Genomic DNA, 144,179 nt, shown 5'->3' on the forward strand with positions numbered 1-144,179 from the left:
AATGACTGAACGGAAGACGTACAGCATGTCCAATAAATTTATTAGAAATTTCTTAAACTTTATTTAAAATAAAAGGAAAAGATAATTAGAGGATGTTCGGGTATTATGGAATACCATTTTTCTTTCGCTTGCAATTCAGTTAATAATTGCATATTGAAACGAAAAGGAAAACAAGTGTGCACCTTACATATTTGGCTTTATTTATGCGTATCTTGATAAAGAAGTTTAGTTACAGGGGTGGGCAAAATTTGTAATTTGTAAAGAAACCACTTTGGAGGGTAATAAGAAATAGTCAGGTAAGATGAAATACAAATGGTATATAGAAAAGAACTGAGTTTTCTGTTGAACATACAATGAATACAGTGACAATATATGAAAATTCTGAATGCCAAGCCATAACTGAATATTATTACTTGCAAAAGTCTAAATTTAATATAATGCTTCAGGACGTCACAGTCATTGTGAGCTCACATTAAACATGATGAACGCTGGACCCAAGCTCACCTCTTGTATCATCAGAAAATTTGCTGTAATATAAAATACGCTTAGCATTGTTATCTTCATAAATGTATGTTTAATTCTCTAATACCGATAGATATTTTTGTAATCGGAATAAAATACGGAATATGGAATACCATGCTTTTCTTGCGGGTATTCCATATTGCCCTTCACGTCACCTTGGAAACAAAAGATCTGTTAAACGCATTTGAAGGCGTATAAGATAATGGCGCTTATCAAACTACCACTCTCTATATCCAACGTCATAGTAAACAAAGAATTGTTGTTCTATTACATTTCGATATGAAACTACAGGTTGTAAAACACATATCTGTAAAAGTTTTCACAAATAAGAAATCAGATTTTCATGTCTACCAACACAACGAATGTCACAATCACAGGGAGACTGACTGTAGAGCATCATTGGAAAGTGAGGTAGTAGTTTCTTTCCTTTCTGCTGGGATTCAACACCACAGTCGAGATAATGAGGTATTCCATATTATCCGACTATTCCATAATACCTGAACTTCCTCTCCTTTTCTTTACATATCTTACATATGCGTGGGTCGTTCAATATGTAATTTTCCCTAAGATTTAAAAAAAATACTTTTTAAGATTCATTTGTAAATTATACATACATATGTAGGTGGCTCCTTTCTCACCTCTCCACATAATCCCTATTGAGATTCAGGCATTTACCTCACCGTTGCATCAATTTGTCCAACCCTTTACAAGAAATTAGGGCTCTGGATATTTTAGGACTCTCTTCATATTGTGCATCATTTCCTTATAACCAGTTAACAGAAGACTAGGTCGCTTATGTCAAACCTGAACCTTTTTTTTTCTTCTTTTTGCAAAGGGTTTCAATAAGTTGGTGCAACTGTGAGACAAATGCCTGAATCTCAATGGGGATTATGTGGAGAGGTGAGAAAGAACCCACATACAAATCTAGGTACAGTTTAGAAATGTATCTTAAAACACACACACACACACACACACACACATATATATATATATATATATATATATATATACACAGTTTAGTGAAACATAATGAACGATCCATCCACGTACCAAATTTCACAATAGTAAATCCCCACATTAAGTGGATTTTTCTGTTTCTACTGTGCATCATCGGCATCATTATATCAGAAGAATTCCGCCATTACCAGCTGGCCACTTACCGCGGCTGAGAAACTGCCATGCTCCACGATCTTCTGTTAATCTTTCCATCTTCACATACGATTTTTCTGTTTTGATATCGCCAATAGCCTAATTCTGTTTCTATATAGTCCAATTAATCCCCTCTCTCTCTTTCCTTCCACCATACCCTCTAGCACATTCCTCATGATAGTTCCTTCTTAGCCAATATCGCAACCAGTTTTTCTTCCTTTTCTTAATAATATTTTTCTCCTTCTATTTCTAACACCCTCTTATTCGTTTTCCTCTCGACCCAGCTATTTCTCTCCATTCTTCTTCACACTCACATTTCGAAAGCTTTCAATTGTTTCTCACCATTTTTGCATAATGTCCATGATTCTGCCTTATAAATCCAGTAAAATACAGTACAGTCTTTTTCCAACTCTATTCAAGGTCCCACAAAATAGTATTTTCTTCATCCTAAAGACTTCTTTCGCCATTTCTATCCTTGCTTTTATTTCACGTTCGCATATCATATAATCACTAATAATACTACTCAGATATCGAAAACTAGTCATTTGCTCTTTTTTCCCGCTCCTACTTCTATATTTGACACCGATCGCTTCTTTTCAATCACCATGGATTTTGTCTTTCTAACATTTATTTTCATCCCATATTCTTCAGAAGCCTTTCTCAAGTTTTCTACATCTTATTAATTTTCTTTTTAGATTCTGCAACAACAACTATGTCAACCCCAAACCGTATACACCTCATCATTTCATCTCCTACCGAAATTCCATCTTCATTATGTATACTCGTTTTCGCTATCTATTCTATATAGCTATTAAATAATGTCGGCGAAATACATAATCTCTGTTGAACTCACCTTCCAATTACACTGTCCGTCTACTGTGCATGCACCAGCAAATTTCCATGAAAGATCATGAATAATTCTGATAATTTATATAGTGTTTATGGACGAATACGTAATAGAACCTATATGAATAACATATATCGTTCCTGAAAGTAACGAATACGGTAAACATAAAAACGTCAAAACGTCAATAGACATATTACATCAGGGCGAAATAGGCATAAATTTCAGACACATCAAAACAAACTTCATTCGTTCTTCCTGCTGGTCTAGTGGCTAGCACGTGTGCCTTTGGTGTACGGGTCCCCGGTTCGATTCCCGGTGGGGGATTTTAATTGACCTAAATGCTTTTATATTCGTGTCTCTGTCGTTCAAGCTTAAAGGAAATGATTGTAAAAAGTGTATAACCGAGGAGAAAATGAAGACAACTTGCTCAGATACGTTCAGTGAATCAGTTAACTTAAAGACAAGAAACAAAGTGTCTAAGGCATCAGTCCCACCAAAGTAACATTTTTCTTTTCCCTGTTCTCGAAGTTTCTCTTTGTATTTCTATCGGATTCGAATAAATAGAACTTCGAATAGAGACCACGTTGAATTCATTTATTGAGTAAGCCTGAAATTCTTATAAGATATGGCTATGATTTTATTATTATTATTATTATTATTATTATTATTATTATTATTATTATTATTATTATTATTATTATTATTATTATTATTATTATTATTATTATTAGTTAAAGTACGAAGTTTTAAATCAGGCGATGCAGTATTTACGTAAACTAAATGATAATTTATTTGATAATATTCATTAGTCCACTATACATTTGCGAGGTTTTGCTTTGGTAAATGAAGGGTATACGACATTGAATATTAAAAATATTACAATAAAAATATATTATTAAATATATTGATTAAGTAATTGGAGTTAAACATGCTTTCCAGTAAGAATTATATAGAGAGAGGATTTACTTTAAAGTGCGATACAAACGAATATTCTAGTTTTAATCCGATTAGAAACCGATAACTTACACAATACTATTTAATTCATTAGTTCTATAAACCTTTATGCTTATTGTATTATAATTATCTTTAAAATTATGATTTTGCCATTTCAAAACGTAGAACGAGAAATAAATGTAATATTCTACCTAGGTATTTGTTAAGGAAACCTTTGAAACAGTGATGATTTCAGTGCATGACCTGTGGGAGAATTTGAGACCCTGTCGACATAAATTCGTGGTCATATCTTCGATCATGCCCAAAATGGACTAATAATGTTGTATCAATTTCCTCTCATTCATATATTGACCATTACCCGGGGAGAATCTCCTGAAATCATCAATGCTTATAATTAGTTTTTCATTACAAATCAAAGGATAATAATGAAATATTGAACATACTTAATATTTTGTTTTCAGCTTTGAATATTAGATTTGCAATTCATATAATGTTCCGTTCTAATCGAATTTGAGAGAAAAGTAGTTGCCAAAGATTTATTCAAAGAAATGTTTTCAGTCCTCTGATGAAAATAGAAAAACACTTTTTAAGGAAAAAAAAACAAAACAAAACCAATACTTCCTACAGGGTCTGAAAACCTAAACTTGTGATTGATAGACTATTGACGCAAACCGCTTCAGTGAGCTTCTTTAGACTTTTGGGTAAAGTAGTTTCCTGCTCCACACTTTTTTTTGTTTATGTCGATACGACTATAAGTTTGTGGTGAATATTTGGCAGTTACAGGTCTTGCAATGCATAAAAATCTTTTTTGTATAAATTATATTCAATTTTACGTCCTAATAACTTATATGCAACAGGTTGAATCTGTGAAATGATTGGGGTTGGAATGGTCGTAAATGTTTTCATAGTTAGGAGCCTGGATATGCAAACCCGCTTAACGTGGGGATTTACTATTGTGAAATTTGGTACATATATACAAGGTGTTAAAACCAACACGACAAAATTTTGCAAAATGAGTATTCAAACGGAAAAATGAAAAAATATATATAGACCAACATGGATGCACAAATGCGCTATTTCAGAGCGTCACAACTCATCGAAAATTCATCGGTGTGATAAAATAAACGATCATAGCTCAAGAACGGAATGGATTAAGGTCGGTAAACGAAGATAGTGATTATTTTCAACCTAAGTTGAATGAATGTACAAGTAGATACGAAACAAGCCCACAACAGGATCAGTTGTCGAAGCATAGAAGGAAAATCATAAGGTCTTCTTGAAACGAAAAATGTTATACAGTGTATTTCAAAACAATACCGACAACGTTTCGGACATGATTCCTGAGTACAAGATAAGACAAAATGTATAGAGCAATCTGGGTGCACAAATGCATCCTTTCGGAGTTATAGGCTGCCGAAAACATGAAAAATTGAACTTTAAGGGTCCATAGCTCCAAAATTATGGGACCTACCGTAATCGGGTCTAGACTTCACTTAGGAACACTATATGTGCGCTATCCAAAATTACATGTTTCAGAATCCTGCGATACACAAGCAACAATTTTTGTAAAGGGAGTTTGCTTATGGGCATATAATTTAAAGTACCACCAACCACCTCTATAAAAATTGTTGCCGAAGTACCAGAAGATTACATGGATATTTGGATAGTGTACATATTAGTTCTTGAATAAAGTCTAGACCCGACTACGGTAGGTCCCATAGTATTGGAGATATGGACCTTTAAAGTTCATTTTTTTTCATGTTTTCGGCAGCCTATAAATCCGAAAGGAACCATTTGTGCATCCAGGTTGGTCTATACTTTTTGTCTTATCTTGGTGTCAAGAATCACCTCCCAAACGCTGTCGGTGTTGTATTGAAACACCCTGTATATGCGACGTCCTCGGAGTCCGTTAGTTATGGTTATTCACCGTAGCTTTTCATCCAAATGTGTTTGCTTTTTTTTTTTTTAAAAAAAAAAAAAGAACTACTATTAACTTTTATTTGTTGGAAATTTTAAATACTTCTTTGTATTTGAATCACTGTATACATTCGGGATCAAAACTCGTAGGAGTTTTTCCTTTAAAACAGCCGTCTTTAGCGCGTGCTGCATAGGAAAACATGGTTATCATTATCACCGTAGCTCGGAAATTAAATGAAATCCTTGAGTTTCACGTCCCACGATGACATGTCCTGGCCTCCTTGCATCTCATCCAATATAAGCAAATTTGTAAGTCTTGCGAACACGAAAGTACGATTTTTTATTAGCCATATACAATAAATGCCTATTTGAACGATCCTGTAGCATTAGATCATATTTTGCACCTGAAGTGATATAAAAACATATTTTTGGCGACTTTCACTTACTGCTCACAAATATATTTATCAGTATTGGCTATGAGGTTATTTGGAAATTCTTACGTAGAATGTTTGGCTATAACAGGATTTCGAGGAATATTGTACAGTGTTAGGGAGTGAAAATGGTTCAGCTCGCGTAGCATTAACTTTGAAAAGAGAAATTGCTAGAAGCAACGCTGAAAATCCTATACAAGTCTTCCTACTCGCTTGATTTAGCACCAATGGGTTTCTGGCTCTTTCCTACATCAAAAAGTTCCTCAAAGGTAACCGTTTTGCCACCGTAGAAGACATCCAAACCAACACGACGGCCGAACTTCGGAACATATCAAAACAGGAATTTTCAGCGTTGTTTCCAGCGATGGCAGGAGCGGTAGAACAAATGTGTGCTCTCACGGAGTGAATGTGTTCCCAAAGACCCAATTTTGAAGGTTATTAAGTGAATGTGTTCCCAAAGACCCAATTTTGAAGGTTATTAAGTGAATGTGTTCCTAAGGACCCAATTTTGAAGGCGATTAACTGAATGTGTTCCTAAGGACCCACTTTTGAAGGCGATTAAGTGAATGTGTTCCCAAAGACCCAATTTTGAAGGCGATTAATTGAATGTGTTCCCAAAGACCCAATTTTGAAGGCGATTAATTGAATGTGTTCCTAAGGACCCAATTTTGAAGACGATTAAGTGAATGTGTTCCCAAACACCCAATTTTGAAGGCGATTAAGTGAATGTGTTCCTCAGGACCCAATTTTGAAGGCGATTAAGTGAATGTGTTCCCAAAGACCCAATTTTGAAGACGATTAAGTGAATGTGTTCCCAAGCAGCATATTTTGAAGGCGATTAACTGAATGTGTACCTATATTGTGGCAATAAATCGTTAGAGAAAGCTCGCCCAGATGATAGTCAGTCGGGAGAGTTTGAATTTTGTACTAAGAAGCCGTCATAAAGTTTGTGGTTCCTTTGGAAGAAGAAAAATTTAACGTTGCCATACGTAATGCCCTCCTTCCCCTCTCCGCCTCTCTTTCTCTTCCATCTATGTGTCTTGGCGTGAGGTTGTGTCTACGGATGCGCACGAGACAAGATTTGTGGCTGTCTCGTCTCGAAAAAGTGCTGTAAAAGTGATGTCTCGACTCGAAAAACGTATTTTTTTCTATTGGAAGTGCCGTGTCTCGACTCGAATTTTGTCGGGAAAATCATGTCTCGACTCGTCTCGTGCGCATCCCTAGTTGTGTCAAAGAAAAAATATCATTGACAAAGATTTGGCAACAGTTTGGGTTGAGTTTATTGCCTGTCAGTTAGGTTTCGAGGGAGAGGAAAACCAAACAGAACAGTATGAAAAGAAACCTCACACTGGGGCGGCATCTCCTTCTGAGCAAGTGTCTGTCTATAGACTGAGGTAGGGATGGCCAATTCCGGAATTTTTACTTTCCGGAATCCGGAAAGTAAAATCGGAAAATTCCGGAATTCGGAAACATTCCGGATTTCGGAAAAAATCCGGAATTCGGAAAAATTCCGGAATTCGGAAAAATTCCGGAATTTAGAAATAAATCCGGATTTCGGAAAAATTCCGGAATTTGGAAAAATTCCGGAATTTGGAAAAATTCCGGAATTTAGAAAAATTCCGGATTTCGGAAAATTTCCGGATACGGAAAAAATCCGGAATTCGGAAAAAATCCGGAATTCGGAAAAAATCCGGAATTTAGAAAAATTCCGGAATTCGGAAAAAAATCCGGAATTCGGAAAAAATCCGGAATTCGGAAAAAAATCCGGATTTCGAAAAAAATCCGGAATTCGGAAAAAAATCCGGAATTCGGAAAAAATCCGGATTTCGGAAAAAATCCGGAATTCGGAAAAAATCCGGAATTCGGAAAAAATCCGGATTTCGGAAAAATTCCGGAATTCGGAAAAATTATTTTTTCTTTTTGTAATCCTAAGAATTTTGTTCAAACGCAAACGAACAAATTTCCTTTTTGTAATCCTAAGAATGTATGATGCAAATTAAGCTGAAACTTACATCCTAAAGTATACACTACTCAATCTTCCCATGGTTAATGAGATGTAGTCCAAAAGTACGATGTACTTCTAATATTTAATTTTTGTTTTACTGTGATATTGTCCAGAGGTAAGACATATATCACACTGAGATAAACAACTTGACATAATGAAGATGTTATCATACGTAGTTTTCCAGAAAATCGTGAGAAACTAATTTTTGTGAAGTTAAAATATGCGTCTCTTGTTGCCAGTGGGATGCAATTGATAACTTTTATGCTGGAATAGTCTTCTTCTTCTTCTTCTTCTTCTTCTTCTTATTATTATTATTATTATTATTATTATTATTATTATTATTATTATTATTATTATTATTATTATTAATCGTTTATGTACTGTAAAAGAAAAATGTGAACCGTTAAGTAGTAGATTTTATCTGTTGTTTTTTGATATCTTCTAACAGTAATAACAAACTGCTTGTTAATACGCAATGATTATCAAGGACAATGGCATATTAATGTAAGGACTACTCTGCAGACTAGCAATAAACAATAACAGATAAACAATAGTTGCAAAAAAAAAAAAGTAACTAACTTGGGCACGTCAGAATGTTCGCGAGAATATAGGGACGCATTGAGACTAGCAAAGAGCGTGCTATTATCATTACTCATAGGGCCGTACGATGGAGGCATTAATGTTAATGGCTCTAATGAGCACTTACTTGCTCTAACGGTTAACCTCATTTTTGAGATGATTCTTAGAAGGGGCGTGTTGGCATGCAGTTAGAAGACCTATATCCATTATTTAAAAAGCACACGTTATCTGTGGAGTACTAACGATTTGCGTCACTATCGAACACTAACGTAGCACTAGCGACGTTTAAAGTCGAAATTGGAGTCTGACATAAGTGGCTTGTCAACTTCACGGACATAATATTTTCCTTGAATGCGAGAATTTTGCGCCCGGGAAATTTGCGCCCTACCACAAAAATAGGAAAAAATGCGCCCGCAATATATTTGCACTGCGATGTTTGCGCCCTACCCCCAAAAGAGGGGAAAATGCGCCGGCTATATATTTGCACTGGGATGTTAGCGCCCTACAATTCAACTTATTTTTGTATTGTGTAAAGTAACTTCCACTCACACTTGAACTAGGCTTGCCTATCATCGTCTCAGTGAGTTACTCCATCCGTTATAATATTCCGAACAAATGAAAAAAATACAATTTTAGTTCACTAAAGGGCAATCCATACAAATACAATTTTTCATTATACTACAAAATTTACAAAAAAGTATAAATGACTGATATATAATTCTTAATATAATCAAAGAGTATAATTTAATCTACAAAAGGTTGTTTGGCTCTACCCAGATATCTCTGTTCACAATCCTTGCGAGTTGTTTGGCTTTTCAGGACACAAAATATAGAAAAGAAAATGTAAAGTGAATGTAAAATCAGTTCAGTAATATTATCAAGAAAACTATGTACAGTGTGTTTACTTGCTGGAATTCAAACACACAATTGCGTTCAGTTGTTCTTTCAGAAAAAAATGTTCCGGGGGGCATACTTAGTATTCCGGAGGGGGGTCACTGCTGGTACTATTCTATTTATTATTATATTATAGACGTATTATTTTGATCTCCTCCGAGGGGGCACTCTGAGAGCTCTGGGGAGGCCAGTGTTCCCCCAAAATCATATCTGGAAGAAGCAGTGATTGCTTTGATCCGTTGTGTTCTTTTGGCTTATATTGAAGTTTATTCTCCCCTTATATAGCCACAATGAAAATAAATCACAAATGGCATGGTTGTGGGGGAGGATTGTTTATGCTGTAATGTCAGCCCCTCCGAGCAAATGCGTCCAATAGGTTCTTTTATTTCGCAGGGCTCAACTTCCCGGTGGAGGTACATCGCAGGCGCAATTTTCCCTGTTCTTGAGGTAGGGCGCAAATTTCCCAGACGCAAAATTCTCGACACCGTTCGAATGACCTCGGAAAACTATATCTTTTTCAATACTTTTTTATATTCTTTTACTCGAGATTTCTTCATAGCTTCTAATTAAAATACTTACTAATATATCCTCATTTTATTGTCCTAACCAATCAATATGGGTATGTTGTCAGTAAAATATTTAGATTGATCGAGCCTCTGGTGTGTAACCACAGTATTTCATATCATCCCCCATTTAGAAATCTTGGCTAAACGAACCAATATATGTTGCCAATAAAATAGTTTAGAATGATTGAGCCCCTGGTAAATAACCACAGTATTTCGTGACAGACACCCCCCCCTTATTATTACCATATTCTAGCTACATGCCTGACTCAGCTAATTCTCTACATTCTTTACCAAGCACACATTTTCTAAAGCGAAAAATGCTCTCTAAATACCTAAGCTCATTATTTTCAGCAGATGCACAAATTGGGTAACATTCTATCTACATGAATGTTATATATATGTCGATTACTGGAAACCGCTTCTCGCTATCTATTACCATATTTACTATATAATGATTAACGTTAAAACCGGAAATGGTTGATTTGTACCGCTTCCGGTTTGAATATTACATTCATCAGGGAACTCGATTCTTAACTATTGACTCTGTACATCATGGCCAAAATTGATTGGTAATCCATCAGATATTCTTGAGACTGTTTGCTTCACTGACGGACAGAATGAATATATGGCTATAGAGTTTTGATAAACTAAATTCGTTAATGAGTGATGATGGAACAAATATAAGAAAGGTAGGCCTTCCACCGGGAACATTTTCGAACACAAAATTAGCCATCGAAAACCCACATGTCTTGGGTTAGAATACCATAGATGAAAACTCTACCACTGAGTCATCAATCACCCGCTTATTAGTTTTATTAATTATTATATTAATATAAATTAATGAATGCCTGCTTATGTTAATTATTGAACAATTACATTGTACACTTCGTAAAGTCAAAAATTATAAATTTGTATTTACTGTACATACAGTGAGCGCAGAAAGTGTTCGTACACCTATGCTATTGAAACGAGAATGTCTGCGAAAAAGAAACAGAAAATTTAAGAAGTGTAATAACACACACAATGTGAATAATGAAAACTAAGCTTTATGAATGTATCAATAAAGAACCACAAAGACAAGTTTAATGGTCAGAAAGTAAATAAATTCCGTAGAAAGTGTATAGAGTAAACGCAAAAAGTGATCGTACACCTTTTACGGGTGCTTAATTTGATACGGCTTTCTCTCTATAGATGTAAACCATGATTCAGCTGGACCCGTAAGCAAATTCCCAAGTACAAGCTTCCGTCTCATCCCATCGCAACCATTGATGTCAGCAATAGATTCATATTTACGCAGAAAACGTTCCACGTCTTCCCCTAATCTAGCGTAGAAAGGCTCTGGTCTTACTATGGTATTAAAAATAGGGAACGGTTGGTTATCGCCTCCTGACGCCATGTCTAAACTGGGCTTCTGAACGGTGACTTCTAAAGAATCGGGAGTAATATCGGATAAGACCTCAGAAAATTCTAACTTTTTCCGAAGCTGGTGTAAATAATTTCTGGTAAACTTAGCCGATACAGGGGACGAACAAGCCGCGGGATCGAAATAAATCGTGTCACTAAGATTTAAGAAGTCATCACCCGGTACTAAAAATTTGTCAACAAGACGTCGCAACATATACACAAAAAATGAACTAAAATGGGCACTAGTTTAACGAAATACAGTGTGTACATATATAACTACTTAAGTCTAAATTACACATGCAAAAACTTAGAGGGAGGAAGAGAGATAACAGAATGTCTTAAAGCACAAGAGGTATTTGGGGTTTCTCCACCACTCTTCAAAGGATTGAAGAGAAAAGAAAAAAAAACTTGCGAATAAGAAAAAAATAAACTAATAGCGTTTGAGAAGCGTAATACAGAGAGGGTGGGGGAGGGGTAGCGGTGGTGAAAATGATTAGAAAAAAACTTAATTGAAAAGTTGTAAAGAAGAAACCAGTATATCCACCCTATTACGGGGGGAATAAAGAAACAATTACTGATAAAAGATCAGCATCTGCGCCATTTTACGGGGGGGGGGGAAATAAAAATAGAGATTACTAAGAAAGAACCAGCATCTCCACCATTTTACGGGTGCTTAATTTGAAAAGTATTTTCAAAGAAAGCTGTGTCGTTAAAGTGAGATTTTTGGGATGTTTTTTAAGGGTAGAACGAGTTTTGGGACCGGACGACACCCGTCTGATTTTAAAAGAAATAAAAATAAGAATTTTAGCTTTTTTTGGAGAGAGTGAGGGTAGGAGAGAGGTGAGGAAGAGAAAGGAAGAAAACTGACGTCACAGTACCTGTAGCTTTATTTTCTTTGCTGGGCTTTTTTCTGTTGTTCGCCTGGTGTTTAATATGTTGGGTACCGAATTATAAACTGTTTGGTTTGTTTTCCAAATTACTCCCGAAGTGCTCGATTGACTGCCGTGCACTCCCCGGACCGACTCCGTTGACTGTTTTTTGATAACTTCGCGACTAAAGTCCTCGATGACCGACTCCAAAGTCTCCAAGCGACTCCAAAGGTTCCGTGAGACTTCGAAGGCTCCGTGTGTCTTTGAAGGCTCCGTGTGACTCCCTCTTTCCGGGATGGATGGAGTATTTAAAGACCAACATCTTCTGGTAATTCTGCTGACTCCAGACACGTGTAGATGAGATGTTTTCGTCCCAACAGGTACTCATGACGTCAGAGATGGACAGATAGTTAGGAAAGGAGCTCTCTTAGCTTTATTATATAAAATACACATTGACATAATACATTATATAACATAAACAAACACTTCCACGATTTAGCCGCGAAAACACAAAATTACGGAAGAGAAACGTAGACTAAATTCTCAGACATATATGAATTTCATAAACTAAGACATTCGAATAACTAGCGTTTTTCGACACATAAGAGATGGCTTTATGAAATTAGAAAAAAAAAAAAGAATAATCTCACAACACCGAAGATAAGTCTGAAGATGTCTTAAAGAATAAATGATTTTGTGGGAGATTAACGGAAGTCAATAAATATTAGTCTCTTCACACACCTGACGTACGAATACGAAACAAAGATACCACAACTGGGGTTCACTAGTATTCACCTGAGTATACATCTCTGTATAGCATGACGAGTAACAGAATGAGTTTAGTTGTGAATAGAAGTGAAAAAACTGCACGTTGGGCTGTCAAAGTGGGAAGCAACCGAACAGAAACAAATGAGGAGACAAGAAAAGTAATTATTAAATTGCATAAGAAGGGTAAGTCTTTGAGAAAGATAGCAAACCTTGCAGACAGGCCTCGTACAACAGTACAAACAATAATTGCGATGTATAATGTTTCTATCACTGTGCGAAAAAAAAAAAACTGGAAGACCAAGACTGTTGAGCGAACAAGATAAACGTTACATTATTAGGGAAAGAAAAAAGGTTCCAAAAAATAGTGCTGTGCAATTGGCAACGGATCTGGAAACACGCGGTGTTAAAGTATCAGCCAGTACAGTGCGGAATATTTGCAAGGTATCATGGTTGGATAGCCAGGAAAATGTTCTGGGTGAACAAGACAAATCGTATAAAGAGACTAAAGTTTGAAAAAGAGTATAAAGATAAGGGATTAGGCTTCTTTCTGGAATAGGGTCATATTTTCGGACGAAAGTAAATTTAACTTTATCGAGTCCAATGGGAGGCGTATTGTATGGCGCAAGGTGAATACAGAGATGAATCCTCAAAATCTCGTCCCTAAAGTAAGACACGGAGGAGGGTCCGTGCTCGTCTGGGGTTGTATGAGTGCCTCAGGGGTGGGTCGTCTCCACCTTATCGATGGAGTGATGATCCACAAAGTGTATATTAACATATTAAAGGAAAATCTCCATACTAGTGCGCAGAAGATGGTTCTTGAAAATAATTTATTGTTCAGCAAGACAACGACTCCAAACATACAGCGGAAAATACTCGATTGTGGCTACTCTATAATACCTTGAAACAGCTTCGCACACCTCCCCAATCCCCAGACATGAACCCCATAGAACATCTATGGTCTGTTCTGGAGACAACAATCAGAAGGCACAGCTTCTCTACTCAGGGCCGGCGCTAGCAATTTTGCCGCCTTGGGCGGTGCTTTCACATGCCGCCCCTTTAATCCGCAAACCTTATTTTGACAGATAACGTTCAAGTGTCATTTAAAAACATGTATAAAATGGAAAAGTAAAAAAAAAAAAAAAAAAAAAAACTACCTTTCTGGAATGTTCACGTAATATTTAAACGACTCTATACTGACACAATATTCAGTATGCTCGATTTCGCTGTATATCTGTAATATAGAGCAGCGCATACAGAAAATAAAATTTTAAAAATATACTTTAATCATGACTAAGAATTTTAATTTTTAGGCTTATTTTATATCAAAAGGCGTTTTCAACAGAGTATGGAGCAAGAAGATAATACAGTAAATCAGATATTATGGTAAATGTAAGTGATTAGCTTAAGCCTTATAATGTACTAAAACACAATAGACATACATAAATTTAACATATCTTAATTGAAAGAAACTTTTCTTGCTTTGATATGAGCAAATTCCTTTATCACATCACGTAGTCCAATGTTTTAGCCAATTTGTGTTCTATTGATATCGTCGCTAGACCACTCAAGCGTGTTTCAGACATAGAAGAGTGTAGATAGTTTGTAATAAACTTAAGTTTCCAAAAACTTCTTTCTCCACTTGCCATTGTTACAGGCAAGATTAACAAAATTCTACGTGCAATACTAACATTGGGAGCAAAGTCATGTTCCTTAATTATTATTATTATTATTATTATTATTATTATTATTATTATTATTATTATTATTATTATTATTATTATTTTGTGAACTTTCACAGGCTTAATTATAGTGGATAACACTTTCAGTTTGTCTTTCAAATCACTGGGGTTAATATCTTTCAATTCTTCGTGTGTTAAAATGGTGGTAAGTTTAGTACACTTTTCAGACAAAAAGTTCAGGTGGTAGGCTATATCTTTACGATTACTTATATCGCAAAGAAAATTGAAATATTCGCTGTGATATTTAAGTTGCTCAAATCTTTCTCTTAAAAGCTAACACAATCACTTCTAGAACTTTGTAATAAAAATCGATCTTGTATCTTGTTTGTGGATGTTTTCAGTAGCTTCATCCTCTGCCTCGTACTGAAACTGTCTCTTCTTTCGACTTCGAGCTTGCACTGTATTACGTATCAGTGGATCACCCGTATCTAATGCTGATGCCAAGTCCATCGTATCAACTAAGTAAGATTTAAACTTTGCATAATTTCTGCTCCTCTCAAAGTACCCAGATATATTTTCAAGAAATCCTACTGCATCCAACACATGAGAATCAATGCTTTAAAGTCATATAAGACAACGAGTGAGTAAAGGAAAGAAAAGTAACTCAGCTGGTTTGCTATACACAGAGCATCGTGGACGACCATTCTATCGGTTCTATTGTCATTACTTATTTGAAGTAAGGCATCATAAACTTCCTATATTTGATAACTGAGTCAGAGCATCAATTCGGCTCTCCCACCTTGTGGTGGATTATGATTTTAAAGTGAGACTACTAATATGTTCCTTTAGTATGGCCTAACGTTGAACTGACGCAGAAAAAAAAGTCATAAACTTTTTTTTAGCTATACAAAAAATGAAACATTTCTCAAGAAATAATACGCTGTACGATTTACTATATTCGGAATGAACAATTTGTAAATTGGTCAAAAACTCGCTATTAGAACCTAAATGTCTCTAGATGCTACCAGGGGCGAATCCAGGGGGGGGGCGATCGGGCGATCTCCCCCCCCCAGAAGAGGAAACTTTTTTATTTTATATATAAATAAAATATATAGTTTATTTTTTGACGCTCTTAAAAGTAGCTCTAAGTAGCAGTATTACAACCCACCGCCCCCCAGAAGTCCGTCCTGGATCCGCCCCTGAATGCTACAGGCTAGAACGGCCTGTCTCAAGTGGGAGTGTACCTTTTGCATACTTGGAGCGGAGCGTTAGAACATTCTTGAATAGAAAAAAATATAAAAAGACACCGTGATAATCTTATGCACTCTAGCTCAAAATCCTATCTACACTGCTGCAAGGGAAATATTGAACGAGATACCTGTGGCTAGTAGTTTGATAATTGAAAACGAGGAGGAATGCTCTGAATTTCCTGAGAGAGTATTTCTTGAATGTGAGTGAAGTAAGTTCAATTACATTCTCAGGTTAACACAATCTTATTTTTCCATGTGAGCCTATTACGAAGCATTATATTTTGATAGTATTCTTTTCTTTTTCAAATTTTGCCGCCCATTAGACTTGCCGCTCTGGGCGGTGGCACGGCTCGACCCTCTCTCGCGCCGGCCCTGTCTCTACTAAAGAAGGCCTAAGAAAAGCTATTCAAGAAGAATGGGACATAATCAGTCCCGAAGCTACAGAACTACGAACTACTACAGGTGAAATCAATGCCACGAAGACTACAGACAATCATTAACGCACAGGGTAATCCCACAAAATATTAAATAACGTAATATACTTTATAAGCACTAATTCAAGCATAAGTGTACGGTGACATTTTGCATTTACAAAAAAGGAATTCTCTCTTTTCTTCTGAACAAAACAGTGATTGTGTTTGTTTGGCCTTTCTCTTATATATAGAAATAAAATGTATGAATGTGTAGTCTTAATTCTGGTTATATATATATTTTCCACCTCCCGTTCTCATGCTAGCTGTTTTCAATATAAAGTATGCACGGTGTACGAACACTTTCTGCGCTCACTGTAGGTATGTTGACAATAAGCGAATGTTATTAGAATATTTGTTGAGATTTCTTTTCCTCCACTGCCTTTCGCCTGGTTACAAAGTAGTTTGCAGTGCTTTGGAGTAGCTGTAGGTGGGAACGCGATAATGTTTGAGACATACCGGCGACTTTTTTGTGTGTGAAAATAAGACCCTTATAAAACAGTAAATAACTGCAGTAGCAATTGTCTACGTAAGTGATAAAGACATATCCAACTACAAGAAACTAATACAGTATATATATTCATTATTGTGTTTCTCTTTTAACAGCTACTAGCTAGGGATGGCCAATTCCAGAATTTTTACTTTCCGGAATCCGGAAAGTAAAATCGGAAAATTTCCTGATTTCGGAAAAATTCCGGATTTTTTTCCGAATGTCGGAATTTTTCCGAAATCCGGATTTTTCCGAATTCCGGATTTTTTCTGAATTCCGGAATTTTTCCGAAATCCGGAATTTTTCCGAATGTCGGAATTTTTCCGAATTCCGGAATTTTTCCGAATTCCGGAATTTTTCCGAATTCTGGAATTTTTCTGGATTCCGGAATTTTTCCGAATTTCGGATTTTTTCCGAAATCCGGAATTTTTCTGAATTCCGGAATTTTTCCGAAATCCGGAATTTTTCCGAATTCCGGAATTTTTCCGAAATCCGGAATTTTTCCGAATTCCGGAATTTTTCCGAATTCCGGAAAGTAAATTTTCCGATTCCGGAAAACAAAATTTCCGGAATCCGGATTCCGGAAAATTTTGGCCATCCCTAGACTGAGGCTTCTATAGAACGAAATTTCAGGAACTTTTGACTACGCCTCGTATATATATCAAAATCAGGGTTTCTTTTCCCAAAGACCTCATTGCTTTTGGTTTACATTTTGCTATTTTTCAGAGCATATTTTTAAATTTTTTGGGTCGTACGAATTCAAGCCCCTAATTATAACCATACCCAATGACCAGCATGTGAGGTCACAGTATTCCAGTCTATTGCAGTTGCAATGAGCAGAGCTAAATTCTTTCTTACATCTCCCACTATATTTAGTTAGTTTTAGCTAACAAAAGAGACAGTGTCAAATTTACTAATAAAAATCATTAACATCTATTTAGCATATTTATTTACAAATCAGAAACAATATAACAAAATGCTTAACATTAAAAAAAGTAGTACACAAATTTTAGACGTTACTTTTTGATAATGCTCTCATGCACAATAAAGCACTACTTGCAGTGCCATATACACAGTGACAGCTAATCCAGCGAAGAAAGCAAGTGCTCTGGATGGTTGAGGTAGAACCACGACTGCGTATACAATCGTATGAAGAATTCGAGCACCCGCGAAGGTTCGAAACAAGTTAATAGCAGTAGAATAATTTGGCCTCGTCAGCACATATAGAAATCCAATAACCATGAACACTGGGATGTTCTCAAGGTCATTTAAATGGGCCCTGTAAAAGAAAACAAAATTGTAGGAGAAAATCCATTACACAGTAAAAACCAAGGATGTTACAAAATAGAGGATCTACCTAAACAACAAAATCTTGAAGCCATACGTCACAGTTTCGCCACCTCCACTCTACCCACTTCGCCCAATAAGATCGCAATGTTTTGAGCCAACATTCATGGTGGAAATGAAAGTAGCCAATCAGCCGAAGGAGGAAAACGACAGTAGCGAATCAGACGTGTCGATGCTTCGTTGTTTTTTAGGCTTCATTGAGTTAATAGGATGAAGATACATATGGGCAGATCCTCTATTTTATAACATTTTTCGTAAAGGCATACTGTTACCACAAAGAACTTTAATACAAGTGCTATTGCTATGAAGTATAATAATATTGCATTTTAAAAAGCTTGACGGTCTTATGCATCAATTGACCAAGCGCCATTTTGCGATTTTCAAAATTTTTACATCAGTGAGTAGGAAACAATATAAATAATGTAAAAATAATGGTTTGAAACCCTACATATTTGTTTAAATGTTCAGGAAAAGCTATTCGACCAAGCGCCAAGTACTGGATCGTAATGGTAACATACTTGTATTTCGTTCAATATCTCAGAACCGTGTTTTGGCGCTTGGTCAATTGATGTATGACACCGTTAAACTTCAAGTTCTGAACAGAAGGATATATGGGAAAAACAAATGATGAAGTTGAAGAGGGGTAGTTTAGGTTTCATAAACAAAAGACGCATCTGGCTTGTTAAGAGTAAGCGTGAAAGGTTTATACAAGGGAAGAAGTAGGTTTTGGATCTACAGAAAGCTTATTAACCTAGAAAAGGCTTTTATTACGAGAACTAGGCTTAGAAAGATAAGTTAGAAAAGTGTTTCCCACAAGATGAAAATTTCACGAATCTCGTGGGCAATACTAGTTTATCCAAGTCTTAGGGTCTCATTTCGTATCAGTCTTTGCAGAATTTGCAGAGGTCACTTATAACTGGTATGATTAGTCAAATACTCTTGAATATTTCAGATCAATATTAACAGATCAAAGCCATATTCACGAAAAGATTAAATGTCGATTGACAAGCAGGAAAGTTGTTATTATTATTCACTTCAAAACATTTTTGTCGTCACAAATTCTGTTGAGGAACTTGAAACTTAAAAATAAAACAGTAATGATACCAGTTGTGCTGTATGGTTGCGAAACGTGGTCGCTTACTCTGAGGGAAGAACTACACTGAAAGTAGGCCTATTCGAGAATAAAATTCTGAAACGAATATTCGAACCCAAGAGGAACGGGAATGGGGAATGGTAGAAACTTCAAAACGATGAACTGCATAATTTATACCATGTACCAAACACTGTTAGGGTCAACAAGTCTAGAAGGCTCAGTCGGACAGGTCATGTAGCCAGGACGGAAGAAAGTATGAACGCTTTCAAACTTTTAACTGGAAATCCAATAGGAAAACGACCATTAGGAAGGCCGGAAGACCTAGACGCAGATTGGAGGACAATATTACGATGGATCTCATTGAAACAGGAATACAAAGTACAAACTGGATCCAGTTGGCTAAGGATAGAAGTCAATGGAGAGGTTTTGTGAACGCGGCATTGAACCTCCGGGTTCTATAGCTTATAGAGTTAGTCAGATAGTTAGTTAGAAACCTGCTGATAAATTCTTCAAGGAATGTATACTGTCTATTTTGCCTTCCGTTCTGTTGATTTGTTTGCTGAAGTGCCCTTTTCAGCAGCAAGGCTATATGAGACGTCGTTCAGTAGTATGAGGTAGAATGCGAACCAGCATAATTCATTCAATGCTGTCACATCGGCAAGGGCGCCGATTCTGTGAGGTCCGGGCCCTCCTAATGCTCATGTGGGCCCCGGTATTGTATTTATGAATATACAATATTTGGTATAATTTTAATTCGTCTTAAAATCCTCATATATGCCTTCTGCACTTGAATGTTCCCCCGAAGTTACAGAGAAATCGACGCCCTTCCACACGGTTACCTATTTAACTGCACGTTAGTCAGTAGACGGGACGGTAGATGTTTTGAAGTGTTCAAAGATATGGCCACCAGTAAGTTCAAGCATTCCCTGTCTCCAGAGTACGCATGACGAACTATCTGCTAAGAGATATAGGATATATGTTACAACTACTGCAGTTAGTTAAAGAATCGTATAGACTAGAGAGGTGGTAGGAATGACGAATCATTGCAGAAGAATGAATGGTATCATTGAAAAAATTAAATAAAGGCATTGTTCGACAGAAGAAACGATGATTAGTGAACGAAATCAATTTTTGACCAAATACCAAGAGACAAGAAACAGAAGAGACTAGAAAAGATATCATACGAAGTGACGAAATAAAGAAGCACTGCTAGCTCACATGGAAAAGCGTTACCCAAGATAAATTGAGGACTAGAGTTGGAAAGTGTTTCTTCAATACATTCATAATTAGTTATATAGGAAATTACAATGCGATCCATGATTCCGGACTAAGGCCATTGGAAGAAAAATAAGAATGCTGGTATATATGTTTATTCAAAATGGGTTCCATTTGAAGTAATATACTATTAAGCACGTAATTCCAACTTTTTCATGGTTTTGGAAAACCCTTCTGCGCGAATTCTGTTCAGCTGGTCATTCACAGCTTTTTGAATCTCTCTGATAGTACACAATATTTCTCCTGTAGTTGCAACTTCACATTGGAAAACAGGAAATAATCGGACAGACACAAGTCTGAAGAGTAAGGAGGATTGTGCAAGGTTACAATTTGTTTCTGAGCCAGAAACTGTTTTCGACTGAGTTGGGTCTCCGGTTAAAATTCGGTATATTCACTGTATCTTCAATTAACCAAGACGTCACTCTTCGGTCTTCTTTCACAATTTTGGCGACAGTGGCGATGTGTCATCGGTTCGGACATATTGTGGATCGACCAGTGCACTCGTCATCCTTCACTGACTCCCTACCCCCTCGAAACTGTGTTTCTCAACAAAAGGTTGTTAGGCTTAACGCCGCATCACCGACACACAATCATAGTCATACGTCTTGCAAAGAAAATCAGAAAAATAAACACACTGCTGAACAAGACTGCAGTTATTTAATATAAAAACACATTTACACGTGACGTTTCGATCTTCTAGCCAAGATCCTCATCAGACGTACACTCTGATGTACACGCGGAGTGTGGTCTGATGAGGATCTTGGCTAGAAGATCGAAACGTCACGTGTAAATGTGTTTTTATATTAAATTAGTGCAGTCTTGTTCAGCAGTGTGTTTATTTTTGTTGCATCACCATACGCCTTCTGAGTTATTTTTTTAGCGTGCCTGTTGCAGACTTACCGTCTTTACAGCATAATTTATTCGCCACACGTTGTTTGTCTTTCTTATCCAATCCACACTTTAATACAGACTAACAGTGGTGTGAATCACATGTCTTGTCTTCTAAACTACTGCAACTAATACTAACTATATTACAACTATACAAACGCTAATTATCACTTTTCTTAAGTAGGTCTTGTACTACGTAATCAGTTGCTGTCCCGCAAGTAAAGTTGTAGGAAAGCGGGGAAAAGAAATCAGTCTGGGAACTTATGGACCACAATGTATTTACAGGGTGATCCTGGAATAAATCGACAAACTTCGCATACTTGCCAAGAGCGCCCATGTTGTGGTCTCCAAGAAGGGGGGGGGGGAAGTATAAGCGACGTTTCAAATATAGTTTCAAATTTTGCTATAACTAATGTAAAAATTCTATTGGGGTTTCAATATTGCCAAGTACAATTTCCTCTTAGGGGGACGAGCGCCCCACATTTACCCCCATGATGGGCGCCCTTGTTACTTGCTCAGGATTAGGATTTACATTTCTGGGCTTTCGGCATCTATGGCCATGTTAGCCCATCCCGTTTGAGGGATTACATCCCACGGCGAGCACACTATTCGGGGAAAGGGAAGGAAGGAATCGGCCTGGGACATTTATGTGAGGTACCACCCCTGTATTTGCCTGGTGTGAATGAGGAAAATCCAGGAAAACCTCACTCAGGATAGCTGGTCTGAAAAAGCTTTTTACATTTTTTCGATCTTGTGCCCCCACCGGGAATAGAACCCGGGACCGCTCGCACCGAACGCGAGAGCGTCATCGGGGGCCGTGCATACGTTCTCAGGATCTCAATACAAGGAAAAGGGTTTCCTCAAACTGATCGCTAACGCCTAATTACGAAGACGCGGCCGATTTAAAGTACACCACTCTACGATCAATTCTATTAATTACGTACTTTCAAGCGGCCATCTTCGTAATTAGGCGTTTCTGACTTCAGTTGCAGTTGGATTTTTCTTCTTCTATTTACGTACGATAAGTTTGCTACGTAAGATCTTGAACGCGTATGCTAAGTTTGTTGGTTGTGTATTCAGTGTAGCCATCTACGACCAATTCTACTAATTATCCCAAATTGTTCTCATTTCCATAATTAGGTGTTTCACCAAAGTTGCAGATAATTACTTTCTTCTTCTTCTTCGATAGATGTCATGAACAAATATGCGAAGTTTGTTGGTGTATTCTCGGAACACGTTGTGTCTGTGTCTATGTATAATATAGGGTATATTTACCTTCTAACCCTTTCCACATCTGGATCATCGTATTTGATACTTGCTTTCTTGTTCATAAGATCCTCTTGATTTGCGAATACCTGCAAAGAAATATAATATTATAGTGTTTGCATTATAATTTAAAGAAACAACTTAGATCATTATAACACACACTTCTAAGGGTACATTTCACGAAATGTTAATATGCAACTCTCACAACATTCAAGAGTTACGGGCTGCATAAGCATGCAGGCGAAAATATTGAGATGTTCTCAATCTTGATTGTAAACGCAACCCCTTTCATCCATAAATTACCTCCTGTCTAATTCTATTTACTGACCGAAGTAGTATGTGCTTTACAGTTAGGAGTACCGGTACCATGCGAGAACACAAACAAGAAAAGATAAAATCTGCTGCGTAAAATGTGTACTACGAGGGCTGTTCAGGAGGTACCAAACGTTTTGGCCTATCACGGCAGTAGGCGGCGCTAGAATCGTCATCATAGTATCAGAACATTAGCACACTCAGCGATGCCAACTTGTGGGAAAAATCCCATATCGTGGGAAGTTTTGACCTTATTTTCTTGGAAAAGAAATAAAAAGCAGCATATATGAGATTTTTCGTTAAGATCGAAATTTACAGCTTATTCATTTAGATATTATAAAAAGTGACTAACACAGAGAAATTTAATTTTTAATATTATAACATATTTTTAACTAGTATAACTTGGGAAATTCATACGTAAAATGGGATTTTTTGCCTCTCGACATGGGATTTCATAATGTCTCAGATTGGCATCACTGACCACACTCAGTATGCATCCAGCTGTGTTAGCAAGAGGACTGTGACGCTCTTACTGTGCTTTGTGACGTGTTACAATGTGTACTGAAATACAAAATCCCGCCTCTTGTGAGGTGCGTTCTGTGATTAGGTTTCTGTTGGCAAAAAAAAAAGAAAAAAGCTACAAACCAATTGAAATCCAGCGCTGAGGAAAACTTAGCGCAAAGGTGTTTGTTTTTTCACGACAACGCACGTCCACACACGGCCAAGCGTGCCCGAGAGCTCTTGAATGGTTTTGGATGGGAGGTGTTCGATCACCTACCATACAACCCGGATTTGGCGTCAAGGGACTACCACCTCTTCTCAGCAATGAAGACATGGCTCGCTACACACACTTTGATACTGAGTGCCAGTGTAAGTCAGTAGTTGAAAATGCAGGCGGCAGACTTCTACTGCGATGGTATTGAAAAACATATGCCACGATATCATAAGTGCCTTAATTTGCATGGCGATTATGTGGGAAAATAGCGTAAAAGTACCTTTCAAATGTATATAATAGAATTTCGTTTGTTCGTTCTATTACTTTGTCATTTCAAAACCTCTTACTTTCTGCAGAGCCCTCGTATATTTTCACATATAATGAAAGGAACATTAATTGATACTGGAGTTTTCAAGATTGGAGCGTAAATCATTAACAAGATGAGGTATGCAGATGGTACGATTATTATAACTAGAACCCAAGAAGGACTACAGGAGATGATTGACAAAAATAGTTGACACTGGGAAACTATATGGAATGGAAAATCGAACATCAAAAAATCGAAGTTCATGAGAATATTCCGTGGAAACGCACCCTTGCGGGTCAAAGTAGAACAAAGAGAACTTGCAGAGGCCGTTAATTTCAAGTATCTGGGAAGTACTTTGACTAGAGACGCTTACTGCACCAAAAAGATAAGGTCAAGAATTGCTATAGCCAAAGAAGTATTCAACAAGAAAAGATCACTCTTACAGAGTGGCTATTTGAGAAAGCGTTTTTGATGCGTTACCCCCTGTAGCGAACGCGACCAAGGTGGTTATTCAGTAATTTTACTTTCACCAGAATTGTAAATAAAATACTGTGAGCCAGTCAGGGTTTCCAGGTCTTTTTGCCAGGTCCAGGTGTGTAATAGCAGAGTTCCAATACTCTGCACAAACCATCTTCCAAGCAGCTGTTTCTTGCTACAAACCCCTTGCGTGGCAACACGTCTTTCCTTTTTGTCCTTCCTTTTAAAATCTTTTAAACAGCAGGAGGTCTATTGTTCCGAAACGCACCAAATACGCTCGAGCTAACGTTTTCTCTGCGTTTGAGATTAGCCACCTACATTTAAATACATGGTCAGCGTATTCCAAGCGTACACATGAGCAATAAGTACGCTTTGCGATAGCCTCAAGTAGCCGGGTACTTAACTAGCAGGCTTAATATTGGTGTTAGGAAGAAGTTGGTCAACTGCTATATATGGAACATTGGAGTATACGGTTCAGAGACTTGGACACTACGGAAGTTAGAGAAGAAATATTTAGGGAGCTTCGAAATGTGGTTTTGAAGAAAGATGGAGAGGATAAAATGGACAGAGAGAGAGAGAGAGTAACTAAACGAAGATGTTTTAAAACGGATAGGAAAGAAGAAGACGCTTCTAGCCAGCATTCTTCGGAGGAAGACCAATTGGATTGGACAGATCTTGCGAGGAAATTGTCTTCTTCATACTACACATAGAATAAAAGATGGAAGGAAAGCAAGGAATCGGAAGAAAAAGAACAACAGATCAACAAAGCATTGGAAGTTAAAACGTTAAAAGAGGAAGTTGAAGATCGAGAAACGTGAAAGAAATACTTTCAGACCCAAACGTAAAATTTATTAAAAAAGAAAAAGAAAAAAGAAAAAGACAAAACTATTAGTCCCAGAACCTGTGGAAAGGCATTCGAATTGCATATCCTATGGGGGGAACGGGGGCAGAGGCTTATTTCAGAAAAGCAGGGGCAACTGCCACTGAATTTGAGAAACACATGCTTTTTATACTAAAATACTAATACATAGGGGCCACGGTGGCTCAGTGGTAGAGCGTTCACCTCTGGTGCATGGGGTCCCGGGTTCAAACTCTACTGCCGCCAAGTGAACTTTGTGGTGGACAGACACAGTATGCGTGGGTTTTCTCGGGCTTCTCCCGTTTCGTCCCACTTTCTTCATTCCACCATTTCATATATTTCTCATCATCACCGTCTCCTTTAGCCTAGCCGGCATAACCATGGGACGTAAAACTCAAAAATTTCATTCCAAGCCTAATACAAAAATGTTAACCTCTTATGCCAGTCCTGTATTTTTCCTGACAGAATCTGAAATGACTCTTCCGATTATTAGTTTAAATAGTTTTTTTTTCCTTTTCTTTGACTGATCTCGAAACTACAAGGCGACTTAAAATTTTGCTTCTTTGCACTTGTAAAAATTCTCCTTGCACTTTAGATTCTAAATAAGACTACGTTCCTCGAATTGTGTATTCTAATAGGGAATGAGAAACTCTTGAACAACTCTTTTTTTTTCGTTCGCCAGATATTCGAAACTATTAAGACATACTTGTAATTTTGTATAAAAGTTCTCTTTACAATCTAGACTGTAAGTCAGACGAAGTTTTGAGAATTGCATACCCTCACGAGGATTGAGAAGTCTTGGCGTGTTTCTATGATTCACTTGCATTCAATATGGAAGACGAAAGAGGAATGCAATGCATGGAGAGGAAGAGATTTAAAATATTGTCGGTGGTAACACGCGAGATGTATGGTAGTTACATACCGGGTATCTCAAAAGTTCCCTGACATAGGGTAACTCTGTTATTATCAGAGTTAACAACAAAATGTAAGAGGGGAAACCGTCTCCAAATATAATGTTTACAATGCTAAAATGAAGGAATTTTATAAATCGGACCATCCGTTTGGGCTGTACACTCTTTATGCGCCCAACGTTAAATCAAAATCCAACGTTGCTATTTACCTGGATTCACAACATAAGTGAATGAAGTTACTGTCTTTTACGCTAACGTGTAAATGGCTAGCCCCCATTTCAAACATGCCCCCATTCACCATACTCTTACAAAATTTATCCACATCCCGGTAAATGGCAACGTTGAATTTTCATTTCACATCGGGCGTATAAAGAGTGTACAGCCAAAACGGTTCGCCCGATTTTAAAAAAATCCCTCACTTCTAATTTAGTTTATTTATTAACGACAGAATAACATATAAATAATAATTATTATATTTATTTGGAATATGATATTCAGGCTGCGAAACGAGTTCTTGATATACCTTAGAGGGTCCGTGAAGGTAAGTAGAGTGGTAACAAATGGAATCGAAGATAAGCAAGCAGATTAGGCTAGTTAGTATCATTTAAATCACTTTCTTTGATGCCCCCCCCCAAAAAAATTTTACATGCCAGAGACGCCAGTGGAGAATACAACCTGTAATATTGCCCTCGATGTGCTGACCGCAGAACATTCATATGGTTTAGCACACTAAGTATTAATACATTGAAAATTTGTAACCTTTTTTGACTATTATTTATTATATTTTAACTTCCACTAGCAGGTGTTTTTTTTTATCTCTACCAGAGATTTTATTTTTTTACTAACTACATATAGTATGATATCTGCTGTAATACTGGCAACACTGTCGCCGTAGAATCATAACCTTGAAGAAAGAAGGCGTGCGTAAGTACCATACAAGTCATTGGCAAGGTCATTCGTCTGTATTATTTGTCGAAGGAAGATTCTAATGGAAAAATAAAGATGTGTATTTCACAGTGGCGGGTTGCGTGACTGGGGTGTACACCCAATTTGTTTGTCGTGAATTTCCATGTAGTTTTGAACATTGTAAAAAATTCTCTCTCTTTTCCCTGTTAGAAGCGGGAAAAAATTTAATGAAATCTTTACTTTTACGTCCCACGCTTATGCCGGTTAGGCTAAAGGAGACTGTGATGATGAGAGATGAGTGAAATGGTGGAATGAAGAAAGTGGGAGGAAACGGGAGAACCCCGAGAAAATCCACGAGGACGGTGTTTGTCCAGCACAAAGTCCACACGGCGCGAGCTGGGATCGAACCAGGGACCCCAAGCACCAGAGGTGAACGCTCTACCAGTGAGCCACCGCGCCCCCCTATTAGAAGCGGAATTGTCAAAAATACTGCAACATATGTTCTCATTTTTTATTAATAGTTTATACGGGGTGTTTCGAAACAATACCGACAACGTGTGGGAGGTGATTCCTGACACCAAGAAAAGACGAAAAGTATAGACCAACCTAAGTGCACAAATGCTTCCTTTCGGTGTTATAGGATGCCGAAAACATGAAAAAATAAATTTTAAAAGTCCATAGCTCCAAAATTATGGAACCTACCGTAGTCGGGTCAAGACTTCATTTAGGAACTAATATGTGTGCTATCCAAAAATACATGTCTCAGAATCTTGCAATACTCATGGAACAATTTTTATAGAGGGAGTTATATAATTTGAAATACTCACCAACTAGCTCTAAAAAATTGTTGCGCAAGTACCACAGGATTCTGAAACTTCAATAGGGCACATAGTAGTCCCTAAGTGAGGTCTTGAGGACCCGACTACGGTAGGTCCCATAGTTTTTGAGGTATGGACCTTTAAAGTTCACTTTGTCATGTATTTGGCAGCCTATAACTCCGAAAGAAAGCATTTGTGCACCCAAGTTGGTCTATAGGCCTACTTCTATATGTCTTATCTTGGTGTCAGGCAGGAATCACCTTCCAAACGTTGTTGGTGTTGTTTTGAAACATCCTGTATATCGAATTTGACGCCTTCAATTTACGCGAATACTCACTTTAAACATTTTCTGAATAAAGAATCAAAATTTTTAATGTTGGAAATTGTTTGTTTTAGAAGTCGAAGTCTTGGAAAGATTGAAACACGTTCTTGTTTAATTTTAATTCTAGAGGTTTATGTACCAGAATTCTTACCCTCAACTTAAACGAATATTCACATGAATTTTTTCTGCATAAAGTATCGAAAATTTGAATATTATACAAGTCGTTTTCTTTCCCCTATTAAAATTGAAATTCTCGAAACTTGCTTTATTTTATTTTTAATTAGGACCTTAAATCCCGAATACCACACCACTAACTTGAATGAATTTTCCCTAGAGTCAAAATTTGTAAGATACAAATTGCCCCATTTTACCCATTTAAGAATGAAATTTTCGAAAAGTACTAAAACCTGTGTTCAGTTATTTTTAATGGACAGCTTATGTACTGAACAAAGTTGTTTGTTCCTAATGTGAAATACTTTATTCTTTGGTGGGGGGTATGTACCCTCTTTAACCTCCCTGTTTTCACGGCAAAGGGAGTTTCCTGCTCAAATTTTATGTTTCTAGCTGTAGTAGAATGGGTTTTATGTTGATGAACAAATCACTTTTACTCCTTTATATAATAGTATAGGTATGAAAGGCAAAAATTCAAAACCGTGTCAATACATTATAATAATTATGAACTTCCCAAATGAATTAATTAGTGCAATGCTGATAAGTGACATAGCTAGGAACTTATCATGGAGGGCACTAATATAATTGTCATAACAGAGAAGTGCGATTACAGGTTTATCAAGCACTATATGACGTCACTGGCTGAAATTTGGGTCATATGGTCGGCCAGAATACTTTTAAGGACTGCCTCTACCATATGTGCAACACGTACATTTGCACGGAACGGCAAAATCTGTTATATTATTTAAAATAAATATTTCTTGTTGGAAACAGACTTCATGATAACGGTAGTTAAATTTACTAAGCTAACCTTCTACATGAATTCATAAATCATAATAAGGTCGCATTAGCACACGGACATTACTAAAGTATTTAAATTGTCAAACAAATCCCAGCATGAAATGATTGATTATTGTGAAATACAAGAACTAAATTCTCGAACGGTAGCAAACACCTGTTCCCAGTGTTCGAAGTGAAAAAAAAAAAAAAAAAGCAGAGGCGGTATGTTTTATTACGATTTTGACTCAACATAAGCCTACCGGCTATGTAAATATTGTCTTGATCACTGAAAAACCAGAGACGGTATGTCCTCATTACTAAAAACCAGAGTCGGTATGGCATACCACCGCATACCGTCTCACTTCGACCACTGCCTGTTCCATTTAGTTAGTTATCACAGTTTTGATACGAAAACTAGTCTTGCCTTTGTTACAAACAAGTTCCTTATCATTGAAGGTGGAAACGTATTTTTTAAAAACTTTTTAACAGATATAGAAGAAAAATCAAGAAATAAAGATAAAAAAGCTAGTTACATTGGAATTGCAAACTGATATATTGAGATTGAAGCTCGATATTGAATTCTATATTAAAAAAAAAAGTATTACCATCTTTCATCTGCAAGTATGTTTCCTTTATCTTTCACTAACATAATAGATTATTATTTAAAAAAAAACAAAAAAAACACGAGGCTGTATAATGTTCAAGCCTTTCTGAGTGCGAGAAAGCTTTCCGTTCCCTTCGTTGTTCATGGTGGGGTTGCATACTTAAAATCGTGGCTTTTAAAATGTATTCTTTCTGGAGAAAAGGGGGAGGATTGCCTGGGGACGGCTCTGAATACTTTATGGGTTGTTGCGACACGGAATTTAGTATTTTATTTTAGTACAACGAGGTAAGGTGAATTGCAGAAGAGATAAGATCTGAAAGAAGTCATATTGTTTTTAGTTTTCCTCAGTTATACAGTATTGAATTATTGATGGAATTTACTAAGAAGTAGTAAATTAAACTTAATGGCGCTACAGTCATTACAGGCTATGGCTAACCAGATGGCTCACGTTCAACTGGGTGATGAGTGGCCAGCACATCGGTTTTAGGCGCCATTATTTCTGGTTTTCTGGATCGGAATACCTCTTAATTCAGATAAGTCCGCAACTGCTGCCAGAAAATGTTAGTGCTCCCAGTAAGAAAAGAACCAAGGACCATGCACACCGAGGTTGCACACGCTAACAATATGGCTAAATCGTAGCTAAATAACAATAATTATAAAATTTAAAGATCTACTCTCCTTTTTATGCTATCTATTCGGAGATCTGCATGAACCTGTAAAATGCATATTTTGCTTATATATATATATATATATATATATATATATATATATATATATATATAATTCCCTACGGGTGTTCTATGAATTTTCTTCCTATCCCTAAAAATAAGGATAGTTTTCACAAGTGTCATCTACCTTCAGTAGTTACATCTACCGGACGAAATCGAAACTTACAGAGCGAAATTTAAACTTCTTGAACATCCGATATTCACCTGATTTAGCTCCAGTGGACTTGATGACCTTCCCTAAATCCAAATTTGCCCTCAAAGTGGAGTAATTTGAGGATACTGTACTGATTCCAGTGAGTATGGGAGAGTGCTAAACACTATTCCAGTGGAATATTTTCCTAGGGTGCTTCAGAGCCTTAAAATGTGTGGCGCGAGCTAGAATGTATGCGGGAAACTAACTTGATATTGTTTCAAGCATTGTTAAGTATATTATTTCGAGATAGTGCCGGAACTTAGTTAACGTACTATGTAAATTAATTTACGTTACGTCCTATAAGTGAGTATAAATAATGTAAAAATCATCAGCATCAGCATCATAGGTATTCTGCCATTATTGGCAGGTCACTTGCCGCAACTGAGGATCTTTCATGCACCACAGTTTTCCCCTAACCTCTTCGTCTTCACGTATGACTTTTCTGTTTTGATATCGTCCATTAACTGTAGTCTTCTTCGCCCTTTCCCTCTCATTCCTGCCACCATACCCTCTAGCACGTCCTTCATGGTACAGATCCTTCTTATACAATGTCCCAACCAGTTTCCCTTCCCCTTCTTAATAATATCTAAAATTCCTCTTTTCTGTCCCGCCATTTCTGTTCCACCCTGTCATTGGTTTTTCGCTCAGGTGGCACGGTGGCTTACTACTGGAACGCTTATCTCTAGTATGTGGGGTCCCTAGTTCGCTCCCCGGTCAGGTAGAACTTTTGAGGAAGCATGTGTTTTGAGAATTCCACATATCGATTAAATATGGCGGAACTTTTGAGAGGCACGCATTTTAAGAATCCCACATACCGATTAACCATGGCGAAACTTTTCAGGAGGCATATGTTTTAAGAGTGGTAATGCACAAATGGAGCATACTTTAATTAACTTTCTATTATTGATCACTTTTAACCAGTGGTCGAAGTGAGACATTACGCTCTGGTATGCCATACCACCAGTAATAAGGGCATACCATCTCTGGCTTTTCAGTGATCAAGACAATATTTAAATAGCCGGTATGTTGAGTCAAAATGATGATAAAACATACCTTCACTACTGTTTTTTCCACTTCAAACACTGCTTTTAACCATTTTTTTGGTAAAGTACTGTGTTGTGCCTTGCGTGTAAGAAAACAGTATCTTCTAGAGATATTTTTCCTCATCTTTCTTTGTATACACACAATGTACGAATAGGCTGCACGTGAAATTACGTAATGAGAAAATCATGCGTTTACGTAATATGAAAAATAAAATTATTTTTAGTGACTCTGCAGAAAGAAATGCATACTTATGTACTATATTTACTGTTGCTCGATTCTCGTATGAAACGCGACCGGTCGAAGCGAGAACTACTTTTTTTTAACCTCGTCTCGTTTGCGTTCTTGTTGAACTCTACTTTACCCAAGGGGCCGTGGTGGTTCAGTAGTAGAGTGTTCAGCTGTGGTGCATGGGATCCTTAGTTTGATTCCAGCTCGCGCCAAGTGAGCTTTGTGATGGATAAACACTGTGTATGTGAGTTTTCTCAGAGTTCTCCCACTTTCTTCATTCCACCATTTCATTCATTTATCATCATCGTCGTCTTCTTTAGCCTAGCCAACATAACCATAAGACGTAAAACTTAATTTCATTTCTAGTTTACCCAAGTCTTATGTTTCGTACATTGCCTTCTGGCGCAGCGTAGCGTAGTTGCTAACGCTTTCACCTTTGCTGCGATTCCCAGTGGGATACTCGGTTGAAAACGTGTAACAGCTTTGCCAGGCTAACCATCCCGAATGAAGTTTTTTCATGGGTTTTCCCCATCAACACTAAGCAAATGGCGGGATGGTAATTAACATACAAGTCTCAGGTCGCTTCTCTGAAGAGTGTGTTCATAAAGAAACCTCATCCGTCCTACAAGATGGGTTTGAAGCCATCGATGTCGATAAAACACAGAAATATGTATAAATAAATATAATTAAACATTATTTTGATGTTGCATGATTCATAGTATAAAAATAAGACAGGAATTGTACGAAAAATTGAAGGGCATTTATTAACGTTTTAAAGATGGGTAAGTCGTTACACAATAGTCCATGCTATACTTCAATAGTTGTTATATTACTCAATTCATAATCCCCTCGTGATACGGAAGGTTCTGTTAAATTCTAAATGAAATTAACAAAAGAATCAATGATAAATTTTGTGCATAAATTTATGAAATTAAAGAAGAAGAAAACTGTTTGTTATTTTCTACAAAGTTCCCGCAGGTAGATTTTAGAACACAGTTTTAGGGCATGTGAATGCTTACGGAATTTTCATTAAAATTGATAAAAGCAAATTAAAGAATAGTAAATTCGGTTGGTGAGAGGTAAATTTGGGGGAAGAATAGTGAATTTTGGGAGAAGAACGATACATTTGGGTAGGAGAGAGGTAAATTTGGGAAGATAATAGTGCGTTTTGGGCTAGAAACTGTAAGTGTGGGTAGAAGAGAGGTAAATTTTGGAAGATAATAGTGAATTTTGGGGGAAGAATGGTAGATTTGGATAGGAGAGAGGTAAATTTGGGAGAAGAATAGTAAATTTTGGGGGAAGCATGATAAATTTGGGTAGGAGAGAGGTAAATTTGGGAGAAGAACGGTACATTTGAGTAGGAGAAAGGTAAATTTGAGAGTAGAACAGTAAATTTCGTGAGAAGAATGGTAAATTTGGTGAATGGTAAATGGTAAATGGTTTGGTGAATGGTAAATTTTCTCACTTGGCGCGAGCTGGGACCGAACTAAGAAACCCCCATCCACCAGAGGTGAACGCTCTACCACTGAGCCGTTGCGCCCCCCAGGAGGAGAATAGTGAATTTTTGGAGAAGAACGGTAAATTTGGGTAGGAGAGAGGTAAATTTGGGAAGATAATAGTGAGTTTTGGGTTAGAAACTGTAAATTTGGATAGGAGAGAGGTAAAGTTTGGAAGATAATAGTGAATTTGGGGGAAAGCATGATCAATTTGGGTAGGAGAGGGGTACATTTTGGAGCAGAATAGTGAATTTTGGGGAAAGAATTGTAAATCTGGAAGCTGTGCGGTGCCCAAGTCTTTGGAAGGGACGGGCATCCATGAATATAGTATTTAAAGCGACAATATCGGAAACTTTTTTTTATTTGTATTGTTTGAAAGGAAAGAATGATAATTGGAAGGTGGAGTAAAACAATACGGGAGCAAGATACTCAAAATTTACGGGTAAAATCTACTAGTACACAGAAAAAGTCAACTGTCTAAGGGGTTTTATTTAAGTGCAAGTAGCATACCTCTAACTAAAATAATAAAGTAGATAACATACATAATGTAACCCTCACTATCATATTGTGTTTCAGAAGAGGAACATGCATACTGCAACACATTATATGAATTTTTCCAAGACATTTTAAATGAGAATGACAGCAGATATTGCTATCCTTTGGGCTCTGTAACCCCTGTATCATTAACTTGCTTCCAGTCTCTTTATCTTTTCCTTAGACTTTCGCACTTTCTGGTAAAACTTACGAAGCAAATGCATACCTAATAAAAATAGGAAAGTCGCTAACGAAAAGAATTAGTATATAATATAATATTAGAATTAGGAGATTAGCATAATATTCTTTCCCTTGCACCAGCAGGGAATAGGAAGCTGAAAAGTAATATAAAGAAAAAAATAATTTATACTTGCTGGCACACAGACAGTGGCGGATCTAGAGGGGCCTAGACCCCTCCAGTTTTGAAATGACAAAAATAATTGAAATATTATTTATATAATTTTGAAAGTTTGTAGTAAGCGTTGGCTTTCATTCTTTATTAAGAATTGATCGAAACATTAGATATTCCTAATTCCTGTTAACGAAGTGCGTAAATGGATTTCAAATCAAAATGATTTACGTAAATTCATGATATACCTATCACAGTCTGGGTTGTGGTTGGCGCCTCTAATTTTTATGAAATCAAATCTTTGTTTTACATCCTACAGTTAGCTGGTTAGGCTAAAGGAGACAGTAATGATGAGAAATAAATATAATGGTGGAATGAATAAAGTGGAAAGAAACAAGAGAATCCCAAGAAAACCCACGCAGACGGTGTTTGTCCACCAGAAAGCTCACTTGGTGCGAGCTGGGACCGAACCAAGAAACCCATGCACCAGAGGTGAACGCTCTACCACTGAGGCGTTGCGTCCCCCAGGTGTTATATTTTAGGTCCGCCACTGCCACAGATTATACAACTACATGAATCGAAATAGTAGGATTTGACTTACCCTTTTGGCGAACCTCTGTCTTGCTGTTAACAACGACATTAGCAGCATTTTGAGCACAAGTATTCCTGTATAAAATGCATATCCAACAAACACTGGGTTGTCGAAGGAGAGCAAATTCTCTGACGCGGAAGAAGGCATTTTTAGTCACAAAAATGTTCTTTACGCTGTATCACTTGTTAAAGCTTCACTAACTGAGATGAAAGTTAACTATTCCAGATAGCAAACAGTCACGTAACAGTTATCTAACGATACTTACAGCAAGCTATTGGGCAGTGGCCTCAGACGCTAAAGACCAACCAAATGTTAGAAGAGCAAGTTCATAATTTTTTCCGGATGTTTTTCTTTTTGTTTGCTTTTTTAAAGAACCTGTTATCATGCAAGTCACTCCAACGATAGCTCTTCCTTTCAAGGTTGCCAACGACAAATTTTTGCCGTAGAACAGTTAATAATCATACTAAGCATTTAAATTTCCTTGTTTCACGAATAAATCATCGTTTTCAACCAAAAAACTCTGTAAAAATGTACTCCATGATGTTATATAAAATACATTTAGTACTGTTTATTCATATTTAGTACTGTTAAAGAAAATTGTTTTAAGTAACATTTAATACTCCATATGAGTTGGATGGAATGAGTTGTAAATTTTGAGCATTTTTGCATTCTCGCGGTGATAAGCAGAAAATTATCTCTGCTATTATCAGTCATGTACTTACAAACCTTTGGCATGTTGGGCAAAACAGTGATAACACAAGAAGTTGGTGAATCACATTATCTGCAATAAGCTCAATTCAAGTGTGATCCACCATTTCAATAAAAATATATAGCCTAATTTCTGAATCTAATATAAGGATACTAATATTAGGATATAAGGATACTAAGGATACCATGAATATTCTGCAACACATTTGCTAAACATTTTCAAATTTGGAGTTAGAACATTGTACACTGTTCATTGTCCAAAACTTTCACTACGTACCGACAGGCCCGTAGCCAGCTCAAAAATTTGGGGGGGGGGGGCTGAAGTTAGGGAAGCCCGATTCAACCATATTACCATATTATAGATTATTTGCAAGCCTACCGTGAAAATTTTACGGGGGCAGCCAAAATTTAGGGGGGTCCGGCCCGCCCTAGATCCCCCCTGGATACGGGCCTCCGTACCAGTAACAATAATTACAATAATAAGCAGGACCGGCCTTAGGCAATTTGCCGCCTGGTACAATGGCATAATTTGCCATTCCTCTTTCTCCTGAAAAAACAAATCTTAAAAGCCACAATTTTAACTATGCAACGAAGGGGAGGGAAAGTGCACTCGCACTTAGAAAGACCTAAATACTACAAATAGAATATCATTGTGTTCCTCTTTTCTCTTTACGCCGATCTCCGCATAAGAATCAAGTTCGATTTCCAGTAGTAACTTATGTAGTTTGGATCCGACCGTTGCTATAGTTCTACGTCTCACATAGTCTCGCTCCTCAAAGGGACGCTAAACTCAAAATACAATACGATACGATTATATGAGAAAAAACTTTTTTTCGCTATTTTTCTACTGTGTGATTTTTAATACCTGTAGACAGCCAGACGGACTGATATAGTCATTTTTATTGGATAGGTTGGATTAGAGTACAGCGTTCCCTTTAACAACAAAACTATATAAGACGTGAAACTACGACTTAATACCAGATACCTACAGCTTAATAAAGGATACGAATTATATGAGCTCACACCGGGAATCGACCCGAGTCTCACGCATCAGAAGTTCTTTAAGACTTCCCATATCTATGCATAACATATCCTGGAAATTTAATAAATAAATAAATAAATAAAGTGGAATACCCAGCGTTCATTTACAAAGCTCCAACTTACGTTCTAAAGTAGAATGTTTCGTTGCATACTACATTGGCTTATAAGAATAACTAGCAGTGTCACGTGTACCCTACACCAAGCAAAGGATATTGGTTTGTGTGACGTTATATTTTCTCAATTAATATAGAAACCAAAAGAGAGAGAATGTTCCTATTACTTCCGGTTTTAGTAGAGAGTTAACGGTGACGGTGAAATGTGTGGCATCCACTTAATCGACTGCAAGAAACTGCTTCTCGCTATCTATTACCGTTTTGGTCTACAGTGATCAACGTTAAAACTGAAGATTTGTACAACTTCTGGTTTGAGCATCACCTCCATCCACGAAGTTGCTTCCTAACTTCTAAGCCTGTACATCCTGGCCAAAATTGATGCTGATCCATCAAGTTGATCTTGAGACCTCACGACGCGTGGACAAACTTTTTATCCTCTGGACTTACAGGCAGGGTAAGTTCTTGAGACCTAAAGACGTGCGAACAAAATTTTTATCTTCCGAACGAACAGGCAGGGTAGTTCTTGTGACGTCCTGACGCACGGACAAACTTTTATCTTCTGGACTTACAGACAGGGTAAGTTCTTGAGACCAAAAGACGCACGAACAAATTTTTGTCTTCCGGACGAACAGGCAGGGTAGTTCTTGTGACGTTCTGACGCGCGGACAAACTTTTATCTTCTGGACTTACAGATCGAGTAAGTTCTTGAGACCTAAAGACGCGCGAACAAAATTTTTATCTTCCGAACGAACAGGCAGGGTAGTTCTTGTGACGTCCTGACGCGCGGACAAACTTTTATCTTCTGGACTTACAGACAGGGTAAGTTCTTGAGACCAAAAGACGCACGAACAAATTTTTGTCTTCCGGACGAACAGGCAGAGTAGTTCTTGTGACGTCCTGACGCGCGGACAAACTTTTATCTTCTGGACTTACAGATCGAGTAAGTTCTTGAGACCTAAAGACGTGCGAACAAAATTTTTATCTTCCGAACGAACAGGCAGAGTAGTTCTTGTGACGTCCTGACGCGCGGACAAACTTTTATCTTCTGGACTTACAGACAGGGTAAGTTCTTGAGACCAAAAGACGCACGAACAAATTTTTGTCTTCCGGACGAACAGGCAGGGTAGTTCTTGTGACGTCCTGACGCGCGGACAAACTTTTATCTTCTGGACTTACAGATCGAGTAAGTTCTTGAGACCTAAAGACGCGCGAACAAAATTTTTATCTTCCGAACGAACAGGCAGGGTAGTTCTTGTGACGTCCTGACGCGCGGACAAACTTTTATCTTCTGGACTTACAGACAGGGTAAGTTCTTGAGACCAAAAGACGCACGAACAAATTTTTGTCTTCCGGACGAACAGGCAGGGTAGTTCTTGTGACGTCCTGACGCGCGGACAAACTTTTATCTTCTGGACTTACAGATCGAGTAAGTTCTTGAGACCTAAAGACGTGCGAACAAAATTTTTATCTTCCGAACGAACAGGCAGAGTAGTTCTTGTGACGTCCTGACGCGCGGACAAACTTTTATCTTCTGGACTTACAGACAGGGTAAGTTCTTGAGACCAAAAGACGCACGAACAAATTTTTGTCTTCAGGACGAACAGGCAGAGTAGTTCTTGTGACGTTCTGACGCGCGGACAAACTTTTATCTTCTGGACTTACAGATCGAGTAAGTTCTTGAGACCTAAAGACGCGCGAACAAAATTTTTATCTTCCGAACGAACAGGCAGGGTAGTTCTTGTGACGTCCTGACGCACGGACAAACTTTTATCTTCTGGACTTACAGATCGAGTAAGTTCTTGAGACCTAAAGACGCGCGAACAAAATTTTTATCTTCCGAACGAACAGGCAGGGTAGTTCTTGTGACGTCCTGACGCGCGGACAAACTTTTAGCTTCTGGACTTACAGGCAGGGTAAGTTCTTGAGACCTAAAGACGGGCAAACTTAATGTTTATCTTCCGGACGAACAGGCAGGGTAGTTCTTGTGACGTCCTGACGCGTGGACAAACTTTTATCTTCTGGACTTACAGACAGGGTAAGTTCTTGAGACCAAAAGACGCACGAACAAATTTTTGTCTTCCGGACGAACAGGCAGGGTAGTTCTTGTGACGTTCTGACGCGCGGACAAACTTTTATCTTCTGGACTTACAGATCGAGTAAGTTCTTGAGACCTAAAGACGCGCGAACAAAATTTTTATCTTCCGAACGAACAGGCAGAGTAGTTCTTGTGACGTCCTGACGCGCGGACAAACTTTTTATCTTCTGGGCTTACAGGCAGGGTAAGTTCTTGAGATCTAAAGACGTGCGAACAAATTTTTGTCTTCCGGACGAACAGGCAAGGTAGTTCTTGTGACGTCCTGACGCGCGGACAAACTTTTATCTTCTGGACTTACAGATCGAGTAAGTTCTTGAGACCTAAAGACGCGCGAACAAAATTTTTATCTTCCGAACGAACAGGCAGGGTAGTTCTTGTGACGTCCTGACGCGCGGACAAACTTTTATCTTCTGAACTTACAGACAGGGTAAGTTCTTGAGATCTAAAGACGCGCGAACAAAATTTTTATCTTCCGAACGAATAGGCAGAGTAGTTCTTGTGACGTCCTGACGCGCGAACAAACTTTTTATCTTCTGGGTTTACAAACAGGGTAAGTTCTTGAGACCTAAAGACGTGCAAACTAATTTTTATCTTCCGAAGGAACTGGCAGGGTAGTTCTTGTGACGTCCTGACGCGCGGACAAACTTTTATCTTCTGGACTTATAGACAGGGTAAGTTCTTGAGACCTAAAAACGCGCGAACAAAATTTTTATATTCCGAACGAACTGGCAGGATAGTTCTTGTGACGTCCTGACGCGCGAACAAACTTTTTATCTTCTGGGTTTACAGGCAGGGTAAGTTCTTGAGACCTAAAGACGTGCAAACAAATTTTTATCTTCCGAACGAACTGGCAGGGTAGTTCTTGTGACGTCCTAACGTGCGAACAAAGTTTTTATCTTCTGGGTTTACAAGCAGGGTAAGTTCTTGAGACCTAAAGACGTGCGAACAAATTTTTGTCTTTCGAACGAAGAGGCAGGATAGTTCTTGTGACGTCTTGACGCGCGGACAAACTTTTTATCTTCTGGACTTACAGGCAGGGTAAGTTCTTGAGACCTAAAGACGTGCGAACAAATTTTTGTCTTCCGAACGAACAGGCAGGATAGTTCTTGTGACGTCCTGACGCGCGGACAAACTTTTATCTTCTGGACTTACAGATAGGGTAAGTTCTTGAGACCTCGAGACGCTCGGACAATTTTTTATCTTCCGATTGAACAGATATATGGACGGACAGGGTAATTCTTGAGATCTCTAGACGCACGAATAAACTTACGAACCGGACGAACAAAGACACGGACATACAGGGTATGTAAAGAAGTTTCGGTAAATCAAACTTGTTTGAAGAAATACAAAGAAACATTTACCTATTCTGGTTCCAAAATCTGTCATAATCCTATCCAAAAGAAAAGAAAATAATTCAATTGATTTATTTATTAATTAATCTGTATTTGCATACGTTGCCAGCAATGAGAGCAAATATAATTATAGCTATAGGTTAAACTAAGGTACAGAAACCACTGTAGTGTGTTCGGCAGGAACCGAACCTAGGACATTTTCCGCGCGCTAGGCATCACACCAGCGAACAAGGCTGACAGAACTTCGATTAGAGATGTGACCTTATATATAGAGAAAGATATTTTCATATACATATATATTCATGATGACTATATATTTACTATCTTGCGTCAAGAAAATTCTAGAAACTGAATTCTTTTCACTCTATTATTATTACAGCAGTTTATATACCAAGGTTCAAGGAAACTTTCGTGGGAATATACTGTATAAGTTGTAAACTGAATAGAAATGTAAGGTATAATTATACTCGTAATAAAATGTTTTCCAACTTGTCCTTGAGAGTAAACTAAGTTTTCCTACAGCGCTATAGCCTCCTAATACGTACGCGCCTAAGTTCTGAGGTGCTGAGATTTCAGGAGCTGATACACTTACAAAAACACTGAATTGACATCTACTACAGCAGGCAGGCAGGCAGGGCTTTATTTCGGACGGGGGTGACCAAAGGTATCTGGGATTATGTACGCGTCTTTGGTGTAGGAGACCCGGATTCGTTTCCAGGTGGGAGCTTATGTGGTTCGGAATCCACATTAAGCTGTAGGTCGCTGTTGAAAGGGTTACTAAAGTAAAAATCAAATCAATCAAACGAAAGCCTTTGGGGAGGGGGAGCAAATTCAATATGAAGAAAAATTGTATTAAAATTTATAAAATCGTTCCTAAAATTAGTCAAAATTTATAGAAAAGTTGGGGTTTCGGAGGTGGTGGACACCTAGAACGTACCCTGTGCGTATGTTCCAGACAATGTGTGATCGGGAATGAATCATTTCCAGCTATTGTCCACATTTAGTTGCGTGATGGTTCATTTACGATATGTAGTATGTATTTAACTATAGATCCCAATTCTAACTGCGCCAGCGACTAAGACATTCTTGTCAGAGTATACGATTAGGGTTCTAAATCTTGTATACTGCCTGTACGTTCAAGTTTCTTATTTGTTATTTCACCTATCTAGAGTCTTTCTATTTCAACTGTGCCCTCGGAAAATATGTGAAACATAGTTCTGCTCCACCCTTGTCGCCCTCTTACGGAGGAAACCTTTCCTTTGCTTTGGGGAAAGAAGTGAATGGCCTCGGCTTTGCCGGCAATTTGTCATTTACTCATTTGGCTTTAGAGAGTGAAGATCGTAGGCTACTTAGAACGGCTAACAAGACAGTGCACAGCGAAGCACATAAGGTGTTTCAATGTGGCAACCCTGTCGATATCCACTAGCACCAGCAGCGCTAACAGGAACACACTTCAAATAAAAAGCCTCTAGTGTTGTCCACAAGATGAGAAGGAAGATTTTCTCGTCTCGTTTCGTAAATTTTGTAGAACTATCTCGTCTCAATTTTTCTAGGCCCGTTTATAAGAACATTAAAATCATGTTTCTTGTTGGAGTGTTTTGCGCAATAATATGCGTATCTGTAAACGTTGATACTTTCTCTTCATTGTGTTCATGTAATCTCTTTATCAATTTATAGTTTTTATATACTATTAATCATGAACATTATTTGAAGTCTAAGATTTGAGTACACTGAGAAAAAAATGTAGGTGGCGTACTTAAAAAGATATGTTACATACGTACAGTGGCGTATTTACGATTTTGTTTCGGGACGGGCTTTGCTAACTTTCGGGGGGGAATTGCCTGAAAATGTGAAAATTCTGCAAGATATTTCATATACTTTACTATAGTACGTAATATTTCGGGGGGCTTAAGCGCGGAAGTCCCCCCCTTAAATACGCCACTGCATATGTAATTTCTGTAATTTTTGGACTTAACGTACAGCAGACGTATAACTGAAAACGCATGTTTTATAATACTTTCTGTATAAGTGTTCCATCTATAAGTACTTTCCGTATAAAACAATATAGGCGGTCAGGATCTCACATACAAATGGACGTATATAACATATAGCTGACGAAGGTAACATAAGTATATGTATGTGATATACGGAAAAGTGTTAGATGTCAGACATCCTGCAACGATATGATGTAACGTCAAAGGGCAGTGCCTATGTAGCATATGAATAACGTATGCTCCGTACTGATTTCTATAGTAAGCAAGAGGATACCGTATATTTGTACAATATACCGCTGTCCCGAGAACACATTTTTCTCTGTGTAACGTAGTGTTGCCCGCAAGATCCATAAAATTTCCCGTCTCGAAAACGAAACGAGAATTGTCATATTTCCCGTCTCGGTTGGAATGTTAACAAAGGAAGTCCCGTCTCTTTTTTAATACGAAAATTGAGACGATGAGAGATTTTTTTTAGTTTCGTTGCGGAACCTAATAAATGTCTTGTCATGGCTTCGTCTGTCTTTCTTAGTGTTTCTTAAATGGAAACAACTCTTGCCAGGACCTCCTCTGTTGCTGTACGTTTGCTTCCGAGAAAGTAAATTGCAATTAAAGTTAGTATCAGAAACCATTTAAAAGCATCTTTATAACCCCCTCATTTTAGGTGTAAGGATAACAGAATATAAATGAGCTGTCCATTCCACTATAGAAATTGTTAAGGGAAAGGAAATGGTAGTTGTATTACGTCACCTGAAATAGCCTTAAAGAAAGTTGTTACGCGTAATACATCCTTTGTAGCACTCCACAGAACATTAAATTAGTTACATTGTTTTTATTCAAATAAAATAATTTACACAATATTCAACTGTAATAACTGTAATAGCTAACCTTTTCGTAGTACCTTTTTTTTTCACTTGCTTTTAGCATAATGCTATAAAAAGCTTAAATCGCCATATTTGTAGTTTTCTCTAGAAAACTAGTTTTTTTTTCTATTTCTTATTCTGTCATTATTCATTAAGTTAATCCGTGATAGTTTAAAGATGTACTGACTTTATTAAATACTCTTCAATAGCTTTCACTTCTTGAATTTAAAAAATATATATACGAGAGATCGTTGCAAAAAAATAAATAAATAAATAAATTTAATATAAAATAATGTTTTCTAACTGAAATAAATAATTAAAAATCCAGAAAATCGTCTTCCAGATATCTTTTTCAGTTACTTTTAACTTTCTTTTAAACTTAAGAAGACAATGTAACACAAATTGTTATGTAACTTTCTAACTAAAAGGGACAACTCTTGCTGATGTGTTTAAACTAATTACATAATTACATTAAGTAAGTTCTTACATTTATATAAGTGAAGAAAACAATATCAACAACTAAACAACTAAAATAAACTCTACTGAAGGCAGTAAAGAGAATCATACGAAGCTATTTTTTAAATGAATAAATGGAGTCGTGTTTGTATTTATAATAAGTATAGCCCGGATTTCATATGCAAAAATGCATGTTTACAGTAACATCCAGAAAAGTATGGAAAATAATTCTTTCTTTCCGACGCACTTGTAAAGATTCGTTTGAGATTCATATGAGAGATCATGTAAGTGCATATTTTGAGTGAATTTCGATGCGCATGCACATTTCGTAAACTTTGCAGGATACTACATATTTCCAAATGTTATTGCTGCATACTAGCATATTTCAGAGTATATCAGAACAAAGTAGGTTATATTTAAAGTGAACTGAACAACTTTGTAAACGCAGACGTAGAGTAAAACATTGTAAAGAATAATAGAATAAAGTGTTGAATTCAAAATTAGTCCACTTGACTTGTCTCGCCTTCATTGTATACCAGAAACAATCAGATTCCAATATCTGGAAGCAGACGTGCTTGTATCAAATATTAAGAAACTATTTGTGAAGCTCCATCACGCGTACATATCTTTCGCGAAGTTGCAAAAAATGTCCCACTATCTGCGAAACCAGTTTAAACCCGATGGGGCTCGTTGGTAGAAGCTGTGTTGAATTATGCAGAAGACTTAAATCTAGTCAAGAGAGTTGTAAACTCATATCGCAGACTTTGTCCAGTGAAACTCACGTTATTGTGAAAATATCGTCAGATAAACTTAGCCAAGTATAAGCCAAAAATCCCTTGTACAGCGGGGGACACTTCTAAATGGTATAGCCATATGGAGATTTACGGCTAAGGTGTACCATTTAGAAGTGTCCCCCGCTGTACAAAACAATCTGTGACATTGCAAATAAACTTAATGGTGAAAATATGGAATCGGAAGAGCACCTAATACAGGAGGATATTTGGTGTTTTGCACATGCGTCAGTGACTTCTGATGATGTAGAAAGGAACTTTTTGATTTTCAAAACGTTTCTCACTGATAAACACAGAAAGTTTATAGAAGAAAACTAAAGGAAGAAAATGGTTCAAACAACAGAGGCCATTAAGAAGAGATATTTTTTTAAATAAAAAATTGAAATTTATTTTCTTAGCGTATGTATCAGTGCATATGTTAAATTTTTAATGCATATTTTAGAACATATTTTTGATATTTTTTGTGCATATTTGCATGCATATCTCGGGGTTTGTTTCTGCATGGAAATCCGGACTCTAATAATAACGAATAACAAGATCTAAATATTTCCGCTTGCACTTTTATGCAACTCGTAACTCTTACATGTTTTAATGAGGTTGAATATTGGTGTTAGCGGTGCCGAGTTTCCAAAATTTACGTGGGTGGGACGTGTTAGCCTATATGTTATCAAGAAAGTCTCGATATTTGATTGATTTACTTTTAGTTAAAATCTTTTATGAACACTGTCATAAAGGGCTGTGCTGTGATCAAGTAAAATATACCGGTACTATAAGGATAAACGGTGCTGCCTTAGGTCAGTTGGTAACACGGCTGACTTAAAAGCAAGAGAAACGGGTTCAAACCCGCGTCCAAATTAAAACTCTTGTGAGTGCGCCGCACCATCAAGATTATTTGTGTGGGTGGCGGAGCCCCAGAGCACCCACGTAGTCGGTGTGCATGATTGGTGTTACTCGAAACGGACATTCATGAATGAGTAGGACATCGATAGCCACAGCTAAAGTCATCATTAGCTCTGATCAGGGGCGGATCCAGGACGGACTTGGGGCGGTGGGTTGTAATACTGCTACCTAGAGCTACTTTTAAGAGCTCCAAACTCTTGGATGGGTTTTATTTATATATAAAATAAGAAAGTTTCCTCTTCTGGGGTAGGCGATGCCCTCCCTCGATCTGCCACTGCCTCTGATGATGTTAACTATTTAACTCCAATAACGCTCCGGCTGTCTATTATACAAAGAAACAAACACAATTTAGAAATTCGCTTTCATTCAAGAATTAACGAACGCATGAACGCATTAGCATTACAATCTCATAAGGTCCATTACCGATGACTCTAGTAAAGACGAGATGTACGCGTATATCAACAAATAATACACCCTCTCTCTCTTTATTTTCTTTTCAGCTTTCTCCATGAAATAACAATCCAAACTTGTCATTCATGAGAACGGTTAACCAGTCACGCCTTACTTCATGATTTCCTAGAGATCTACATCAAATGAAAGTCGTATAAGCCTTAACAATTATATTTAAGTTAAATAGGAGATTGTAATTTATCTAATTATATTCTGTACAGTTTAGAATTCAATCTTAGCAATAATAAACTGCGAAGACTCTCCTTGACATACTAATGAAAAAACATGGAACCTGTTCTTGCTTTAATCAATCCGTATTATTTTCCTAAATAATAATAATAATAATAATAAACTGCTTTCTGCTATACATTATAGTTTCTTCACTATTGCGATTAGTGTTGGAGCCAGAAATAATATATTTTCACCACCTTCGGTTTCAATAGAAACATAAGAATACAGATCAAAGTCTTGACTGGAAGACCAACCAGAAATGTCCATTAGGAAGACCAAGGAACAGATGTGAGGACAATATTAAGATGGATCTCGCAGAGATTGTAATACAAAGTAGAAACTGCATGCAGTTGGTTGAGGATAGAAGTCAGTAGAGAGCTTTTGTGAACGCAGAATTGAACCTCTGGGTTACATAGGCCATAGAGTTAGTTAGTTAGTTACATACGGACAAAACATTTTACTAAGACGGTGAATCCATCGGTTTGAATAGAGAGATAAAGCTTTCTATTAAGAGTCTTCATCCCGGCGAAATTAAAATACCGCTAATTTTGCAGTAATTATGTGATATCTTCAAATAGATAACAGATAATCGAAATATGGAACAACACCGTCCTAGACAATATTATTTCATGGAGAAAGTTATCACAAGTCAACTAGTGGCTTTCCGTTTTCAGATGTTTAGAAACGCGAAAATAAATGCCGATTTTCAAAATAGCTTGAAATCGAAAACAGACAAGTGAGTCGTGATAACGGTTTCTCATGTAAAATGATATTGTCTAGGGCGCTCTTCTTCCACATTTCGATTATATTTTATCTATTTGAAGATATTTCATAATTACTGTAAAATTAGCGGTATTTTAATTTCGCCGGGATGAAGACTCTTAAGGCGGTGAATCCATACCAAAAAGAAATTTCTCGTTATTACGGGTTTTGCTATATGGAGAGCAGTATTGAGATGATAAGTAGTAACATTAGTAAATTGTACCACTTCTGGTTTTAGTACAGATAACAATGAATATTCTTGGAAAAATGAGTTGATTTCAGAAAGACGCCGTAGGTGGACACAGTGCTACCCGATGGCACGAGCCGAGTAGTCTTGGGCGTTCGGCTTCGGATCAAGAGGCGTAATCCAATGGGGTTTCGAGTCCTTCCGAAGAGCATAGTTGGTGTCATGGATATGCTTGTGTTTGTGTCCCCCGTTTGGTTAGGGTTTAAACCCTGTACGAAGAAACTCGGATGTTGAGAAAACTGAGGGGAACAATCGGTTGATGTTTTAAAAACAATGGCATAGTGGTAAACCGCTTACCCGGGGTATGTGAGGTCCCTGGTTCTATCCCCGGCCAAGTAAGTTTGTGGTAGGTCCGAGAATTTTCTCAAGGTGTTCCCGTTTTCTCCCACACTATCATTCCACTAATTCTTCCATTAACATTCACTTGCCTTAATCAACTATATCCCCAAGCCTAAAGGATGTAATTGTGGAACAATAAACTGAATTATTTTTATTTATTTTTAAATAAATAAAATATTCATTTACTTTTTAAAAAAAGAAGCCTTTCCCTATCTATTATCACTTTTGTTTCATGGTAATCGACGTGTAACTAGAAGTAGTTGATTTTCTAGCAATATTGGGTTAGTATACAAGATGAAACGTATTCGTAGGACGCTAAATCTGATATATATATATTGTAATATCCTATGTGATGTCGTAAACAAGCAGTTCCACGCTTCAATGTTTACAAACAACACCACATGGTTCGGCAAGAGGATTTTACACCAGAGGGACCTGCTATCACCTGCAGACGACGTTTAGCCCCTCCTACGGAGCAGAAGACGAAATCGGAGCAGCATCGCCACCGCCACCCAAAAGGACCCTATAAATTGGATGGACGAAGGCAACTCGATACCAGTTTTCTGGTGACCCTCCTACTGTCTGCTTCGGGACTTTAGGAGTAACCTATCCCAGGGCTTCTAGTCTGCTACAGGACTACGCCTATCCTTTCTCCTGGCTTTGCCTGCTTCGGGGCTCTGTTGGCCATCTAACCTACCCACTGCTTGCTTCGGAGCTTTGGGAACCTAATTCCACTCCACTTTGCCTGCTTCGGGGCTCTGTTGGAGATCCTGTCTGCGACCTTACGGTCAAAGACTACCTTTCACTTACCCTTTTAAAGTAGAGAACAAATTGTATAGTATTTTTGTACAAATACTCTTATAGTGGATTTTTATAATAAAAACTGGTAGTGGGAGTCGATTCCGGACACTCTTTTTATTAACTGCTCTACCTCTTCCTTGTATGAGACGAAATTACACAAAGTTTTACATGGTAGAGGCTTGACATACTCAGAATAAGCTCTGAATACTCCCCTACCGGACAGTATTTCTATTAATCGGAAGCGGACTTTTTTTTGGAAGGTATGTGAATTTTTAAGTGTTAGTGCTTTTAGTGAACTGAATTTTGTTTATGCCTCAAACTAGAACTGGTAAAAACACTTTCCCAGAAAACAAGTTTAACATGGAGCAGAATTCGCGCCCTTCTTTTAATATACCACACCTCACTAAGTATTCGGGACACGTTACGGAGGATCCCGATAGGTTCTTCATGCTCTTTGACCATTTGGCACTATTACATTCGTGGAACGAACAGAAGAAGAAAGAACTCTTACCTATGTATTTACAGGATGTCGCTCTGAATTTAGTTCTACAGTTAAAGGCCCAGAATCAGTTAGACGCGCTTAATTATGAACAATTAAAAGACAAATTAGTTGCACTGAGTAGACCAAGATTACCGGCATACCGGGCGGAATTTGAAATTTTTCAAGTCCAACAAGGTGAAAACGAGCCAGTAGATGCTTATTTTCTCAGAAAATTAAGGGTCATTAGACAAGTTCTGCCTCAGGCCACCGAGGAGCAGAAAATAAATTATTTATCCTTAGGTTTAAAGAAAACTTTTTTGCAAAAGATAGCGTTAGAAACATTTACAACTGTTCACGCCTTACAAACGCATTTACACAACCTCGGGAAAGCAAATGATCTAATGAAGAAACGAGATTACGTGGAATTACAACAGGCATTCTATTCACTCTGCGGTCAGAGTTCACCAGTCAGCAGTTTACATTCATCAGCAATCGCTGGCGCTTCCTTCCCTGTGCATCAACAACAACTGACCTATCCAATATGTAACCCAACACCTAGTTGGAATCAATACCAGCAACCAGCTTCAGTTTTTCCTACACCTTCAGCACCACAACTACAGGGTGCATCACAAAATCAGATAATTCCAAGTCCTTCCCCCCAAGTTGCTAATCCGAATCCCCCTCCCGAACCCCCCGCGCCTAGCACATCTAGTAATTCCAGTGCAAGTAATTCATTAGATTTCACTAAATTAGCAAATCAAATGGCTGAACTATCTCTTCTTGTAGCTCAAAATGCCATTAAGAACTCACAATTTAGGAGAGGTGGACGTAACGATTATAGGTCGAAAAATACAAATAATGGAAATCAAAATCGGCAGAGAAATGGAAATAAGAACAATTCTAAAAATAATAATAAACATAATAATAGTAATCCTAGGCCGGAAACAGTTACAGTATGCGGTACGTGCTATAAGAAAGGTCATTCTTCAAGTACATGTTATAACAACAATCAGCAGGGAAACGCCTAAGAGGGCCCCAGGACAAACCCTCTCAAGAACATGTTCTGAGGGCCGAGAAACAGGAAATAAGTGAACAACAAAAATTGGCAAATACCTCACTTTATGCAGTGGCTCCGTTATCAGATAGAAGGGAGAACATTAAAATGTTAAATCTGGAACATAAATTATTAATTAATGTAACAATTAATAAAGAAAAATATCCTGTAATCATAGACACTGGCAGTTCATTGAGTCTTTGGCCTAAAAATTGGCTTCCACCAAACACAAAATTGATTCCTTTTAGCACTAATCTACGAGGAATTGAGAATTCTGTCGTAAATTTACGCTATATAGCTTTGATTACATTTAGAATTGGCTCAACAACATTTTCTCATTATTTCAGAATTTTAGAGCATGTAGATTTTTTGCCTTTATTCGGTGAAGACATTCTAAATCGATTACAGACCAAAATTGACTTAAAGAATAACATGTTGTCAGTATACAAGAAACCACGGCCTCCGCAGTATCCAATTGAAATTGATACCCAGGAAAAATTATCTGCTAACGCTATGCATACAATAAAACAGCACAAGTCGGCTGATGTTTTTACAACTCGAAAGGTTACCATACCAGCAGGTCACATTTCTTTTTACCAATTAGTGTCAAGAATCGGCAAAAGAATAATAAATATTTTTTCATCTCTCCATTAGAAAATTTGCTGGACAAATACGAACTACAAACGTTGCCTACTAAAGTACCTAAGAATAATTTGACTTTATTAATATCAAATCCTACTAGTAGACCGGTAACGTTAGTAAAGAGCACCCCAATTGCTTTTGTAGAAGAGAATCTTCAAGAAGTAGATTTACAGGGTAATTGTCAAGATAATGGCCATGATGACGAAACTTTTTATAGATCAGAAAAAGAAATTCAGGATCGATTAGAAGAAACAAAATCATTTTTTAACATAAATTTATTTGACATAAACCCGGATTTATCAGAAGAAAAAAAGAAAGCCGTACAAGATTTACTCTTTAAATATAGAGATGTTTTTTCCTACACACCAACAGACATTGGATATTTCCGAGGTTATATACATAAAATACAGATAGACAAAGGAGCATCCTTCCATCAAAGATCTCCTCCGGTTCCATTAGCAGTCAGACCTCAAATTGACTTACAAATTAAGCAACTCTTAGACGCTAATATTATCAAGGAAACTAGCGATAGTTCGTTTTCATCGCCATTGCTCATTGTGAAGAAGCCAGGGACTTCGGAATTCAGGTTAGTCTTGAACCTCCAGGCTTGTAATAGGTTCTCACATTACTTAAGTATACCATTTCAAAATACGGAGGATATTCTACACGTTTTAAGAGGAAAAAACTCTATATCCACAATTGACATAAAATCCTCCTATTTCCAGCTATTGTTGCATCCCAAAAGCCAAAAATACATGACTTTTGAGGTCAACCATACTAGAAAGGCATATAAATTCCAGAGGTGTACCATGGGTCACTCCAGTTCCGCCGCCGGACTCAGTATAGCTGTACGCATGCTTTTAGAGGGCCTACCACCCCGTATAACTGCCTTTGCTGATGATTTGGTCATAGGAAGTAAAAATTGGAAACAACAGTTATCGGATTTAGAATTACTTTTCAAAAGATTAAGAAAGCATGATTTTCGTGCCAGTCCAAAGAAGACCCAATTACTATACACAGAATTGGACGTTTTAGGCTTCACAGTTAGTGGGAAAGAAATCAAGATTTCACCCAAAATCGCTAACAAGATTCGAAATTTTAAGAAACCAACTACTAAAAGAACTCTGAAAAGCTTTTTAGGATTATGTTCCTATTACACAAAGTTTTACAATATATATAAGTCTTTTTCCTTACCTTATACCGGAAGTTTTCCTCTAATACCTGTCGACAGACAGACGCAATAGCCGTTATATAAGATCACACTTTCAGTGTTGCCAAATTGGGCTAGAATTAGCGGATTGGGTCACTTTTTAAGTGTCCTGGCTACCAAAGTTCCAAATTGAGCGACATGCTACTTCTTTGGGCTACTTTTAATTACCTGCAGCCTATAATTCGAAGACGCTACTTTCTTATTTTCACATATGAAATCACGAATTATTAGTTTTATATAATACAATAAAAGTTTTGTTTGTTGAGTATTCTATTCACAATGAACAACAGATTTGCTAAAGCTAACATGTTCGATACTAAAGATATACCACCTTGACTTGACACTTAGTCCTCCGTTCCAAGCGCTGCTATCGGCTGAAGGAATTCGACACCTTTTCGCTAAGGCTCTCTCGCTTAGCAACAGCTGAAAGCTTATTGGCTCAACATGTGGGTGTGTTGAGGGTGTGAACTTTAGTTCGCATTTTTGCCACGACTCAAGACATTTTGGCAGCACTATAGTTTAATTCTTGTTTTAGTACTTTCTAATCTCCATATCTGACAACACTAGACTTTTGTTGACTTTGCACTGTCGCAGTATCACTGATCGTTTTGCTATATCCGTTAATGCCTAAGTCTAATAGTTGCAGTAAACGTGAACATCGCGAATTTAATCGTATTATCCATATTAACGTAATCAGTAAAGTGGAATTAAAATAAAAGCTTACAAATTTCATGGCTTCCAGACAAAGAATTTATCAAACGAATTAAAAGAAGTGAGGAATGAAAAGCGAAAGAGCACCCTATAAATGTCGTATAGTGTATTTCAGAGCCCACAAAATTGACTTACGTAAACATGTCTCCTTGGAAATGAGAAAAGTCGCCCATTTTATACTATTACCATCTCTACAATTCATTATACACTGCATTTTTACTGCTCCTAACGCAGTATGGAGTTTACCATGTTCGTGGGTTTTCTCTAGGTTCTCCCGTTTCCTCCCACTTTCTTTATTCCACCATTTCATTCATTTCTCATCTTCGCCGCACAGTGCGTCGACCAATGGACAAAGATGAAAAAAGAAACAATTTTCTTCGGACTTGCAAATAGCACGGAATGAAGCACAAATGATTCGCAAGATAGAAATCCCTAGCCACAAACTGATGACAACCCGTCAGCCTACAGAGGGGGCCCGCAAAGTTACAACATTAGACCGAGTCGAGATGACACTCTTACAGATAACAATTCGCATGCACAACTACTATATTAAACCGACCTGAGTCATTATCTCCACAGCGATTGCATTGGTGTTTCAGACCAAAGCGAAAAGTGAGACTTTTTGTCACTAGTGGGCAGTTATAGGAAAGGTACGTTCTGTCCTTTACGGCGAACGGTTGGTAATCATTTTTTACTGGTATATTTGGAATATCTCAAAAAAACCTAAACATGTCTTGAGATCTCTGCAGGAGTATCTTCCTTTAATAATTTCCTTTGGAATCAGCAATAATGTGTGTGCAAGTGTCCGCAATATTGATTTTAATTAGTGAAATTGCGAAAGAAGACGCCATGAAAAACAAGGACATTTTTGAAAGATGGTGAATAACCACCAGTGCTAGTCGGAAGAAAGCGAAAAATATGCAGGCTATTTGTAGTCGTTATAAACTTGAAGACGCCACGGAAGATGTGTACAACAGTTTAGAGAAATTTAGTAAGTTATTAATATGACCTTGAGCAAAAAAAATGGAGGATGTCGCAACAGAGTTTGGTCGGTTTTCCTAGCTAAAAATAAAGAGTGGTTTGATCGTGCATGTACACTTCCGGACTATGTCTCAACAGTGATAACTGCTCGGTATCACAGCAACGTGAAGACCGATGTAGCTTGCTCTACTCGAAGTAGAACCAGTAAACAGTTCGGAGAGTGTTCAGTAAAAACAAAGAAAAGGCGCTTAGATCTTGTAGCGACTAAATCGGCAGAGGAGCTTGCCTTTGCTGCCAAAGAAGCAGCAGCGAAATTAAATACACCAAGAAATGGCAAATAGTCCAAAGGATTGTCGGTTATGCTTTAGAAACCCTCCACAAAGTTTTCCGTCACACTAAGCTACATATTGTACGGTAAACTTCTCTCTTCAATACTTATTTAGACTTGATGAAGCATATGCTTATTCTATCTGACCCTATTGTCTCCTCCAAGATACAGATTCACGCAAAGACAAGGAGGACAGATGCGGATCTGGAAAGTTATTTCAAAACTGATGCTGCTAATGCTGTCCAGCTTCATAATTCTGTCGCTATGGAATTTGATAACTTAGACAGTGATGGTACTGACTGATCTAAAAAAAAAAAAAAAAAAAAAAATCTCTAGAACTGTTTCAGTCACTTCATGCACTGCTTCCCATTATATTTTAGTGTTATGTAGTTTTGAGTCGTATGGGTTCGTGTTTACGAGTGCCGTAAACAGTAAGGACCTTATGCAGAGTCGTTTTGACGTACGTTTAGCGTCATGCTAAAGGCCTGACTACTGCAGGAAGCATATGTTAGTCGAACTCTTTAGTATGGGACTAATCACACGTCAGAACTACTCTGCATAAGGCTTTAAATGTCTAACATACTTTTTTTTACGTCCCTGAACGGGATATTATTTTCTATATAAGTACAGTTGTTAAATTTGATAACTTCAAGAACAACTTTGCTTCAGTCTAAGTGAGCAAAGAACGCCTTGCGACACAATAAACATGTGATAAAAGCTTCAGTATGATTTGTTTTATTTTTGCCCATTACTCCCATATGCTCAACGCACTGTCCGGTACATGAAAACGCGATGTTCTCCATGCCGTCCCCTTTAGCCTAAACGGCATAGCCGTTGGACGTAAAACTCAGAGGAGGAGGAGGAGTATGAAGTTTGTGCTAGCACACCACTGCCAACAGTCCTAAACTGCGGTCATTGCCTGACCGTTGCTAACCCAGGCATCTGACGTAATTCCAATAAAAATCATCTATTCTTATGTTTGGGCTACATATACTTCAAATCCGCTACTTTTGGAGCACAGCCTAGGTACTTTTTGATCTTCAGACCTGGCAACACTTCTTCGGATAGCACAGTTTGGAAGTCGAAAATGTTGAAATTGAACTCAGGTCCCAAACTTTACGTTTACACCTCGTATATAAAATTATCTTATTAAAAATATGCTACATTGACTTGATCCCTAGTCTTCCGTTGCAAGCGATGCTATCGGCTGAAGGAATTTCACTCGCTTTCTCTCGCTTAGCAACAGCTGCACCCTTATTGGCTCTACACGTGGGTGTGTGAGGGTGTGAGCTTTAGTTCGCGTTTTTGCCACGGCTCACGACATTTTGGCAGCACAATAATATTGTGTTAAACACTATATTCATAAATAAAACATAATTCAAAGAACGGACATTATAGATTTTTTTTATTTATATATAATTGGTAACTTAATTATAAGGTATACATAAAAACTTTGTAAACCATGTAGAGTGTAGTCCAGACACCAGTTTCAAATGCCAATGCTCTAATGGGTTGCGGGAGAACTACAACAGCATAAACAATCGTATGTATTATCCTTGCTGCAGTGTATGTTCGAAAGATGAGGACAGCTGTCGAATAAGCTGGCTGCGTCAGAATGTACAGGAATCCAATAAATAGAAATAACGGAATATTTTCCAGGTCATTCAGATGAGCTCTGAAAAGAAAGAATAAAATACATTATTGTATTTTTTTTTCAAGGGAAGTGCCGAATTCGTGCATTAACCCTAGAAAGTCTGTGCTCGTATCTGCTACATGAAGGACGCAAATTTGCCCCCCACTGGTTTTAAGTAGCTTTCAGAGTACATATGTTCAATTTGAGTTAACGTGTTTAACTAAGTTTAAAAAAGAAACTTTTCAAGGAATTGTGCTTTTTATTTGTAAAAAAAAAAAAAAAAAAAAAAAAAAAAGCTAATTACGGTGCACAAAACTGTTTATATATTATACCAAATTTCTGGCAATACTATGTAGAAAACTAGTATTATAATTAACACTCGACAAGTTCTATGAAAGCCTAAATGTTTATATAAAGGGAAAATGTAACATTTTAAAAAAAGTAATGCAGGTTTTAGATACAGTAGAGCGTCGATTATCCGAACGTCGGTCAACCGAACGACCGCTTAACCGAACTGTGTACTCGCTCGCACCTGTTACTCTCCCACCCTACCGTCCATCATCCCCCTCACTCCCAAACCAAGTTTCCCACAGTAGTCGCCGCACTGAGCCACCGCTGGCGGAACATTGCTTCTAATGGGGCCTTCATAAGGCGCTGCTAACCGGCCAAGCCGCCAGTCGCTGTGTTTCAACAATCAGCACACTTCTTTTTATGAATAAATTTACTGTACAGTACTTCTTTTTGGCAAATAAACATGTACAGTTCGATTATCCGAACAAACCAGTTTTCCGAACACCCATGTCTCCCAATTACTTCGGATAATCGACGCTCTACTGTATATATATAAAAAAAAAACAAATGAAAGGAATTTTGGGAAAAACAAAGATGGATAACACCTATGACCAAGGAAGTGGGGTCAAATCGGTTCTCAGGACATGAAATACTTATTTTTTATTTATTTTTTTTTTTACAGGAAAACAATGCAGTGTATTCCAGTTTAAGAAAAAGCTAAAATGGACCTTTTTCAAAAGAAACAATAACAAAAAAACAGAGAATCCTGAATACATATTAATTCATATATGCTAAATAAAAAAAGAATTAGCGGGCAAAATTGACCCCGCCTTTTGGTCTTTGTAGGGTTAATAAGATGCACTTATTCTCCAAAAAGTGTATCATAAAAAAAGTTAAGGATTTGGCTCACTGACTATGCCGAGGGTCACAGTGTCTCACTGGTGGAGTGTTTACCTCCAGTATGTGGAGTTCCTGAATCAATTCCCGAACAAGTAAGTTTGTAGTGGACAACAACGAAATAAATACTGTTCAAATTAAAGGCAATTCTTGAAGAATAATAGTAAAAGAATACAGGTCGTAAAAGACTAATAATAAATACTTCTTAAATATTTATTGGAAGTCAGTCTTGAACAGAAAACATCTAACGAAGAATGATTTTTATAACTTTTACTTGTTAGCAAACGTAGTATGGGTTCCCAGCTGTCTCCAAGTAAGTAAATGTGTAATGAAGACACACCCACCTAATCCAAATTCCAAACCAATCCCTTAGCACAGTGACGTAACTAAGGGGGGAGTGGGGCAAACGGAGCTTTGTGTCCCGGGCGCCGGATTGGGGAGCTTAAAACTGCGCAAATATTTACTTTCACTATAAGGTAAGGAAAAGAGTTTTAGCAAACTAAAGATTATTAAAAATTACCTCAAAAACTTACAACGATAATGACTCCTCACCAACCTTACGACCACATTTATAGGGCATAAGTTAGCTTCAAAGCTATGCTTTGAGGATGATGTAAAACCCTTTACCAAAAAAAAAAAAAAAAATCCTCAACTTTAAATTTTATTTCCAGCTTTTTTGTTTTCTTTTAACTTACATCGATTTAAGAGCTTTGCATAATGTCCGGGTATAATACTTGAGATAACAGATTGACTACTTGTCATTTTAAATATTCTATTCTAAAGCAACAGACTATTGATTCATTCTACACATATGCACATCCCGATATATTTCTGAAAATATTTTCATTTGCAGTTATTATGATAAGACTTTAAGAATATCAAGTATGCTACTCTCAAATTATTTGGTAACCAAATACTAATTAATTTGGTGTTTTTATCTTGTACTAAAATGAAATTATGTATTGCAATTTTGAAATCAAGGTTTACCAAGTTGAAGAAAAAATGGAATAATGGTCAATCCAAATGAAATCGACCAATGATGGTTGCTGACAAAATTTAGTTTCTGATTAATTTTTTAACTAAGTTTGTACCATATTCTCGGAGTTCAAAACGGGTACCGTAATTGCGGGCTACTTGGACCCTTAAGGGACTACTTGGACCCATACCAAAAACTCGTTTAAAGTCCCATATGCAATGCAATAATGAGTGAGTTCAGAGTTAGATCCGTTAGATAGGATCAAAATGCAGGCATACACACATTGAAACTAGTTCTGTGGTAGGCTACGATTGAGCAGCATTGGTGAGAAAGGTCGTTGACGGAAAGAGTGTATTTATTGAGCGCCAAACTTTTATGTGTGGACACTATTTGCAAGGAAGTGGAACCAATGCTAAGTAAACACATAAGTAGTTACATATAGGTTAATGAAATTGACATGGTAAACTTTCTCATATACAATAAGATGTGTGCGTAATTGCATTATACAGTATATAAAGTGTGTACATATGACCTGGAAAACATGGATATTTTGTCCCACATCTTTTGTTATCTTTATCCCACCTCATCCTTTGTTATCTTTATCAATGAAAAATAAAGGGCTGTTGCCACGTGTCACACAGGTAAGGACTTTTCATTGTTTCCTTAAGGATACCGGTACAAAATGGTACATCAATATAAAAGATTGCCTGCAGATCGAAAATATTCTGATTTTTCATGACAGCTTGAAGAATGTTTACCAGCAATTTAGTCGGGGAAAATGTCGCGAAAAGAAACAGAAGCTCACTTCAAAATAAGTCGTTCCACCATAGAAAGAAGATTAAAGAACACGTCAAGGCAGAATCCTGGCCATCTGAAAGTGTTCACTGAAGAAGAAGAATTAGCCTTCGCTAGTCATCTTCATAAAGTTTGTGATTTCGGATTCCTCGTTAATTAACTAGATTTCAGATTTATTGTGAAGTCCTATTTTGCTATGCATGGGAGAACTGTCATTGCTTTCTAAGACAATCTTCCCAGTCGAGATTGAGTGAAGTTATTTTAGAAAATGCACCTCCAGTCAACGACTAGATTCGCTGCTAATATAGATAGGGCTCGTGAAGCTGCAGAAGAAAACGTAATCAGCTATTACAATCATTATATTTGATAGTATCTCTTAACATGTTCTCTTTGTGGTTTGCAGTAAACAAAAAGTATTGTTCTTGGAACACATACGTCCTACTTAGTCTCAGAGCAGATTTCAATGGTTTTGTGTAGGAAAATATGGAGGTGGGTTCAAGTAGCCCGAACGCGAGTCTTACTTGGATCCATTTTTTTTTTTTACAATAATCGCCTGTGCTTTGTTTTTAATATATGTAACTAAAACTATCCTCGATATGTGCAATAAAGCCTGGAGTTTCACTTAATATGGGTTATGACAATAACTTTTGAGTTTTGGTGGATGAAAATAGGCCGAAAGAACGAATTTGTTGCAAAATTGGGTCCAAGTAGCCCGCATCTACGGTATTCATTTGTTTTTTAGCCGTGCGGGTTTTGTCGCAGCGGCCATTTTGTATTGGCACCTGAGCGTATTTTGTACTTTTCAGAGGATTCCGGTAAACGCTGTAACTTTTTAGGTTTTAAAGATAATGAGTTCAAACCAAAACCATATGAAAGATAAAGGAATGAACAACATTCTGTATTCTGTGGATACTGAGACGTACTTTAGAACGTCGGGGAAAAAAGCTCTGAACATTGATGTTGGAAACCTAAAAATGTCCGTTTTGGAATGTATATTTTGAAACGAAATAAATGAGACTCAAAAAAATGAAAATGAAAAGAAATCTTTGACTTTTACGTCCCACGTTATGCTGGTTAGTTAAATGAGACGGTGATGATGACGAATGAAATAGAGGAATGAAGAAAGTAGAAGGAACCGGAAAACCCCCGAGAAAACCTACGCACACGGTGCTTGTCCACCACAAGGTTCACTTGGGAGCAGGGTTTGAACCGGAGACCCCATGCATCAGAGGTGAACGTTCTACCACTGATCCACCGCGGCCCCCGACTTATGAGACTCACCTTCAATTTTTTGTCTACATACAGACTAGATAATAGACAACGTCCCAAACAAGTTTCGGATCTGAGAACCATTTAATTTTTTTATAATTTTTTAACATTGCGAATTTTCGAAAATCATGTATTTTCACCATCAAAAATCTCAGGAACGACGCAAGTGAAAAATCTGAAATTTGCATTAAATACACGATAGTTTTGCAGTAACACGTGAGTAAAACTGCATCAGTGAGATTTGAGTAGTTTCTAAGTTTTATTATTATTATTATTATTATTATTATTATTATTATTATTATTATTATTATTATTATTATTATTATTATTATTATTTACTAAGACTTAATATCATGAAACGCCATGAGACGTGGATATAAACTTCGTATCAAAAGTCAAAATAACAAAACAGTAATGTTAAATTGGTAAAACGTGCCCAATTTATGAATCATATCTTGTTCAGAAAAACGAAACGCGTCTATTATTTCTTTTCTGCCTATAGCGCTGCTGTTAAGACATCACTGAGGTAAACAGTTGAGTTGATTTTGGGTTTAACGTCCCGTTCAGCAGCGAGGCTATATGAGACGAGGACCTACTGATTAAGGTGGAATCCGAATCACATGAGCTCCTGCCGAGAATCAAACCCGAGTCTCCCACGCCAAAGGCGCGCACGCTAACCGCTTAGCCACGGAGGAGCTCCAGTGAGGTAAACAGTTGAATAATTTGTGTACAGGGTTTGGCACTGATATTGAAGGTACAATATGTAGGAATTGTGAACTCTGTGGGTGTGAGTTTCCGAAGAACCTTAGTGATTGGCACCCACACCTTGTCATTCGTAGGTAGTTTAAAAGAGATTCTTGGGCCATGGGAATGGGAAAAGTGAACAAAATGATCGTCCTGACTGATGTCTTCAATTCTCCCAATCTGCCATTTCTTGTCGTAAATACAGACTACGGTATCATTAGGTGCAAATGACATGTTATGTTCTGGAAGTACTGAAGCACTGCAATCAGTAAGTTCATCTGGTTGTGACAATTCATAACATCTGATTTGTGTTTGCGTCAGAGGTATAAATCTACGATATGATCTTGTATTGATAATTCTTTTACAAGTAACAAATCTCGAATTTCTCGCTGTTTGCACTTGTTCTAATGAAACATAGATAAATTGTATGTCTGAGATACTATCAACACAAAACCTAAACATCTGTTCAGCTGTTAAAATTTCGAATTTTACATCATTGCAACAACTTATAACTGCACATTGCACCGTCAAAGTGAAATGACGAAACCATCCCATACTTAAATCTCATCTATGTTGAAAATCTGATCGAGATCGGTCGAGTGGTTCAAGAGATTAAGAGTCTCAAACATAGTCACTTTCAATTTTATAATATAGAATATCATTAAAGCATTAATTTGTTTGGCCTGGCATAGACTCCAGACAAAAGTTCTGAAAACGTTTCTGGTTTGAAGTGCTTCATTATTATTATTTTCTATTGTTTACGGTTTATTTACTACTTGTTAGCACTTTTGTTGACGTCGGTTAATATTGTTTCTTTAAAAGATTTTTTAAAAATCTAATTAACATTTAACTTACCTTCTAACACGTTCAACGTCGGGGTCATCAAATTTAACCACACTCTTGGGTAAGATTATGTCCTCAGGATTCGAAAAGACCTGAAATAAAAGGTAAGTAACGTTAATAATTACTCTATATTTTGTAATAATAAACAAATAATAAGACACAATTACGTAATACGATTCACGAGCTGTGACAATTTACTTTAAGAGGCCTAATCACTGCGAAATTAAAATACCGCTAATTTTACAGTAATTATGAGATATCTTTACATAGATAAAAGATAATCGAAATGTGGAACAAGAGCGCTCTAGACAATATTATTTTCCATGAGATACTGTTATCACAAGTCACCTAGTGGTTTTCCGTTTTTAGCCGTTTAGAAACGCGAAAATAAATGCCGATTTTCAAAATGGCTCGAAATCGAAAACAGATAAGTGAGTCGTGATAACGGTATCTCATGTATATAAAATAATATTGTTTAGGACGCTCTTGTTCCACATTTCGATTATATTTGATCTCTTTAAAGATATCACATAATTACTGTAAAATTAGCGGTATTTTAATTTAACCGTGATGAGGTGTAAGTTTATTGTACAGTACATACGAAAGGAATGCTGCAATATTCCTCCTGGTATTCTGAAAGCAAACACTTTTACCCTTAATTAGCATTTAAGGTATTTACGGAACGCTTTACTCGCATCATTGACCACAGGCACTAAATATTTCTTGAATTCTTCCTCCATTCAAAATTCTTGAAGTAATGTTGGCTATATACAGTATTTGTGTACTATTGATCTAACACAACATTAAAAGCACACAGTCCTAGTCAAAAACATCAATGCACTGTTGATGTAGCACAACACTAAAAGGACCAGTTCTAGTCAAAATTATCACAGCACTGTTGACTTAGTACTCTGTTGTTCTAGCCCAACACTATAAATACACAGCCATAGCCAAAAATATCAGTGCACTGTTGATCTAGCACAACAACAAAAGAAAACAGTCCTAGCCAAAAATAAGTGACTTGATCTCACACACTACTAAAAGCACACAACCTTAGTCAAAAATATCAGTGTCCTATTGATCTAGCACAACAGTAAAATACACAGCCTAGCCAAAAATATCAGTGCATTCTTGCTCTAGCACATATCCCTAGCCAAAAATATCAGTGCACTGTTAATCTAGCACAATACTAAAAGAACACAGCCCTAGTCGAAAATATCAGTGCACTTTTGATCTAGCACACCACTAAAAACACACAGCCCTATCCAAAAATCAGTACACTGTTAATCTATCACAACACTAAAAGTAAATAGCCTAAGCCAAAATATCGGTGCCTTGTTAATCTAGCACAGCACTAAAAGTACGTACATACCCTTAGTCAAAAATATTAGTGTCCTGTTGATCTAACATAACACCGAAACTTCATAGTTCTAACCAAAAATACCCTCAAAATACTATGTGTAATTTAAGTATGCGTATAAATGAGCTATTTGAGAGTGAAATATTCGAAATCATGAATTGCCGTTACATCTGTCTTGTACTTAAGAATGATACTTACAAGGAAAGAATCTAAATACATTATGGAGTAGTCATACAAGTAAGCAAGCAGAAGGAAGTCACATTTTATTTTCATTCTGATCATATTTTTAAAGAAGTTATATTTGACAAAAAAAAAAAAAAAAAACGTTTAAAATCTACTCAAGACAAACGACGAGAAATTGGCAATTACAAGTACCAAAATCATAGCTAATAGCTAAACTACACTTATACTGGCTAAATATCATGTCAAATTGGATAAATTTTTAGGCATAAGTGATTAGATTTGGTAGCAAGTATGTTTCTAACATATACTTGAAGCCTCAAATCCATATAGCCATTTGTGACTTCGCTACAGGAGTAAACTTTGGCATAAAACCACTGATTTTCGTCATCATGCACCATTACGAGAGAATTTGTCCTATCCGCTTATTTTCTTTTGATTTCTGGCTATTTCTAAGATCTAAAGATGGTAATTTACAAAATAAATACATGTCAGCATTGATATACGCCATAATGTTATAAATGGGTTCAAGAATATTTTTAAAAGACTCTTAAGCTTGATTGCAGAAATTGAAATACTACCTGAAACCCAGAGACCCCTGGTGACTATATGGTTAGCGCTTGTGTATTCGGCACGGGAGAAGAAAGTTCGGTTCTTGGTCGAAACTCTTTAAGTGATTCAAAATCCACGTTTCCTTGTACGTCCTTGTTGTACAGAACCTCAGTATTGAAACTAGTGTCCTCCAAAACAGTTCCTGGAGCTCACTTTGGTTGAAATAGTGCTCACATTTTTTGAAACAGATCTGGTGTTCTTCCTGGTTTAGATGGTGTTCCTATTTCAGGAGAAACAGTAGGAGATCTCTTGTTTCTGTTGATTTGGATTTTAATGACCTTCCAACACAGAAACTACATATGAAATATGGACTTACGCCTCATCGTTTGATCCGAACCAGTTGAACGGGGACACAGCAAATTAGCGATAGAGTGGTCATCTGTGTTGCGAGCAGCATCTCGTTTGATGTATTTATTTATGCTTATTTCTGGGCATAACCCGCATCTATGGCCTTCAGACTGTCATGTATGAGGCATGACATTTCCCGACGAGCACACTATCCAGGCAAGGAGAAAGAAAGAGTGGAATGGAGGAGTGAAGGAAGCGAGGAAGCGGCCAGGGAGTTGTATGTTAGATTATCATCCTTGTATCTTGCTGGTGTGAAGAGGAAATTTAACTCCGGATTTTTAGTCCGAAAAAAAAAAAAAAAGATCTTACAACTTTTCTACCAAGTATCCCCACTGTAAATTGAGCACGGGACCACTTGCACCACATGCAAGACACTAGGCGAGGCCATTCGTTTTATTTCAAGCTACGTGAGCTTGTGGAACCAAGTTACTGCGCATCCATGAATATTTCACAAACTTGTATAGCAGATGAAGGTCTACCACGATGGCAAGTTTTTAACCAGATCGGATAAATTCGGTTGAATTTGTATGATAGGAATTGAACTTCTTTTATCAACAGTATTTTTTACGATTTTATAATTCCGAATGAAATAATCTACTACTTTGATTGTGCACAACGTAGGAACCAAGTTGCTGCGCACCCATAAATGTTTCACAAACTTGTATACCAGGTTAAGATCTACCACGATCTGGGCGAACTTTTGTCCCGATCAGATAGCGAATTCAACCGGTCTGGACAAAAACTTGGTATCGTGGTGGATTATGACCTGTTATACAAGTTTGTGAAATATTTATGGATGCGCAGCAACTTGGTTCCTACGTTGTGCAGAATCAAAGTAATAGATTTATAACCGCTACCAGGTTATAGAAGTATTTTTTGTGGACGCCCTGTATATTTCGTGAAGACAGTGATTATTATTTTCGATTTATACTTTATTCTGCAACGCACATAAGTTCTTTCTTTGGTGGGAATTGCTTCTTTCCCACACAATTGGACAAAGAAGTCTTTCATCGTTTTTTCATATATATATTTAAAACGTTGCTTTCGCTGAGAACATTTCAGTTAGTGACTAACCATTTCAGTGTTTCTCCCTGACTCATTATATGCATAGTATATATTCTATAGTTAATGGGAACTGAATTAAGTGTTTTCTTTAATCGCTTATGGAAACATTATAATAGATTGGAGAAATACGGACTGACCAGATGTTTCAGTAACCAAAGTGGCACCAACTGTGTTGTTTCGTAGCCCGTTATCTGTACTTTCTCACGCCAGTGTTATCGCCGTGTCTAGTGCATTATGGGCAGTTGACTAAAATTAACAGAAATTGTTTTCTATATTCTGTTTGTATGTGCATACAGGTGAGTTAACTGAGTAATTTTTGAAATGAACTGCCAACACTTTTCTGTTGACCATTGCAATCCGTAGCTTGAGCTTGGACGCTCAGGGAGTTTGACTCCAGGTCTGGAAGATGCAACCACGCATCTCGCGTTGAACTTCAAACATAAGTTGTGTTAAGGGGCACAAGCTATTTAGCCGGTGAAGGACGATTTCTTACGGCTAGCCCCAATCAGTGAAATCCCAGGTCCTCAGACCTTGTGCGTTTAAAAAGTTATATACGCGCCCACCAATATCAGTATCTCACTGGGCAGATCTTCTTTTCGAAGATTCACCTTTACGCTGCAGGACTGTTCAGCGTAACAACTGGATTCATCGTGGGACGATCCAGACAACTTTTCCCCAGTGCTAATCCCCCAAGTGCGTTAATGGTGTGAGCGAAGTGTTTATAGTGATATCTGAATTATAATCATATATATATATAAAGGGCTATATTTCCCGAATAGTGCAAAACGTAATTTCAGCGGCAAAATTTATTAGTGTCCAGTGTTGTATTCATTTCTCTTCATTATTTTTTTTTCAAAATAGTGTCCTAATAAATAAGTATAGTGTCAATTAATCCAGTGTGTTTTCGTTGTTTGCATGAGTGATGTTTGTGTGCGTTGTGGTCTGGATGACCGTCTGATCGTCCGTGAGGTTTTCGAGACGAGACACCCGAACCTCTCGGCGCCTAATGCTCATCTCATTATTGAGACCGACGAGCTTTTTGGGAAACAGTTTGTAATCTTCTTTGGAGAGGTCTTCGTCGTCCTGTCCAGGTAAGTTAAAGTATCAGGAGTATACTTATTGGTAATACCACGAGCCGAGGACAGCGAACAGAACCACGCCGGTTACAAATAAATGGACCACGAACTACAGGACGGTTACAAATAAATGACGCCCGAACAGCGACTCGAACACTCAATCGGTTACAAATAAATGGACGCCCGAACAGCGACTTGAACTCCTGGCGATTATAAATAAATGACGCCCGAACTACCGACCCGAATCGAGACCGTTGGTGCTCGAATACTCACAATATTTTAATATACCATTTCTTTTTCAGCTCAGTACCAGAAAAAAAAATCTCTTTTAGGTGATTTTAATCATACATTCTTGTGATAGTTCATTTTATTCTAATTGTATGTTTTAAGCTTTATTCTTGTTCAAGATGGCACACCAGAGACTTAATGCGATGGCTAGGGTGATTTCACTTCTCGAAGAATCGATGAGAGACAATAAAAAGAATTTTGCTCAATTTAAAGAGAATTTTGCTAGATTAGAACAGGGAAATAAAGAGAATATTGAAGATTTAAAAAAGGAAAATAAAGAAAACCTAGATGGATTAGAACAAAGAAATAAAGAGAATATTGATAGATTAGAAAAAGAACTAAAGAGTGGATTAGGTCAAAAGATAGACACTTTACGGGACGTGTTTCGTGAAAATAGTCAGCAAACTGAAAATGCTGAAAACAAAACACCGGAATGTGAACCCCAGTTACAGTCAGATGTTCCTACTGGATACGAAACACCGGAATTTGAACCTCAGTTAGTGACTGATATTCCTAGCGTAAACAAAACATTGGAATTGGAACCTGAGCTAGAGACTAACATCGCTAATGAAAAGGAAACTCAGGAATCTGAACTCCAACCAGAGACAGGTAGTCTAAATCAACCTCGTAACATATCTGATAATGATTTTATCTATTCAGAATCTAGTGACGCCGCTTGTAGTAGAAGTAGTGAAATCCACGAACATATGATTGTAGACGACAGAGGTCGTAAGCGCACAAAACAAACTACCACAAACTACAGAGAGAAAAAGCGTAAACGAAGTTACAGTTATTGTAATAAGCAAAGATACCAAGTTCAGATCGTAAACAATACGAAATTTAAAGGGAATCAGAACCAAGACCGCACTCGAAAAGGTAGTAACAGAAACAGAAGGAGTCGTAAATCACGGCCACGAAATATGAGTTATCACAAACGAGATAGGAAACGCAACTTGTGTGAGAACATTAAGAGTATTTCTGTACGTAGTAGTAATCACTGTAAGAATAGACGAACAAATCGTGATTATCAAAGTCGAAATAGTAATCATAGGAAAAGAAAAAAAAAAAAGGTAACCAAGACTGTATGTTGATACAAATTTTTCTCCCAGGATTAGCGACTCATTTCTAGGCAATAAACATTCATTCATTTTTCTTCCTTTTTGCTTTTAGTTTTTGATCAGAACACCTGGATACGAAAAGGAGAACTACGCATTTCTTTTAATACTCCTTTTTGCTTCCAGCTTTTAACCGTTCGGCAATGAGCAGATAACAGGTTTTTCTTTCTTTTTCTTGTTTCGATAAGGCAGTCGCCAGACTGTAGAACCACTTGTGTTTATGGTTACGAATAACGGGTGATATACAGCTGATTAATTCTTTTCCTCTTTTTGTCTTTGCTCCGTGTAGCACTTCATACCTCAGTCAGCTGTGCATTTGTGTTGCAAACCTTATCACTGACTTACTATTAGTTTAATGTCATTAATTTTTCTTGTTTTCATTTCAGATGTTTGAATTTAGATCTTTTAGTAAATAATTAACGTAATCACATACGTAGAGGGACCGTACTTATCCAAAAACGGTTTGATATCTTGGCGAGATATCCGTACCCTCAGCTAGTGGGAAGATGTTTTGGCGTTATAATATGTATTTTTATTGTGTTTTAAATTTTAAAAATTCTTTTAGGATCCCTTCCCATTTTCGAAATTCTTAAATAGGCTATGTTATTTCATGTTATTTACAATTCATGTTTGGTTTTCTTTTTAGAATTTTTTCCAAAAATATCTAGATGCGCAGGATCAGAATATTTTAGTTGTTACTAATATATATGTATATAGCTGTATGGTTATAATTAAAATTTAGTATGTAATCATATACGTAGGGAGATTGCATTTATCCAAAAGCAATCTTGAACTAGTGGCGCAGTTCCGTATTCCTAGCTAGTGGGAAGATATTTTGGCGTTATAATATATATATTTTTATTGTTTTCAAATTAAAAAAAAATTTTTTTTTTTAGAATCCCTTCCCACTTTCCAAATCCTTAAACATGTTATCATACGTATGACTCACAATTAATGTTTGATTTTCTTTTCAGAAAAAAAAAATATCGAGATGCCCAGGAAGAGAAATTTTTTAGTTATTCATTATATGTACACTTGTATATTTATGATTAAAACTTAGTATGTAATCTCATGCGTAGAATATGAAACTTTACATTTATAATCAATGTTAAATTTCTTTTTAGTGTTAATCTTAGATTTTCGTTTTCATTTTAATAGTAACCTGTAACTAGATATGTGTATTCTTAGTTTAAATTTTTTAGTATATTTATACGTCTAGTAATATTCTAGTGAATATTTTAATGTTTATGAATCGTAACTATATTGTGTACTGGTATGTTAAGGTGTTGTAATTTTTTTTATTAATTTTCAGAAAGCTATATTTTAATCACAGTATGTCCCAAAACTATTTGGAATTTGTTAGTAAAATTGTTTTTGTTATGGAGGATTTCCCTCAGAAATCAACATGGCCAAAGATTTTGAAATACAAATCTTTAGGTTTCAGCCATAACAAACAGTATGGAGGATTTCAGAAATCAACATGGCCAAAGGTTCTGGAATACAAATCTTTAGGTTTCAGCCATACTACCATTGACGGATGATTTTCTTCAAAAATCGACATGGCCCATTATTTATGAGGTTTCAGCCGTCTTAGAGATATTGTTATAGATCCCGAAAAATAAACTTATTTTCTTTCTTTCCAACAGCATGAAGCCATAACGTTTTATAAAAATTATTCTCTGTCTATTTTATATGCTCGATGACTGAATTTTAATATGTTAATAAGACCATTTTGAATATTTTGTAGCGAAGATGCCTAAGAAAGTTTAACTGTCGTGAAATTACATAACTGTTTTGTAGGGAATTTAATTTGGATGTTTTCAGATCGACCAGGAAGTTGTAATGTCGTTGACTATATTTTTGTTCGTATCCCATGTTTTTCTTTTAGTAGGTCTCATGTGTTTTGTCTTGTAGAGACATTTTATTGTGCTACGAAAGCATTTGTATTTTGTGTGTTTACACATTTTTTTTAGGTGGAAGACGTATGTTATGTTCCAGGGAACATACGCGTAGTTTACTGGATATTAATGTTTATATTTCAGTTTTGTGCAGAAACAATTTGTAAGTGCCTATGGTTGCAGGCCTTTCCACGTTTCTAGTTTTTTTGCCTCGCAGGTGTCGATGGCATATTGTGTGTGTAAGTACGTGTAGTATTACACATTTTTCCCACCTATGGTTTTGGTCAATTCATGGCGTAATGACCATTTATTTTCAGGAATGTTTGGACTAGTGAGTCAACTTCCTTGACTTAGACCTTCGAAAAACTTGGATCAATATTGGATAGTTTTCAACATTTTAATTAATAAATTTTTTTGCAGATAATACCCATCTATTTTGGTAACCCTACAATGTTTACGTTTATGGAAGTGAACAACAACCATTATTTTAGGCTTAAGCTAATAATAACCTTGTTTCAGAATAAAATCATTTGTTGTATTGAGCATTATCGAACTAAAGTCTCGACGAGCAGATGGCATTTGATCTTATGGCATGCCGAATTTCCTTCGTACATGTCAACGAAATCACGATCTTTTCTTTGATATGCAGAGTCATGCTTATTTCTTGGAATTACTATGAACGTCAATTTTGACACTTAAGTTTATTTTTTTTTTATTTTTGAAAAACGATTTTTCGTTCTTTTCTGCCAAACAACACGAGGCACAGTTAAAAAAAAAAAAAAAGGACATACAGGTGAAAATCTTATTTTGTTTATATATTGTCAGTTTATCATGTGTTTATATTTCCATTCATTTTACTTTTTTAATGATTTTCATATTTTTCAAATATATTAGAGTGATATCGAAACTTTAACAATAATTTTAATATTTTAGTACCTTTAACATGTTTTGCTATTTGCTTATTCATTCACATTTTGATATTTTAAATACAGATATCAGTATATTTACTAATTTTTATTGAGATATTTGATAATTCTTTAAGTCGATGTTTTCATGAATAGTTATCGTGTGTGTATATTTATTTCATATTACACAAAATAAAGTGATCGAAACGGAACACTTAAACATTTTACGAAAAGAATTTATTAATGTTTAAAAAAAAAAAGGGATTTAAATAGCCCTATAACGTATTTACTTCATATTATATCAAATAAAGTGATCGAAACGGAACACTTAAACATTTTACGAAAAGTATTTGTAAAAAAAAAAAAAAAAAAAAAAAAAAAAAGTAAGAATTTTAATAGCCTTATAAACGCTTTCTGCGAACTTAAAAAAAAAAAAATATCATACAGGTGTTATAACCATACCTCGTTTCTCACACCAGTGTTTAAAAAAAAAAAAAAATCCCCTTCACCCCTTATCAACTCCTCGTTGGAGAACCATGGAGGAATGGAGGATACTCACACAGGAAGACAGCATGGTTTCAACATGTGAGGAAACGGAAGATAAGGAAACCCAATTGCACCAATTGTTCAAGAGGATCTTATTACTTCATGGAACATTTGGATTGGACATTGCTCATGCAGGAACCTCATCATGTTGTCGTGAGTGAACAAGTTCTTTAACTATTTTAAATAGCCCTTTTTCAGGTGAACAACCATTCATCGTTTATGCACGTAAGTCTCACACCATATGACAGTGTTGCCAACTAACTTATTTTAAATTTTCAGGTGAAAAACCTAATTTTATTCATACTTCGTCAGACGGCCAAGGGTTCTCAACCTGTCTACGTGTGCACTTGACAGGTCGTTCCACGTTTCAGACGCCATATATAACCGCTACCAGGTTATAGAAGTATTTTTTGTGGACGCCCTGTATATTTCGTGAAGACAGTGATTATTATTTTCGATTTATACTTTATTCTGCAACGCACATAAGTTCTTTCTTTGGTGGGAATTGCTTCTTTCCCACACAATTGGACAAAGAAGTCTTTCATCGTTTTTTCATATATATATTTAAAACGTTGCTTTCGCTGAGAACATTTCAGTTAGTGACTAACCATTTCAGTGTTTCTCCCTGACTCATTATATGCATAGTATATATTCTATAGTTAATGGGAACTGAATTAAGTGTTTTCTTTAATCGCTTATGGAAACATTATAATAGATTGGAGAAATACGGACTGACCAGATGTTTCAGTAACCAAAGTGGCACCAACTGTGTTGTTTCGTAGCCCGTTATCTGTACTTTCTCACGCCAGTGTTATCGCCGTGTCTAGTGCATTATGGGCAGTTGACTAAAATTAACAGAAATTGTTTTCTATATTCTGTTTGTATGTGCATACAGGTGAGTTAACTGAGTAATTTTTGAAATGAACTGCCAACACTTTTCTGTTGACCATTGCAATCCGTAGCTTGAGCTTGGACGCTCAGGGAGTTTGACTCCAGGTCTGGAAGATGCAACCACGCATCTCGCGTTGAACTTCAAACATAAGTTGTGTTAAGGGGCACAAGCTATTTAGCCGGTGAAGGACGATTTCTTACGGCTAGCCCCAATCAGTGAAATCCCAGGTCCTCAGACCTTGTGCGTTTAAAAAGTTATATACGCGCCCACCAATATCAGTATCTCACTGGGCAGATCTTCTTTTCGAAGATTCACCTTTACGCTGCAGGACTGTTCAGCGTAACAACTGGATTCATCGTGGGACGATCCAGACAACTTTTCCCCAGTGCTAATCCCCCAAGTGCGTTAATGGTGTGAGCGAAGTGTTTATAGTGATATCTGAATTATAATCATATATATATATAAAGGGCTATATTTCCCGAATAGTGCAAAACGTAATTTCAGCGGCAAAATTTATTAGTGTCCAGTGTTGTATTCATTTCTCTTCATTATTTTTTTTTCAAAATAGTGTCCTAATAAATAAGTATAGTGTCAATTAATCCAGTGTGTTTTCGTTGTTTGCATGAGTGATGTTTGTGTGCGTTGTGGTCTGGATGACCGTCTGATCGTCCGTGAGGTTTTCGAGACGAGACACCCGAACCTCTCGGCGCCTAATGCTCATCTCATTATTGAGACCGACGAGCTTTTTGGGAAACAGTTTGTAATCTTCTTTGGAGAGGTCTTCGTCGTCCTGTCCAGGTAAGTTAAAGTATCAGGAGTATACTTATTGGTAATACCACGAGCCGAGGACAGCGAACAGAACCACGCCGGTTACAAATAAATGGACCACGAACTACAGGACGGTTACAAATAAATGACGCCCGAACAGCGACTCGAACACCTGTTGGTTACAGATTATTTCATTCGGGATTATAAAATCATAATGAATATTGTCGATAAAAGAAGTTCAATTCCTATCATACAAAATCATCCGAATTTATCCGATCTGGATAAAAACTTGGCATTGTGGTAGACCTTTATCTGCTATACAAGTTTGTAAAATATGTATGGGTGCGCAGTAACTTGGTTCCTACGTTGTGCACAATCAAAGTAATAGATTATTTCATTCGGGATTGTAATATCGTAATGATTACTGTTGATAGAAGTAGTTCAAATCTTTGTGGATATCATTTCTCACATATTGCAAATAAATGATTCACAATCTTACGTAAAACTAAAATCAAAAAGGACGATTTTTTTACTATTACATTTTCAAAGTTATTTGTCAAACCTTTCTGCGTTTTTCTTGGATTGTAAGTGTACAAGGAAGAAACATAAACTATATTTTTAAACTTACCCTCTTGGTGAGCCTTGCCTTGGCTACAAGAAACGTCATGGCAAACATTTTAGCCACCAATATAGCTGCATAAAAAGTGTACGCAGCAAACACAGGATTATCCCATGAAAGAATACTATGCACACATGTGCTCATTGTCATAAATTCAAACACAAAACCTGACAAAAACTGAAAAAAAGTCACTTTGAAATAAAAAACATGTTTAACGTTTGTTCAGCTGCATTCCCTATGACTTCTCCTTAATGAGTATAGGTCAGCTCTTGACAGGTAAATACGGAAGAACTGCCAATTATCCGTCACTCTTATGCAATAATCTTCCACACTTTTCATAATTTCTCACGGTTTAATAAAGCATTATTTTTCCACCGAGAAACTTGTAACTTCTTTCTCACATGCGCTGTTATTACGGCATCTTTGAAGGTATATGATATATATGAATTATTCCACATATAGAGAATGTTTTGAAAAGTTACAGACAGTTACGGCCCTAGCCAATTTGCCGTCCCCTTTCTCTAGAAAGAACAAGTCTTAAAAGCCACAATTTTAAGTATGCTACCTATCATGAACAAAGAAGGAAGGGAAGTACCACTCGCACTCAGAAAGGCCTAAACACTACAAATACAATCTCGTCGTGTTTTTATCCTTTAAATTATAATCTATTGTGTTAGTGAAAGATAAAGCAAACACACCTGTAGAGGAAAGACGGTAATCCTTTTTATAGAAATGAATATCGAGCTTCAATCTCAATGTATCAGTTTGCAATTCCAGTACAACTAGCTCTTTTATCTTTTTTTCTTGATTTTCCTTCTACATCTGTTAAAAACTTTTGAAAGAAAACTTGTTTCCAACTTCAATGCTAAGGAACTTGTTTGTGACAAAGACAAAACTAGTTTTGATATCAAAACTGGGATAACTAACTACTGTTCGAGAATTGAGTTCTTGTATTTGGCAACACTCAAGCAATTCATGCTGGGATTTGTTTGACCATTATTTGCATTAACATTATCAATGTGATGCGATCTAAACACGATTTATGAATGTAGTATTGAAATAGAAGGTCCGCTTAGTAAACTTAACTACCATCATCATGAACTCTGTTTTCAACAAGAAATATTTATTTTAGATTTTACCGATCCTCGAAAGTTGCCGCACAGTGCAAATGCAATGTTACACATGTGGTGCAACCGGCTCTGGTTACAAATGAAACTTGTAAGGTCATTGCTTACGGTATATTGATATATATATATATATATATATATATATATATATATATATATATTGGAGTAGCCGGAACCCATAAGAAGATAAGTAGGATATTCAGAAGTGTGGATCGAATCATTTACTTAAAAAACTTGAAGCGCTAGGTATGAATAGAATAGCAAATAGCGCTAGGTGCCTGTAGAATAGAAAATATTGATATGGGTATATGCCAATATTATATGTCGAGTCACGTGCTTGTTTATTTATAAAGACTGGGTATTCACCAAGAATGGAAACCCGCACCGTACACAAGAAGTCCAAGTGTGTTAGGCCAGTGCTTTGAACAAGGCCCCGGGCCTCGGTGAAAACAGTCAATCTCCGGTTTTAACGTTGACCAGCATAGAGTAAAAACCGGCAATAAATAGCGACAAACTGTTTTCTGGAATCAACTATGCATCAAGAATCTATTCCATCTCCACTATAATAATTCTTACTAACAAAAGTGGTTTGAAACTATACCACTTGCGGTTTCAAGGTTATTAATTCAGAAGATATGGTACAGATGTACTGTACGAATCCACACATTTACAAAAGTTACAGAATAAATTTGTAACACTTTAATAGACCAGTCTGTATATAACCTAAACAATATTGTGTTCTTACCTGTGAGGTGCGTATCTACGTAGAAATACATGAATGAAAGTCTAACTTGTTAACCAGGGATTCGCCAACAAGGTAGATACTAACCACAGTAAAGTAAGTGTGCTAACTCATGACGCGAAACTATAGAAGTGTCCGAGAGTTAAGGGATCCACATAATTGTGAAATTCACGTTACGTATGTGCTATGTTATTTTGGAACCAAATATGTTTTCATATGAAGATATTACCTACGGTATAACGTCTTTAATAACGTACAAATATGTAATCCAACACGTAAGGTAAGAACATAGCGTAAGGTAAAGTAAGGTATTATATGCCATATAATGTTTTGCACTATAATCGTATGTGTGTTTACCTTCCTTCGCCGACGCGTCTGCTACCACTTGGGCCCTCCTATGGCTGCTCTGAATCGGTAAATAGTATTTGTGGTTTTTAGTTGTCACTAGTACAAGTTTGGGATTGCGGTGGCTCAATGATACAGCATTCACCTCTAGTGCATGGAGTTCTTGGTTCGATACCAGCTCGCCTCAAATGAGCTTTGTGGTGGACAAACATCGTGTGGATGGGTTCTCCCGTTTCCTCCCACTTTCTTCATTCAGCCATTTCATTCATTTCTTATCTTCATCGTCTCCTTCAGCCTAGCGGCATAAACGTGGGACGTGAAACTTATACCGCCTTATGCAGAGTCGTTTTGACGTCTGATTAGCGTCATACTAAAAGCCTGACTACTGCAGGAAACGTATGTTAGTCGAACTCTTTAGTACGGCACTAATCAAGCGTCAGAACGACTCTGAATAAGGCCAATAAAGATTTATAATGATTAGTACAAGTTGTTAGTGTCTAACATAGTAGTTCTTGTCGTGTAAGTACACTAAAGTCGTCCTACAGTGAATCTGTACAGAGGAATGCAGTCCACGCCCCAAAAAATTATTGTTAACGGATAATCGATTTACTAATTTTTTTTAAAAAAGGTCTGTATCTAATGAATTTTTGTATGTATTGCTCCGAATATATATCTGCTCCGTAAATATACCACAGAACCCGAACTCTTCCAGCAGTGTACACTCATGTCCAAAATGATTGTCGCATATCTATAACTGTCTTCTTGTAAGAATATAATTTGATAATGATTTTGCAGGGTACGTTTAATACTGATACTATGTGTATAATCGGGAAATGTATATTTGTGGTAAATTTCACTGGAAAAGAATTATAAATACGAAAATTAGAATGAGTAAAACAAAGTGTTGCTAAATGGACAAGAAAGTTTTATTTTCGTTTTATTGTTCTTATTTTCTGCTTTTTTGACATGAAACTTTTTACATACATGTCTTTGCCGATTATACACATACTAACATTATAAGAAATACCGGGCGAATTCGTTATCAAATTATATTCCTACAACAACATATTTATAGACATGCGACAATAATTTTGGACATGAGTGTACATGTGGTATTGTTATTTGTTAGAATAGGACTTACCAAATTCTAACCAAGTATGCTGCTAAGGAAGTTACATAAATGTCATACTTACAAATTAAATCTAAAACATGTCTTCTTCAACTTTTGCATCCAAATATTCTACGGCATTTTCCTGTGGTATCCCGTCTGTAACACTTTCTACACGGTAAACTCTGCGTCATGAAACGATCGGTCACGTCTTCGCCGTCTTCCAAAGTTGTTCCTCGCGCGGTAGTTGTCACAACAGAAGAACTAGTACTGGTTTTACACCTGTCCATTTGATCGGGGAATACGATTTGCCAGTCAGTACACTCTTTAGATGGAATACTTCGTCCTCTAGTGCAAAAAATCAGTGTTAAAAGAAACCACAAATAAATAAACACAGCCATTTTTGCCTAAAAAACAAACTGAGATGTTGTAGCAGTTACTTAGAAATTACACCATGTGAATCAATCAACGAGTTTTTATTTCCTAGAACAGGTGATTGCCACGTTAACAGTGTTGCTAAGTATATATAAACGGAAAATACCTAATTAGGAAATAATTTGTAGTTCCAAGAATTTTTCTTGCCATTTAAAGAACACACAACTATAACGCGGCAATTTCTTTAAATCTTTTACATACGCAATTAATGGTGTCAGTGAGGTTAAGGTCACATTAAGGATATATTTTTCGTGGGGAATCCGGGGGGTCAAGGATGTGACTCCCATTTTTAATGCGTTTCCTAATTCAGATTTTTTTCTGAAATACTGTTAAGCTAATGTAAATATTGTATTAAAATATAGTCTACGCATTATTCATTGCATAGGCTTTTAATACAGTGTATAATAATAATAATAATACGTTAGGTTGTTGACACAACAGCCATTTTCAGCTCCGAGCCTCTAAGAGGTATATATTTGCAGTTCAAGGTAGTGCATGTTGAAATTATTTTCAGTTCTTATGGTGGGTCCATTCCTCTCCTCACAAGTTAAATTGAGGAGAGAAGATTTCACACAATTTAAAGCAGTAACAAAATAAGAAATATATTATTTTGGGGACCCTAATAGTACACATTTCACATTTGAAATGGGCCCACATCACATTTTTCATCATTAAAGATTATATATATATATATGGGATGTACGGCCCTAATCCATGAATGGCGTATCTGTAAAACGATCGAGTACACTATATATATTTGTCACCACTATCTTTACAGCAACGCCAGGTTTACTGCCAGCTCCTTCCCCTCTCGATGTGGTTTACTAAGGAAGGGGAGCAGCAAACTGTGACGTCACGTGAACCTACCAACTGCTTCGAATTGAACTCTTTGTTGTAGCTTGGAACCCAGGTTAATAGTAGGTTCCATCCTTTATAACCTCGGTGCTGAATAAGGACACAAAATAAGGAAAAATTCAACTTGAGTAAGTACCACCCTTGAAATTGATGGCGAATAAGTCGGATATCAAAAATCTGCATAGTAAAGTGATTCAAATGATAAGCAACTCAAGTCATATTTTCACGCCAGTTCAGTCAAATTGTATGTTTTGTAGATCTCATAAGATATATATACTGTCTCTTTTTTCAAAATAAAAGAAAAAAACAAGTGAAAGTCGAAAAATGAGAATGAAATTTATGAACAATCTTTCAAATTACAGTTTCTTAAAATTGTTGGATTTATTTGAATTTAGTAGCTATAAAAGCGGAAGAAATACTATATCATCGCGAAATAGAGTACCATAGATAGATAAATACAAAGAATAATACGTGTCTTTTCGTAAAAATTCCTGCACCGACTCTCCGGATGCTTCGATGATAGTAGAATATCAAATACTGATACTGGATATTAGATAAAGCCTCCAGTCTTAGAAATATTTTGAACTGTCACGACATACGATTAGGATTAGGAATTAGATTTCTTGGCTTTCGGCATCTATGGCCATATTAGCCCATCACTAGGATTAGGATTAGTAATTAGATTTCTTGGCTTTCGGCATCTATGACCATATTAGCCCGTCACTAGGATTAGGATTAGGAATTAGATTTCTGGGCTTTCGGCATCTATGGCCATGTTAGCTCGTCACTAGGATTAAGATTTGAAATTAGATTTCTTGGCTTTCGGCATCTATGGCCATATTAGCCCGTCACTAGGATTAGGATTAGGAATTAGATTTCTGGGCTTTCGGCATCTATGAACATGTTAGCTCGTCACGTATGAGGGATGACGTCTCTCGTCGATCACATTATCCAAGGAAAGGGGAGGAAGGATCGGCCTGGGTCCAAGGCTGGATTAACGCATCTGGAGGCCTGGGGCTAGAAAAAATATATGGATGACTTCATCTAATGCATTTCTATGAAAAAAATGAAATGAAATTTTTCAATTTTACATCCCACGGTATTGCCGGCTATGCTAAAGAAGACGGTGATGATGAGAAATGAATGAAATGGTGGAATCAAGAAAGTGGGAGGAAACGGGAGAACCCAGAGGAAACCCACGCACACGGTATTTGTCCACTACCAAAGTTCATTTGGTGGGAGCAGGGTTTGAACCCGGGCCACCATGCATCAGAGGTAAACGCTCTACCACTGACCCACCGTGGCCCCTTACATTTTTGTGAAAGTACAGTAGAAAGGACAAGGGAATATGTTCCATATTTTTTGTTATATTTTATTTTATGGTGTGATTGTATTTTCATGATTCTTTTTAGATAGCCAGCTGAGAATTTGATGAGAGTAGAGGCCCTGGGCTATAGCCCCCCTTAATCCGGCGCTGCCTGTGTCTTATATGTTAGGTACTATCCCGGCATTTGTCCGGTGTGAATGATGAAAACGTCACTCAGGATGACTGATCTGAAAATGCTTTTGCATTATTTCCACCAAGTGTTGTCACCATATACGTATACAAAAGTGAGAGTGAAATTGGGGAAAACCATGGAATGGTATTTTATAAAAGGAAATCGATGGATTATTGGAATACGTTAACGACCCGGAGTCATAATTTCCTCGGGGATATTGCCCATGAAACGGAAAAGGATATTAGGCTATAATTATGAAATAAAGTGTGAATGACAGTTTATATAGACTACCTCATATTTTTAAACAAATATATTGTTTATTACTCAGATACGTGTCTTGCGGTTTTTATGAGTGATAAGGAAATAAGTTGACAGAAATCAAAATTCCGTACTCTCTTCCTTCCCAATGACTCTCTTCCGTTGGGTTATTGGGGAAGGAAAGTAATAAAAATGAATTTAATTAAATAACAATTTACGTATTTGTGGCACATTTTAAAGCAAATTAAGGCCCATTTGCGACTTATGATACAGTCAATGAGTGGAAGACCGCTCGCCTCTGGTGTTAGAGGTCCCTGTTTCGATTCTAGATTAAGTAGGTTTGTGATAGTCGACACCGTGCCCATACTTTATCTCAAGGTTCTCCCCCATTTTCATTTCACCAGTCCTTTCATAATCACTTACTTTAATTTAGGGAAGAGCGTAGACTGAAAGCATTTGAGAACAAGATCCTGAAAGGAATATTCGCACCCAAGAAGAATGAGAATAGGGAATGGCGGAAACTTCATGACGAGGAACTACGTAATTTATGCAGTTACCAGACATTGTTAGGGTCATCAAGTCTAGGAGGCTCAGGTGGGCAGGTCATGTAGCCAGGATGGAACAAGGTAGGAACGCTTTCAAAGTCTTAACTGGAAGACCAATCGGAAAACGACCATTAGGAAAACCTAGGCGCAGATGGGAGGACAATATTAAGATGGATTTCGTAGAAATAGGAATACAAAGTAGAAACTGGTTCCAGTTGATTAAGGATAGAAGTTAGTGGAGAGCTTTTGTGAACGCGGAATTGAAATTTCGAGTTCCATACGCCATAGAGTTAGTTGGTTTTTAATTGAGCATTCACTTCCTTTACACATAACGATATAATTGTAGTACGTTAAATTACATATTCATTTTTTCTTTTTGAAACTGTGTGAAATAACACTATTTTTTGAAGTAGTCACTTGAATTATAACTTAGTCATTCTCACAAGAACCAGTGACCCGGCGATCCGGAACCAAGCAAAAAAAACCTCCAGCACCATTATTTCAAAAGTCCTTAATGGAAAAATGATGTCCAGTATTTGCGATACAAACCTTCATTTGTTTTATTGTTTTGTAAATAAGGTTTAGAGATTATTTTTCTGTGGTTTAATTTAAAAATGTTAAAAATTAACTTAAAAATGTGTTTGCTTTTTTTTTTCAAATTTCGGGAAACTTTAGAGCACATGCGCGACCGGAAGATATAAACCGATTTTTTTAAACTCTCCCCAATTCGCAATTTTTCTCTGTACTACGATATATATTTTTTAAACTATTTTCGGCTAACCCTACTGGCCACCTTGTGGCCACGGGCTTGATATAGTACACTTTAATATTCCATAATATCTTGTAGAAGGGGACCAAGCGAGTTTGTCACTTCCTGTAAGTATTAATAAAATTAAAATTACTGTACTTACCAGCATTATCACACGAATATTATGGTTTTAACTTCTACATCTGAAAATTTTCCGACACTGTCCTTCAGTATCCCGTCTGTAACACTTCCTACATGGTAAACTTTGAAACAAGAAACGGTCCACCACATCATCTTCGCCTTCCAGTGTTGTTCCTCGAGGTGTAGTCGTCACGACAGAAGAACTGGTATTGTTTTTACATCTGTCCATTTGGATACGAAATACAACTTCCAAATGATCACTACATTCTTTAGAAGATATGCTTCGTCCTTCGGCGAGAGAACATAATACCACAAGAAACCACAAGGAGATAAACAAAGTCATTTTTGTGCAGGAAACACAGTTTAGTAGTTGTTCACAGGAGCGCATCGTTTTAATCAATCACCGGAATTCGTTTTTCCTTCTTTACTTTGGTTTTAACAATGTTGCCAACTACTGGGAACAGAATATTTGTTTTTTAGAAAACCGCATCTTTAAAACATGACTTCAAATCAGGCGGCATGACATCGAATTATTCACACGTTCTCAGTGGCGGCGCTAGGTTTATAATAGAAAGGGGGCAAGAGGGGAGGTAAAAAAAACTTTGGGGAGACGAGTCAACCAGGGTTGCTTTGCTCTGATTACTACTACTACTAATATTATTATTATTATTATTATTATTATTATTATTATTATTATTATTATTATTATTATTTTATTCTGAGCTTCTACTAATCCAATTGTGTTTATATTACGTAACTTTATAACACACATGTGACTGTAGTTTATCAATAATTATCAATAGACGGAAGTACAAAAAGATAGAACTTATAAAATGTTCAACGTAAAACATGGAAACATGCAAATACTCAGTGGTTAACCATACTCAGGAGAGCATACTTAATTAGAGATCAGAACCACAATTAAAGAATGCATTAATGAACAAAGGTAGCTTCTATATCTGTAAACATCTCAATGAACAACAAAGATTTGAATGTCATATAGATTTCAGTGGTAAATTCTACAGCAGCAGTTCGTGATCATGAGCTCACAGGTTGTACATAGAAAAATGGGGGGCAAAGAGGGTGCGAGAAAATATATTGGGGTGGCGGTCGCCCCTCCTCGCCCTCTGTAGCGCCGCTACTGCACATTATGTAGATTAAACGAAGCGTAGTGTTAAGACACAAAAGTATGTTATTGAAATTGTAAGGGGGAAGGGGGGAATGAGGTATTTGAACTAAACAGCAACTAAAACAGGGATACAAATAACCACTCGTCCACTCGCCCCGGGCGAGTGGTTCATCGCTGCGGGCGAATTTTTAAACAGTAAAGAGTATAAAAATCACGATTTCCGGTGGGGGCACTCGGTCGAAAAAGTTTAAACGCTTTTTCAGGTCAACCACCCTGAATGAGGTTTTCCTGGGTTTTCCTGATTCACACCAGGCAAATGCCGGGGTGGTACCTAACTTATAAGTCCCAGGCCACTTTCTTCCTTCCTCAATCCTTTCTTCCTTCCCTTTCCCCGGTTTGTGTGCTCGCCGAGGGACGTCATCCCTCAAACGTGACGGGCTAAATAGCCATACATGCTGAAAACGCTGAAATCCAAATCCTAAATCCCTAAAAAACACGATTGGGATGTGAAATGTGGGCTAGTAGCTTTTTTTCTTGGGCTAGTAAAATTTGTATTGCTTATTTGTATCCTTGAACTAAAACTTTATGGGCAAATAAATGAAACAAAGATGTCTTTGTGAAAATGGTATAATCATGCTTTTTATACTTCTTTTGTTGACGCATATCAATGTTTCAATTGAAACAAGTTGAGAACATCGCCAGAAACAATTGTTTAGGAATCTTTCACTAATTATCTTATAATGCGTTCTAGATTCTTAATTTCTTCACGCCTTCCCACTAGCTGCACACTGATTTGTGAAAATGTTTTTTTTTTTTTTTTAAATTAACATCCCATGTTTATGCCTTTTGGGCTAAGGAAGACAATGATTAAAGCCAGGGGTGGATCTAGGGGGCGATCGGGGCGATCGTTCCCCCCTGGAAGAGGAAACTTTCTTATTTTATACATATGAATAAAACCCATCCCAAAGTTTGGAGCCCTTAAAAGTAGCAGTATGACAGCCCACCGCCCCCCCTAGAAATCGGTCCTGGATCCGCCCCTGATTAAAGCATATGAATACTGATAGAGAAACCGATGAATTGAGAAAGTGGGAGGAAACGGGAGTACAACGAGAAAACCCATGGACATGATAGTGTCCACCACAAACTTACTTGGTCGGAGATCGAACCAAGGGCTCCATGTACACCTTGTCTCAAAAAGGTTGAGCGCATTCTTTATTGGTGTTTTGAGGCAAAAATTTTCTAAGTCCAGCTTCGGGTATCTTCGGGAAAAAGTAAGCCAGGTTCGAACCTCCAAGCCAGCCTTTGCAATCGGGAAAAAGTTTGCAGATGTGTTTTTCTTCTTTTAAATATAATAAGACTTGTTACCAAGTGTTTAGAAAAGCAACATTAATTGAAATACTTAATGATACAATATTTCGAAACCTTGCACATGCTTGTTTGTCATTTAGCTTTCTATACGTAATGGAACATTTAAATACGTTAAAGAATCTTTCCATATGTAAAAGAATGCTCAAAGTTAAGAAATAGAACATAATTATCGCCTGAGTACTAAAATAAAAGTCAAAGTAGAACAGAAACAGCGTTTGTAATGGATATGAATGTCATAATTATCTTGAGATCTGTTATACATCGCTAGAAGCTTAGTTCTAGAAGTCCTTGTGTTAGCTCATTGGTAAGCTGTCGGATTTCAAATCATAAGGTTATGAGTTCGAATCCCATCTGTGTCAATATTTTTTTTTAAAATTATGTTTTCCGCAATGCATGAGAAATTATATAAAATAATTACATTAAAATACATAAGTTGTTTATATATAACATAATAATTGCAGAGCATAGTAATTATTATGTTTAAAATATAACATCTGAGATAATTTTCGCAGTAGGTCGGTATTATATATGAGGATGTAAATACAAGTTAAGAAACTCGTTCAATAGCAATAAATAAATCATGTAGTGTATTTATTTGCAGCTGTTTGTCATATAGAGAGTAATTCTCAACATTCATAATATAGAATGTCATTTATGTTCTTGAAAAGTTATTCGATGCATAAACAGAGGGTATAAACAGAGAATCCAAAGTCGGAACGCTCGCAAAAAAATTCATGAACCCCAAAGGTCACGTGAGCAGACTGGAATTGTCCTTATGAAGCATGCCACAGCAGAAAGTTTTTACATAGATTTTCAATTCTATTCCTGATATATGCTTTTGCAATGTGGAAGTAGTGATGCCTTGAGTCGCCCTCTCTCGCTCGCTCGCTCGCTCACTCTCTCTCTATTTATACAGAATATAAAAGTGGATTTATGTGTGTGTTTCAACTTAATCCTGATATATCTAGAGCAATTTTAACTATATTTCTTACAGTCTGGAAAAAGAGTACTGTCGGGATACATATCAAAAATGCAAGAAACGGGTCGATATTATTATTGAATCCATAGTTTCGTGGTCGCTTAGGTGAATAACTCTACTTTCAATTCAAGTCCAATTAAGCTCCCATTAGCACCCAGGGTGGTTACGTAGCGACATAAAGATATCGAAATCAACCGATATTAGAATCGAATCATAAGTTTTCAGCGCCGCTAACAGTGCAGCATTTCCCATTAGTCCACATTAGTCCCATTGCCTAGAGGGCAACATATTTGCAGAGTGCAAATTTTAAAACTTGAATAATATTTTAATTTTTTCCGTATGAAAAGTTAAAAATCATGAGCAAATATACTATTTCACGAGCAATCCTCTTTTACTATTCTAATATGTTTAATAATAGCGTAAGAAATGTAATAGTAATTCAGAACATGTTTCACAGTTGTTATTTTTTCTTACATAGTTGTAGCTGTAGCATGTAGTGAGTGGAATTTAACTGTAATAAATTCACTAATTAACCATATTCGAATTAAGTTTTATTTTTAAGTTCGGAATGAAGGGGCGGAGAAATATGGAGTTATTGGGGGCACCGAGCTTTTCTACATTTTACTTTCAAGATCTCCATTTTTCTTTTGTCATTTGTTCCTAATAAAAAAAGTTCAGTCACTTTTGGATTGTCATAGGATAGTAGGAGTTGGATTTTGGGATGCAGCCTGTGAGATTCTAGAGGAGCTAACTGCTTGAAAAAATATTTTTGAATCATCTGTAACATATGAAATAAGGATATGTATCATAAAAAAATGAAAGTAACTATGTCTGCGTAATCATCACGGTCAAATTGCAAAGTCATATGAATTGACGTTTGGTATATAATCAGGCTCCAATCCCAACTGGGAAGTTATCATACGCGTGTCACTTTCATTATAATACATATCCTTAGGGGGAGTAGAAGTCCGAATTTTTGCGAAAAATTTAGTATCTCACAAGCCGTTCAACTGAGAGCTGAAATTCAGCATATAACTCTTTATTAAAAATAAAGAGAATATGCCCTGGTATTTTTTAAAATTGTCTTTTATGAGCGGGGGAACGGGGGTGCATTTTCTATATATTGGAAATTGGTAGTGGGTTGATTTGTAAAAATAATCGAAAACGATTGATATTAGTTGCGAAAAAAATTGAGTAATGCAAACTAAAGTTCTTTTTGAATTTTATACCCACTGCTTTCTATTTGTAATTGCTGAAGCTGGTGTTTAATATATGGAGCGTTCCGAGCATAAGGCAATCAAGCCATAAAGTTAGAGAAAAATGGCCATAAAATTTGTATTCTAAACTTAATTACATGGGCATTTCCAATTAGTACGGCATGCTTAATTATATAGAAAATTAGTTTCTCTCTCTGTCTCTCTCTCTCTCTCTCTCTTTTTTAACGTTGGTCTACTTTTCCTTGATTCGAAACTTTTAAATTTCACCCTATTTTCTACTGAAATGTGTCTGTAAGGCAACAAAGAAATAATTACATATGATAAATTTAAATTCATTTTAATTCGGAAGATGAGAAACACTTTGCCATTATATATCGTAAAGGTCAGACCCACCAGTATTGTAACAAAGAGGTGCTTGAGCCAATGACGGTAGAAATTCAAACTCCGATAAGTGATAATTTCACAGTCTTGTTTTATTACAAGTGTAATCTCTTTAGTCAATGGAGAGGAGGACGTGGGTCATCGGTCAGAGTTGATGTCGATGGGTTTTGGTGGGTCGGAGTGGTTCATAGTTGGTGGTGGGTTAGAGTGGATCACGATGGTTGATGGGTCAGAGTGGGCCAATGGGTCATTTGGGTGGTGGGTCATAGTGGGTCATGGTGGGTCGTGGATCAAATTTTCATTGACCCACACCATCTCTGGTTAAAATTGTACTAAAGATAAGAGGCACCGAAGATGCATGTCGGCTATTATGCTCAAATTTTGCGCATGGATAGTACTCCACCAGAAAGCAATAAATCTGAAACGGTTCACGGTATGACCTCCTAGAACTCGAGATGTAGGGGTTTGTCTGATTGGCTAAATTAAGACGTCAATGATTTATCCTTCAACAACCAAGCTTTTTATGATCGTTTCCGTGGGGAAGTCAGAAGAACACGTGCCTAGTAATCGTAATATTGATAGTTCGCGTCCACCCCGGGGTATTTGTTTTGTTTCACCTAACTATAAACAAATCACACATATAGGCATTTTAACATATTTTGGGAGAGTAATTTTGTGGTTCGTTGGCGTTTCATCGCGTCTCTGCCGCTGGTAGTAAAGTTTTCAATATGGAATTTGGGCCATCACGGATCGTCGCTGCGGGGCCACCAATTTCTGGCGAGAGGTTAATAGTTGACAATCTGTAGTCCACCGACGCTTACAGCTTAGGGTAATGAACGATGTCCTTGCCTTGTAGACTTCATGACTACCGACGTCGGCAGTCAACTAGCTTTTAGTATTTCTTTACTAACCATCTATCGTTCATGTTTGTACACGGTGTAGTCATAATAATAATAATAATAATAATAATAATAATAATAATAATAATAATAATAATAATAATAATAATAATAATAATAATAATAATAATTATTATTATTATTATTATTATTATTATTATTATTATTATTATTATTATTATTATTATTATTATTTGTAGTAACAGTAGTATAATTGATGATAGAATAATTATTGTCTATGTATTGTCTAGGTAGGACTACACACAGGATTTGGCTCGTTTTGGTTCGACTTGACTCTAATTCGAGTCGAGTTGGAAGATATTTTTCGCGCCGAGTCCAAGAGTAGACCTCAAAGATGTCTGTTTCGAGTCGAGTCGAGTTTCAAAGAAAAGTCGTTCGTGCCCATCCCTACTAATGAGAGCTTAATCGGAGTTAAGCGAAATTGAAAGTCTCACTATTTATCTAAGCGACCCCGAAAACTATGAATCTAATATCGATCATTTTCTAGCAATCTTTTATATATATCCCCCTCCCATTCACCATAGGTAACCCGACAGCACTCTTTTTGAAACTATAAGAAATGTGGTTAAAATTACTCTAGGCCAGTGGTTCTCAATCTAATTCCTATCACGATCCCCTTTTATCACACGCTCTTGCCAGCGACCCTTTTATAATTTGTTTTATAATAAGCTTGTGTGGGATTTTTAACATACCTATTTCTATAATAATAGAATCCATTTTTTTGTTTATACTGAACAGTGCCATGGAAAATCATTGCCCGGGGCGAGAGTATAGTACGATGTCACCGTATATATGAGTGACGTCGACAGACTAGCTACGAAGCGCCACCATGGTTGGCACGAAGCTCAATAACATTTTCAAAATAAACCCTACCTTTCCTTAATTTTGAGCACATTTTATTACGTTTTTCCTTCTATTTTACACATGTGCACATGCACTTTCCTAACTTGAGTAACACACTTCCTCCGAAATGTGTGGCCCCTCTTTTCGGCGCCCGGCACTGACAGTGGATACAGTAACTGTAATATCTATATTCCCAACGACGAAGGTGCTGGTTCAAGATGGATGTTAAACTCCTTCATTGAAGAGGCCATTAACGTATCCGATCTAAGCCCACAACTTCTTGACCAAATAATAGAATGATCACGCGACAAGTCTTTGCAACTGGTTTTCTGTAACGAAGACTTGGACAAGTTCTGCCTGATGAGGAGAGAAGAATATCCTGGTCTGGTGATTGCTGCTTTAAAAGTAATAATTCCATTTGCTATATCGTACTTGTGCGAAAGTGTTTTTTTTTATGGTAAACATTAAAACAAAGATAAGAAATCGCTTATCAGTTGAAAACGGCTTGATAATATTCGTCATGAAGATTGAACCGGGCATTGCCGCACTAGTGAAATTACACCATGCTTAGGTATCTCATTAGGTTTTAATTTTAATTGTATTTCAATGTGCAGGTTTTGTTTCATGTGTATTTTTCTAGTATTTCTATATACAGTTCTCATTAGTTTTATATCATACCTCTTTGATTTAAATTCATTTTTAAACAACTCTACTAACTAACTAACTCTATGGCCTATGGAACCCGGAGGTTCAATGCCGCGTTCACAAAAGCTCTACACTGACTTCTATCCTTACCCAATTGGATCCAGTTTCTACTTTGTATTCTTATCTCAGCGAGATCCATCTTAATATTGTCCTCCCATCTGCCCCTAGGTCTTCCTAATGGTCGTCTTCCGTTTTGTCTTCCAGTCAAGACTTTCAAAGCGTTTCTACTTTCTTCCATTCTAGCTACCTGACCTGCCTACCTAAGCCTCCTAGACTTGACGACCCTAACAATGTTGGGTAACCGTATAAATTATGTAGTTCCTCGTTATGAAGTTTCCGCCATTCCCCATTCCCGTTCCTCTTGGGTCCGAATATTCGTCTAAAGATCTTGTTCTCAAATACTTTCAGTCTATGTTCTTCCCTCAGAGTAAGCGACCATGTTTCGCAACCATACAGAACAACAGGCATGATTATCGTTTTGTATATTTTAAGCTTCAAATTTCTCGACAGAATTCGCGACGACAAGAGACTTTGAACCGAATAGTAACACGAATTCTACACCCTTTGAAAATGTTCAGTAGACTTATTTTTTATTGTTCTTTACAGTGTGTATAAAAAATAAAAGTATGCCTATCAGAACAAAATTAAAAATAATATTTAAAAATAATTTCTGGTATAGATTCTAACTATATAGATTCTAGATTCTAACTATATTTATCTCTTCCGCCTATCTTCGCGATCCCCTAGGGGCCGCGACTCCCAGGTTGAGAAACCCTGCTCTAGGCATACATGAGTTATGATGGAACATACATACATACACTTTTATATGTATAAATGCAGATAAGAGAGAGTTGAGAGAGAGCGATTAAGGAATTACCGCTCTCAATCTCTTCACTTTACTTTTGCGATTCGTGAATTTCTTACGTGACAGTTTGGGGCTAGCTAGTTTTTTGTCTTGAACCACGATCCGATTTTCGATATGCTCTACCTAAATGCTGTAATGCGAATATTGAGAAGTTATCTGCGATGAAAGTAGCTGCAAATAAATATATTACATAACTTATTTATTGCTATTACACGATTTTTTAAAATTTGTATTCAATATTCACACATAACACACCGACGTTCTGTGAATACCTCAGATGTTATATTTTAAAGATTAGAATTAGGCCTACTTATGTCGTGAAATGATATGAATATATATATTCAACTGATATATACAACTGATGATATGAAAATATATATACAACTGATGAATTGTAATGTAACTATTTTACATAATTTTCATGCATTGAGGAAAGTAGAATATCATAAAGGAATCTCACCTGAACGGGTATCGAACTCACGATTTAAACGCTCGGTGGTGTACCACTGAGCTAACATGACCGCTTTTCGGAAGCTGCTTCTGAAATATAACTGAGCTCATACGTAAATGCTCTTTTCCGTATGGAAATCACAATGACGAAACGAGAGTGTGAATACACAGTCTCGAAATATTGTATCATTAAGTATTTCAATCAATGTTACTTTTTTCTACACTTAATACCATTTCAACATGTCTTATTATATTTAACAGAAGGAAAAACATATCTGTACATCTTTTCCCGATTACTAAGGTTGGCTGTGGAGGTTCGAACCAGCAGCTTTAGTTTACTGTTTTCCGAAGACACCCGAAGTTGGACTTCGAAAGTGTTCGTCTCAAAACAGCTATAATCATATCGCTCAATCTGTTTGGTATATGGTATATGTTTTTATACGTGTAAAGTCAGTATAACAATTCATTCTTTAAACAGCTTTTCGTATGTATTAATATTCCTTTATAAAAACTGTTTTTATTATTATTATTACGGCGCACCATTTTCAGATTTCTTTCGCGAGTCGTTGACCAAGTCGTTCGCCACCAGCGTTGCCAGACTCACAGCTCGGAATTATTCCAAAACCTGATCGAACTTATGCTAGATTCGGTCAAATTATGCTAGATCCTCATAATTACTAATTCAGGAGAAAAAAAAAACAAAGTTGAGATACGATAACGTAACTTAAAATACACAGACAGCAAGAATGCATGGATAGAACTCAATACTTCACGCACCAAAATTTTAACTCAACTAAATTACTGCAGTCGTTGCCAAACTCAATGGCGTATATATCGTATAAATGAATGCAAAGTTTTTGTTTATATATTTTGAAAGAAAATTACTTCGCAGCATAAGCGGAGTTGGGAATCGTCTGCTGGGGGAGGGGGCAGATTTTTGGTCGGTCTCGGAGCTGTCATTTCAGGAATAAATATGATCATGAAGTCAGAAGTAAAGATGGTGAAGTTGTCAAAAAGTTGGGGGGAGAATGGCCCCCATAGCTCCGCCCATGCCTCGGAGTTAAAGGATTAGAAAACCCTGGGTGGAGCCACAAAAAAAAAAGCCCAAAGCCGTTCCGAACTTACTTAGACTGCCTGTATGGTTTACCGAGTGTATGAATCAATGGAAGAGGATACATTTCTGCCGTTCTTTTTCTTCCCACGACCAACTTCTCCAGGTTTTACGGCTTTTTGATAACTTGCTGAAATTGTGCTAGATTTGGGCAGGATGCTAAAAGCAAGATGCTAGGTGCTAGAGACATGCAAATTATGCTAGATCTAGCATCATTATGCTAGATCTGGCAACGCTGTTCCCCACAATAGGCTTGTCGTGCAAGTACTACACGTCAGGTACTAGCTTTTACCTATTGCTTTCTTCTCACAGCTCAGAACATTGGTAACTATGGATAGACGTACAGCAGTAATTACTTTATGGGAGTTGGAAGGTTATTCTGCAACTGCAGCTAGCAGGCGAGTAGGTGTCCCGGCCTCTACAGGAAGGCAATGGATTCGGAAATATGGCGCTACAGGTCAGACTGGTAATTTACGATCTCCTGGTCGTCCGCATGTGTCAACCGAAGCCCGGTTAGACCCACTAAGGACGTCTAGACAGATAAGGGAAGCTTCTCTCTTTCCTGGTAGTAAGCATACAGCTCTGCGAAGGCTTCGTCATGCTGGGTTACGTGGCCGTGTTGCTGCCGTGAAGGAAAAACTCTCAGACGACCACAAAATTTACCGTCTCGCGTTTGCACAGGCGAATGTGGGTCTCAATTGGGAAAACGTAGTTTTCTCAGATGAATCCATATTCACAACATCAAAGGAGGGACGCCGTTTTGTGTATCGTCCGAGAGGCACCCGATATGACCATGGATATGTGGCTGCTTGCAATCGCAGTGGCCATGTATCTATTTTATGTTGGGGTTGGATTTCCAGTCGCGGAGCAGGACAGCTTCATAGAATTGAAGGACATCTGGACAATGCTCAGTACTTAGACATTATCAGTAATATCATGGTGCCATCTGTACGAGTATTTCAGCCTGATGGTGTAATTCAGTTCCAGCAATACCAGTCGCCAATACATAATTCCCGTGTGGTTCAGGAATGGTTCGCAGGGCACCCTGAGATTGATTTAATCGACTGGCCGCCTCATGGAGCAGACCTCAATCTCATGGAAAATATGCGAGCAGAAGTGAAGCGTACTCTAAGGGAAAGTTGGCCTGAGGCAGATCCACCAAGAACTCAGGATGACCTGTGGCATCTTGTTTCCGAAGCATGGCTGGAGGTAGGGGAAGGAGATAGATTTGTCACCCATGTAATAGATTCCATGCCCAGAAGAATGGAGCGTGTAATAAATTCAGAAGGGTCTTGGACACAATATTAATGACCCCGCCTTAACTCCCGAAAACAGCCCTTTTCAGGGCTACCTAAACGCTTCTGAAAATATTTCTAGAAGTAAACCACTCCTTGTATCCGATTTCTGTGCAATCCTACTAACAAAAGAATGATAATTAGCTGTAGGCTTTGAACTCAAGACCTCTTCAGTGGCAAGTCCGTACTATACGAGTGAGCTAACATGAACACGCAAACCTAACCTGAAGAAACACGACTTTCAATTTCTGGTATTCGATGACAATGATGCTCATATACTTTGCAAATGTTGTATTCAACTTGGGATATTCTGCAACACACACACACACATAAACAAAGCGAAAGAGAGAGAGAGAGAGAGAGATGAATACACAAAAGCATATTCAACGTATTCGAATGAGACTCTAAGTAACGACATTCCGTTCTAAAGAGAATTTGTGTTTCTTCCCGTGACGTTAAGGGGATCGGGAAAAGCTATGTGTCTTGAAGCAGGATACGACTTTGGATACTCTGTTTATACACTTTCTATATCCGTAGGAATATACTGTATTTCACGAATATAAATAACATACTGTAATGAGAATATTGAGAAGTTAAATCTGTATGACAAATAGCTGCAAATAAATACACTACATAACTTATTTATTGCTATTAAACGATTTTCCTAACTTGTATTTTACATTCTCATATAAAATAACGACCTACTGTGAAAATTATTTCAGTTGTTATATTTTAAACATAATAATTACTATGTTCTGCAATTATTATGTTATATATAAACAACTTATGTATTTTAATGTAATTATTTTATATAATTTTTCATGCATTGCGGAAAATATAATTTAAAAAAATGTATTGACACAGATGGGATTCGAACTCATAACCTTATGATTTGAAATCCGACAGCTTACCAATGAGCTAACACAAGGACTTCTAGAACTAAGCTTCTAGCGATGTATAACGGATCTCAAGATAATTATGACATTCATATCCATTACAAACGCTGTTTCTGTTCTACTTTGACTTTTATTTTAGTACTCAGGCGATAATTATGTTCTATTTCTTAACTTTGAGCATTCTTTTACATATGGAAAGATTCTTTAACGTATTTAAATGCTCCATTACGTATAGAGAGCTAAATGACAAACAAGCATGTGCAAGGTTTCGAAATATTGTATCATTAAGTATTTCCATCAATGTTACTTTTTTAAACACTTGGTAACAAATCTTATTATATTTAAAAGAAGAAAAACACATCTGCAAACTTTTTCCCGATTGCAAAGGCTGGCTTGGAGGTTCGAACCTGGCTTACTTTTTCCCGAAGATACCCGAAGCTGGACTTAGAAAATTTTTGCCTCAAAACACCAATAAAGAATGCGCTCAACCTTTTTGAGACAAGGTGTACCAGAGGAAAGCGCTCTGCTGAGCCACTGTGTCCCCACAGACTTATAATATGCCTATCCCATAAATAATATGCCTAGCTTATATGTCATTACCACGATTACTGAAGACACAAACACACACTAATTTGTGGTAGTTGCAGGCCCGCAACCACAGGGGGGCTAGGGGGGCCTGGCCCACCATAAACTTCTCGTTTCCCCTCCAGACCTCATTACAAAAAACACAATTTAGATATTTGTAATATAATTTTTAATGACTTGGTCCCCCTAACGTCTTCATGCCCCCCCCCCCAAATCTCTGTGGCTGGTTTCGGGCCTGGGTAGATGGCCACTTACATTGCATTTGCTCCAGTTCAGGAGGGCAGGACAGATCTGAAGGGCCAGTGCGATAAGGCATCTGAAAGGAGCAACCTCGTTGGCGAAAGTAGGTATGAGACATAACGGAAAACAAAAGTGCGAAAAATACGCAGTAACTTTTGGTAGATAGTCATTATAAGCAGTTTTGCATTACAATAGTAATAAACTACAATTTCTAACGTTGTTTTTATGTTCATAGCTGGCTTATAAGACCTCGGGGAAAAATAATTAAAAAAACATAAATAATTTCCTAGAACATTATTTTTTCGTTCTGATTTCATAGATTTTACTTGTAAATTTTAATAATAATGGGCCTTATACAAAGTAGTTCTGACGCATGATTAGTGCCATACTAAAGAGTTCGACTAACATGTTTCCTGCAGTAGTCAAGCTTTATTTATGACGCTAATCATAAGTTGAAAAGACCCTGCATAAGGCCCAATGTCTCCGTGTGCTAATTTGCCCAAAATTAAAATTACTGTACTTTACTCACCATATATCTCTCTTACGAATTTTACTGTTTTAACTTTTGCATCTGAAAATTTTCCGACACTGTCCTTCACTATCCCGTCTATAACACTTTCTGCACGGTAAACTCTGAAAGAAGAAACGGTCCGTGACACCTTCCAGAGTCGTTCCTCGCGCTGTAGTTGTCACGACAAGAGAATTACTACTGTTTTTACACCTGTTTATTTGATCGGGGAATACAATTTGCCAATCACTACATCCTTTATGTGATATATTTCTTCCTCTGGTGCGAAAACACAGGATCGAAATAAACCACAGATAAATAACAAAAGTCATTTTTGTAAAGGTAACACACGTTTGTTTCGCAGATGCTCACAGGATTGCATCGTATGAATCAATCGCTAGGTTTCCTTAATTTTTTCCTTGTTGTTTAATTTGGTGTGAACAGTGTTGCTAAATATTGAAAAGAAAAACATCTTTAAAAACACATGTTTCTGAAAAGAATACTAACAAGTTTTTCGTTGGTTGTAGGGGTGGATCCAGTAGTAGCAATCGCTGTCCCCTCCCAGAAGAGGAAACTTTCTTATTTCATTTATATAAATAAAACCCATCCCAGAGTTTGAAGCTCTTAAAAGTAGCTCTAAGTAGCAGTACTACAACCCAGCGCTTCCCCACAAGAAGTCCGCCTGGATCTGCCCCTGGTTGGTTGATTGGTTGGATTCTAGTTCAGCATTCCTTTCAGCAGCGAGGCTATATGAAACATGGATCTAATTACAATTTAACGTTGGATTCCAACCACATGAAATCCCACCGGGAATCGAACCCATGTCTCCCGCGTAAATGCGTCATTTAGGAATGAGAGGGCAGCAATTTCTCTCCCTGAGTTTGCCCGGTGGATCAGTAGTGGTAGAGCGTTCACCTCCGGTGCTTCGGGTCCCGGGTTCGACCCCAGCTCGCGCCGTGTGGACTTTGTGGGGGACAAACACTGTGCTCGTGGGTTTTCGCGTGGATCTCCCGTTTCCTCCCACTATCTTCATTCCACCATTTCACTCATCTCTCATCATCACCGTCTCCTTTAGCCCAACCGGCATAACCGTGGGACATAAAACTTAAAGATTTCATTTCATTTTCCGAAAGACAAGAAAAAAAAAAGTGTTACTTGTGTCCATCCGTCCTAGAACAGAACAAAAAGGCCTAGGGTTTGATTCACTGCAATACCCATACAAGCCGTTCGAGTTTCGTACAAATTCTGTATGAAAGATACAGAGGGGAAAACGCAAAGTATTGTGCACAGTAAGACGTGAAGTGTTCTTCAGTTTCATAAATAACATTTCATTAACAATTCTGCAATATGAAATAATTCAGTAGTCATCGAGAAACACGCAAAGGGTAGTTTATTCTTGGAAGTAGGATCTTTTTCGGATGATTTTCTCAGAAACTGTTCATTGGATTTTGATCATATTTTTGGGGGCGCGGTGGCTCAGTGGTAGAACGTTCACCTCCGGTTCTTGGGGTCCCTGGTTCGATCCCAGCGCGCGCCGTGTGGACTTTGTGGTGGACAAACATCGTGCTCGTGGGTTTTCTCGGGGATCTCCCGTTTCCTCCCACTTTCTTCATTCCACCATTTCATTCATCTCTCACCATCACCGTCTCCTTTAGCCTAACTGACATAAACGTGGGACGTAAAACTTAAAGATTTCCTTTTTTTATTTTTTGATCATATTTCATATATACATCTTAATCTACCTTACGGGATCCTTTGTGGCTAAGAAGTAGTCTACGCCTTTGGCGTGGGAAACCAGGGTTCAATTCCCGGAAGAAGCTCATATTGTATGCATTCCACGTTAAAAAGTGTAGGTCCATATCTCCTGTAGCCTCGCTGCTGAAAGGGACACTACACTCAAAATCAAATCTAATCTAACGACCTTACAAATAGGACAACAATATCAGTTTATTTTTTGCTTAGAGAAGTTTCGTGTTTCGGTATGATTTTTGTATTTTTTTTTCTTTTTTATTAGTATACAATTGATTAAAATGTATGTGTTACTCAAATTCGATGGCCGGGAGACAATTCCCCACCCGTCCTCCACAATGATGCTCTTGCAATAGAACTTAGACATCTGTCGTGAAAATGTCCACAAAGGGAAATTAACTCTTGGCAGGTAATTCTCGGACAAAGTATTCCGGATACACTTACTGTAAATTTGTTCTTATTTCATGAATAAATGTTTCTTAATAATTACTGCACACAAGGGCAGAATTCAATATAGGAAATGGAATCGATAGGGTTTAAGGTAGATGACTGTACGTTGCTAATGGTGATTTTAGTAACTGCAAAATGATATAAATAGGTTTCCTACATGCCAAGGATGTTACATGTGTATCCAAACATTTTCTAAAGATGTAATTAAAAATTTCCGTGTAACGTGGGTTCCTGCTACCACGGCATGGCGCGTCCTCAGGTAGCGGATCGAGGAGAAGGCCTCTAGATATAGAGATTATCTGCGAATATATTGAATAAGCAGTCGCCGACAACCGACTAGGAGTGGTCTTCCAGCTTGGGGGTTTGGGTAAATATAACAACCTCATGCTGTATAAAAAAAAAAAAAACACTTGTTCAGAAATATTCACAAAAGCCTCGGACAAGGACTGATAACTTGGCAAGACCTCAGCAAAATAAAATGGACATGAGATTTGGAACATTTAATATTAGGAGTCTTTATAGGGCAGGCGCGTTAAAATCCGTAACGAGTGAGTTATAGAAATACAGGATGTACGTAGTAGGAGTTCAGGAAGTTAGGTGGGAAGGAAATGGATCTGTGAATTCAGGAAATTTTACGTTCTTTTACGGGGAAGGAAATAAAAATCACCAGTTAGGAACAAGGTTTTTCGTTCATAAACGTATATTGCCAGCAATAAAACGGGTTGAATTTGTTACTGACAGACTTTCTTTTATTACTCTTAAGGGACGGTGGTATGATATTATTGTTTTAAATATACATGCCACAACTGAAGATGAGGATGACGATATAAAAGACAGGTTTTACGAAGAAGTGGAACGGATATTTGACCAACTCCCGCGATACCATATGAAAATTCTATTAGGGGATTTCAATGCGAAGGTAGGACGAGAGGATATTTTCAAACCGATTATAGGGAACGAAAGTCTGCATAAGGAAAGTAATGACAATGGTGTTAGGCTCCTGAACTTTGCAACATCCAAAAAGTACAAAATTCCCACATCGCGACGTTAATAAATACACTGGACATCACCAGACGGAAAAACACATAATCAAATTGATCACGTTTTAGTAGATAGAAGAAGGCAATCTAGCATAATTGATGTCCGGTAGTTTAGAGAGGTGATTGTGACACTGATCACTACCTGGTAGCAGCGACAATACGAGAGAGGTTATCGTTGAATAAAGGTAATATTCATTGTCCGGAAACGGAGAGATTCAATTTAAAGAAATTAGAAGAGAGCCAGGTAAGAGAGAAATACCAGATTGAAGTTTCGAATAGATTCACGGCTTTCGAAGATTCGGAGTGCACTAGTGTTGAGGATACCTGGATTGAAATAAAAGATAGCATTAAAATCTCAGCAAACGAAAAATTGGGACACGTGGAAATACGTAGGAACAAACCATGGTTCGACCAGGAATGCATAAAACTAGCAGAGAAGAGAAAACAGGCAAAATTACGCTGGCTACAAAATCCGCATGAATGAACTACACAAAATTTCGTAGATATCAGGCGGGAAACTTCCAAAACTTTTAGAACAAAGAAACGCGATTTTCTGAAAGCTAAAATTAAGGAACTTGAAGATAATAGTAAAAATGAAAACATCCGGGACATGTATAAGGGAATCGACGAATTTAAGATATTTTTTTTATTATTGCAAAGAGTTTATAGTCATCACATTAGGCTGTTATTCAGGCGAGACAAAACATGTTGATTAAAAGATATATAACAATTCACAGGTAAGAAAAGTACATACTAGATTATGAAACTAAGACAACCAAATAATTGGCAAAATGTTTTCGTTTATATTGCACAGGAAGTTTCTGCAAATGGTGTCGCAGATAAGACGAATACACATCGACATGATACGGTCGATGTGTGGTAAGCACATATAGAAGAGTATATGCAGCGAGCCAAATTACACTGTTATTTTTTGCATTAGGGAAATAATGAAAATCAGGATAAATAAGAATATTGTTAGCCGTAATGTAGTGGGGAGACGAGCGACAAATCTTGCTTATAAGTAGGCTAAAATGGTGCCACATATTTTGAATCCCTGTACAAAATTGTAAGCGATGCTCAAGAGTATCTTTGTTATTGCAGTGAAAACACATATTGTGATCCACCATTCCTAAGTTAAAGAGGCGGTCTAGCGTTTCGTATTTGTTGTTGACAATGAAATACCAGAGCGATTTTTGCTGAGTAGTTAAGAAAGGAGCGTTGATATTTCGCCAAATATAAGGCCAGTGAAGTTGTGGTTCTTTCAATTGAATATGAGGCGTGACGAAGTGTTGTGTCTGCACAAAACGGCGGTAAATTGCTCGAACAGGCATGAGGTCTAAGTTGCTTCGGGCAATCAGCCCATAGGCTATATCAAGAACTGATTCTCGCAGGTGTGGGAATTTATGGCCCCAAGGAAAAATATTAATAGGTGTTTGAAGGTCGACACAAGCTAAACAAGCAGAGATAACGTTACTAGATACACTGTTCTTATCATTCGTGAACACGTCGATGGTTCGTTTCAATAGTAGTGCCTGACTTTGGAGCAATATGTTTTGAAATCCTATGCCACCTTGTGCCGGAGGTAACACGAGTTGTTCACGTGAAACGCGAAGCACTTTATTATGCCACAGAAAGAACAAAGCGTGACTCGTGAGGAATTTGTATGTTTGTAGGGGGAGAGGAAAAATAGAGCAAACAAACCACAGAAGGCTGAACGTTTTTTGTTTGAGAAAGAAATTTCTACTGATCATGTCCATATTGCGGGGTTTATGTCGTATTAGAAGACCACGTATTTTGTGTGCTATGATATCATAATTGAAAGTAATGGTTTGTTTGATGGTATTGAACCACTCAATACCCAGAATTTTGACGGAATTAACTGCCGTGTAGTACGCACTATATTGATCCTGATATTTTGGATGAATACATAGGAGCTTTGTTTTTTGTTTATTTAAGCTTGCTCCTGAAATGCTTTGATACGCGTCTATAAGATTCTGAATATTTTCGAGGGTGGAAATACTGTTCACATAGAAGTGGACATCATCTAAGTAACTCGCGACTGAAATAGAGGCGTGGTAAATTTTGATGCCATTGAGTTTGGTCTGCGCCGCGTATATTAGAGTTGCGATTGAGAGACTAAATAGAATACTGGACATGGTGTCACCTTGAAGAATTCCAGTACACAAGGGGATAGCGGAGCTTAAACCACCATTAAGTTTCAATTTCGTAATTCTGTTGTGATACACTCCCTGAAGCATGGACAGAAAAGTGCCATTAAAACCAAATTTGTGTAGGACTTTAAAGAGATAGTCATGTGATACCCTATCAAAAGCTTGTGAAAAATCAGTGGATAGAATGGCCACAGGAGTGGGGACGGCAGTCTCATGATAGGCTATAAAATCTCTTATGTTAGCTAAAGCTTCATAAAGTAACGCATGGTGGCCATGACCGTATTGACAGGAACTAAGCAACTCTCCTATATAATGGTTCATACGAAGCGCTAGACATCGTGTTAAGATTTTTAAATCGGCACATAAAAGACTGATCGGGCGGTAATGATCAATAGACGTAGAGTTAGACTTTTTAGGTATTAAAACAGTAATACCCGTAGAGAGAGATTCTCCTAAAGTAAAATTTTCTCGATATTCATTGAAGAGATCCGTGAGAAAGGGGGCAAGAATATCAATGAAACTAAGATAAAATTCTAAAGGAAGAGAGTCAATTCCAGTAGATTTGCCACGTTTTCCTAATCTAATGGAGGTCTCAACTTCATCGATGGTAAAAGGACTGTTTAGATACTCTTGAGCATTAACATCTAGGATTGAAGGGATATAGTCCAAAAGAGATTCATCTTCATTATTTACATTAGGTTTGGCATACAATTGTTTATAATACTGAACAAATTGGGGAAGTACCTGCAAACCTTCATAAATTTGGCCATCCTTGCTCCTAATGGATGAAATCAACTTTTGTTTGCCTCTGTGTCGTTCTTTTTGAATTTGTACAATACTAGCCTGTTCCATGTCAGCGGCCGGGGCAATTTTGCTGCGAACAAAAAAACCACGCATTCGTTTGTTATGCAATGACAATAGATGGGCTTTGATTTCTTGTATTTGAGGCCTGACCAGGCGGCCTCGCAATTGTTCTTGCATGTATTCCTTGAGTAGGCGCGAGTAATAGTTATATTGAGTATTATATGCTTGGTTCCTTTGGATACAATATTGCTTACTTATGGATCGAAATCTAGGTTTAACTCGCTTATCCCAAAAATACATAAGTTTGCCCTGATAGCGTGATATTAATGGAGACAAGATTCTCCATTCCTCTCGAATTAAATGCTGATATTCAGGGTCCATAAGTATGGAAGTGTTAAAATACCAAAGAGGACTACTTCTCAAAAATTTTGACACTGGTAGGTTTATTCTCATAACAAGAGCATAATGATCGCTAAAACAGACAGGTTCAAGGGTAACATCTCGTACTTGTGCTACTAGTGAGCGACTTACGTAAAAACGGTCCAAGCGACTGGATGATTTTGAAGTATGAAATGAGTGACCTGGGTCAGTCGGTCGAAAGTGACGCCACACATCAACTAGATTATAGGTGTCTACTATTCGCTGGAGTTCAGGAGAAAAATTAAAGTTGGGAGTCTGGTCAATAGGTTGTAAAACGGAATTAAAATCTCCACCTAAAATACAAGGGTTGGCACCATTAAATAAAGCCTGCGCAAGATCAGTGTTGAAGAAATCCTGTCTCTCTCGCCTTTTGTGAGACCCAAATGGCACGTAAATATTGCATAATTTGATGCGGTCAAGCATTCCAATGGAGATTCGTTCATTTGGGTGATCATTAACGGCCTTAAACTCTAGATCATTACGGTAGATGATAGCTGTACCTAGCCCATTCTCCGTAAAACGAGAATAGCATATATGATGTGAAAGATAACTATACTCTTGAAGGGCTACTTCTTGAGCGAACAACACATCAATGTCTGCTTTGTAGATAAAGTCTCTTAATGCTTCTTGTTTAACAGGAGAAGTAAATGCATTTAAATTAATGGTTGCAAAACTAAAACTATACATAAAGATAAACATAAACAAAAATAGAGTGAAGCGAAATGTTAAACACTGCATAAATGGCTGTAATATAGACCACAATAGAACAAGGAAAATAATTATAAGTCGTCCCCAACGGGGATACCAGCTTTCAACTTTTTCAAAGTGGCCCGGGTTCGGGCACCTGAAACTTGGGTAACATCGGAAGTACGGCTTCCTTTAGAATTTTTCGAAACGCCACTAACAGTTGTCTTTAGTTTGGAAAGTTTACGTTTTTCGTATACAGGGGCACTGAGATCAGATTCACTAGCAGAGTCACTGGTAAGGGGTTGTACATTCCTATCGAGAGTGATGTTTGAGTCTGCTCCCAAGTGCACGGCAGATTGATTATCATGGTCCATGGGAGCACTCGGAAAAACTTTTATATCCTGAACTGACGGTTGGTCACCTACCTGAGCAAGTTGTCCTTCTTGGATAATTTCCTGAGCCTTGGGATCAGAATTAGTTGAGGGTACTGCAGTAGGCTCCGAAGGAGCAAGAACTTCCGGGTCAGTAGAACGAACTCCTTCCATAGGTGGGTCGGGGAGAATGTCTGGATCGGGGGATGTTTCAACTGCTGGAATATCTTGACTTGCAGCACCAGGGCGAGCAGAAGCAAGCAGAGGAAATTCCGTGTAGTTATCAGTATGCAAAGCATCTTTTTCGTGTGGAAGATTATGAGGTATACGGAGCGGTGGCGGTTGGAAACTTCTAACTTGCGGATTAACTTTGAGTTGCGGAACTTTTTCGCGGGGGCACTCTTGCACAAAATGGTCCTGTGAATTGCACAACGCGCAAGTTTGGATTTGTCCTGAGTAACTACAAAATAGCCTTAAAGCACACACTGTAATAAATGAAGGAATATTTTGTTTAACCTTCATCTTAATTAATTTACGTCCAGTACGGGTGACATACACATGGTTCGCAGAATACTGTTCGTCTATGATTGACTGTATTTCACCATAATGGGAAAAAACCCGAGTTAACTGTTGGTTACTAAGTTCCATGGGGCACAAAGATACTTTAACGACTGTAAAGCTGTTGTCAGCAAGATCAATAGGAAGTAAATGTTCCTTGTTACTATCGGTGTATTTGACTTCACCATTAGTTGAAGCGAGAATTCGTTCACCCAGCACCTTGTTGACTAGTTTAATATACAGTTGTTTCCTTATGTAGTCTAGTTCTATACTATGGAGTTGATCAATTGTTAACTTGAATGTATTTCGTATCCATTCATGGATAAAAATTGAAGTAGGCTTTTGACTTACTTGACCAAAATTAATACGTAAGGTATTCTCACGCAAACAACTCATGTTGAATTTTCCGTCGAAACACGACCACAAAAGTCACTTCGAAAAGAAATATATATATATATATGGATATGCAGATCCAAAACACTAACACAAACTTAAGTATCTCACTGAGAATTAACACAGTACACAAACTAATTTCGCAACTTGTCCTGTGTTACAACACAAACGGTCAGCGAGCGAGAGACGATGTTACTAGCACGAAGTCTCACGAACGTATATGAAGATAGGCTATCAACCTCCTGCGTATATATTAAAGAAATCTGACGGTACAGTTCTCACTGATACGGATAGCATCTTAAATAGATGGAAAGATTTCTTTGACGATTTGCTTAACACGCAACCAAAAACTAGTGTGCGTGGAGAAAAGGAGATACGCACCGCAGAACCGTATATTACAAACCCAACCTAATAGAAGTGTAAACCGCTATAAAGAAATTAAAGAAACACAAATCTCCGGGTTTAGATGAAATTCCGGCTGAGTTAATTTTAGCTGGAGGCGAAAAATTGTGGAACAAGATACACAAACTCATTCTCCTTATCTGCAACAAGGAAGAATTGCCACAAGAGTGGAAAGAATCAATCATTGTACTAATTCACAAGAAAGGCGACAAAACTGACTGTAATAATTATCGAGGCATTTCTCTTCTGTTAGCATCCTACAAAATCCTTTCAAATATTCTATTAGCAAGACTGACCCCATACGCAGATGAAATTATTGGAGATTATGCGGATTTAGACGAAATTGATGAACTATCGACCAGATATTTACCATTCGCCAAATACTCGAAAAAAAGTGGGAATACAATACCCCGGTACATCAACTATTTATTGATTTTAGAAAGGCGTACGACTCGGTTAGAAGAGAAACATTATATAACGGTCTTACAGAACTTGGAATACCGAGAAAGCTAATTAGATTAATTAAGATATGTTTAAATGAATCCCAAAGTAAAGTCCGGGTAGGAAAATTTTTGTCCATGAGTTTTCACGTCGAAAATGGCCTGAAACAAGGAGATGCGTTGTCGCTTTTATTATTCGTTCTGGAATACGCTATAAGGAAAATCAAAGATAGCAACCAGGGCCTAGATTTGAACGGTATTCACCAGGTTATGGCATATGCTGATGTTGTAAATTTAATAGGGGATGATAGGAGAACAATAGAAAGAAATGCAGAGATCTTATTAATCGCTTGCAGGGACATGGGTTTAGAAGTAAATGCAGAGAAAACTAAATACATGGAAGTGCGTCGGGACCGGAATACAGAAAATTATGAATGTGTTAAAATATTAAATAATACTTTTGATAAAGTGGATACTTTCAAATATCTAGGATCAATATTAACAGAGGAAAATCATATTCACGGAGAAATTAAATGTCGACTAAAAGCAGGGAATTCGTGTTACTATTCGGTTCAAAATCTCTTGTCGTCGCGAATTCTGTCGAGGAATTTGAAGCTTAAAATATACAAAACGATAATCATGCCTGTTGTTCTGTATGGTTTCGAAACATGGTCCCTTACTCTGAGGGAAGAACATAGACTGAAAGTGTTTAAGAACAAGACCCTGAGACGAATATTCGGACTCAAGAGGAACGGGAATGGGGAATGGCGGAAACTTCATAACGAGGAACTACATAATTTATACGGTTTACCCAACATTGTTAGGGTCGTCAAGTCTAGGAGGCTTAGGTGTGCGGGTCATGTAGCTAGAATGGAAGAAAGTAGAAATGCTTTCAAAATCTTGACTGGAAAACCAATCGGAAAACGACCATTAGGAAGACCTAGACGCAGATGGGAGGGCAATATTAAGATGGATCTCGCAGAGATTGGAATACAAAGTAGAAATTGGACTCAGTTAGCTAAGAATAGAAGTCAGTGGAGAGCTTTTGTGAACGCGGCATTGAATCTCCGGGTTCCATAGGCCATAGAGTTAGTTAATTAGTTAGCAATTAAAATTTGTTTCCACATTCATACTAGCGAAAGTAGTTTTCAAAATGTTAGTTCACTACGTGTGAAACATTTACTTATTACTGGAATAGGTATTACTTATTACTTGAATAGGTATTACTTCTTACTTACCATAATTCTGTTCTACGGTCTGCAACCCCAAATTCTACGACATTTTCCTCGGCTGTATCGGAAGCATGGACGACATGGTAATACTGCGGGAAGTGTTCGACCCTCGAATTTGGGTATTGAAGTATTATTCGACGTTTCTGATGACTTTTCCTTTGGTTGTGATATTTTACTCAAGCTGCCATCGATTTCTTTCGATATCCGTCTGTTAAATCTTGACGTATCTTCGCAAACACTTAGATAAACACTCAAGAGAAGCAAAACAAATGTCCACAAATGCACACTGTACTTCATATCTTCAAGAACTTGATTAACTGATTTTTACAGCGTTAACGCTACAATAATTGCTACAATATTGTACAGTCGGTATTGTGGGTTACTGAAATGCTACAAATAATGCGAAAGAGAAACCAGTATAAAACTCTCGCTTTAAAATCAAGGATCTCTTCTTTTATATCGAAGTTCTGAGCAACCGCTGTTTAAGGATTTACTTATGCTAATGTACATTCCGGATTCATCAAGAAGTTTACCTTGGATATTTTGTTTAGAATGACGTTTGGTTTTCCTTTAAGTATTAATCATTCTTAAATTTGATTCTACTTCATGGAAGATGTTCAGTTTACTGTTTAATTTTATTTTTATTATCTTATTTCACATGTATCACGTGTTGCACTGCTGAGGGAAAAACATAATAGGTGACTACTTGATTTACTAAGGTGCGTCATTTGGGGCTCCAAAGGGACTATTCCGGCTCCCCGTAAGTTTTCGATATATATATATAGGTGTTTCAAAACAACGACGACAACGTTTGAGGAGTGATTTCTGATACCAAGACAAGACGAAAAGTATTCTGGGTGCACAACTGCTTTCTTTCGGAGTCATAGGCTACCAAAAAACATGAAAAAAAAATGAACTTTGAAGGTCCATAACTCCAAAACTATGGAGCCTACCGCAGTCGGGTCAAGACTTCATTTAGGATCTAGTATGTGCCCTATCCAAATATCCATGTTTCAGAATCCTGCGATACTTCCGCAACAATTCTTATAGAAGTAATTGGTGAGTATTTCAAATTACATGTCCGTAGCCAAACTACCTCTATAAAAATTGTTGCGTGAGTACCTTAGGATTCTGAAATATGTATTTTTGGATTTTGTGTTCTCCTTTCGTCATGTCTAGGATTATCTTTTACGATGTACATCTACAGAGAAACTATTTCATCAGCTTGACATCGATTCAATCAAGCAGGAAATCAATTGCGTATGCCTTTGAACTAAAACCATAGCACACGTCGCCTGAGGGGTACTTCAACTACGACTACGAGTGTTGGGCAAATTTCAATTGAATTAACAATTAATCTGTAAATTTAATTATTAGTTGCAATTAAGAATTGAAGTAAGTAATTGCAGTTAGCCATTAATAAATGAGAATCAATTGCAATTAATCAATCGGTAGAAAGTAATTGCTGTGGAAGGTAATTGCAATTAAATTCAGTAATTTAATTGCAGTTAAAATTAATTGACAGTTAATTCAATTGCAATTAATTTCCACAGCAATTACTTTCAATTGATTTTAATTGATTTTGCTCAACACTGACCAAACAATGTTGAAAGGTTCACTTCGTAATACACGAGTGTCGATATATAGACTTTGCCCAACTTAGAAGGGTAGCTCGTTCTACGTTACCTGCTCTTTTACAAACGACAACAATGATCTTCAAATAATTTCAAAATTAGGTTATTTATTTAAAGAATTTGTCAGAGTCGATATAGTGATTTACTTTGGCTGAAAAATTTGGCTGTATTGATAACGTAACCACTTTGCTAGGTTTTTCAAAATTCTTTCAGAATAGGGACATTATTTTCAAGAACTTGGCAGAACTTACCATCGTTGAAGAATTTGACTGTATTGATGACTTTTCTTATGTGTACTCGTTCAGAACTTAACTTCTTCTTGGCGTGTTTTTGATAGTTGGCAAGTTCTTCAAATAACTTCGGAATTAGGGCATTTAGTTATAGATCTTGGCAGAATCAATATCATAATTCACTTTGGCTGAAGAATTTTGTTATGTTGATAACATACCAGTTGGTTAATGCTTTCAGAATAAAGTAATTATTTTTCAAGAATTTGGTAGCACTCACCTTGGCTGTATTAATAACTGTTGTATTTCGTACTCGTTGAGAACTAGGCTCCTTCTTGACGTGGATTGCTTTGGGTAAGGAATTGATTTGATATGAATTGAATTTATCTTCCCTTTCACCATCGAGGGAAATTTACTTATCACATATCACGTGTTTCATGTATCCGCGTGCGAGACATGTACCTACAACTTGACGTAGATTCAAATTACATGATCTCCCGCCGGGTATCGAACCTAGGTCTCGTCCAAAATCATGTACACTATCCACATAGCCACAAGGGAACTTTTTGGATTGGAATTAATCTGTCCGTGAAATATACGGCTAAAATGAAATTATAAAGTGGCTTCCTACACGACAAATTTAAATATTTAAATATTTCCTATTTTCAAGTATTATTTTATTTCTGAGCGGAGAACAGAAGATGAAGGGAAATACAGGGTGGACATAAAGTGAGTCCCTGATAACAAACATAAATAACAAGAAAACAAAACAGATAAAAGTATGTGGTCTGAAAACATCGCTTGTATGATACTTGAAGGTTTTGCCATAGCCTGTGCTGCCTCATATTTATATTATTGTCGTGTATGTGTTCAGTATCATCAAAAACTGATAAAAGCAACTTGTTTTTCTTCCATGGTAAGCATTAAAACAAAGATAAGAAATCGCTTATCAGTTGAAAATGACTTGATAATGTGCGTCACGAAGATTGAACCGGACATTGCCGCAATAATGAAATAACACCATGCTGAAGTTGCTATCTCTTTAGCTTTCAATTTTAATTGTATTTTTGAATAGGTAGTTCTCATTAGTTTCATATCATACCTCTTTCATTTAAATTGATTGTAAGAAACGTTTAGTAGACTTTTTTTTCTTAATAGCATGTATAAAAATAAAAATATGCCTATCAGAACAAAATTCATAATATTTAAAAATATATTCTGATATTATATTTATCTCTTCTGTTTGTCTTCGTGACCCCCATGAAACTCTCTCGCTCGCGACCCCCAGGTTGAGAAACTCTTCTGTAGAGTATGTTTAAGTGTTCTCAACAATGAATAAAACAGAACAACTTAAAGTTGCGCTGATTATCTTCTGATTATCTATTGACTTGACTTTGGACAAAATTTTGAATGTTGATTTCTAGGATTTGATTCTAATATTGTGAAAATTGTTGTTTCACTACAAAACACATTAGAAAGATGGGGAAATGTGCTACCATCTATTGGTATAGTCGCGGCTTTATACTTACATAAATAGTCTGTCCATTAGTACTCGCCGTTTTTTCCCTTCACTTTTTTCTTTTTTTCTTCTTTATTGCAAGACATACATTGTATATAATACAGTAGACCAATAAAAAATCAGATTTTCGAGATCGAATTCTATAGGGCTCAATGATTTTTTTCCTTTCTTAATGAAATGGCCCAGAACTCACCACAAGGAGGTGGTTACCCCCCACACCCTACTCAACCATCCTACAAATTAAAGTGTGCTAAATTATGTTGATTTAGTCAAGGACGTTGCCTTAAATTCACATTATTTTTTTAAAAAAATCAAATTTCTGCATTTGTGAGTCTTGAGAGTAAAGCTGCTCTAATATAGCCATCTCTGTTTTCTTGCTCACACACTTTTCCTGCAGTCTCTGTGACAAGTTTGCCACACCTTTCAACTTCCTGAGTGTGGTATGGAGAATGTAAGAAGTCAAACTCTTCAGGAGATTTGTCATGCATAAATGATCAGATATTTTCTATTGCCAAGCTTTCGCGTACTGGAGGGGAAGACAGCTTATATATTCTGAAGAATCTGATTTTCTTCGCTCTACCCTAGTACACAATGTTGGGTATTGAATAGTGGGGAATATCAGAGTTGGCAAGAAATGACTAGTGTTCTAACGCCATCTACACTCATGTCCAAAATTATTGTCGCATGTCTATAAATATGTTGTTGTAGGAATATAATTTGATGACAAATTCGCCAAGTATTTCTTATAATGTTAGTATACCTATGTGTATAATCGGCAAAGACATGTGTGTGTGGCAAATTTCATGTCAAAAGAGCAGTAAATAAGAACAATAAAACGAAAATAAAACTTTCTTGTCTATTTAGCAACATTTTGTTTTACTCATTCCAATTTTCGTATTTATAATTCTTTTCCTATGAAATTTACCCTACATATACATTTCCCGATTATACACATCATATCAGTATTAAAAGTATCCTGCAAAATCATTAACAAATTATATTCTTACACAAAGACAGTTATAGATATGCGACAATCAGTTTGGACATGAGTGTACGTGGAGTAGTAGAAGAGAATGAAATGTATTTACCTGTGGTTGTTGAAAACTGAATATTACAATGAGAAGTTAGATTCATGTTACGATTGCTTGTCATTTTAAGATAAGGGTACGGCATTATTCGTAAGTGTATTTAGATTATGTCCAAGTTTATTAAATGAATAAATATGTGATTAATAAGAGTTCATAATAATTACTCCTATCATTTACATTTAGCTACTCAGATTTAGTACCTGATCAGTGCAACTACCTGCTCCCAATCTTTGGTTAGTCCTGTTTACTTTCATCACACAAGAATATTGTTGCGCAGATGTGTCGCATCTGAAATCCTTGAGGACGTTTTTAACGATTGTCTCATTCGTTCCTGATGAACTGGTGGTTGTAAAACCGGATGCTTCTCACCAGGAAAGCGTCTGCAAGTATTTCGTAATCTCTTAAATGTCTAATCACATTTTCAATGAAACACTCAGCAATTAGGCAATAACATACATATTAACTATCTAATTCGACCCATTTCCATCCCTTGAAATACGCATATTTAATTATCCATAGTCTTGCTCCTAATATTTCACTGTATCAAATGACAAAACAACTTTCAAACTTTGTTTTCTAAACAATACCCGTCATAAAGATAATCCTTTCTTTATAACTCACTATTTAGATGATGAACTAAAAACTCTTCACTTCTCTCCGATTGTATTTCCAGAACCACTTATATGAACCACAAACTAGCTATAACAACTCCGTACCTAAATTTATATATATGTATATATATATATATATATATATATATATATAGGGGCGGATCCAGAATATGATCAAGGGAGGGGCTGAACCATATTTTGCCGTTTTATCCAGTGTAAAGCAGGATTGAAGCCCATTTTACCCAGTGTATATCTGAGCGTCAAGGGGGGGGGGGCTATAGCCCCTATAGCTTCCCCTTGGATCCGCCACTGTATATATATATATATATATATATATATATATATATATATATATATATATATGTGTGTGTGTGTAGAAGATAAATATTAAATTGTCCTTCCCTGCAAAAATATGAAATTTGGACCCCTAAAATTTAAAACTTCAATTTACTTCAACTTACTTCTAGGGAACTTTGTTAGTGTTTTACTAAATTTGGGTCCAGATTACATTTATGTGTTATCTTGTTTAAATATATTTTATTCAGATGATAGGATAGCAACAACACCTTACACTATTTTCAGTTCTGTATGGTGAATCCATTCCACGCTTCACTACTTAAATTAAGGGAACAATATTTGTTACGGCTTAAAGCCTTAGGTTATGGCTATAGGAGGATTAGTGATGAGCAAATGCAAGACCAATACCTAGACCGGGATAGTCTTGGTCTTGGTCTTGGTCTTGCACTGGAACCCTTGGTCTTGGTCTTGGTATTGCTTGCAAGAGTCTTGCAAGTCTTGCTTTTAAGAAATCTTATGCTTTTCATAGATAAATTTTGCTCTGGATATGAGGGATAACAAGTTCTACAATGCGCAAATAGTAACGAAAATAATGTATATTTCTAAATATAATATATTTTGCCTTTGTGTAAACATGATGATAGCGTACAACATAGGTAATGACCTTTATTTTTTTATGTATGCTCACGCTTCAGATCCAACACTCCAACATTCCCCTGAGAAGCATGAAAGAAAATCAAGACGGCACAAATTATTGAAAAAACATGAATTGCAAAATTATTTTTACACCCTAAAAGCGTCAGATTTTTCTTTTCAACCACGATTAGCTAATCCTTATATTAAACAAACTTCCAATTAAATATTGAGATTTTGTTTTACTAATTCCAATATGCACTCTATGGGGCAGAAACATGGACATTATGCAAAATCGATGAAAAAATTGCAGGCTTTCGACAAGTGGGCATGGACAAAAAAAAAAAAAAAAAAAAAAAAAGGAGAAAATTAGCTGTGTTGAACGGAAAACAAATAAAAAGATGTCAGAAATTGTGGGGGAAAGGAAGAATTTTAGACATTGTTAAGAATATGAAGAGGAACTGGTTTGGATACTGGCTGAGGAGGAACTGCATTATGAAGAACGAGCTACAGGGTATAGTGGAAGGAAAGAGAGGAGGGAGCGAAGGAAACTTGAAGGAAGGTATTAAAACTGAAAATTGCTACGTCAAGACGAAGAAACTAGCTGAGGACCACCGTACATCGAAGTTTCTTAGTTGGAGCAAGTAACCTGCCAATAACGGCACAACTGCTATGATGATGATGATGATGATGATGATGATGATGATGATATGTTTAGCAATATTGATCAAAAGCAGAGAGAGTAAAAAGTAAAATAATAATGATTATAATCAAACGTCTTAAAATTTTAGAATAATTTGAGTGAAAACTGAAAACGACTCAACTGTCTACGTCTTTTGTGTAAACTCAATTTATACTTTAAATAATTGTACAAAATCAGTCTCACTTGTGAATATGGATTACTAGCATCAATTCCCACTTCGTTAGGTTAAATTAAAGTAATAGTAATATGTTTCGTTAGTCAGTCACTTTTTACTATTACTAAAGCGTTCTCTGATATCTGCGATTTTGGATGACTTATATTTCTCCCCCTTCCTCCTCCCAAAGTTGCGGGGCTGAATTTAAATTTAAATAGCATCAGAAGTGTCACTGTTCAAATCAGATACCCCGAAAACAATAGATTCGGCACTAATATCGGTCATTTTCAATAAATTTATATATCTCCTCCACCCCCATGTTCCGAGGCACGGCATCGAAAGTGTCGCTGTTCGTCTCAATGACCTCGAAAACTGACATTGATAATGGTCATTTTCGATAATTTGTATATATTTCCTTCCTCCCCTCCCCCAAGTTGCGGTGCTGAATTTGCATTTAAACGGGGTCGGAAGCATCACTGTTCACCTTAGCGGCCCCAAAAACTATGAGTTCGACACTAACATTTCGTCGTTTTTGATCATTTTTATGTATCTCCCTCTTCCGCAAGCTACGGGGTTGAATTTGAATTTAAACAGAATCGGAAGTATCACTGTTTATCATCTATGTTAAAAATTTGATCGACATTGGTCATTTATTTGAAGAGTTATTAAATTTTATTTATTATTTTTATAACTCTCTTCCTCCCCCTCCCCTAAACTTTACTGTCAAAGTGAAATGATGAAAACACTCCAAGGCTCAAACCTCATCTATGTTAAAAATTTGATCGAGATCAGTCAGGTGGTTCAAGAGATTAGGAGTCACAAACATAGTCACTTTCAGTTATATAGTATAAATTTATTGCTGTAGTATAATGTTGTATTGCTCAATCCTCGATGTGTCGTATACCTAAGGAGGCTAAAAGTTATATTGATAAACAATAATTCAACGTATAAGCATCCGCCCATAAAATCAAACTTGCGGTCACATGCACTAAGTTTTTGTCAATGTCAAGAAAATGTTATTTCGAAAAAAATTCAAACGGATGCTTCAGTCTCTTAGCCAAGGCCATACCCATGTCCTCGGCACCTATGGTGTACGGTATTACCGATGTTCAATACTACATTTCTCTTTAGTTTTGCAAGAACACCACTAACATGCTTTGAAATGAAATTACGTCTCACGATTATGCACCAAGCCTAAGGGAGACGGTGATGATGAGAAAGAAATGACTGAAATGGAGAAATGAAGAAAGTAGGAGGAAACGGGAAAATCCCCAGAAAACTCATGCACACGATGTTTGCCCACCAAAAACGCTCACATGGCGCAAGGTGACACCTGTGTGGCTTGAAAACGAGCAATATCTACAGAAAACGCGAACAACCAATTCAGAAAATGGCATGCTGTAGAAAATTTACAATTCTCTCTTCAAATTTACCATTCTTCCCCCTAAATTAACGATTCTATCGGAAAATTTATCATTTTGCCGCTCAAATTTATCATTCTACCCGCAATTTATTCACCAAAATGCACCTTTTCTCGAAAAAATTTACAATTTAATACTTTCTCTGTACCATTTTCTACTTTTAAAAAAGTATGGCTCACTGGTTCTTGGTTCACTTCTGGTGCTTGAAGTCCCTGGTTCGATCCCAGTTTGCGCCAAGTGAACTTTGTACTGGACAAACACCGTGTGCGTGGGTTTCCTCGGGGTTCTCCCGTTTCCTTCCAAAAATAAACAAACAAAGAAAACTTAAAGAGCTGCGAGCTGCAATAAGTAAGTTGATTTTAATTTATAAAACAAAAATATATTTCTTTTGGTACGTACGTTTTCTATCCTATAGCTACTGTGTTCTTCTTTATTATTTTTTACCCAATATTTGTAATAATAATACAGTTTCTGAGTATAACGTGTTTTCTGATTAGATTTTTAAAACTAGAATTTACAATAAAGAAAACTACTTTTTACTACTATATTAACATTTTCAAATAATATTGGAATAATTTCAAACCACAAGGGTGTTTTTTTTTTTTTTTTTACATTAAAACTAGTTGTTAATATAACAAAACTTAACCTAACCTAACCTATATGTAAAGAAATAGTGGAATTTTCTGTCTTTGAAATAATTTATAAATTCACAAAGGTTTCATTTCGCTTTCTTGTTACAAATTTAAATAATGGGATGGGATATTTGTACTCTACAAATTCTATTTATGTTTCCTGCACTTTACACACACACACACACAAAAAGGATGGGGGAAGGAAGACAAAGAAAAATACCATGTAAATTTTTACTTGCCAGCTAGGAAATATTAGAAAATTTTCTCGAAAGCTAATAGGAAAATTATAATTTGCTGCTGTCTAACTTTCCTCTACAGGAATTCAATTTTATAGCTCAATATGCAATTAAATATAGTGGCAAATTTTCCACCTAACATAATTATACATAATATTCAAAACTGTCCGGCTGAAGAAAAGTTTTTCCACTTGTTTCTATATCGTAATGAAAATTTTCCTAGCCACGGAAATTCCTTTCATTTGTTTCCACAAAAGAATAAAACTTTCCAATTCATAAAATATTCTCTTACATTTTGCTTCAAAATTATGAAAATTTTCCGACTGGTAAAGTTTTTTTTAAAAATTTTTTCATATATGACAAACTTTTTTTTTCGATTCATGAAAAATTGTTTCACTTGTTCCTACATAGTACTGAAAATTTTCCGAGCCATGAAAAATTTCAGATTCTCTAAACGATCTTTCACTCTTTAACTTTTTTTTTTTTTTTTTTTTTTTTTTTGCATGAATTCAATCAATTTTATGATGAATGAGGAATTGTTACTTGATCACTAATATTTGTTTAGAACGGAAAATTTCCCGGAATCATATACTGGAAAATTTTCCACCTCACATCACTAATTAGAAATAGGCCTATTATTAACTGTTTTGAGGTATGTGCATAAAAGAAAGAGATTTGTGCCAATGAGAAATTTATGGCTTTTTCTGATGTTAGACTTTAAAATTAGTGGCATTGTGGAGCAGTGGTAGAGCCTTCATCTCTCGTGTGAGGGGTTAATAATTTAGTCCCTGGCCATGAGAGTTTCTGATGGACATAATTATTCCCTTTTCTCAGAGTTCTCTCATTTCCTCCCACATTCGAATTCCACCAATTCTTTCATGATCATTAACTCTCATTAATTCTGTCTCTTTTAGCTTAAAGATCACAACCCCGCCATGGTTAATTAAAATATTGCATTTCAGTACTATCAAATTAATTAGGCTTGCTTTTTTGGTAGCCTGCATAAACTGATTTGGTAAGATTGTTACAGGATGAATACAAAGTAATCAACTTTATTAATTCCCATCGTATTGGACTGTATAGCCAATGTGCCAACACTCACACATAGGGTGACCAGATTTTTTTAAATAGAAAAGAGTATATCACAAAAAATTGACTAAGTATGAAGACAAGATGAATTACAGTATTTTATCCAATGCGCATGAAAATGAGTTAAATACTTAAAAGAGTTTTACTCACCATCATTCATACTTCAAGTATTTGAGAACAGGATCCTGAGAAGAATATTCGGACCCAAGAGGAACGAGAATGGGGAATGGCGGAAGCTTCATAACGAGGAACTACTGTACATAGTTTATACGGTTTACCCAACATTGTTAGGGTTGTCAAGTCTAGGAGGCTTAGGTGGGCAGGTCATGTAGCTAGAATGGAAGAAAGTAGAAACGCTTTCAAAGTCTTGACTGGTAGACCCATAGGAAAACGACCATTAGGAAGACCTAGGCGCAGATGGGAGGATAATATTAAGATGGATCTCACAGAGATAGGAATACAAAGTAGAAACTGGATGGAATTAGCTAAGGATAGAAGTCAGTGGAGAGCTTTTGTGAACGCGGCACTGAACCTCCGGGTTCCATAGGCCATAGAGTTAGTTAGTTAGTTAATCATTCATACTTCTGCGACGATCTTGCTTTCTTGAGTAAGTTATTGTCATCCTTTATTGCCAGTCTGAACTCTTCACAGGTCATACTTACTTTGAACTTCACTTTCATCACTTGTTCCAGTGTCGACACTGTGAGTTGACTTTTTTCCTCGCTCCAGTAAGTGTTAGTAGCACTGAAGATCCTCTCACAATCAACATTAGTGCCCGGTAAAGTAAACAAGAGTTGCACGAGTGGCACAATCACTTTTAAATTTGACCCAGCCCGCACTAAATCTTTGTACACTATTTTCTATTTGTCCATCATTGTCTCTGTTTTCTCTCTCCATTGTTCAAGGTGTTCTTTAACACATCTGGATATTGCACAGCAAGTGTCAAAAATACAATTATCACTGAATTCCAACGAATTGTCTACATATTTTACCTGTTTATAGAAATATGCAAACGACTCGTGAACTTCTTCATAGGTAACTGATGTGTCAAGTAGTAAATGTTTCATCTTGTTTACTTTTCCGAAAAAACGTTGCTACCACATCTTTATGTTATCACTTCAAAGTAAAACCTTCTTGACACTGAGTAGGCATATTCCTCTTTTATATTCCCTTCTTTTACAAGTTTCTTAAGTAAATTTCTAGCAGAAAACGGAAAAAAAATTTGTTTAATAGTCTTTGTATTTCATCAGAAGTTCAAAATATTCAACAGAAACTTCAGTCGCTGTTATATCCTCCCTCTCATTTTTTGTAATTGTTTCAGTGAACAAGATTAGCCGAGCACACAGGAAATACAGCCACAACTCACTTATTTCGTCTCGAAAAAAATTGACTATTGCTATTGGAGCATTTTCATCACTCAAAAAGTACACCTTAAGTGGTTCATACTGACGTATAATTTTTTCTACACACGGAAGCAGAGACAAGAATTTCGTCTTTGAGAGATACAAAAGACCCTCATAATGACAGCCAATGAACTCTTAAAAGTTATTCAAATTTTTCTGTCCTTACAGTAAAAATACTGAAATGGTTATATATTTTAAAAACCAAATTCTTAACATCCATCGGTATTACTCTCGAACACGCCACAGAAATTCCACAGAAGTCCCACACCCGATAGGCAAAACATTTTTCTTCAACCTGCACTCTAATTCGCTATGCACGTTTCCTGTTGTTTTATTTTTTATGCTTCCAAAATTTACTGGTGCATTATCAACTACAAAACTGATGACCTTATTTTCCAAACAAAACTGAGGTAATGTACCCATTAATACGTTCGACACAGTTTCCGAGGTTTCATTTGATATGCTATGAATTTTTAGAAGACATGTTTTTACATTAATATTAGTATCTACTTCACAGTACCGCACTAAAACAGGCATGAGTTTGGTTGCTTTACGATTGGAAGCATCACAAGCAACAGCAACGAAAGGAGCCTTTTTAACACTGTTACTTAAAATATTTTGACCACACTCCCACTACGTTAACAAAGCCTCCGTTTTCGTTCTCGCACATGCAAATTTTTTATTCACTGTTGATTTCAAAAGTTTGCTGGTGCAGTCCATGCTTCTAAAAGAGTGGTTCCGCCTTATGCAGAGTCGTTTTGATGTTTTGATTAGCGTCCCTACTAAATGCCAGACTACTGCAGGGAACATATGTTAGTCGAATTCTTTAGTATGCCTCTAATCACGCTTCAAAACGACTCTGCATAAGGCCCGTTATGTTTAACATTATGGTATGACCACACAAGTTCTAGTCGAATTAAATCTAGCTCTTCTGAAGATTGTGTGGTGAAAAAACTATCCAACTTACCTGCTTCGGAAGTAGATGAGCATTCAGTGTGAGACTTAGATTTTATATGTTGTTCTGTATCATATCCCCCCCCTTTTTTTTTTATAGAGAACTCCTTCTTACATACCGTTCACCATGCTTTGTAAACATCGTTACTGTGGGCCCTTATAATGCAAGGATAGCTTATTTCAGACGCTTGATTATACTGACATTTTCCTCGCGACATTGTTATTAAAATAAATCCTTCCAATCCTCGAATAATATAATTGATTGAATATACGTACGCACGTTAATTAGAATAATAATCACTGCTGATTCTCACTACCAAGAACTGACTCACTTTGAAGGGAAAACAAAACCCCGTGCCATGAACTGTAGAACTACCAGATATAAATCCCGAAAATATAAATCATTCCAGGTACTCAATCAAATTAATTAACAATTTAATAATTAAAACGTTGAAAATTTGGATAAATCTATCACTTTAATTTTGCCGTCTTTACTATAGTTTTAGTACTAACTAATAAAAACAGTTTAGTTATATTATAATTTTTTCTTTTGCAAAATGAAAATCTGGCAACCCTACAATGCAACGAGGACGAGAAATGCAGCACAGTGCAGAGGTTTGCTACTAGGAAGTACTAAACAGTGTTGTTTACGTCCAAGTTTTTACAGGAAAAAAATGCGATTTTCAATGGGAAAATGCATTAAACGTTAAATGAAATTGAAAATACCACAAAAGAGTATAATTCGATATTTTTGGGAAGAAAAAAGAGTATAGAGTATATGAACCTCAAAAAGAGTATAATACTATTAAAAAGAGTATGTCTGGTCACCCTATTCACACACTAATTCTACTTCGTGAAAATCACTTTGAATATGCATTATTTTCATATTCCAGTCAGATCTTGTAACTTCTGTATTCTGCCACCGAAGTCATTGCTGTGCTTCGCAAAGCAGAGTGTAGTGTGCTGTCATCTCTTGAGTGTTATCGGAACTTTAATACAAGCTCCCAAATACAAGTCAGATGGCAGGAAAAAACAGTTGAGAATGCTCCAAGATCATTGCCAGAACGAACTTAAAAATAATTAATTTGTCTTATTCTACAAATTTTATACCAATTCTTGTACTCATTAAACAATTCTTGTAATATATCTATCCTTTTATAACTTCCTTGAGTACTATTTTTTTCCACATGTTTTGTTTAAGAGTTCTGTTACAGCGTTGTACGATATGTTGTTTTACGAAGACACAGGTTCAAAATGGAGGGCTCAAAATTGAAATTATCGCAAAATAGCATCTCTCTATGATTTACGGTTCCCGAGATATGGCTCCATCTATCTCCCGAAATCTGAACTTTTTGGCCAATATCTGGGAAGGGAAACGTTGGCCAGTGGCCACCGGTTATTATTTGGTACCAAAATGTTCACCGCGTAGATATTGATCAACACCAATGTGATCTCTCTGGAATTTACGATCCCCAAGATATATCTCCTGAAATCTCCCGAAATCGGATTTTTTTTGGGCCAATATCTCGCGACAAATCCCATTACTTTTTTGAGATAACTTTTTTGAGATGCTCTATTGAATGGAGGGCTCAAATTTTTTTTAAAAAAATCACAAATAACACATACACTCACACACACACACATAGAGAATTCAGTTACGAACTTTTTAATTTCATTGAAAATGTAATCCACTTTCTACATGTTCTCTTTGGAATGGCTTCAAAAAGAATACATTGACTGGTTTAAATTGCAGTACAGTTCTCGTTGCCTGGTGAAGAATGCTTAATAAACTTCAAAGTATTGATAAATAAATCAGCTCTTCTGGTCCGTTTATTCTTGAGCATTTACATAATCGTTTTTCTTGGCCGTGGTAGCTCAGTGGTAGACCGTTCACCTCTGGTGTAAGGGGTGTGTAGTTCTATCCCAGTTGATAGATAAACACCATATGTGTGGATTTTCTCGTATTCTCTCCCTTCCACTTTCTTGATTACTTTAATTCATTGTCGTTATCACCGTCTCCTTTAGCATTCACGGCGTAAACGTAAAACTAAAACTGATATATTTTATTTTTGATTTTTTGTTTGCACGCCCATTCATTTATTCTGGGACTTATTTTTCTGTTTCCCATCATATGAACCAGTGTTTTGATTATGTGATTTGATTGATTACTTCGATTTAGGGGAGGGAAATGGGGTCTAAAGCTGTACAAAGGGAAAGCATATTCATCACCTAGGTCTACGTGCTACACTCATATCTTCAGAAAACTTTTGGGAGAAGTCCTAGAAGTTTGGGTAAAAATCCTTCCCCTATCATGTCTAGATGTGAATTTGCGTTGGTCATACGTTTTATACCACTAAAATTAAGTTGGATTATTAAATATTAAAATTATTGGACAAGTAAATATGTCTGAAGAATAAATCTCTACAATTAAAATTGCATAATTTTTAAAGAAAACAAAAAAATATTTAACCATATAAAGCAATTAACTTAAAACAAAGACATCCTGGGTATTCGTGTTCGACATTATTAAGTGAAGAACAGAAAAAAACTGAATCTTACTACGGTCGAGAAAACTGTAAGAGCCTTTCCTGGCCAACCATCCTGAGTGAGTTTTTCCTGGATTTTTCTCATTCACATCAGATAAATGCCGGAATGGTTTCTAACATATAAGCCAGGCCGCTTTCTTCCCTCCCTTTTCTCTGATAGTGTAATCGCTGACGACATCATTCCTCCTCCTACTTGAGGGGCTACAACGGCCCTAGATACAGAAATAATTCCTAATTCCTACAAAGATAATTCCTAATTCTAATTGTAATCCTTGTCCCTTGCCTTTGCGTTTCTTCCTTTCTTTTCTTTTCATGAAAGTTCAACATGGCTTTGTGGGTTCCCAGGCAGGCATATTTAGCTCAGCTTAGTTCCCAAACTTATCTCATACTATTCTCATGGCTTTGTGGGTTCCCAGGCAGGCATATTTAGCTCAGCTTAGTCCCCAAACTTATCTCATACTGTTCTCATGGCTTTGTGGGTTCCCAGGCAGGCATATTTAGCTCAGCTTAGTCCCCAAACTTATCTCATACTATTCTCATGACTTTGTGGGTTCCCAGGCAGGCATATTTAGCTCAGCTTAGTCCCCAAACTTATCTCATACTATTCTCATGGCTTTGTGGGTTCCCAGGCAGGCATATTTAGCTCAGCTTAGTCCCCAAACTTATCTCATACTATTCTCATGGCTTTGTGGGTTCCCAGGCAGGCATATTTAGCTCAGCTTAGTCCCCAAACTTATCTCATACTATTCTCATGACTTTGTGGGTTCCCAGGCAGGCATATTTAGCTCAGCTTAGTCCCCAAACTTATCTCATACTATTCTCATGGCTTTGTGGGTTCCCAGGCAGGCATATTTAGCTCAGCTTAGTTCCCAAACTTATCTCATACTATTCTCATGGCTTTGTGGGTTCCCAGGCAGGCATATTTAGCTCAGCTTAGTCCCCAAACTTATCTCATACTATTCTCACCCCCTCCTTGTCTGTCGTAAGGTTCTTTGTTATGAAAGCCATTCGTGTCTTCCTTGCGGAGATCTGGATATGTATGGTTTCTACTGGAAGCCCAAATATGCATGTCTCATAGAGTCTCGGTGCTGAAAAGCGGTGTTAAAAACTAAAAAAAAGTAAACACAATGGTTGCTATTTGTTCATTTCCCATTATCTACTGATTACTGGTTCTATTCTGGCGTCGAACTCGAAGGGACATCATCAAAATCCAGGTTAATTTAATAAAAACTCAGAAGATAAATAAGAATAAAAGATTAACCTATTCATACTTAATGCCCAGTGCTTATAAATCACAAATGTTTGACCATAAAAAGATAAAACAAAAAGTGGGATAGGAAAATGGCCAAAGGCGCATCGAATAGGGGGGCTTGTCCTTGTCTTGTATTATCCGTCTCCTTTTCTCACAGGGCTCATATCTTGGAATTCCAATCCGAAAATTTTAAATACGAAAGTATTTTACATAATTGAAGAAATTATGGAAAGACAAACCACAGTGCTTTAGTAGAAAAATAGCTTTTCGTGTGGGGCATCGTTTACGAAACAATCCATGAATTAATTATGAATTCCATTATGATCATCATCGGTATTCTGTCAGTATTTTCAGGCCAGAAGCTGCAACTGAGAAGCTTCCATGCTCCACGGTCTTCCGGTAACATCTTCACGGTTTCCATGCACGATTGTTCTCTTTCGACGTTGTCGATCAATTGTAGTCTCCTTCACCCCCTCCCTCTCTTTCCTGCCACCATACTCTCTAACGCGTCCCTCATGATACAGTTCCTTCTTAGCCAATGTCCCAACCAGTTTCTCTTCCTCTTCTCAACAATATCTAACATTGTTCTTTTCTCTCCCACCATTTCTAACACCTTCTCATTCGTTTTTCGCTCGACCCAGCTAATTCTCTCCATTCTTCTCCACAGCCTCATTTCGAAAGCTTCCAGTCGTTTTCCATTATTATTATTATTATTATTATTATTATTATTATTATTTTGTAATGTGCACGTTTCTGACCCATATAGTACAATATTCCACACAAAGCATTTTGAGTCTTTTTCTCAACTCTTTATTCAAGGCCCCACAAAATAATCTTTTCTTCTTCCTAAAGGCTTCTTTCGTCATTCCTATTCTTGCTTTCATTTCACGTTCACACTCCATGTCGTCATTAATAATACTACTCAGATATCAAAAACTAGTCACCTGTTCTATTTTTCTCCCCTTCTTCTATATTTGATACTGACGTATTTGTTCCAATCACTATGACTTTTCTCTTTCTAATATTTATTTTCATCCCATATTCTTCGCAGGCTTTCCTGAAGTTTTCTACCATCTTTTTGATTTTCTCTTCATATTAAAATTAATGGACAATCCAACAATTGTAAAATTGCCAAACTATTAAAATCTCAGTTTATTTTAAAGAAAACATAGTAATAATAATAATAATAATAATAATAATAATAATAATAATAATAATAATACATATAAAGCAATAAACTAAAATCAAAGATGGTGCGGGTATTCTCCGTCCTTATGTAAAAAAAAGTTGCTGTACTTTGCTACAGTGTTTTCTTTTCTTTTCTTTTCTTTCTTTTTTTTATGAAAGTGCTACATGGCTTTGTGTTCTCCAGGCAGGCATACTTACTCATCTTAGTATCCAACTTATCTCATCCCCCCCCCCCCAACGCGTCTGACATGATGTTCTTGGTTATGCACCTAGTGGGACACCGTTTACAAAATAGCCACCTTTTTAATTATGAATTCCTGCACAGCCAAATCAAATGTTGAATTGTTATAAGTCACTGATGGCTGGAGATACAAGAAAATTAAACATAATGTGAGATAGGAACACGGGCGGACTTAGAAGGATGTTGGTGCACCGGTGCACGTGCACCCCTTCCTTTTTGTTGTAAATATACACTATCTAAAATGAGAAGCTAGCAGTGAAAATAGCAACATTTTCCGAAATTTTCTGCCGTTATTTTTATCCGTTTAGGACTTAAAAGAAAGCAGAGCTTTGCAAAAGCAATAGTTTAAGTCGATTTTGTGAAGGTTGAAGGAAAAGGATATAACTTTTCCAAGCAAAACGATATAACTTTTGTGTAGAAGGGAAGAAAACAGAAGCCAGGGGAGGAGAGAAGAACATGTTTTCGTACAATCACTTGTGACCTCCTTTGAAACACTCTAACCCCCTTCCCTGTTCTGTGTATGAGCGTTGTCAGAGGTGAAGAATATTGTGTCATGTCATTTTGAAGAGTTTCAGTGTGATTGGTTATTTTGGTAGTGATTGGTGCACCCCCCTTAGAAAATAATGGATCCGACCCTGGATAGGAAAATATCAAAAGGCACATCGAATTGGGAATTCTCTTCGTTTCACAGGACCACCTATCATGGGGATCCAGGGCGGCACAAGAAAATTTTAAATTGTAAGGTGTGCCATTTTATACATCATTGATATCGTCTGGGGCCACTATTTACGAAATTGCGGCTATTTAAACGTTGAGGTTTATTTGATTAGTGATTATCCAATACTTGAGAATTCAATGGAGGCTATTTCGTAAGGGGTGACCATACACAAAAACCTTTTTCCTAGAAAAAGTTGTTTGCTCTCTCATGATGATTTAAATGATGTATTATATTATATACCGGGCAATTTAAAAAGAAATGCACTCCGAGTCCCGTTGTGCGAAGGTAGTGTTTCATTAGATGCACCTATTCTATCGTTTACCTCGGGTTTGATTCCGGGCGGGAGGTCGAGTGGTTCGGAGTCCACGTTAATCAGTAGGTCCACGTCTCAAATAGCCTCGCTGCTGAACGGGACGTTAAACTCAAAATCACCTATGTCGTTTACCTATTTCAATTTCTGTCTCAAACTTCCATCTTCAGGCATTTATGTTAACTATTGAACATTTTGATTGGTTGTGCGGGAACTTATAATTAAATAGTCAGAATTTCGTAAACGGTGCCCCAAACGTAAAATTTTATACACACATATCTTCATACATACATACATAAGAGTTGCGCCTTTCTCCATGATCTTTTCAAAGATATAAATAATTATATACGAAGCGTGTTTTTTAAATAAGTGCCGTTTTATAATTCGGCCACTATAATGCTACGGTCGGCATTATGTGAATGCACACTGTGTATGTACATCTGTTGACCTGATAAAGTAAACATTCGATCATGTTTACGTTTCTTTAGAGTAATTAAAATGTCTCCTCCGATTGAGAATCCCACAGTGGCGTACTTAAGGGGGACTCCTGGGCTTAACTCCCCCGAAATTTTATTTACTATATTAAAGTAAATGAAATATTTGCAGAATTTTCACATTTCCAGTCTAAAGTTAGCAAATCTCCCCCCCCCCCTCCAATCCGAAACAAAATAGTAAATACGCCACTGGCGTTGTGATTCGTTTTCTTAGTGCTAAAGGCGTGAAAGTCGCTCAACTTTATCGCAAGATTAGTCAAATGTATGAAGAAAACATTATGAGCGATGGAATGGTACCAAAATGGAATAGAGTTTTTTAAAGATTGCCACATGAATATTGGTTACCCGAAACGAAGCGGATGACATTCTGTCATCACTGAAGACTTGCTGCAGAAAGTTAGCAAAAAGGTGAAAGAAAACAGAGGCTTTACGTTATCTGATATCGCTTATAATGATTTCTTAAAATATTTCACTAATCTGGCTATGAATTTCACCCGCTTTCACACGTCTAGCACTAAGAAAACGAATCACACCTCGTATCTCACATTCGGCGGGATTCTCAATCGGTGGAAGCATTTTAAATGCTCACAAATAAATGTAAACACGGTCAAATGTCTCCGTAATAGCGTCTGTGCATTGCCATAGACATAGGTACGCGACGTGCAAGTGGGATGCTGATCGTGGCATTTCAGCGACCGAATTTTAAAACGGTATATACTTTTAAAAAAAAATACATTTCGTATATAACAATCTACGTCATTGAAAAGATCATGGAAAACCAACATTTATATATATATATTGGGTAAAGGCACCAAATATGGAATAGTTTTTGTTTCTTTATTTGTCAAAAATGTGTACTCCAGAACGAAAATATTATATGCCATAATACTTGCGGTACCTTTGCAAAACAGAATTTATATATGAAAGTTTGTTCCCCTTTGTAATGTTTTACAATATTACAAAATTGAAAGAATCTCAATTTCCCATATTAGGTATACCCCGCTCCTAATATCGAACACCACCTGTTCTTAAAATGGAATAACCGTCTCTGATTAATATGAGATATTTGTATAATTCGAGCATGGGTAGGATCCCTGCTCAGACCGCCCATTTCGAGTGAGGTTTTCCCTGGTTTTCCTCTGTCCCATCAAGTGTATGCTGGGATGGTACTTTACCTGAGGCTAGGGCCGAGTACTTTCCAATTCGTACTTATCTTAAGAGTCCCTATCACTGCGAAATTAAAATACCGCTAATTTTACAGTAATTATATCATATCTTCAAATAGATAAAAGATAATCGAAAAGTAGATCAAGACCTCCCCAGATGATGTTATTTTGCATGAGGTACCGTTATCACGAGTCACCTAGTAGCTTTCCGTTTGCAGTTATTTAGAAACGCGAAAATAAATGCCGATTATCTAAATGGTTGGAAATCGAAAGCAGATAAATGAGTTATGATAACGGTATCTCATGCAAAATAATATTGTTTAGGGAGGTCTTGTTCCACATTTCGATTATCTTCTAGCTATTTGAAGATATCACATAATTACTGTAAAATTAGCGGTATTTTAATTTCGCAGTGATTAGTCCTCTTAAGGCCCGATGTGACCTCGGAGTTGGAGGCCCGAACACTTCCTTTGTTCCTTTCCCTGGGCTAATAAATTTATTTATTTCTCTATTTAAAATTAAATTTATTTTTTAAGAAATAAATTTATTTGTTAGTTCATTACTAGGCCTATGTTTGTAAATTGCTGTAATAGGCCGTAATAGCAACTTACTTTAACTTTTGGAATAGTTATAATTTCTTTTACCTTGGAATAAGAATGTTTACTAGATACAACCAATAATAAAAATAATAAAACGAAATATTCGGGGAAGCAAACTGCCTGCAACAAATAAAGGGGAAAAATGTCCTATATGAAAGAAAAAGTTCTACCATACTGGATTAGCCGTCTTAAGGCTTCCAAATTTTGATTCCAGTTTCACTTTGCAAAACAATGGCCACAAACATATTTTTCTGCACCTTTCATGGCACATATTTCGAGGGACCATCTTTTACAATCTGAACATTTTAAACAATCTCCCTCCCCTGCACCGAGAAGTCACAATGTCCACATTCGTCATCATCAGTAGGATCACTTAAACTGTCATTATCTTCGATCAAGTCACTCACTAACTCTTCGGGTTTACTTTCTTCTTTGTAGTCGCATGATGTCCTTTCTTTTAGCTGTTTCGATTGAATTTTCTTTGACTGGCATTGGAAGGGTAAACTTTATTAACTACATGCGAGGATAAGGTAAAGGCCTGTTGCGATGAAGTACAGACAGCTTCTAAATTGTTTTTGAGTGAAAGTTTCATTCGAATCGGTATACGCGTTCAGGACTTAAAAGCGAGATACACAGATAGACAACACAAATGCCAAACGTCTCGACTACAAGACCTTCACTGACGCTCGGTCTACAATAATATGTCAAATCTAATATAACCTACAATTCAGTTATTTTTCAATTCTAATTCACAAATGTATGAACCTATTTAGGAATATTCCATATTAGGATCCTGCTAGTATTCCATATTAGGAAAACCGCCATTTTGAATAGCTCTCTTCCTACACACACTTCCGTGATTCTCTGGGTACTGATTCTTTATGTCCTTACGGCACACTAAATATGTAATCTAAATATCACACCGTCAACAATAATACATAGCTCTTTGCGTACATTCAGCAGCCTGGTAAGATACGTTCCAAAATCTCAAGTTCTTCACAAAAATATTCTGCAACAGAAGAAAATGTTTCGTTGTCGTTCGGCAGCAAACCACTCACGCGCAGAATAAGGGCGCCACGGTGTACAAGTTTACGTGCAGTACACAGGGTGACAGCACATAGCAGACAAAATAATATGGTATTTCATATTAGGAACGTATTCCATATATGGTGCACCCACCCGATATGATCTGCCTACTACATGTAAAAGTAGTACAAAATGACCGATATTAGTGTCAATTTCATAGTTTTCGTGGTCAGTGAGATCAATGGTGAAACTCCGATCGCATTAGCTTCCGAATTCATCCCATTCGGCTAAGGGGCGGGGGTCACCGAGGGTGGGGACACCGAGACATGTAAAAATAATCCAAAATGACCGATATTGGTGTCAAATTCATGGTAATCCTGGTCGCTGAGATGAATGATGATACACCCACAGGCGTTTATTTAAAAATACAGCCCCCATCGGCCGGTGGCCAGAGGCGTTATTTTTTTAAATTCGAACCAAGAGGTCTCAAGGGGCGTTTACTGGGATATGTAAAAGTAGTACAAAATAACCGATATTTTTTTCGTTGTTCAGTTTGTTTACCTGACCCATGCGAAGAATGAATATTGCAGTTAGGAAAGAATAAAACACTACTAAGGTCAAAATTATAAAACGAATGCTTAAACCATGAAACATACCTTTATTTTAATACTATAGGTACAACTTGTCCAATAATAAGAAAAAAGTAAATCATTGTGGTTGTCAAAACATAACTTGGAGAATATTTTCTTGTCCTTGTACATAAACATATAATCCTCTTTGTAATTGCTATTGGTTTTTGATTCATTTCGTGACTTCACATCGAATACAATATACAATAACACAACATAGAGAGTGAAGTAAAATCCTTAAGCAACGCTCGTTATATATTTTTAAAGCTGTTGATGTCATCTTATATGGCACATCAGGTAAAACTGTAAGTAAAAAAAAGAAAAGAGAAAATATATTAGCAAGTCTTGATAAATTAATGACCTAATTCAAAGAAAATTAGAGCAGTGATGACTCCAGTTCATAAGGAATGTGTTTTGTTATTTCAAGGTCAATTGTGATCTCTCCCACATCCTTCATTCATGAGGCTACAGCACTTTTGTTAAATATTTTAGTTCTTACAAGGAAATCACTGTGACTTTCCTTGTTCCAATGGAATCCAATTCCCCCGTCCCCAGAAAAAGAAGTTTTCATTCAGTTAAGCTTAGCGATGGACAGTGGGAAGGAAAATAAAATGTGGGAATATTCCGGGCTGTTACCCCGGCATATAAATTTCCGGGAGGGAATTTGTTTCCATTTCTTTACTTTGTTTTTTTCAAATTATAAGAACCATATGTCTAATTACTTTATTTTAATTTATTGTCATTTAAATAATTTGGAAGGTTTTAAATAATTTGGATGTTTAAAAAAATTAAAATTCATTGACTGTACTTTATATACTAATAAATAATATGATTTTTTTTAAAGTTTCACTTCCATTTGTACAAAAAAGTAGCAAAGTTCTAATTTACAAATGATGAAAAGAAACCAGTTTGTAAAGTAATGTAGAAATTCTGTTGAAATGGAAATGAAATGCTATCAATACACCCCAAATCACCGTTAGTAACAAACGTCAGTCTGTCTGCTGTCTTTGATTCGAATTTCTGAGACTTCATTCAGACTTCTCTTACATGTGAATTAACGCATGAAAATGAGTAGGAATAGAGGTCTGTCTGGACATTTACGAACAAAATTCTAGATAAGTCAATATCTTGCAAATATTGTGAAAATAAATATGTATGCGCAAATGTTGATCAAATGGTGAGACATGTGTTTTCTGGCAGTTACACAACCTAATTTGTATAACATTAAATTTTATATGTCCATAATATCAGTAGTAGGGTTAAGTTTAGAAAATCCACTTATATATAAATTTAAACTGTTTAGCGGTGTAAAAGTATGTTGACTTCCTGTACCAAATGTTTTTCCAACATATTCACTCGCATAAAACATATTGTAAGTAAATATACATGTATGCGTAGTCTCTAAATATAATAGAATATTAATAAAATAATTCCTTTCAGAATATACATTTTAAAGAATCCTCTGGAGACAACTGTAATAAATATACTGTGATAAAAGAAAACGAATTTAATTTTCAAATCATAATATAGTAATAGAATGAAATTTTCTTTGTCTTTGTACATAAATTCCCGGAATATTCTAAAATTTGGGAATCTTTCCGGGAATATTCCCGGAAATTTGCTATCACTAGTTAAGCTAAATTATAAATTCTGTTGGATCTGGAATTTGAAGGGATCGCAGTGTCTGCATTGAATTGAACTGGAGGCATGTTTTAAATGTTAGTTTATTGCAATTCTTAAGTATTATATACAACTGTATTGTATGAAATGAAATGAAATGAAATGAAATTTTTGAGTTTTACGTCCCACGGTTATGCCGGCTAGGCTAAAGGAGAAAATGTATTGTAATATCGACAGAAAATTATGAAAAAAATTCTTTCAACGAGAGTTGCGTTGTGACTAGATGGTTAGCATACGCGTTTTCAGCGCGGGAGACCCAGGCCGATTCTCAGCGGAAGCTGATGTTGTTCGTATCCCACGTTCAGCTGTAGGTCCATGTCTCATACAGCGTCGGTGATGAACGGAAAACTAAATCCAAATTTAACTAACCAACTATTATACGTAATATATGAGACATAGTTACTATATGTTCGTGAGCATCATAAAACAAACAGCACGAGATATGATATTTAATGGTACATTTTTGTACATATATGAATAAACCAGCAGGGAAAAAAAAGTCAATTGTTACTGGAAACGAACGACATGATGTTTTAGGACCATAAAAATTCGTTTTTCTATTTTCTCAAATACTACGCATGAAAATATACCTTCAAGCATTTAAATTAGTTCACCTCGATTCCCATTTAAAGTACTCGCTGAGCAAAACAATACATTTATTGTAAATATTAATAACGTGTAACAGTTTCGCCAACTATCTACTTGGAGATATAGTTTGATGAAGCCAAAGTGGATAGTTGACGAAACTGTTACACGTTATTAATATTTACAATAAATGTATTGTTTTGCTCAGCAAGTACTTTAAATGGGAATTGAGATGAACTAATTTAAATGCTTGAAGGTATATTTTCATGCGTAGTATTAAAGGTTGTAGAATGGAAAATATTACAGTTCACCACGGTTTTATCTATCAACTGATATGCTATATAACTTTTAGCTTTGGAAAATATTAAATCAAAATTTAAAAGTTTAAAACTAAATGATAATTTACGTTTTATCTCGTTAACTGTACTATACTGTGTACAGGTGCGTAGCTAAGAGATGGCCAAAGGGTGCTCAGCAGCCCCTATGATCATCGTCAACTCCCCTCAAGCATTCAGCTGTTGGTTTAGATAAATACATGCTCAAGGAAGAGCAAGTCAAAAATATCCGGTGAATTCAAGCCATCCTCCGCTTCCCCCGTGTCTTAGTGTTTTGGCTACGTACCTGGCTACTGTCACAATAAAAAGTTTGATGAGGGATACTTGAGAGTCAGTTTCATCCTCAGAGGTGACGTGGTTATTTCTGCAGCATAATTTTTCGATTTTTGTAATTTTTTAAAATTTCCTCCTGGGGATTTACAACCTGCCATAATATTTTCTTCAACTCATATAATTATCGGGGCCGCTGTGGCTCAGTGGTAGAGCGTTCACCTCTGGTGCTTGGGGTCCCGGGTTCGATCCCAGCACCCGCTAAGTGGACTTTGTGGTGGACAAACACCGTGTGCGTGGGTTTCCTCGGGGTTTTCCCACTTTCTTCATTCCACCATTTTATTCATTACTGATCATCACCGTCTTCTTTAGCCTAACCGGCATAACCATGGGACGTAAAACTCAAAGATTTCATTTCATTTTTCATTTTCATATAATTGTCGTTGCAATGAGCAAGAAGCATATCTTTAAATTCGCAATTTTCAGTTAACACTAGTAACTTACATAATTTTACGAAATCTCCAAAAATCCCCCCTCTCCTCCTCATTAACTCGATACCGTATATCAGGAATGAAGCCTCCATCTCCTATGATCTTACAGATTCCTACAGCAATCAGTATATCTCCTAAGGAATGAAGCCTCCATCGCCTATGATCTTACAGATTCTTACAGCAATCGGTAGATCTCCTAAGGAATGAAGCCTCCATTGCCTATGATTCTTACAGCAATCAGTAGATCTCCTAAGGAATGAAGCCTCAATCGCGTATGATCTTAAAGATTCTTACAGCAATCAGTAGATCTCCTAAGGAATGAAGCCTCTAGATCTCGTAAATCAGATAAAATAGAGGTATTAACGTCCAATGTAAATTTTCAGATACGCCCTAATAGTTATTCTAACGACAATATCTAATCCAGGGCCATATTAATGGCCTGATATTATCCTGATAGTCAGTTGCCAGGGAGTGCCCACGAGCAATATTACACGTAAATATATTCGTTGGGGCCCCAATACTCTGCCCAGGGGCTCATAATGCTGTTAAGACGGCATTGACCTCATCTTACCATGACCTTATATATATATATCTACATTTTATTTTCGTCATATATTAATAATAATTTATACGTCTTTATTTTCGTAAATTCGAAACTTTAAACGTTAATTCAGACATAGTATGCCGTGTCCATGGCATTCCCCTGCCATGTTCTTCCCGACTATTCACATATACCATGCCGTGCAGTTACTGCTTTCTACACCGTTTCACTTGGTTTTGTTCAACTTTTTGTCGCTTCGTGTGCTCCGAAGAAAGCCGATGAGCCACGACAGGGCTGGTTTCTCTTCAAGGCGGCTGTTCGAGCACGGCATGGGAACGGCACATCATGTGTAAATTAAAAAGTACATCCCAATTAATTTTTAATGTCAAAGTATCAAAACAAATTTTGTGGACCACGGCACGCACAAGGCACGGCATGGGAATGGCATTTTATATGTAAATTAATCTTAAAAATAGCCTCATAAAATCAAACATTGACAATAATGAATAAATTAAATACAGTCCAGAATTTTGTGTACGACAGAAAAGATTACTTTGATTTGAAACTGTAACAACTGCTCCTCCACAGGCACGTAGCCAAGGGGGGGGGGTCCGGGAGGTTCGGACCCCCCTTCGAGACTAGGAATGAAAAGAATAACGAAGGATGAAACAAAATGAAATGAGAAAAAGAAGGATCAGCGTTAAAAATAAAAAGCTACAGCAAGCTTTTTGTTACTCTTTCTTTTGAGGAAATTTGTATTACTTGCAATACATGGTGGCGAGGTGAGCGAGATAACCTGGAAGAGTCAGGGAATTTGAAATTTCTAGAAAAGTTACGGAATTCTCAAAATTTCTGCTACTAGTCAGGGAGATTCCAAGCTTCCGAAAGCATAGTGCCGTTGAGTAACAGCGTGGACATTTTTATCGTAATTTTTTGTCATCGCATCCTTGCAGTATCAAACATGTTATTTTAAAAACAATTTTCTACTGCTCCTTTAACCTGTCATTTGGAACAGATAGTAGTTGATGGAAAATAAAAACAAAAATTTATATGGAAAAAAGTTGTTAACAATTGATTCAACAGAGAAAGGAACGCAGACATTATAAATTATTTTACAAGACATTATTGAGTATGTACTTTTTATAATAGTTGAGGTCATAATAAAAGGAAAATTGTTATATTTGAATAAAGAAAGGAAGGACGTAAATATTGTAAAATCTTTTTCAGTAGGTTTATTATTATTATTATTTTACTCGAGATTTCTTCATAGTTTGTTAGTACAATACTTACCAGCATATCCTCATTTTATTGTCCTAAGTAGCCAATATTTGTTAATAGTAAAGTAGTTTAGATTGATCGAGCTTTTGGGCCTTCAGAATTTCATGTCTCGCCTTCCCCGTTACGAAATCCTGGCTAAACGAACCAATATTTGTTCCAGTAAAATAGTTTAGAATGATCTAGCCCCTGGTGTGATGACCACAGTATTTCATGTCACGGACCTCCCCCCTTCACGAAATCCTGGCTACGTGCCTGTCCTCCAGTATCGTAAGAGTAACTAGGCAAGAACTCAGGACACAACTCAGACAATCCCTTCAAATCTTTATTCTTGCCGCTTAGTTACAAGTGTACTCAAAACTCCATGATTCTCAACTATAAATATCCCACAGGTGATGAAAAATATGGTCTTACACCTTTCAAAATACTTTATCGTTGCGAATTCTATCGGGCAATTTGAAGCTTGAAATATATAAAACGATAATCATGCCTGTTTTGTTGTGTAGTTGCGAAACATGGGCGCTTACTCTGAGGAAAGAGCGCAGACTGGAGGTATTTGAGAATTAAATCCTGAGACGAATATTCAGATCCAGGAGGAACGGGAATGGGGAATGAAGGGAACTTCATAACGAGAACCTTCTTAAAGTAACGGTTACCAAACATTATTACGGTTATAAAATCTAGGAGGCTCAGGTGGGCAAGTCATGAAGCCAGAATGGAAAAAAGTAGGAACGCTTTCAGTTTTAGCTGGAAATCGAATTCAGAAACGACCCTTAGGAAGACTTGGGCGCACATGGGAGTACAATATTAGGATGGATCCCGCAGAAATAGGAATACAAAGTAGAAACTGGATTCAGTTGGCTAAGAACAAAAGTCATTGGAGAGATTTGTGAACGAGGCGTTTGATCTTCGGGTTCCGTAGGCCATAGGAATCTCAATTTTGAAAAAAAATACTTATTTTCCAATATTTAGAATACAAATTCTAAAATAATATAAATTTAGGGGGGAGGAAATCCAAAGTATATGTATCAGTTGTCCAAAAAACAATTGTGCTTATTTGAGCATAGAAAAAAAAAACAAATGCATGCAAGGGGTTTACACTATACTTATCCAGGAAGGCTCCATCCGCTTCTACAACGTTCTCCCATCTACGAACATATCCATAGATGCTATTTTTGTAGAAATTTGTAACCTGTGATTTTTTTTATTTAAAAAAAAAAGACTGCGCCAGTGCGTTTTCCAACTTCTTCCTAAGTTTTGAACTGCCGATTGCACATGTAATTATACATGGCCAAAAAAGGACGGTAATCTGATGGATTGACGTCTGGAGAGTAAGAAGAGTGAGGCAAAAGTTCACATCAAGTAACGAAATCACTTTCAGAGTTGTCCTTGCTATGTGTAATTTCGCATTGCCTTGGTGATGCAAAACCCCTTTTCTGTTCACGAGTGTTGGCTGTTTCTGTGCAAGTTTGGTAGCTACCGTTTGCAATTATGTCGAGTAAACTTCTTTTGTGATGGTCTTGCCATTTTCCAAATACTCAAAATGCACTATCATAGCAGTAGTCCACCATACACACAGCATTACCTTGCACTGATCAATATTGGATTTAGCAGACAGAGGGATTAGGTCATTGGGTAGCAACCAATGGTACGAGCTCTTCTTGTTATCATACATTACAGACTTTTCATCACACCTCTAAATACGGTCCAAAATTTGACAATTTTTGTTCCTACTCAGCAAAGATGAGCAAATGTTCAGCTGCTGGAGTCTGCTCGCGCCAGTCAGCTCGTGTGGGATCCACTTGCTCATCCTCCACGACTATCCATGCTCGTATAAACGTAACCGAATGATTTAATCACTTACCCCAAACCGTTGAGCGAGTTCCTTACATGTTTGGCTCGAATCCTGTTCAATGACTCAGCTGGTCCACCTTGAGTGATTTTGGTCTCCCAGATCTAGGTTTATCTTCAAGGCGAAAAGGTCTTAAACTACTTACGTGCGGTTCGTTCCCTAATTGTAACCTCTCCGAGTGCCGAGCAATTTTTTCTTGCTGCTTCAGTACCTTTTGTGCACAATTTGAACTCGTAGAGTAAATAAGCCCTAATCACTGCATTTGACACAGCCATAGCTCACACCGAATATCTCAGGGAGTTTCTCCGTGTCTAAGCGGTTAGCGTACGCGCCTTTGATGTGGGAGACCCGGGTCCGATTCCCAGCGGGAGCTCATGTTGCTCGGATTGAACGTTAATCAGTAGGTCCAGGTCTCATATAACCTCGCTGCTGAACAGGACGTTAAACTCAAAATCAACCAACCAACCATCAAAACCAACCGAATATCTCAACTCTGACAAAAAAAAAAAAAAAAAAAAAACGTGTTCTCTACGATAGCAGACATGCCAATGAATAAGCTTTCAGACAAGAGCACACACGCCTACCAATTACGTCATCTTCGATTGCTCGAGGGGAAAAAAAGCAGAGACGTTTTGCGAAACAGCACGTACTTTTTCGGTTGCCTGATATTTCAATGGGTAACGAAATCGATCATTAGTGTCACTACGCCCACATAACTGACATAAACTAAAAATTGGAAATATTGAATAAATATTATTAATACATGGAATCTGCAACAAAATATAATAAAATTTAATTTTTTTTATAAAATAAATAGCTATGGATTTCCTACACGTGTTCTTCTCAATGACGCCCCTAGAATAGGACTTATATATTTGTCGTGAAAGAAAAATCCACAAAGTTTACTTCACTGTTGGAGGTGTTTTCTCTGTACATTTTTTTTTCCCGGAAACCTATTGTAAATTTGTTCGTATTTCATGCATAAATGTTTTTTTTATACTTAGTGGAGAAAGGTATAATTCAATATATCTAGGAAATGGAACCGACAGAGTTGAATGCAGTTGCCTGTACGTTGGCAGTGGCGATTTTAGTAACTAAAGAAGTATGAACATTTTTCCTACTTAGCAAGAATATGGAAGCAAACAATCTCTAAAGCTGCAATTCAAAATCTGTTTTCGCATTAAAACTAGCCAAAGTAGTTTTCTAAAGGTTAGTTTAACGTAACCTGTAAAACAATTGCTTATTATTTGAATAGGCATTGCTTCTTACTTACCACAATTCTGTTCTACGGTCTGCAACCTCTAATTCGCCGACATTTTTGGAGGCCTCTTCGGAAGCATGGACCACATTCGATTGCTCCTACATTCGTTCGTCTTTGAGGTTCGAACGTTGTAGCATCATTCATCGTTTCTGATGACTTTTCCAGTGATTGTGCTATTTTATCCAAATTGTTATCTATTTCTTCCGATGTCCGTGTGTTAAAACGTGACTTATCTTCGCAGACAGCTAGATAAATACACAAGAGAAGAAGAACAAATGTCCACAAATGCACACTGTACTTCATGTCTTCAAGAATTTAACTGTTTCTTACAGCATTTACACTGCAATATTGAGTGAATACTGTGCGTTAGCGAAAAGTTAGAATATAATGCGCTTTGAAATCGAGAAACCCTTCTTTTATATCGAAATTCTGAGCAACCGCTACGTTTAAGGATTTACAATGTCTGCATGCTAATGCGGTTTCCGTGTGCATCAAGAAGTTTACCTTCGATTTTATTTCCAGAAATGCTTTGGTTTTCCTCTAAATACAATGTCAATTAGGCGGAAAAATAGAATAGCTGACTAGCTGATTAAGTGAGCTGTGTCATCCGTGGCTCCAGAGTGACAATTCCCCCTCTCGCTTAAGTCTTTGAGATTTATATACTGTTTAATCAATTCAGCAACAATATGCAAATAAAGAAAAACGTGAAACTTGATTTATATTGATGGAGTGTCATTCCCCCGCGAAGGTAAAGTCTGAAATGGCACTGCTGATTAACAAAACTAATGTTATTTCTGATCATGAAGAGTATACGAGGAAACACCTACTTCCTCTCGAAATCGGGTTCGAATTACTGTGAATATTGTTGAACACTATAAATGATGTGATTTGTATATCAATAATAACATAATAATAAGTTTTGAAAATGAAATGAAATTTTTCAGTTTTACTTCCAATGCTTTTGCCATGTATGCTAATAGAAAGGTGATTATGAGAGTGAATGAAATGGTGGAATGAAGAAAGTGGGAGTAAGTAAATGGGAAAACCCTAAGAAAACTCACGAATACCTTTTTGTCCACCAAAAAAAGTCAACTTGGCGCAAGCTAGGGTAGAATCAGTCACCCCCACGCACCAAAGATGAACACTTTACCACTGAGCCACCGTGGGCTAGTAACAAGTTTTGGATGTAACATATTGGAATGAATTTAATCAAAAACAACAAACATTATCTCAATTTGTTGTGATAGATGTTAAAGTATTTTAAATTTAATCGATATTAACTTATATTTTAAATTTTCATTTCATTCGATACGCCTCATTCTGTGACATCGATCTAAATATTTTCCCTGATATCTACGACTAGGTCTTCCTAATTGTCTTTATCCCACTGGGTTTTCCAATTAAAAGTTTGAAACCGTTGCGACTTTTTAATTACTAGCTGACGTGCCCGTTCTTCGCACGGGGAATGTAAATTTATGGGATATACGTGAATCCCCTTCCCCTTTAGGATATTTATTTCAATTAAAATATAATGATAAAAAATACAGAAAATACACTACTTCAGGCATGAATACTAAAGCCAAAAAGTATCTCTTTAATCAAATTAATATGGTTAAAAAGCCCAGTTTGAGGTAGGTATTAACTATCTTCCAAAAATCATTTTAAACAGGTTAAACATTTTCTCAACTCCAAAAACTATAAATTCGGCAGAAATCTTAGTCATTTTGACCCTTTGGTTTCCATCACTCTACCCTCTGCCATTGCAAATAAATTTAGACCTAAACAGCATAGGGAGCGTCACTTTTTATTTCAAGACATGGATCCGTTTATTTTTAATGAGAAGTTTTTATATAAAATGTCATTCTTCCGAGTTCGTGAGCTCCTGAGATAGTCCTTCCTCAATTTATTGCATAAATCATGACCCCATCCCCTTCTTCCTTAGGATATGTATTTCAATCAACTTAATGTCATATATTGCTTCGGCGCGCGGGGGGTGGGTGACTAAGTTGATAATCATGTCAAATATCATTTCGATTCGTTTAGTAATTAATGCGTGATGCTATCGGAGGCTCACATTCGTCAGAACTAAATTTACCGCGCAATACCCGCAATCCTCTATAGGAAAGTGGAACCGCTAAGCAACACAAACTGTAAATAGCTATTGCATTCTTTGTAACATTTTTCACGAGCACACTTCTTCAACGTTTGGCTTTATTCCAATTATCGTTTAACGAAAGTCAATAATTATTAAATAATTGCAATTAATCGGTCCATCGAAGAGAAATCAGTGTCAAGCCCAACCGGCCCAAAGAAATAACAGAGTTGGCCCGCCCAAGCCCGGCCCGTGCAGGTCTCTAGTTTACTATTAGGCGAACGTACAGGATGCGGCACGTAAAATCGGTCCGTCCTTTCATAAGAAAATGAACATAATTAATAATTAAACAAATTCAAAGACATAAAATGAAATGTAATGTTTTGAATATGATTACTCACCTTCACAGTAGGTGCTGAGAGTGTCCTTCACTCACTTCAACACACTTCTGAGCACGTGTGAGGAGATTCATATATACAGTTGTCAATTCTTGTGTGGTGATGCTATTGATTGCATCGTGGATGGAAGTATTGAGTTCTTCAATTGTGTGTGAATTTGTTTCGTATATGATTCCCTTTACCAGTCCCAACAAGTAAAAGTCACAAGCGGACAAGTATGGTGGCCGAGGAGGCCACAAGTCTTCGCTGATTGTCCTCTTTGGTGTAAACATCTCATGCACACAGGACAATGATGCATCCGATGTGTGGCTTGTTGAACCGTCTTGCTGAAAGTAACATAACTAACGCTCCTTTTCTGTCAAGTTTGAATTAAACTCCTCCAGAATTCCCAAATAAACAGTATTGTTAACTGTGATCTCAAAGAATATGGGACTCATAAGGCGTGAGACGGAAATGGCACACCAAATACCAAACTCCTCGTCATGCAAGGGTACCTGGTACGTTTCGTGTGTATTTTCTGTCGACCAATGCCGGTTGTTTTGGGAATTTATGTACCCAGCCAGGTGGAAACACGCCTCGTTATTCATGATAAGCATTATTGGGTCCAAAAAACCACTGGCAACATTTCTCAATGGCCATGAACAGCACACTCCATCTCTTGGTAGGAAGCTGAAAATAATTTAATTGTCGCCAAAAACGCAATATATCATGATATTACTACGGGCCGGTTTTACGTGCCGCATCCTGTATTTCTAACATTATTTTTGCAACTGCCAAATTCTAATCATACAACATCTATCCTATGAGGCAAATTGCTGGATGGACACCATACACTTTAAATTACATTGGCCCAACGTATTTTTAAGATTATTTTTGTAATTACCAAATCCCAACCATGCCGACCATTAGTCTATGAAGGGCTCAGTGCCATTCTGAGAAAATGTGTTTTTGAGTAAACCATTATAATGCTCCCTATGATTAAATTTATACCTAATACAAGTATTTCTGCTCGTGGAGCTTCCTAGCAAGTAACCATCGGGTCCATGCGTTAAGTCGCCACTGGTGGAGACTACCAAGTGCATTCATTTCGACGCCATGAACTCGGAACCAACTTCTCAAATTTCCATTGTCTTTCCAAATTTGTCATTCTTTTCCAAATTTATTATTCTACTCCAAAATTTATAATTCTCTTCAAAATGTATCCTTCTGCCACCCAAATGTACAATTCTTTCACCAAAATGCACCTGTTTCCAAAAATGTTTACCATTCAATTCTTTCATAGCACCATTTTCTATGGAAAATTAAGTCCCCGAAGTATTCTTACGGGCGAAATCCACCTGGGGGACCCCACTGTACCAGATTGATGAATTCTTTCTCATAATGAAGAAAATTAAGTAGTTTATAACTTATGTCATTGTACAAGATTTTGTCGAAAGAAAATATATGCAATGAAAATTAAAATTTGTAATAAGGGTATGTAGCAAGGAGGAAAAATACCTCAGAGTTTCAAGTTGAAATTGTATGTGAAATGTAACTTTTATTTCCTTGAGGCATGTCTCATACTCACAATGCAGGTTCAGTCTAGCCGACCTTGAGAAGGACTTTTCCTGTAGAATTAAACACCATGTATAAATATCACATTTCGTTACACTCTACAGTCATTCTTACATTATTCGGATATCATAGAATTCGTCAACATGAAATACGTCGCATATTCCTTAACTTTTTGTCTGCTTGGATGGTTATTTTATCTTCAAGTAGATGGGAGAACCGTACCATCATCTGTCGCTAGTGATCAATTGAACATCAATTATCCAGTAGCAAAAGAAAATGGTTTCTATGAAATGGTGGACAAAGAACAAGGTTCAGTTTTGATAAATCCAGTGAAACACAATATAAAAGTTCGTTCGAGTCGCTCTGATACACGAGTGCCATGTACCGTGAATAAGAGAAGAGTCAGAGGAAAGTGCAGGTCAATATTTCGTGGCTGATCGTCCAGTATGAATAAGTGAAGTATATGAATAACAGACATATAAATTATTTATTTACATGAATGTAGTGAGAAGTTTGGACCAGCATATCCTTAAGAAATTTCTTATGGCTGTTAGTGTGGAATAGGTGTTACACATTACACTCACCTTTTCATTTTTCATATTTTCCAGTGCTTTAAGTGAATGCAGTATTTGAAATATTTAAGAGAATACAGCAAAAAAAGTGTTTAGTAAATTATCTAACGTAATTTCGGCTACTTGTCTGGGAACCCTTGTTCATCATGTACATGTATCTGTGATGTGTCATTATTAATTCGTCTGTTGCCAGTTACAAGATATTGTAAGATATAACATTTTTTTTCGTCCAAATGATAGTCAACCAATTACAAATATTGGTTGTGTAGGTATATATTACGCAATTTATTTATTAAAACTAGTTGTTTTCCTCCAAGCCTTCGGCTCGCTGTATGCTAAAAAATGAAATTGTGATTAATTGCAAGTTTTAAAACTTTACATTTAGCTTTTTTTTTTAAAAAAAAAATAAAGTTTTCCCAACTAACTTGCTGTTACATAAATATTAATGGTCAAATCGACATATGGTTACGGCCTGTTAATGGTAGTAATGCTTCACCTGGATTGGCGGTGGACATTGTTAAATATTCCTTTATCCTAAAGGTAAACAGTACAATTACCTGCAGTTTATATATTGTGTACGCATTGTTTAGTTAATAAATTATATTGTGCTTTGCATGGAATACTCTTGTAGATTGTATGAAAGTAACTACAATATTAGTCTATTTATATATTGTCTTAATAACAAAAAGCAAAGAACAAACATATTCCGTATCATCACAAAAATTCAGGCGACGAACGTAGCGGAATGGCGATTGCTCACAGTTATTTGAAATTAGCGTTGATTATAGATTCGAGTTTTTTTTTCTATTATAACTAGATTGATTCTGCGAGTTGAACACTATAACACAAGATTAAAGGCAGTGAGCACTAAGACTTTCTTACATATCTGTGCAGTCAACACTAAAAGAGCATATCTTATCCTACACGAGGTATAACCATTTTCATAAGTGGATATGTGTCAAACGAAATTTATATTTGAAAGACCTAAAAATTGTAAAGTAGAAAATTCCTTAATATTTAACCATCGTGTATAGCCTATCATACTAAAGACACAGTTCTCTGTGTAATCAACTGAAGACTGCGGTCTGAAAGTAAATGGTAAATGGTAAGTATTTCGGACATATGGAAGTTTTACAATAATTTATTCCTTAATAATTTTGAATATATGTACACCATTCGTGTTTTTCACCCTACTGATGAGCTCCTTCGTGGCTAAGCTGTTAGCGTACGCGCCTTTGGCGCGAGAAACCCGGGTTCAATTCCCGACAGAAGCTCACGTGGTTGGGATTCCACGTTAATCAGTAGGTCCACGTCTCATATAACCTCGCTGCTGAACGGGACGTTACACTCAAAATCAACTCAGCCCACTGATACATATGGAAAATTATTTTCTTGCTTCCTTTCAAATGAACTTCCTATTTTATTCACTTATTCTTCAAATCTCTTTAAGTGCCCCATCACTTCATAAATATTAAATCCTATTATATCTAATTGTAATATTATTAATCAAATCTAAATAATGTAATGTTTATATATATATATATATATATATATATATATATATATATATATATATAGTACACTGACTTCGAAATAACAGGGATAATCAACTTGATCTCAAGAAAAAAATCAGTAAAATCATGTCATTTAAATTCCAATTTCTTTCAAACAGAAAAAAAATAAGTGCCCATTTAAATCAACAGGCTAAAGAAAGCAAACGAAACATCTTTGGGACAAAAATAAGAACCTTTCCTAGTGACTTAACAACAAAACATGATCTAACCAGTGAAATTACATCTAACATAATTTTTAACACACACACACACACACACACACACACACATACACACACACACACACACACATATATATATATATATATATATATATATATATATATATATATATATATATATATATATATATATATATATATATATATATATAACGAAGCATTACATGAAACTTCTTTCTTTCAAATTGTACAGTAAACAAGTTTTTTTACTTCCTTAGGGCACAATTAATTAATTATTCTACAGTGTGTCCGGAAATTTGCGCAACCCAAAGTTTGATTGCGTATATCTTTTGATCTAAGGATGATAAAGACCTGAGACTTGAAACAAATGTAAGCATGGCCTATGTAGATATTTTCGAGATTGTGACCAATGCTGGAACTTGTAACGTTTTTGTGTAGTAACGAAAGAAATTACCGTAAGTGTAAAATTAAAAATGTGCAAAATGAAGAAAATCAATATTTAGTTGCAAAAAAACCGATTTCCTGCGGGTGAATTCCTGTGTATATGTACACTATGCATCAACATTAATCCATTGGTGCGAAAATGTGACTAGGTTGACGCAGTGTTGCAATATAACAAGGTTATTTAATGCAAGTCCGTAAAATGGGTCTTCAGTAGTCGCTTTGCATAATCTTAGCTCATTGTTCTATACATAAATTATTTTTACTCTTTTATGTGAAATGAACTGTAGATTTAATACCTTGATTTCGCTTCTTTCTTCTTAAAGTTCAATTAAATGTTTCTTACTCTTTTAAAATGGGTTTACATTATATACATTATTATTAATTTTGATTATTAAATATTAAAATTAGCTATAAGAACGTTTAATTTCCACGAATTAATAAACACTTAAGTTGATTTGAGCAAGAAAATGTATAAATTAAAATAAATACAATTCCAGTTCATTCAATGAAAACTGAAAAATTGTTCAACATACACCTCAACGAATTTTGATGTCGCAGCTCTTCACTACCGCTAATTAGTAGACAGTCATTATTGCTGAGCGCTAGATCTACAGTTCAATATGTTGATCATTTTAGTAACTCTTTAAAAATGTGGATTACTTTAAGATAACAGAACTAGACATTGTGAGTTAAACTATATCACCACAGGCACGTAGCCAAGAGGGCTTCGGACCCCCCTTCGAGACTAGAAATGGAAAAAAAATAAGGAAGGATGAAACAAAATGAAATGAGAAAAAGAAGGATCAACGTTAAAAATAAAAAGCTACAGGAAGCTTTTGGTTACTCTTTCTTTTGAGGAAATTTGTATTACTTGCAATACATGGTGGCGAGATGAGCTAGATAACGTGCAAGAGTCAGGGAATTTGAAATTTCTAGAAAAGTTACGGAATTCTCAGAATTTCTGCTACTAGTCAGGGAGATTTCAAGCTTCCGAAAGCATAGTGCCGTTGTGTAACAGCGTGGAAAGTTTTTATCATAATTTTTCGTCATCGCATCCTTGCAGTATCAAACATGTTATTTCAATAACAATTTTCTACTGCTCCTTTAACCTGTCATTTGGAACAGATAGTAGTTGACGGAATAATAAAAACAAAAATTTATGTGGAAAAAAGTTGATAACAGTTGATTCAACAGAGAAAGGAACGCAGATATTGTAAAATATTTTACAAGACATTATTGAGTATGTACTTTTTATAATAGTGAATATGTACTTTTTTATAATAGTTGATTTCATAATGAAAGGAAAATTGTTATATTTGAATAAATAGAGGAAGGACTTAAATATTGTAAAATCTTTTTCAATACCCTTTTTTTTATTATTATATTACTCGAGATTTCTTCATAGTTTGTTATCAAAATACTTACCAACATATCCTCATTTTATTGTCCTAACTAATCAATATTTGTTAATAGTAAAGTATTTTAGATTGATCGAGCTTTTGGGCCTTCAGATTTTCAATCTCGTCCCCTCCCCTTACGAAATCCTGGCTAAACGAACCAATATATGTTTCAGTAAAATAGTTCAGAATGATCTAGCCCCTGGTATGATGACCAC

At 36.7% G+C, this 144,179-nt stretch overlaps 1 protein-coding gene across 1 annotated transcript; it reads right to left on the bottom strand.

The window, feature by feature from the left end:
• Positions 1 to 17,829: 17,829 nt before the first annotated feature.
• LOC145660749 (prostaglandin E synthase-like) lies at positions 17,830 to 80,715 on the bottom strand. The gene is made up of 6 exons (XM_081726158.1): positions 80,502 to 80,715; positions 61,017 to 61,096; positions 54,991 to 55,231; positions 35,019 to 35,162; positions 22,673 to 22,752; positions 17,830 to 18,073 (listed from the first exon to the last, which is right to left on the bottom strand). Exons 1-6 carry the CDS (start codon positions 80,505 to 80,507, stop codon positions 17,830 to 17,832), a joined length of 795 nt encoding a protein of 264 aa, XP_081582284.1. The 5' UTR covers positions 80,508 to 80,715.
• Positions 80,716 to 144,179: the final 63,464 nt, after the last annotated feature.

The sequence above is a fragment of the Thermobia domestica genome, chromosome 9 (genome assembly GCF_964235325.1).
Source record: "Thermobia domestica chromosome 9, izTheDome1.hap1.1, whole genome shotgun sequence".
NCBI classification, from domain to species: Eukaryota; Metazoa; Arthropoda; class Insecta; order Zygentoma; family Lepismatidae; genus Thermobia; species Thermobia domestica.

Bases quoted from the DNA above. Each gene is read 5' to 3' on its own strand.
- LOC145660749 (XM_081726158.1), bottom strand. The intron at 35,163-54,990 runs TAATTAAGTTAC...ACATTTTTGTGA, and splicing joins AAGTTTTTATGTATACCTTA to CTAAAAATGCCTTCTTCCGC. The intron at 18,074-22,672 runs GTAAATATACCC...TTTCTTTTACAG, and splicing joins GATGTGGAAAGGGTTAGAAG to GGCCCATTTAAATGACCTTG.